At 44.1% G+C, this 144,179-nt stretch overlaps 3 protein-coding genes across 4 annotated transcripts in view; 2 read left to right on the top strand and 1 right to left on the bottom strand.

Annotated features, from left to right (window-relative positions):
* The window catches only part of LOC123024724 (calpain-2 catalytic subunit), a 55,042-nt gene extending 49,080 nt beyond the window's left edge, over positions 1–5,962 (bottom strand). The window contains exons 1-2 of the mRNA XM_044432845.1: positions 5,583–5,962; positions 503–572 (exon numbers count right to left, since the gene is read on the bottom strand). Coding sequence (XP_044288780.1) covers positions 503–572; positions 5,583–5,819 — 307 coding nt within the window. The 5' untranslated portion in view covers positions 5,820–5,962. The remainder of the gene's footprint in view (positions 1–502; positions 573–5,582) is intronic.
* A 19,168-nt stretch (positions 5,963–25,130) lies between these two features.
* On the top strand, positions 25,131–81,010 carry LOC123032371 (calpain-8-like). The gene is made up of 21 exons (XM_044448216.1): positions 25,131–25,367; positions 35,523–35,592; positions 37,747–37,865; positions 38,270–38,403; positions 38,727–38,895; positions 40,315–40,398; positions 40,933–41,018; positions 44,323–44,397; positions 46,358–46,518; positions 53,472–53,647; positions 56,125–56,136; positions 59,349–59,560; positions 61,054–61,090; positions 61,503–61,568; positions 63,037–63,094; positions 64,344–64,408; positions 66,416–66,484; positions 69,327–69,405; positions 74,901–75,017; positions 78,112–78,170; positions 80,987–81,010. Exons 1-21 carry the CDS (start codon positions 25,131–25,133, stop codon positions 81,008–81,010), a joined length of 2,109 nt encoding a protein of 702 aa, XP_044304151.1.
* Positions 81,011–130,275: 49,265 nt separating this feature from the next.
* Positions 130,276–144,179, top strand: part of SUSD4 (sushi domain containing 4) — a 97,843-nt gene continuing 83,939 nt past the window's right edge. For both annotated transcript variants that reach the window (XM_044448202.1, XM_044448193.1), the window contains exon 1: positions 130,276–130,432. In XM_044448202.1, coding sequence (XP_044304137.1) covers positions 130,276–130,432 — 157 coding nt within the window. The remainder of the gene's footprint in view (positions 130,433–144,179) is intronic.

The raw sequence follows: 144,179 nt of genomic DNA, 5'->3' as shown, positions 1-144,179 counted from the left end.
AATTAATTAATCTCTAATTAATCTCTAATTACTTACTTTAAGTTGGGGGGAATCATTGCTTGAAGGTGCTCCATGCAGATACTCCCCGGTTGCCTACCTCACCACAGGGAAACACTGAGCACATGCTCAGTTTGCAAATTGAAGCCACTGTCAGATTTTGGAAGGAAGAGGATGGCTAAGGACAGTGCAGCACAGTTGCAAGCAAAGCAAGAACACTGTTGAAGGTTTTTGGGGGGGGGGGGGGGATGAGTGGGTGGCCCTCCACAGGGGCAATTCACTATCACTGTGACAATAGCACAGAAAGGACGTCCATACGCATTATGGGCTAAAGCCACAATCAATAGCAATAACTCGTGACAAGGACAACTTCATTAACGGCCGCTGTCAATAAGGAGCACATCTGGCACAAGAAGGAACACATCAGCTTAGGGTATTTAAGCAATGCAGACATCGTGTTAAAGGTGCTTCCATCAAGGTGGTAAATATGCAGTCTCTGTCTTACCTAAAGCTCCTTGGCAAATATCTGTCCGAGTTGCGCCTCCAACAATAAACTGAGGATTGGAACACAATTCCTGGCAAAGGAAGAAAGAAAAAGGTTGTTTAACTTAAAGATATGGGCATTCCAGATTAATTCATGATGGTAACCCTGGAATCGATGCATGAATGGCTCATTGGATCACATCTCTCAGCATCAAATATAAAGCAGAGGCACAGCACTTGTGGCCTAGGGACCAAATCTGACCTGCTGGGGTCCCCAGAAGGCTGTCTCCCCTTCCCCCAGTCCCAAGCCTTTCTCCCAACCGTACCTTCTTTCTCAAGAACAACAATCCCTTGGTGTTTTTCCAGGCTTTTGTGCAGATTCTTCCCCATTCTAAAGGCTGCAACCCCTCCCCTAAGGCTTAAATACTGACAGTAACAGCTTTAAGCTAAAATGTGTGTGTCATTTTGGAAATGTTGGCCCTGCCCCTTTTGCCTTTGGGCCCACTGGGATACAGTTGCAGAGAGCTTGTCTGAAATGGAATTTGGCCCTTGAGCTGACATAAGCCACATCACCAGATGTCAGTAAGAGTTGTGAAATCTAGAGAGAAATTAGAACTTCTACAACCCTACAAAGACTTGTTCTGAACCACACATCTTGAAGGTCAGCGGACTGTGTAGGATGGGGTGGGGGGAACCATTGCTCATGGAACCTTGTGCTGCATCCTAATCCTATCCTTATTCTAGAATTCCGGATTATTTTTATAGAAGTGCCTTGAATGAGTTTGCGGATGAAGACAGCAGAGGAAATGTGTCTCTCCATTTGTTCCAGTGACAAACAATGGTGGAGCAAAGGGGAGGGAGAAATGCCAATGTTTCCACTGGGTCTTTACCTTCCCTTTCTCTCTGTGGATATTAAGCATATCACTAGGAGCAGAGACTGAGTTTTCCAGTGACCTGTCCAGTGGCTCCTCCAGGATGCTGCATTCAGCTCTCCCACCTACCTGCCTGCTTTTTTGTTCCGACTCTTTCCCATGGTCAGCATTCCTGCCTACTATTCAGTACACAAAGTCTTTACTGGGTTGTTTCTGTAGTGCGCCCCAGCTAGATTTTTTTCATTCATGATTTTTGTACTTCTGAAAAACACGGAAACAGGCAGACAGACAGACTACAAAAACTCTTGTTCTCCTCCCAAGAATGTGCGCACCTATTTCCCCCATGTACTCCTGAGAAACAAACCCACACTTCCCTTTTGTGTGGGGATGCTGTCATTTGGCCCATATTGGCAACTGGACTCACACCTGAACATCAGAAATAGAAGGACTGGCTGTGGACCTGCAAGGTCTTATTCCCTGTTTGCAGCTTTAAAATAACTGATACTGTTTTTCTGTCCATTCTGTAACTATTTGAAACTCATGCAGAATTTTCTTGACTGAGCAAACTGTAATGTCAGCACTGGGCTCTTATGCAAAACATGCAGTAAAGGAAACTTTTCATGGACTCTTTCAGTCCACTGCCTTGAATAAACAGAGGCCTCCACTTTTCTCAGCTGCCTCGAGCTTCAAAGGGCATCTTGACAGGACTCTGCAGTCTGGCTGGCTTCTGCTCTCAAGAATGTGTGTGTGTGTTTCTCCCATGTGCTCTTTGCACTGTTTAAAAGCTGCCCCAGATGCTGAGCCAAAAGATTCTCTTTGCTGAGAAGGAAGCTGCATCACAAGGGGCGTGGGCTTCCTGCTTTGTAAGTAAAGGAGACACACATGTAAATAGCTGCATCCATCCTACAAAGTAGGGTCACTAAATGGATGCCGAGGAAGCAATTTGCCAGCCAAAGAACAGTCCTACGGCCTCTAGACAGGGGCTCCACAAGATGCTCTGTACATCTTTCTCTGTGCCTGTGGACAGATCATGGAGGAGGGGATCCAAATGTGCAGCCTCTCTCTTCTGCCCTCCCTCCCAGCCACCTTGAAAAGCTTCCCTTACAAAAAGAACTCAGAGGAGTAAATAAGAGAGGGGAAGGGAGGGGAGGGGAGGACGTACATAAGAATCCCATGTCCAGGCAGACTATTTCAGAGACCCTTCTGTATTGTAAACAGAGGGATGGCAATGAAATTGCCTGCATTTCCTCTCATCCTGCCTGGCTTATGCAAAGAGCTCTGAACACAGAGCAAACACAGAGCCTCCCTCTATCTACGGTGTGATCCTCAGGACTGCACTCTAAGTGCAACGAAAGACGACAGCTGGATGCCAAAATAAGAAAAGCCGAGCAGGCCAGGAATAAATGGTGGAGTGCAGGGCTATGGCCTAACTGGAAGGGGTGGAAAACCATCTGCACTCTGGATTTCCACTGGTCATAATGGCTGGGACTGATGGGAACTGGAGTCCAACAACATCTAGAGGACCACACATTCTCCATCCCTGGACGAATGTAAGAAGAAAGCAGAAGAACTTGAAGCTATATGTGAGACGTGTGACCTACTGTTACTCCTGAAGACAGAAGAGGCTGTGGAATGCAGGTCTGATGCATAAATATGAGTGCCTACGCCACTGGTTGAATAGAAGCAAGCTATTTAAAGTCAGTGCTAGAAGCCCAGGATGTGACTCAACCCAGGACTAGATCTGTGGGCTGCACCATATGGATGCCAGCAAAAACAGTGTTTGCCCCATTTGGAATACTTTATCACAGTGATCACCATAAAGTGATGTCTCCTGACAGCAGCTGTGTAGATCATCCAATCAGAGCCTTGACTCTCAACACAAAAGATATCAATTCTCATGAACAACCCTTCTCAAAACAAGTTGTTTTCATTGGCAAGTATAACATGTAGTCTTGCTTTTTCCAATTTGGTGCTCTCGAGATGGGTTGGAAGACAACTCTCATCATCTCAACATGGTGCTGGACTTACCCTGGTAGAAAAGGCTGAACAATGATGCATGTAAAGTAGAAATTATTGCCATTATTATATTTTATCTCACTTTTTCCCTCTTTCAAGAAACTTGAAACAGTTCTCCTCCTCTCCAGTTTATCGTCACAACAACCATGTGAGGCAGGCCAAGCTTTTATCTCTACAACAACCATGTGAGGTAGGTTAGCCCTACCTCAGTAGTTGGCCCAAAGTCACCCCATAAGCCTCATAGACAAACAGGAACTAGAGCCCAGATCTTTTGAGTCTGAGTCCAGCACTCTACCACACTTAGGAATCAAATCGCTATTTCTTCATTTAATCTCAATTGTTATTTGTGTCTTGGTATTTTCAAACTCCCCATATTTCCTAAATTCCTACAAATTTCTTTGCCCAAGTTTCACACATGTGAGTTTGTATAAATCAGATCAATGGATCAGATTAAATCTCTTAGTACAGTCTTCCCCATCACAGCACCTTCCAGATGTTCTGGACTACAACTCACATTATGGTGGCTCGAGTTAATAAGGATTTTCATCCAAAACATCTGCAGGGCCTATCACACTGGGAAGTTGCCTTATACAGAGTCAGACCCTTGGTCCCCAGTGTTGATCCCAGAGGGCAGTTGCCCTCCAAAGTTATGGGCAGGAGTTTTTCCTCCTTATTTGGGATTCTGGAATCAAACATAGGACCTTCTGCATGCACAGCAGATGCTCTGCGCTGAATTAGTATTTTGATATGCCTTCCATGTGCAGATGCTCAGTCTTGGGCAGATGGGATGCTCAGCTCACTGCTGCTTCCAGTTGTAGGCTCATGAACTTTATTTCCCTGTAGGAAGGACAAAAGCATTTTGATGCTGCATCTCTTAATGTTGAAAATAGGTTCTCTGGAAAGTACTGTGGTTTCTCAGGTCTTGCAAGAGCCACATCACTCTTTTGCATGAGTCTGCTTGGAAGGATGTGACTATGCTTCCAGCCCCACCCTGCCCTACCTCTTAGATGGAGATAAGCCTTTTTGCAACTCTTCCAGAACTTGTGCTACAAAGATCAGTGCATCTTTGTTCTCTGCACCGATTGCTGTTAAGTTGTCTCTGACTTATGTCAGCCTGATGAATGAAAACCTTCCAAAATGTCCTATCCATGCCAGCCCTGCTTAGCTGTTCTAAAACAAGGCTGTAGCTTCCTTTATGGAGTCAATCCATCTCTTCTTTGTCCTTCCTTTTCTTCTTCTGCCTTTGACTTTTCCTATTTATGACAGTCTTCTCCAGGGTCACTTTGGTCACTTGGCCAAAGTATGACAGCCTCAGTTTTGCCATTTTTGCTTCCAGGAAAAGCTCTGGCTCAGTTTGCAATGATTACACCAATATAATGACCATTCCCATGCTCTGCACAATCAGCAACACAAATTAGAAGTCCCCCTTCCATCACAATAAAAACACATACAACCCTTCTAGCAGCCTATGGGATGATTGTAATTGTTTGCACAACCACTTACCTAAACATGACAGCCAGTGCTTCCTATACCTTCCTGCTTGTAGGGTTCTCACTATATCTGTTAATTTCTCTTTTATTGTTCTTTCAACCTGCCCTGGTTTACAAGAGCAGAGCAAGGGCTGTGAAGCTGCACATTTGCGAGGGCATTTATTCCCAGGGTCTTCATAAAGTCAGAGATGACTTGACCACTCATAACAAAGCTGCCCAAAGAACTTGGCTATTGGGTGACGTACAAACATTGCCAAAAGCACACAACTTCTAATCTGCACGGAGTGCTCTAGAGTGGTGGAACTTCAACTTTTTTCTTCCCGGCTTTCCCTTGGATGGCCACACGGCCAGTATAGCTCCTTTCTAAGGTACAGAAGCAGGGGAGATCAGACGCGAAGACCAAGCAAAGGCACGCAATGCTGCGGTGTCATCTTCGCCGAGATAATAGGGTGGGGTGGAGAGAGAAGTAATGTGTTTTTTTTTTTCCCAGGAATCCACTGCCTTAAATAAAGAGAAAGTTAATCCACATTTCCTAAGCGGGGGAGGGGGGGCTCTCTCCCCACGTCAGCAACCCGTTCTGTGTTAAACAGACGCAACTTCGTGCCTTCTCTCTCAGCCCAAACAAAAAGCGGCTCAGCTCCGAAACCGCGCTTGCCCCGCTCCTTGCGCGCCCCTTCCCACCACTGGCCGGGGCCCGCGCTAGGGGCCCGCCCGTTCTGCCTACCGTCGGTCTCTTCCAAACGATGCCTTTAGTTTTGTAGGAGTTTGGTCCCAGTTCCTTGTAGCCCAGCGAAGAGGCGGCCGCGGGGAAAGAGGGGTCCTGGAACAGCTTGCCCGCCTCCAGGCACTCCTCCCGCAGCGCCTGGAAGTCCTGGTTGAGGTACTTCACGGCTTTGGCGTTGGAGCCCAGCCCTTGGGCGACCTCCCGGTCTTTGGCTACTTTCGCGGCGATCCCAGACATGGTAGCCGCCGCCTTTGCCGACTGCCGCGGGCTGCAGGCTGGTCTCTGGGCGAACGCGCGTCAGCCAAGAGGCGCGCGAAAGCTCGGGCGAGCAGGGTTCATCCGGAGCCGAGCGGGCTGCGGGTGATTCATCGCCCGGAGAGGGGAAAGAGCCCCGTCAGGGTGTGGCCTGCTCGGCCCGGCCCGGCCCGGCCCGGCCCAGCCCGGAGTGCAAGACGCAGGCCGGCTAAGAGGCCCCGCCAGCGCGCCCGCCCGACCGCCCAGGGCGCCTGCCACGCGCTCTCTCCTCGGGCCAGCGGGGTCCCGGGCTGGACGAGGCGGATCGGGGCCCCAACTTGTCAACAGCTCCGAAGATTCGGGTCGCGGATGGGAGACGGACGGGGGGGGCATCTCCTCCACAAAGCGCTGTTTCCCCGCCCGAATGCCCCCCCCCCCCGCCCCGTTCATCCGGACATTATTGGTTTTCCCTTGCACTGGGTAAGCACATAAAGGCACAATCCCACGAATCTTTAGCAGAGGAAAAGCCTTTCAAATCTCGGCATCTCCCTAGCCAGTATGGGACCTGAAGGACTTCCCCCCCGTCCTGTCTAGATATATATATAGGATTGTGGCTTAAATTCACTCCCTTTGTCATCACATCTTTCAGAAGGCTTTCTTATTCCTAGATGTCATAAAGGGGGAAACTGGATGTAAGCAAGAGAAGTGGGGCAACTTATCCATGGCAGCTTTTTTCTGAGCTTTATAGGAACCATCCATAGTGCGCCATCTCTAAATTAGGTTTAGTGCCATGGAGAATCCCATGGATAGCTCCTGTAAAGCCATGGATAAGGAACTGGCTTAGGAATCACCCTGCCTCCATACAAACTGTTGGTGCCATTAGAATTCATTGAATCATAGAACAGTAGAGTTGGAAGGGGCCAAGAAAACCATTGGGTCCAATCCTGTACCCCATCCCACTCAGACGGCTGTCCAGTTTCTTTCTGAATGTCTCTAGTGTGGGAGAGCCCAGCACCTCTCTGGGCAACTGGTTCCACTGTTGAATTGCTCTGACAGCGAGGAAGTTTTTCCTGATACCTAGCCTGAATCTGGTTTCCTGCAAGTTGAGGTCATTATTTTGTGTCCTGCATTCTGGGATGAATAAGAAGAGAGCTCGTCCTTCTGCTTTGTGACAACCTTAGAGAAACTTGTAGAGGGCTATCATATCCCCCTCAGTCAAAATGGGCTTATTCCAAATAAGTCAGGGCAGTAGAAGCAAATTCCATTTTATTCCTGCAGATGTGGCAGTTCTTTAATTTGAGTTGAAACAGTTGTAAAATACAGCAGTGCAAGGAGGAGGAGAGGAATGTGAATTTAGGGTGTGCATGTCTGTAAGATCATTAAGTCCAAGGTCTAAAGGTATCTAGTTCACTACTGAGCTCATACAAACTCTCTCAGATGAGACTCAGAAATAAATCCCACTGTGCTCATTTGTGGTTTGCTCCCCACTCCTTAGTAAACATGTTCATCATTGCAGCCCAAATCATTGACTAGAAATTAGATTATAATCCTAAATATGCTTGCTTGGAATTTTAATTTAACTAAAATTACAACAATAACATTAATTGCTAGAGAGAAAAGATGGGAGATATGCTAGATACAAGCATACATTCTCTCAGAAATCTAATATGTGGAACAAAGCTTCCCCCCACCCCTGAAATTCACCTTGCCCATTCCCCCCTCCCTCTCATTTTTGTCTCATAGTGCTACAGGCTGCATGTGTTTGTTTTGCTTCCAGGATTTATATGCTCTGTCCCCAAGGCAGCCCACACAAGCAATTAAAAAGAAAGACATAACTAAAACATCCCCCAGAAATTATAAAACAGCAGACCAAAAATAGGATGCAATACAGCAATTCAGAGACAAGAGATCCAAAAAAGCAAGTAACAGCAACAGATGCACTTTGCCACTTTGTCCTTTTTAAAAAAAGTACCCAAAGGCTGCAATTCCATATACACTTAACTGGTCAGCAAGCCCCGTTGAACTCAGAGAGACTTAGGCTGGAGTAGACAGGCATAGGATGCCAGTGTAAGAATGAATGCCTGCAACTTGCTCCTATTCATCAGGAATGGAGGAAGTGTGGTTCTCGAGATGTTGGTAGACTTCAGGACCCATCATCCCTCACCAAAGGCTCTGAGGGAAGTTGAGTCCAACAAAATCTGGAGGGCCTCATGCTTCTGTCCCATGCAATAATTCTTACTCAGAAGTAAGGGTGCAAGAGAGTGCCACAATGGTATGTCTGGCTCATTTGTCTTTTATCACAGGATAGGTGAGCATTAACGCTGTCTAACAAAGCAAACTGAGGTATTCGGGATGGTTTACATATGGATGATTTCTGACCTGCTGGGGTGGGCCATGGAGGAAGGCATGGCACCTGGCATTTTTCTCCATATACTTTTAAAATTCCCTCCAGGGCTGTGTCAAAGGAATGCAATTCATACATGGTTTTGCTGCACTGTGCTAGTCCAGCACTGGACAGCAGGGCTAGCAGCTGATCTTTCCTGTGTATCCCAAAGGAGGCTTATGTGAAGAGGGGTTTCAGATATCATTAGACTGGTGTACAAAAGATGCAGAACTAGCGTGACAGCAACCACTCTACTATCTGATCATTTCTGTAAGGTCGACTGTCTCATGGATTTTCGTCATTCCAGGGGCTGCATCCATTGGCAGAACTCTCCACACTCAGGTTGCCGCTCGGTTAAATGTGCTTCTCTTCTTGTCCCACCCTCTGCTGCCGCTGCTGCTGATGTTGAAGTTGTTGCATGCACACTGCTGCGCAACTGTCAGAGACACCTACGGAACCGTGGCGGGGACATTGCTGATGATATTTCCCATTATGTACACAAATGTATATATAGAGACGGCGAGAGAGGCATACGCAAGCTGAGTTCCCTCAGGCTGTGCATGTTTGTATTTTTCCAGAATGACACCACCCACACATAAGAATTATAAGCAAGCTTAAGGGAGCCCTAAGTTTTGCAAAAATACTAAAGACAACCATTCATTCTCTGTAGCTATGGAATGCTTGCCCACTGTCTGAGGGTGGGAATGCTGGAACGGAGTATCCTGGAGGGGGCTGCTGAACAGGGACAATACGCTGTTAAATTCTGTCATAGGCCCTGCTTCGAAATACATATATTCTTAAACTGGCTGGGCTGTGGCTCCCCCAAAGGCAGGTATATAACTCTTTCACATTTTATGTGATTGTTGCGTCAGTAAAATAAATATTGTCCTGTGAAACTAACCCATCCACAACTGAAGACTTATTCTATGTTTACAGGTTTGGGGCAAATCTATAGCTTAAATCAATGATATTGCATGTTTCGGCATCAACAAGTGTTTTGATACAATTTAGTTATTTGAAGAATGCATGTTTGTTAACATCCTGCTCCTTAGAAAAAAGGCTCCTGGCGCAGCTTACACGAGACAGTCCTGTAGGCTGCCCCTGCCCATAGGCTTCTGGTCTAAAAGGGCATGATATTCAAGGAAATAGGGATGGGAAGGGAAGAGGAAAAAAGGGTAAGTCAGTCTTTCAGCAGGGCTGGTGGATTGCTCCACTTCCTCTCTCTTCTCTCTCTGACAGCATGCTGGAGCAAGGGCCAGGAGACCATTCTTCATCTGCACAAGTATGTCAGGATCCTAGTTCCAGCCAGGGCTGAGCACTCCTTCAAATTAAGGACTATACAGAGGCCTCTTTGAAAGAGACAAGGCCTTCTCACTATAGGCACAACCCTATCCAAGTTTAGACAGAAAAAGCCCAACAACTTCCACATGCCTTAGCCATTCATAGGGCATTTTTCCATCTAAACATACACAGTTGCACCCTAAGAAAAGCATCTTTGGGAAGAAGGGGAAAGAGTGACAAGGCAGGAAGACATGTTTCGCCACACTGACGGGGTGATGGGAGTTGTACCTGAACACATCGGAAGGGCTCCAGGTTCAGGAAGGCTGATGTAGCTTCATTCAGGGCTTCTCCACATGAGGCGTTTAACCCGTTGCTTCACTGAGGATTCTTCCACTCGCTTTGTGTGAGCAACGACATGTCCTTTACACATGGGGTTTTTTCCCTTGGGGTTTTCTTTCTCTGTGTATTTATATGTTCTGTTGCACAGCCACAAGGGGGAACTGTGGTATAGCACAATTGCCAAAATACACAGGCTTGTTTTAGAACACTAGCTAAAAGACAGCTGATTATTCCTGTAACCCTTGTGAAGCTCTTCTCCTGAGAGCATCTGTAGGAGATACACCACAGAAAGGAAACGGCCTGCCGTGGTCTGGGATTTACAAACTGTCATTTTCCCTAATTTTACACATTCCAGGCCAGCGCTGCAGTTCCAGCAAGAGGATCCCTTCTCAGTATTTGTGTGTGGAAGAAGGGGGACGTTTACTGAGATAAAGACTCATAACGCACTTTGTGTGGTTTGTCTGTTTTCTTGCTCTTGCGGAGACCCTGCACAGTCTTCCCTCTCCTATGAAACAGGATTTGTACTGTCATTAAGTACATGTTGCATTTTGCTTTGTTTTCTAGATTCTGATAAAAAACGTATTCAAATATTTGATCTTTGAGATTTTTTTAAACTTTGAAGCAGCTTACAGTTTTATAGCCATGCAGGGTAAAATATCTGAATGAACCAGTTGGCAGGGCTGCAGTCGCATTATAAGAGACAGCATGAAAATGGCTGCACAAGATGGGGTAGGGTGAAGGCGTGGGCAAGCCCCTGGCAAACTACTGTAAGTATAGAATCAGAAGTGCAGAATAAATAACTCTTGCGAAGAAGCTCTCAGCCACATGATAAAAATGACCACAATGTATTCTTGTTTGCTTCATGGGGAGCTTTCTCCTTTAATAATGCCATTTCTTCAGGCAGAAGTCAATTATTCTGTCATCACTTAAATGTAAAAGCTGTCTTGGTACATGTGCAGGGGAATCCAAAGTTTTATTCTGATCATCCAATATCCAGCATTGTTCTTAAACTTGCACTTTTTTCAGACAAGTGTGTTAATCCACTGGGAAGTCATTAGTCTGTGGGAAATCCAAATTTCTCTAGTAGCATATGGCTTGTGAAAGGCTCCCAATGCCATATCCTCCCACCTGGTCATTCCATTGTGGGGAAATTGATTTTTAAATGTCACCTTGCTGAAGTTTCTCCAAAATGTTTGCAATCTGGGATCTGGGTCTCTCCTGCAGATTCGGGGTAGGAGGATTGGAAGGATTTAAAATCCAGCTGCCATCAACCCCAGCTACGAAAACCACGTCTGTTGTCCGTGCCCCGAATGCTTGTTAGTAGTGCTACCTTGCAGCTTTGCTAACGGCACTGAACTCTGCAGCTGCAGAGGAGGAGATGACACTCTGGAAATAAGAGCTGCGTTCAGAGCAGTGGGCAGGAAGGGAGGAGTCTCTGAATTCCAAAGTTATGCTTTGGGTAGTTGAGAGGCTGTCCTAAGTAATTTTTTCCATATGATTGCAACATTCCTGACAATTTTGACTGCCAACTTTCCCCTGAATAGAGAAGGCCTAGCTGTTCTGAAGCAGTTACAGAGTGGTCATACAGGCAGTTTATATTTTAAAAATGTGGGAAGGAAGGAAATGCCATTTTATGTTTAAATAAATGCAAAAGGGCCAGGTTGTCATGGCTTCCCAAAGGACTACCATTAGCATCAAAGTCATCAGAACTCTGCGTTCCCTTTGGAATTGCTGGTTCATGCAACAAGGGTTTTTTAAATCCATGTTTTGCAATGCAAAGGGTGCTGTTTATTTCTTTAATTGTGATGGTTTAAAATGTGCTTTTAATGTGCTTGCTTTTATGTTACATCTTTTGTTTTCAATCTGTATCTTAGTGCTAGCATCCTCAAGCATTGTTATTATTTATGTATTTATGTATCCTTTGTGAGCCGCCCTGAGGCTTTGTTGCGATGGGGGTGGCATAGAAATGTTTTAAATAAATAAATACGCACCATTTTCTGGTGAAAAGATGAGCTGTAACTAAAATATTGCACAGAAGAGAACAACTGGGCCCAGTCATAGGATAGTGTTGGATAGGCCAAACGAGCACTGCCACTTGCCTGCACAAATGCATGACAAGCTGTGCCTGCAGTGCTTCTTTCTAATGCCCGAAAAGAGAAGTCCCACAGCGTCACTGCCCAGCGAAGTTGTACAAGCTGTAAATACAAAAGCAGTCTGTCTAACCTCCCTGTATAAGATTTTTGGGTTGACTTGGCAGGTTCTGTCAGTTGTGGAAGGGACTGGTGACAAGCTGAGGCGGGTGGGAAGAAGAGGGTGGACCTCTGGTGAAGGGCCGTAGCTTGAGGCAAAGCGCATGGCTGCCAGCACATGGCTGCGTGTTCAGTCCCTGCATCTTCAGGGAGGCTGACAATGGCTGGACCTGCTCTCAAGGACTGAGTACAGGCTGAGTGTGGGTTGTCCCTGGAGCATCAGTTGGTATTGCAACATGGCTTACCATGTTGTCTAAATCAAACTGTGATATCAGTCCATAATTTGCTAACCGTGAACAATTCATAGTTCACAGCCCAATGACAAGCCATGCATTCTCTTCAACAGTGTGGACTGTTACTTTGTTTGGGCTGCTCAGCCAATTATTTCTGCCTGAAAGTCTGGAGAGCTCATTGTAGACTGGGATGGGCAAAAAGCAGACCTCCGGATGTTTTAGATTGCAGCTCCTAGCATTCCTTACCATTGGTCATGCCAACAGGGGCTTCTGGGAAACGAAGGCCAGGAGAAAGAAGGGTCGAGCTTAGAAACAAGATGAAGTGTATAGTATTAAGCACAGTGAGGAGAACGTGTGTTGGGAGACCCTTTTTCTCACTCTCAGTATTAGAGACAGGGTCATTCCATGAAGTTGATTGCTGATGAGAATTGTAATCCAACTCATCTGGTGAGCACCAGCTTGGGGAAGGTCTCCCTCGCCTGTTCCACTGTACTCCAGTGCCAGCAACCCTCCTGCCGTGTGTGTACGTGTGTGAAAACAGACTGTGAACTCCACGGTGGCTTCGGTTCATTTCCATATATGTGCACTGGAGTCCTGATGTAGTCACGCACACACAGCCTTTCCCACCCTTCTATGAAGGACTGTGAGTCCCTTTCATTTCTCATGAGATACCAAAAAGGAATGCCATTTATAATTTTTTAACTCTACATGTGAGTTTTTTGCATCAGACTCCGGTTTCTGGATCACAGGGTTCCAGTAAACAACAACAAAGTATGTATATTAGGCAACCCTTAAGTCTGCCCACCCCTGCTGATCAGGAAAATTGTCCATCCAAAGCCTTCCAGGTGTGGCAGACTGCGATCCCCATAATCCCTAGTCAGCAGAGTTGCAGTCCCACCTATTTGTAAAGCACCGGGTTAGAGAATGCTGCCAAGCATGTCTATTCAGAAGCCAATCCCACTGAGCTTACTCCAGGTGTAGGATTAGTCTGGAGATATTCGCCTTCTAGAGGTCTGGGGAAATGGGCTGAAATACATGGTGTGACGGCAATTCATGTTTACAAATCTTTTAAAAAATGTTGGAGTATTCATTCATAGGGTTGCCATAAGACAAAGATGACTTGACAGCACATAACAGCAACTGAAAGTATCTCTGAAGCCAAAACCGGGATAGGATTTACCAGGAAAAGATGCCAGAAAACAGGGGAAAGCAGGAGTGCTCTGTGAGGAAGCACATGCAGAAGGTGCAGGGTCAATTGCTGCTATCTCCAGCTAGGGCAGGAAATTGCCTTGCAAACCTGGAGAGCCATGGCCAGTACAGGTAGTCAGTATCGAGCTAAATCTAGTAATGCTCCAGGATGAAAAGCCTGTTCAGAAATCGATTGATTCAAGAAATTGCACTTTGTATCCACCTTGATTAATAACTGGAGAAATACTGATTTCTGGGTTGACAGAAGAGATGCACAAACCCATAACTCTGGGTTGCTTGCAGACAACCAGGAGTTTTGACCCAACAAGAAACTATAGGTTCCTGGAGTGTTGATAAAACTAGATTGAAAGCAAAAGTAGATAGCAGGCAGGAGACCTTGTGCTCTCTTGTTCCTACACAGCCCCAACAACCCATGGTTTAAACAACCTATGGACTGTTGATACATGTGAACTGGAACCAATGAGAGTAAAAGGGAGAATAACTAGTGTGTATGGAAAACCTTTCATTGTTACTCAAAGAGGAATTCTGATACTTGTTAGTAGCTCTTGTCCTTTTCTGATAATTATTTGTTAACTTTCTATTTTACTTCAAAATAGCATAATTAAGGAAGATAATTAAATCTCAGGAGCATATGTTTAATATGGCACACCATCGTGGGCTGAATTCTTCATTTTTAAAAAACACATCCAATTCATGAATGATGACCCCTTTGCTGTCTCCAATGCTCTAGGACAGCAGAGGCATGACAGTAGCTTTTCATTCTTCTTTTATGAAAATTAATGAAAGATTGCCAATCCAGGTTGCCCCCTCACCAGCACAGATTGTGTATAAAAATGGAGGGTTATTCTGATAATAATTTGCAGAAGTGTTCTTTGGAGTAACTACAGCAATTGTTTCACTTCATTCTGATTCCTCATAAGAAGTCAGTGACAAAATGAGTGAAGAAAGCACATATATGAAAGTGGAACCAATGACAGGAAATAAAAAGGGGAATCTCTGCTTGGATGGAATACCTTTTATTGTTGCACAGGCAGGAATGTTGACCCTTTTTAGTACTTCTTACTGTTTTATGATAGAAATTGGTAACTATTGGTTTGTTTTGAAGCTGTATCAATAAGAAGTCCTAACAAGGGTCAGAACTGATTCCTTCTTGATCATAACAAGCACAAGATCTGATTCTAGAGGTCTGAGCATAATTAAAAATGGGTATATTAAAAGAAAATGAAGCATTCATCCAAAGATGATGTTTCATTTATCACAAATGCTCCTTAAATTTAATTATCCTTCTTATTGATACCGCATCAGAGGTAAATTGAGATACTATAACAAATAACTATCTCTAAACAAGAAGAAGTGCAAGGGTCGACACTCCTTCATGGCAACAATAAAAGGTTTTCTATAGACATCAAAGATTCCCTCTTTTATTCTCTCATTGGTTCTGCTTTCATATATGTGCCTTCCCCTCTTGTATTGCCATTAAGTACAAACTGGGTCAGTATAAGACAGTTTACTATGTTTTATATTCGAAATCAAAGGTGACTGTAGTAAAGGAAACAACACAGATAGATTAGTTTTGTGTGGCAATTTGTGTATATGAGGAAATCTAACAGGTAGGAAAAAGGAGTAGATAAAATTAAGTGGTAGATAGTTATGTAGTCTGTCAGGTTCCTCACAAGAGGAAAAAAGGCAATATATAAATGTGCTATAATAATGATGATGATAAAATATTTAAAATTCCTACCCTAAGCAACTGAATAATCATTCTAGAAAATGCTTTGTGTTGTTTAGCTTTTTCCCATTTTTAGCAAGTTTCATTGGACAACTGGACTTGCTTTTAAGTAGGCATGTCTAGGACTGTACTCTATCTAATTAGTATTTATTATTATTATTATTATTAGAATTTTGTCAGATTAAATATGGAATGCAGTAAGACAGACAGCACAGAGCAAATCAGTGAGCTGTGTTGGGCCAGTGGGTGGCAGCTTATAACCAGGGAAAAGAGAATGTTGCTCAGAAAGGTGAAGGAAAGGGAGGCAGAGAGGAAGAATATCTGAATCATCTGCAAGATGGTTGCTGAACTTTCCCCTCAGTCCTCTCTGGGAGCTCAAAACTTTTAAACATTAAGGACCATTCCAAGGATCAACCAGTGGAAGTGGTGGAGGCTTCCCACGCACTCTTTATGCAGTTTTTCATGTGGACATGCCTTTGTTTTATTCAGTTTTTAAGAACGTGTTGAGGACAGTGGTGTAATGGCGCATTTTGGAGCTCAAGAGTTCATCATGGCAGTTCTTGAGCCATTCCTTCAAGAAGAATCCAAATGCAGGCAGCTATGTTGCCCTCTCTCTTGATTTCATACACATACCCATCAAAGATGAGCAGTAGATAGCCTGATATCTAGGATTTTTGGTTCAGCCGACAATCATAGAAAAGTGAGTTGTAAAAGGCAATGTACTGGTTAGCACAAGTCTGGGAAACATTTAGCCCTACAGATGTTGCTGGACTGCAACTAACGTATCCAATGGTGAAGGATGGTAGGATTTGCAATCCAACATCTGGAAGGCCACTCATTCCCCATTCCTAGATTAGCATACTAAGCTTTGGTGGAAGAAACCCAAGATTGCACTAGAAAGAGGAAGAGAGGACAAAGCATGACCCTACCAACTCATGTTTCTTGAGGAGCTTTTCCCCTGTCCTCAGAGAGAAGCATTTTATCTCTAAGTCAACAAATCAGTTCTGGCAGGTTTTTATTTCCCATCAGGAGCAGGTCATTTGAAAGTCTATTGGGTTTTAATTGCCAGCTGAAGACCAAGCCTCCACCAGTGATGTGTTGTGTGTTGTTGCTGAAGGGGAATCTAACTTTCCCCAGTCTGTTAGGATTGCAGACAGAGAAGGAACAGGGAAGCCACTTACTCTCTTTCTTGGAGCCAAAAACAGGCATCACTTTAAATCCATATCTAGTGGACACTTCTTTTTTCTGATGTTATACTAGAGTAAGCAGAGGGCCCCCAATCCAGATTCTAACTCAGCTCCAACTTTCCAAACTAGGGTTCTAAACTTTGAGAAAAAATGACAAGGAGACGTAGATGCTAGATACACAGATACCTAGGCAAAGATGCGCAGACTCGCAATGCAACAAACGGTGCAGAGTGGCACATCTGTGATCATCATCAGTAACCCTGCCAAGCTAGATTTCAGGACCATTGGCTACAAAGCAGTCATGCCGCAAGGTGAAGAGACCTGCTTCATATGTGCCACATGGTCGCAGGACAGATGCAGGCAGCAGCTGATTGCTACTCTAAGGATTGTTAAAGCACCTTCTCTTACCAATGTGGTGCCTTCCAGATGCTTTGAGTTATGGCTCCTCTAACCCACAGTCAGCATGAATCTTGACAGATGGAGATGATGGGATTTGCACTCCACACCTGCGGAGAGCATCAGCTTGGGGACAACTGTTTCAAAGACTTTCTCTGTGTGTGTGTATGTGTGTGGTCATGTCCATTTGGGCTCTGCTTCTTGGCTTGGTGTTGTTTGGACCACATGTTTTGATTTATGACTGAAAACAGCCATGCTTATCAAGCAGCCAGTGCTGCTGCCAGGACTGAGGGGCTTTTCCTTCCATTTTGCCCCATGGCATGTTCATCACTGCTCTTCTGTGTCTTCATTACTCCTGTTTGCTCTCTCCCTACAAACTTTCTCCCTCCCCTGCCTCATTTACCAGGAAGTCTTTGCAACTTTTAAAACAGAAGGGGCATATCTATGTCCCTGTCTATTTTCCCAGCGTGCCCCTGGGTCCCCACAGCCATCTAGGGGCCATTTTGGAAATGAAGATACCAGGCATATGGCAACCAGATCTCTTTTGAAAATTGAAAGAGGACAGAGACGGTGATGGAGACAGTCTGACTGGAGGAAAAATAGTAGGGGGAATCATAGAGGCATAAAATAGTATAGTTGGAAGGGGCCAGAGGGCCATTGGGCCCAACTCCTTGTTCAGTGCAGGACTCCAAGTCAAACCATCCCTTTCAGATGGCTGTCCAGTCACATCTTGGATGCCTCTAGTGTGGGAGACCTCTCAACCTTCCTAGGTCATTGGTTCCATTTTCTTACTGCTTAACAGGAAGTTCCTCCTGATGTTCAGCTGGAATCTGGCTTCCCTGTAAATTGAGCCCATTATTCCATGTCCTGCATTCTGGGATGATCAAGAAGAGATCCTGGCCTTCTTCACTGTGGCAACCTATCAAGTACTTGAAGAGTGCTATTGTGTCAGTCTTCTCTTCTCTAGGCTAAACATGCCCAGTTCTCCTCATGGGGCTTTGCCTCCAGCCCCAAGATCATCCTTGTTGCCCTCCTCTGAACCCTTCCAACTTGTCTGCATGTTTCTTAAACTGTGGTGCCCAGTTGGAGCTGTGTGTGTCAGTGAATGGAGAATATACAGAGAGCAGAACAGTGGCAGAGAAATAGGAAGAGGAAGTAACTGAGCTTAGGGTGGGGGAAGATACTTAATTTGGGAGACCTGCAAAATGTGGGCCCCCTGAGCAGTGTACACAGCAAACATGTTGGCTGTATCTGCAAAATGAGGTATAGACTTGTAAAGTCCTGTGCACTTGTAAGCAGGAACACTGACACCGTCAGGACTTATCTAGCCTCTTTACACAGATATTTTACACTGCAGGTACTTGTGTGCCCAATTTCCACTCTGCTGCAAGAGAATGTGTGTAAGATCACATTGGCAATGCAACTTATCTGGTTGCTCTGAACAGGAATCTGAGCCTGGAATTTCCCCTGGATTTCTAATGTGTGCATGCACACCAGTGCCTGAGACATTTGGAGACCCATACCATATCCCCTGTCTGTCCATCCCTCCATCTGTCCATCCCTCCATCATCCATTCTCATCTATCTATCTATCTATCTATCTATCTATCTATCTATCTATCTATCTACCTACCTACCTACCTACCTATCTATCTGCCATTCCCTCTTTGACTATCCATTCAAACCCAAAGGAAACAGGAAATGAGAATGCAGCTCTGATTTCAGCTGGTCCTGCTGCCTCTGCCATGCATTGTTTTGGTTTTGCAAAACACTATGATTTTGATCTTTCCTGAAGCATCATTTCTGCCCACTCTTGTCATGTCACACAGCCAGGCTTTTTTAATGCTGCAAGCAAAACACAGGAGATGCTTTTGAAGCCTGGATATGCTAATCTCCTCACTCCACTCTCCTTTGTTCAGCCTTAAACCGCAAGCTGCTCATTTGCTGCCATCTCGCTTTTCTCCCAAACAGGCTCCCTCAGTTCTGTGATGTTCAGCTGCCAGAAACTGCTGAAGCACGACTGCTGCCAGTGTAATATTATTTTGTACCAACGGGAAATTTAAACCAATTGTTTGCATAGTTTGTTGCTGAGTCAGGAAGTCCTTGGGGCCAACCTTGGTTTATTCTCCTGCAAAGAGTGCCTTTTAATATTCTCTGCTGCATACAAGAGCAATATTGAAGAGCCATCTGTCCATTATCTATAGGTGGGCCCAGATGGTTCAGTTTAACATCAGCAGATGAATCTCTGCCCATTTGTGCCATCCTGTGTTGGTTATGCATAAGTCTGCTCCCGTGGGGTGCACAGAAGCATTGCATGGGGATCCTAAATAGTCTTGATTCGCATTAACCAAAGGGAACTGGAACTGGAATCCTATGAAGAATGGTTGAAAGAACTAGGGTTGGATCCAACTTTAATTGATCCAGATTAGATCAACTGCTGTGGCAGAAGCGGACTTCCCTGCTCTGTCTCTTCCTTGGCAATATTCCCTGAAAAGAGAGTATAGAGAGTATACCAAATGGAGTGCTATAACGTGGCAGGGAAGGGAGGATCACATCTAATTATACCTTCTGAGAGAAGTACTCAGGGGACATGAACTGAGGCAGAAGAAAGGGCCAGGGGTGTGCATTAGGCCTGGCTCATGTGTACATAAGCATTTGCCAAAGGAGAGTCTGAGTTCTGGCTGGCAGTTTATGATGTGGAGTGTGATTTGTGACCAACCAAACTCACCTCAGCTTGCCTTCTGGCCATACTAGCTCCTATCATCCACCTTCCTTCTCTCTCTCTCTCCCCCCCTCCCCCCCTTCTCTTACACACACACGCTGTGTGCTTCCCTCTGCCTTCTGCATTGCTTTGAATGATATGGTGGAAGGAGACAGGGATGCACGAGCAAGTGACAGAGGAAGCCTGACCTACCTTGAAACCATGACTCAAAAGGTTAAACTTGGCAGTCATTAACTAAGTTCAATTCCCCTGACAACTTTTAATGAACATGGAAATTTCCATCCCTTGTCAGATAGGTCCAAGCAGAACATCCATCATTGCTTGGGAATTAATTATATTCTCTTTTCTAGCCCACCCAGTTGCCTCTAGGTGGTGCTTGTGCTTCAGGCTTTGCTTCTGATTTGGCATTATTAGTGACCTTATTCCTTGAGAACACATGGCGGTGGCAGCGGCAAAGTTAAGACCTCTCCACACAGGCACATTCTGCCTTGCACACACAAAGCAGTCTCTGTACAGGGAAAAGCACATGTACTGCTGCTTGTGAAGTGTACTTGGAGGGTCCAGCTTGCTCAGCATTTGGACTAGGAAGTCACTGCATAAACTGGGAAAGCATTGTGCATAAAAGGCCTTTCAGAAGAACAGGCTTATCTTTCAAATTAGCATTTTGCAATGACAACATTTAATTACATCCTCTTTCTGAGTGTGTACATCCTCTTTTCTGCCTCAGGACTGAGGTGAGGGATGGGGGGTTGTTGTTTCAGCAGAGTGCATAATTAAACTATTATTGAGATTCCTTGGCACAAAAAGTGTCGACGGCCAGTATTTTGGATGGCTTTAAAAGTGGATTGAACAAATTCATGGAGGAGAAGGCTGTCAGTGGCTACTAGTCTTGATGGCTATACACTGCCTCCAGTATCAGAGGCAGCATGTTTACGTACAGCAGTTGCTGGGGAACATGGGCAGGAGGGGTCCTGTTGGCAGCTGCTGTGCCGCTGTGTGACCAGAATACGGGACTAGATGGACCCCTGGTCTGATCCAGCGTGGCTTTTATTTTGTCCTTATGGAGCTCAGAAGTAAGTGCTCGGGGCCAGCCCTACATTAGGCAGAGTGAAGCAATAGCCCCAGATGGGAGATGTCTGGCCTTGTGGAAGGCCCTGGTCAATCCACACTGAAGAACAGCAGCGTATATTCCAAGCAGCCTGCCCTGCCCCTCTCCAGGCTAATTTTCTGCCCCTTCTATAAATAAAAAAGATTTATTTTTATTTATTTCATTTTTATACCTTAGATGCTGTCCTACCACAAGCATTCAAGGGTCAACTGCTACTCTAGTCAGCTTCTGCAGGTAGAATGGAGGGACAACATCTTGTCCTTCACTCCAGACAGCAAAATGTCTTCAGTCAACACTGGACATGTTGGCACTGCATACGTGTGTAGCTGTGTTTTGTATTTTTGTTCACATTATCCTGGCACTTTAGCTCTAGAATCCATTTTTGTACTAGAAAAAGCAACAGAACTGCAGGCTATCATGGTTGTAGGTTTTTTCTGCCTTCAGATATTTATTTCCATAGCATACTGGATGGGTGACTTAAATGTTGTGAACTGCCCAGACAGCTTTGGCTATGGGTGGTCTAGAAATGTAATGCCACCGCCACCACCACTACCATCATCCAAAGACTTCTGAAATAGCCTGTGGCAGTTAATCCACCAACCCAAGCCAGTAGCTTCTTCACAGCAACAGGTTCTCAACTGGATTCAAGAAAGTCATTCTTAAGTCATCCTTTCAGCATCATAGTTCCTAACAAAACTTGATGTTAAATCAACTTGATGTCAAATTATTATAAACAAGACTTCATAGAGTTACTGAATCAAACCTGGTAGGTACTAAAGAATTAAAGATGTCGATCCATAGCACCTCTTTCCAGTCCTGGTTTGGGGTAAACATGAACTTACTCAATTTTTGTCTTTTCCTTTGTTTTAGGATCCTTATTGCTACTATATGGGCTCATATTAGGAGAGAATTAGTATACTAATCAAACTATTGTTCACTTTTATGACGTGTGTGTGAAGAATAAAGTTTGTAAAAAATAGCATCAAATGCGACTATTTGAAAAATTTCACCCCACTTTATAAGTAATTACTCACCATTTTGTGGAAGCACAATGCCCCACTTCTAGTAAAGATTGCCTTGCTCCTGTATTTTTCCTAATACATGCGAATTCACATTTGTATATGAACAAGGATACTTGCAACAGTCTCAACCACTGTCTTTGGAAAACAGAAAACATAAAGTAAGGATAAATTAGTGCTTAGGACAAAGTTAATGCCATGGCAAATGTAGATACAGTGTAGTTATAAGAGTTCCAAACTAGGCATGAAGGAAGGTAGGTTCAAATTCCCAAGTAGCCATAAAGTTCACTTGATGATCTTCCCTTAGTCATCTTCTCTCAGTCTAATCAACATTACAAGATTGTTGTAAAGTTAAAATGGGGGACAGAACTTTGCATACTATTCTATCTTTCTTGGAGAAATGTTCATGAACATTTCAAGCGCTCAGGGAAAAATGCACACAATCCGGTTTCTGTGAGGGCAGGGAAAGTAATCCATTTAGTGGGCAGGAAACTGTCACTGGATAGGTGGAATAGCCGGGCAGGCAGAAGATTGGGAACCGATCCTCAGAGATAGGGAAACTTAGGGTCCAGGAATCCAGAGGCTAGGAGGTATCATAGCTCCTAGCATACAAGGATGAAGCAGACTCTAAAAACAAGAACCAAAGGAAGGAAGGTGCTGACTGAATTTTAATATTTATTTTAACTTAGCCAATTCTTGGCTATGGACTTTTAATAGGAAGAGCTTTGCTAAATAACAATAACTCTTAAATTACTTGGAGGTGAAAGCACACTTTGCATTGCCCCAATTCTTGTTTCCATAGAACTTTGTGGTTACTTTACTATGTATGCTTATCAATTATGTACCCTGCCTAACTTCATTGGAAAGACAAGTCTTCTGTTTTGATAGCAACTCTGTAATTAGCCAGGAATTTGATGGCTGCATTCATATGTTGAACTTGTGGGAAGGTGCGGGAGGTGTGGGAAGGTATGGGAGGTGTGGGAAGGAAAATGAACTATTAGGAGAAAACCTCCCATAAGATAAGAATGCATGAAATCTAGAAAATCTAATCTAAGAAAGCAAGCTGGCTGGACAAAGGATATGTACAGCAAGGAACATGCAAACAATTGGGAATGAGGGTCCACCTGGGCACACTGAAGGCAAATGGCATCTTTGTGTGCACAACCACAAAATGAACAAATGTGGATTAAGAACCACTTCAAATGATAACAGAAATACCCATGAGGAAAATGTTTTCCATTGAATATTCCCAGTCACTACCCAGGTAGTAGGAAGCTTCTAAGCTGCACTATTGATTGATTGTATGCGTTATATTTATATCCCCACATCTTTCCTTTCAAGGAACAAAAGGCAGCTTGCCTATTTTTCTTTCTCCCCTTCATCTCATGTTGTTTTAGGGGGAAAATCAGTAATCAAGGTGTCCCCCCTTCTCTTTTGGATTGAACCATAATAGCCTGCTAGGTGGCAGGTTTTACTGGTGACTTTTTCCACATCAGATGTGTTGACTCCGTACATATTTAATGAATGTTGAACCAGTATTTATTGATTAGGCCCATTTGCAATTAAACTGATACACAAAAGACCTTAGTTCCAGAACCTTCCCTTATAAAATGGAAGCTTTGTCTTGGGTGTGGATCATTCTGTTGTGTTTCATGTTGTGTAATGGCAGGCCAAATAATTAAAAGGAAAATCTAACCAAGTGAGTCATTTCTCAGGAACATTATAGGATCGTTGTGTTAAGGTTCATTGGCTGATCATTCATCCATATTGTTGTACTTTGAACTTCAAAGCCTGTTTTTATCACAATGAAGGCATCACTTGAAGCTGGGCCCAAGTATCTGATCAAGGAACGTTCAAGCATTTCTATCAAAGACTTAAATTTTGCAGTTTATTCATTTTTCTCTAGGCTGCTGTCCTGGAACAAATTATTCCATGTCTCTGGGACCAGAAGGTTAGCTTCTGCCTCCCATGCAGGCTGAATGAAAACCTTAGACTCTCCTTTTTAGACAATACTGAATTTAGTACCAGCTGGCATAAGGCAGGGAAATTCAGTGGATCCCAGGTCCAGAACCTTTTTTCAGAGCATGGGAATAATATCTTTTGGTGAAGCACCACGGTAACTGATGGCTCTTCACTGGCATAAATGTATGAGGTGATAATGAGGTTTTCAGGTTATACTACTATGAATGACAGAAAATGAGGAAAGAAATTAAGCAGAGGCTGGATACTTCTTTTTTCTTTCTTGATGTAGGTTCCTACTTTACTCTGACAATTTAAATGGTTACAATTCTTTGCAAGATTGTCTGTGGGCTTTTCTACATGAGGCAGTTATATACTTGTGATCCCTCACTCATGGAAGTTTGTGGGGCCTTGGAGTGATGTTGTTGTCCTCCAGGGCCTCTCCCATGTTTTCCAGCATATTAATTTTTTGGAGCAAGGAAAACAAGCTATTAAAATTCAGATTGCAACAAACTGGGCCAAAAGCTTTGTGAAAAGTTGCACATCTGCTATAGTGCAGCTATTCCTTGAACTTGGTTGACAGAATATATAGGAAAGCAGAGAAATACGAAACTGGGGAGCGGGGGACAGGTAAAAGTTACATTTTTCTTTCTGCAATGAAAATGAAAGAAGAAGCTTCAGCAGCTTTATTTTATTTATTTTATTTCTACACTACCCAACAGCAGCTTAAATCCCTCATGTAGAGTAGCCTTGTGCTTCTAATGAAAAGCTGAACTTTTTATTTCAGTTGGCCAAATATCTTTTTTTAAGGCTTAAGATTGCTTGTTGAAGCTTGTGACTTACACGTTGAACCTATGCAGTCTGAAATTAGCACCACTGAACTGAATTCAAGGGAGCATTCCCAGGTACCTATGCATAATATTGTACCTGGGCCCCATAAACCCAATTGTGGGATCTTATTAATAGTTTGTAATAGAATGTTAAGCCAGCATGTTAGTTCCTTTGAATATGAATAATAGAAAGGCAGGTGTGTGTGTGGTTTTCCCTCACTCCAGGGGATGTGATTACAAAGAGCGCCTGTACTTCAGACTTGCCACTTCACCACTGGTCTGCCTTATGGGGAAAACCGTCTTGCCAGCCATACTCGTTTTCCTTGCTGGCCGCCTATTTCAAATGCCTCATTAACCCCATATGTTTCTTAAAATTCAACAGCTGCTTAGAAAAACTAGCATCCCCTTCTCAAGGAAATAACAGAGCACTAAATGAATGCTACAATCACCGGAAGGTTCTCTTTCGCTTAGATTTGCTTTCATCCTAACTCTTTCCTCTTGAACTGTGTACACACTGATTTTTCAATGTTTCCTCCTCCTTTATAGGTGTTGGGCTGTAGAAAGTGTTTGCTTGCTCCACCCTCCTATTGCCTCTCAGTTCCACACTCTCCACCTGACATTTAGGCTTTAAGACCTGTTGTGCCCTTGCACCTTGCAGGAAGCCCAGCACAATGGCAAGTGTGGCATTCAAACTGGTCAGGGAGAAGGAGGCTTTAGAAGGCCTGGGGTCAAATCGCAATGCAGTGAAATACTTAAAACAGGATTTTGAGGCTCTGAGGAAGCAGTGCTTGCAGTCTGGTACTCTCTTCAAAGATGAAGAATTCCCCGCTTGCCCTTCTGCTCTTGGTTATAATGTTTTGGGGCCTTATTCTCCACAGACTCAAGGCATTATTTGGAAACGACCAACGGTAAGCTTGCTACATTATTTTATTACTAAAGTATCTTCTTCAAACTGCTCAGTAGCAGTAATATCATACCACTTCTTTGTATCCTGGGAAAGGTTCAATTTAATATTTCTGTGACAGCCTCTACTGGACCGTGCAGACGTCATCAAGAATGAAAAGGCTTAGGTTTCTTTCTAGAGAGTTTTCCCTCTGGAGACTCATTCTAAAATAGAAGGATCTGAAACAGAAGTGTCTAAAATCAGGAACATTACTGGAATGGCAGTGTCTGAATTAAGGGGCAGACATTTATATCATGCAAGAATGTGAAGTGTGAAAGAGACATCCCTTTTGTTCTTTGGACTGTGACAGTCTAGAATAAGGGACATCTGGCAATGTTCACTTGGAGGAGGTCTGGAAATGTATTCTTTGAGGATTTCCTTCCACTCAGTGCCAATTTTTGAGGTTTCAATAGGTTCAGGCTTTGCAGTGCTGATTTTAGAGGTATAAATATTTTCAGAGGCATATTTGACAACACGTATTTTCAAAGCAGGATTGATGAACTTGCTTCATCTGGTTCTATGTTATTTTTGTAGCCTTTTTTGAACATAATTCCATTCTGTTTTCTTTTGGCATTAACTTGTGAGTTTAAAACAATCTGAAACAAACAAGCAAAAATCCCAAAACCCAACCGCAGTGTGCTATTCCATTTAAGTTTAGAGAGAAAAAAAGTACAATGCTCCGCATTCCCAGCCAGCTGAGGAATATAGCTAAATGTTTCTCTTAGCATATGTGTATAAAAAAGGATTTTCTTTCCAAGGAGCAATGCAGATTTCCTCTCAATAAACATATTTATTTGTTTTCATCCATTTAAATTGCCAAGAACTGCATGGTAATGTTCAGAGAAATGTGAAATCCAATAGATGAGTTCAGAAACATAGATTAGTCGAAGAGCTGCATTGTAAGTTGCTTTGTATTCATGCAGAAATGAAAAAAATATCAGCTTCTTCCTTATCCCTGTTCAAAGCAAATCATAAAAGAAGAAGACGTAGCTTCAAAAACCAATCTCTCTTTAATAATAGTAGTCATTACCATTTTTGGAAAATACAAATGCAATAAAAATTAACTTCTCCCCACTTTTTAATTCTCACCCTTTTTATTAAAAGTTTAATTTCATTGGTGTTCCCTTTCGTATCCCAGTTGCGGCTCATACAGTTTCTTTCCAGGTGTATAATACAAGCAGTATACAAGCATGGGGGCAGTGACTCCTCAACTCAGGGAATTTTTTGCAGCCCAGCTGCAAAAGGCAGCAAATGTTGGTGGGCTATTTAACAAATTTTAACTCTATAAATCTAAGCATACAACCTACTCAACACACATTTTTATTTTTTAAAACACTTCTCTGCCCACATCCTTGTCAAAAACCGTGCTGTGTTATGAGAAGCATATGTTCTCAACTAGGACTTTGTTAGAATGTTTGATAATCTGGCCCTAATAAAAAAAAGTATCGTAGTCTTTGGTGTTAGAAAAAGTGCAAGTACAAATATTAGAGAGGCACAAGATTGGCCTTTAAGTTGTCATGAGTCATTCATAAAAAAGTTTCTGCCATTAGAATGTAAGAAGAACTATGTTAGCTCAGACCTGGAGACCATCTGGCCCAGCATTCTGTTCACACACCAGCCAACCGGAAGCCCATGGGAAACCCATAAACGGGGGCATGAGTGCAACACCCATTACAAGCCACAAAATCCCGCTGCTTAGAATCACAGAATAGTAGATGTTGAGAGTATGAAAGATGGCTGCTTTGGGCACTTATTCTCAAAGGATGCTCGCTCAGCTGCAGAACAGAATCAGAATCTGAACCAGAAGGAAAAAGAGGGGGAGAAGGGGGGCTGGGAATCCCAAGACACTGAGATTAAAGAAGTGGAGACTCCCCAGGTGGCCAGGCAGTCTCTGGGAATAACCAAGATGTAGACCTGGCAGGAGGGGACTTCCTGGGGAGCAGGGGAGTTACTCAGACTCAGACACGGCAGGGCACTTAAAAAAATTAAATTTGTATAAAAGCTGCCCCATTAGTATTATGCTCTTTAGGTGGAAATTACAATTGACCCCATAATGCAACATGGGCAGAGGAGAGCAACCCAATTAGAGGACGGGCATGTAGCCAGGAGGCGTGCTTGTTTTCAGAAGGCCCCTCCCAGGCATGCTAATACTGGGGTCCAGGCATACTCATATGGATAGTTCCTAGTGGTGAACATTAGATTTGGGTTGAACAAACCACTCTGTACATGCTCAGAGATTCAGTCTGGGTGCTTTGTGTTTTTTGGTCAATAAAGATCATTTTGCAATAAAAAGGTCTGTCATTTTGAATGTGTGAAGGAGGAGTCTCAGCCCCCAACAGCAGAAAGGGTTGGGAGGTGCCAGAGGACCATTGGGCCCAACCCGCTGCCCAGTGTAGTGCAACATCCCTCTCAGATGCTGCCCAGTGGCATCTCGAATGGCTCTAGTGTGGGAGAGCCCACAACCACTCCAGGTAAGTGGTTCGATTGTTGTACTGCTCAGGAAGTTCTTCCTGATGTTCAGCTGGAAACTGACTTTCTGTAATTTATTCCATGGCCTGCGCTCTGGGATGATCAAGAAGAGATCCTGGCCTTCCTTGTTGTGGCAACCTATCAAAAACTTGAACAGTGCTATCATACTGGTCTTCTTTTCTTGAGGCTAAGCATGCCCAGTTCTTTCAATCTGTCCTCATGGCGTTTAGTTTCCAGTCTGGGGATCATCCTTGTTGCCCTCCTCTGAACCCTTTCCTGCTTGTCTGCATCTTTCTCAAACTGTGGTACCCAAAACTGGACCTTGTACTCCAGATGAGGTCTAACCAGTGTTGAGTAAAGGGAAACTAGTGCTTCACTTTATTAAAAATAGCACCCGCTAAACTAGTAACTTGAAACTTGGCACCCAGGAGTTCAGTGGTGAGGTCTCCCATTATATCCAAAATGTCTAACCTAAGACAAGTTTCCACAGTTATGGCAAGCTGACATCTTCATTCCAAGCTAAAGCTTGGGAGTTATCATACAGTTGAATCTTCACTTTCGTGCATTTACCTTTTGCAGGTTTGATCATTTGTGAGTTTTCCATCAATAATTAAATTGGATTTTTTTGGATTTTGTGGCCTGTTGTGGAAAATTGTCTTCACCATAGAGAAGGAGGAAGGGAAAGGAGAAAGAGCCACCAAAGCATCATCATAGAGAGACACGAAGTGAAAGGGGAGAGAGGGAGGCCTCCAAAGTTTGCCTTCTTGCCCCACCCATCTGGAGAGGAAATCCCTCTGGAATTTCCTTGGTGCAAAGAGGAGACACTGTTGAGTGAAAGGCAGAGCAGTGAATAAGAATATAAGAATGTAACAAATGAAGAAGAAGAGCCCTGCTGGAACAGACCAAGGCCTGAGACTGTGAGGGAGAAACAATCCAGTACACATGTGGTCAACAGTATTAAGAGTTAAGCTTTTGGGGAGGGGGTAGAGATAGTCATGGTTTTCCCACTTCTGTGAAGGTCCTGGACCCCTAACCCCTATGAATGTGGAGGGCTGACTGTATATTTCTTTCAAATTTGGATGAAAACCTCTTATGTGTACTATGCATCCTCATTGAGAGGATGTGCCAGAACTACAGTGGAGTCCTGTGCAGTGCTTCAAACATTATTAAGGTTCTTCTTCCACCTGAAAGTCTTCAGCTGCAAACAACTGCTGGCATGCCCAGCTCTAGTATAAAACTAGAATGTTTTTAATACTACAGTGCTTTCTAAGAAGAAGTTTCTACATGCCATGCCTATTCCCTTTGGTCGGACATGACTTTGCGACTAACAACATGGAATGTTATGTCACATGGTGATGCTATAATTGGATTATCCAATGGATTCCATCCCCAGTCAGATTCCTTGTATATCATTAGTCACATGTAATCTATGGGGGAAATGTGCAGTTCCAGTCAGTGTTTTAAATTATAGTATTTTTCTATTAGTTTTCTCCTGCTAAGCTTGCATAAAATTACAGAAGATAATAATAAAAATGGTCCTCAAGTCCATGGAATTTGTGCAAGTTGAGAAAAGCAAGTCTACTGAGGAATCTGTAGATTGGATCCATAGAAACCTGAACTCATTTGAGTCTGTTGCAGATTTCTTTGACATTCCTACACCCCATCTGCTCTGGTCCCAGTGGTTATGATTGCTCTTCTGCACCTCCTTCTGAGAAGACCAGGACAAAAGGCTTTGTAACTCTTTATTATGTTAAACCTGGCCAGCTAGGCAGCTTTGCAAAGCCATGGAAGAGTGATGCAGAAGTAAGTAACAGAAGAAGCAAATGAAATTAAGATACTGGCCATTGGGGAAATGCATCGTAATGATAAGAAATTGATTCCAAACTCTCCTTCCAAACTGAAAAGAGCAAACCACACCTGTAAGGCAGATGCTCTTGCTTAAGCGCCAATTGCTTGCAGCATCTGGTGTTTCTCAGCTGGTCTGCCCTCTCGCTCTTAATCTGATGTTGTATGCTCAGATTAATGATAGTAGGTCCACCCCCTCCAGATTAGCATGCCCGCTAAATTTTCCCACAGAAGTCGAAACAGTCTGCTTCTCAGTGATGGCCTGGCTTATTTCTGGGCCCGCTGGCTTTAGAATTTCTGCTGTAAATTCTGACTCTTCCTCCTTGTCTGAGCCAGAATCTGGTTCAACAGCCTCTGAAAACATTTGTATGGGAAGAATGGGCCCAATCCTCACACCAGTCTGTATTACTACCATGCTTTGAATTTACATTTCCAAAAGGGCATCCACTCCTAAAACAAATTGTAGGCATAGTGGGAAAGGGGTTAAAGACCTATGTACATCCTCAGGGTCCTGATTCATAAGAGGTCCTATAACTGTAATTATTATTAGAAGAAAAAAGCAGTAACATGTAAGTTCTTAAAGAAACATGCAGTTTTACCTTAAAAAATTGGAAGGGGTGGCGATTGAATACACAGGTGGGAGACCAGGAAGGCCAAAGTATCTACTGGAGTTGGCACAGGAGTCCTATCAGGGAACATTAGGCCCAGGGGACTAGGAACCATGCGCTTAGATTCAGAGATGCCCAAGCTGTAAGTCTGCTACTACTGCAATACCTCTTCTGACCCTGAATTTTCTGGGCACTATTGGTGGACATATCCTCAGTGCTTTTCAGGCTGTTAGAGTACCAGGCCAGCTTCTCCAAAGGAAGGTCTCCTCCCATGTACACCTCTGCAGGATGCTCCCCTCCCATATTTAAGATCCTTCCCTGAGAGCCTCTTTCAAAGAAGGTGAGGTGAGTGGATATTTGAAAACTGCCTTTTCTGCTGTGGCCCCTACTTGTGGAATTAGCTTTGCAGCAAAGCTTTCCTGGCTGTGCTGATTCCAGGGCCAGTGATTGGCCTTTCTATTTTCCCAGGCACTTTAGTCTTTCGATTTCCATTGTTTAAATTTGCTCAGGAGTACAGATATTTGCTGAGACACGCTAGTTGCGGTAGGTCTCTTCCCTGTGGAGACTTGCATGGGGCTGGGGTCTTAGGGAGCAGTCCTACGCTCCTAGGCCTCAGTGCACTGAAGCCACTGAGTGTGGAGGCCTGCAAGTGTGGGGGAAGGTGTGGCAGGGGCAGTCTCACTGCTGATAGGCCTGGTCCCATGTATTTTAATTCAAAGCATGTTTTCACACATCTGGAAAATGAAGGGAGCAGGAAGGAAGGAGCCCCTGCTGCCTCCCCTCTCAGCTGCTGGCATGCCCCTTTTTGCGGGGGGGGGGGGGGGGGAGGAGCTGGCATGATCCTTCCTGCACTTGCTGCAGCAGAAGCAGGGTGGGGCTCAGGCTTTGAGTCCCAGATCCTAGATCTCCAGTTCACAGATGAATAACCCTACTCCAGACTCCAATTAATTTGGGTCTCTGAATAATTCAGATGACGTTGGTAGGCCATAGAATTGCACTCTAACTATGTTAAATCTTTGCATTGTGGTGAGGTTCAATGTTGTTTTTACCTCTATTTCATACTGTGAACTTTTAAACTTGCACAGTGGATCTTATATTGTATTTTATGGCTTTAATTTTTGTGAGCTGCCCAGACAACATCAGTTTTTGGGTACTACCCTAGGCATGCGTACACAAATGCTGTCTTTGGAAACCCCTGATCTAAAGTAATGCTTTTGGTCTGACGGTTTTTGCCGCAGTGCCGAAGTCTTGGCCATCCTTTGTTGTTCAGCGCTTGTCGCCAAGGCCCCAGGCTCCTGTCTTGTAAGCTGGCGGATCATCTCTAGCTGACATGCCAGAGGCAAGCCAAGTAAGCAGCTGCTAACCTGAGTGCGGGCTCATCTTGGGATCTGACCGCCTGTCTCCCTGAGGGGCAGGAAATCTGATTTTTTCAGCAAAGGCTAGAGAGGGAATTTTGACCTCTCTCTGAAGTCGGTGCTGCTCTTCCTCTCATGGCCACAATAATCTCCTGAATGGTTCTGTTCCTCTTCATTTGGAACTATATGCTTGCAGCAAGAGCCCAGTTGTGTGTGTGTTTGTTTTTGATCCCTGAAGAATCTGTGTCACTTTGACAAGAATTTCAATAGGCTTTGAGTATGTGATTGGCTGTTTTAAAGCTTTTCTCTGCTACTCTTAAATGTGGAAACTGTAGGCTTTTATTGTGCTGTTAGTCATATTGGTAGATTTGTTGAATTGCAATTGAATTTTAATTTCAATGATTCCTTTGTGTTTCAAATATTTATTTCCGAAAAGAGAATGATGGTGGTGTCTGTGGTTGTTGTGTTCATAGCGATAGGAACAGGAGGGCTGCTCAGGCTTGTAGTGGAGAGAAATAATTGTTCAGTGACTTTCTCAGCATGGATACAGAAATCCAGGGCAGCCTTTCAACAGAATGACTAGGAGGCCTCTCAGATTCTGCAGGGCTGCTTTGCTGTGCTTTGAAGGAAGTGGAGCAATATACCTTCCAGTCTAGTGAGCCCTCCACCCCATAAGATCATTGGGTCCAGACTCATTTAACTGTGCTACTCTTTGCCACAAATCTCATATTTAGGTGTTGGTATAATTTTGGAAGGGCAGCTGTGAAAGAACTAGAAAATGTCGCCATTGTAGATCAAGGCCAAAATATATTGCTGATCACTGTATATGAACTTGAAAGCTGGACAGTGAAGAAAGCTGACCGGAAGAAAATTCAGTGTTTGACGCATGGTGATGGGGGAGAGCTTTGCAAATGCCCCGGACCAACAGAAAGACAAACAAGGGGGTCCTGGATCAAATCAAACTAGAACTTTCCCTGGAAGCAAAAATGATTAAATCAAAGCTGTCATACTTCAGGCACTTCAGCAAGACTGACTGGAGAAGACAATTGTGCCTGGGAAAGTTGAAGGCAGAGGAGGAGGAGAAGGATCAATTATATGATGAATGGATTGCAGAAAGGAAGCCTCAGCCTTGAGTTGACAACTGCTGAGCAGGGCTGTCAAGGGCAGGACATTTTGAAAGGTGTTCATTCATGGGGTCTGCATAAGACCAGAGATGACTTGATGGCACGCAACAGCAACAACTTTATTTGGGGAATATGACAAATGTCATATTGGGCTGCTCCAGGGCTTTGGCGCTTTTAAAGCTAATCCTAGAAATGAGTCGCAATGCTCACTTTCTGATCAAGACAGGTCAGCAGAGTCCCTTCTGAGCTCTTCTGACTTCCACCATTTTCTCATTTTAGATTTTTTCAGAAGCACCAACACCATGGTATAAAATTTCTAAATCCCCCAAGTGTATGGGCATAGTAAAGTATTAAGTATGTTTTTACTTTGAAAATCATTTCCAGGAAAACATGCACCTTTATACATTGATGCTAACCATCATGCAAAATTGATTAAGAAATATGCTGATAATTTATTTTGCATGGGGAAAAAAGGAAGACTGACTTTTTAAATCTTCTTGTTTTTACTGTAACATATTCTTTTGCATATGTTGGAACAATCAGTTATGACTGTGATTCACAATGTCCTGGGAAATCTTCCAAAAATCTATTGAACTAGAACTGAGAGGGCAGCACATGATGAAACATTCTTTAAGACTGGTAGTGCATATCAAAGATCACAGAAAATAGTTAGTGCAGTGTGGTATTCCCAGTGTTGCTGTTGTTGTTATTTGGATATATTTAAAAATTCGTATAAAAACATTTGTGTTTATAGAATTGGAAATGCCCTATGTATGCCATCTGGGAAGAAGGGTAAAATATAGAACTGGTCCAAACAAAAACTGTGTGGGTTGGTACTACTATGTAAATGAGTTGAGTTTGGTGGGAATGGGGAAAGAAGGAAGTGCATGTGATTTAGGGCTCAACCCTATGCATATTTAGGCAGAAAAATGTCCTACAATTGCCAGCATGCCCTGGCCAGTATGAGGGTAAGCTAGGAGATGTAGGACTTTTTTCTGTCTATAAGTGCATAGGACTGCACCTTTATGCTTTTTTTCACAAAGTAGAAAAACTAATGCCGTGTACCTTTTGTACCTCTTTTTATACATGTACAGCAAGTTCACATGCATGCACCAGGGCTAATCACAGCTACAAGAAGCACACATTAAATTTAAAGACTGATTGATCTTGTAAATGTTCAGAAACTGAGGGTTAACACTGATGAGCACTGACAGTCATCTTATACCTCAGACCTATGCATATTTACTTGGAGGTAAGTCCAGCTGAGTTCCACAGGACTTACTCCCAGATAAGATTGGCTAAAGGATTTGCAGTTTAAATTGATCTGTCAGAATTAACAGATATGCCTCTGAAAAATATGGACATGGTTTAGCACATTCATAAAATTCTCATGTGAATGGTGACCTTCACCATGTTTGGGATGCTCACTGCATTATATACAAAACATATTTGGTTATAAAAAAGCAGGGGTTTCCTTCACACAATAACTACATGAACTTGAGTATCAGGGAGTGGATACAGGACCCTTCTCTGGTCCTGCCTCCTGGACACCTACACATTTTTGTGGAGAGTGTCTAACATCAAAAGGCTGTTCTTTCTTTCGCACCCCATCACCTTGGGGCCCAAAGGGAAGTGCTGGAATGTGTAGGTGGTGGAGGAGAGGCCTTGTCTCATTGGCAGAGCACATGCTTTGCATGCAATAGAACGCTGGTACAAATCCCCGGGCTGGAAAATTCATACCACAGTCTTCAGAGAGCTATTGCCAGTCAATGTTGACAGTATTGGGCTAGATGGACCATTACAGGGCAGTTGGTGGAACATTGCCCTGACGACAGGGTAGTCTTGCTGAAGTCTACCTCCCTTTCTCTCTTGGAAACCTGCCCACTGGGCAGTTGATGACCCCATGGAAAAGAGGAAAGTCCACCTGCAGCAGACGCTGAAGTGGTCATCTTTTGCAATGTGTGGCTATCTGAGGGGCAGGGTCCCTACCCCTCAATAATCAGGTGTCATTTGCACCCTCTAAAGGCAAATCAGTGCACAAATAAAAACATGCACAGCAAGTACTGATTCTGGGTTCTGCAAACCGGTCCCCAGGTTTGAGGGTGGCCCTGAAATAGTTGCCTCATGTGGCAGATGCTGGGAGGCGGCAGGAAGGGTTCCTGGAGTTGTGGGTCACACAGCCTGCCCTGTACCCCTTAAGCAAGCCTGGTGGATGATGCTGTTCATCTGCCAGAGTGGAAAAAGATTCAGCCTCCAGTCCATTTATCTGTTGAGCATGGAATGGGAGCAGGTCCATTTTGTCCTTTGCCTCAGGCAGCAGCATGTCTTGCACTGGTCCTGCCATGAAGTAACATGGGAATTGGACCCAGTAGACCTTTGCACCAGTGAGCTCGATAAGCCTGAGAAGATACCTTTGTCATGTTACAGGTAACTGAGATAAATATTTACTGCAGCCATTGCCCACCTTCAAGCCTGCAGACCATAACTCCCATAATTCCTGGCCAGCCTTGCCCATGTGCAGTCAGTACAGCTGGAGGACACCATTTCTGAGTGCATCTCATGTTAGCAGCATTGACCCTACGGGAAGATCTTAAGTTTTGTAAAAATGCTGGCAATGAAGGTGAAGGCACTACAGTTTAGGAATCTTCTTTGGTGAAGGGTTAAAGCAATATGTGAGTCAGCAGCCTGATAGAGTAACTTCTTCAATCATGGTTTACAGGACCTGGTCGCCAACCCTCAGTTCATTGAGGGAGGAGCCACTCGGACAGATATTCGTCAAGGGGCCCTTGGTGAGTAGAGGAATGGAACACTCTTCCTTGGCTTTTTCCAGGGGAAGGGGGAGCCATGATGCACTATGAATGGCCAGGTGCCATGATCAGAGAATAGGTACATGCAAAGCCAGTTGCTCCAGAAGATTGAAGCACATAAATTTACAAGGTTCAATATGTATTCAGTATATTAAATATGATGCCTGAACCCAACCTTTATTTCTTGTTTTGAAAATATCCCATTGACTAGTTTTTAAAGCAAAGGCATTCTGTGCTGTTATCTTCATCTTTTGAAAAATGTTTCCCACCCCCAGAACTAGCTGACATCAATGTCTGATTTAAGGGAGCGGTTGTCTCTAAGGCCTTTCTTCATTAAACTTTATTTCTTTGTCAATAGCAAACGGTAGATGAAATCTCAACCCTGCAAGTCTTCAGGGAACCTGAAACACTCAGAATGTGTTACATATATTGTATGAAGGCCCTGCTTTTAAAAAGAACATATACCACGAAACAATAACTTGGAGTTGACTTAAACGCATAACCACATGCAGACTAATATGATTTAATGTGCATCTTTGGAGGCTTTTTGCTTTTCTACATATATATTAGGCCTACCATTTCCTTCTGCATTAAAGCTTGCAAATGGCAAATGACAAGGGCTTACTTTTTAATATTATTTTTACAGGTCTTGGCATTTAAACTAAGTTTGAAATATCTTTTCTGATATCCTTGCCATTTACACTTTGAATGTAGCAAAGCAGCAAACACATCTGTAGTACAGACCAAGTTGCTTAAGCATTCTATAATCCTGTGACTCTTAACTGGACAGCCTGACAGCTCCCCTAGACAGCGTGGCCAATGGCTGTCCCAGTGTCAGGAGGCACCAAGCTGGGGAAACCTATATTGCATACCTGTTGAAGGCACATTTTTGGTCCATTTCTCCTGGCATAAAGATGCCAACCTAGATATGACCCAGGAGATCCTTGGGGATGGCGATGGTGATGTAAAAGCAGTACTCTGGTGGCTCCTGCACTCTGCCCTGGGCTATTTTCCTGATAGAGGTCAGCCTCTCCCAGCTGATGTTCCTTCCCACGGCCCGAAGCCTAAGCAGATATAGCACTTTGGTGGCTAAACCAATTCTTTTTCTTCCCTGTCAGAATTCGGAATCTTCCTTCCTCTTTGACCTTCCCTCACTGGCCTCGACCATTTGTTATATAACCAGTGAGATTAGTAACAGTATATAGCCTGCATTTGTAACTTGGGTTTCAGTTGCCGGTCAGGCTGTACCATTAAAATTTCACCCCAGCCAACAGCTATGCTTTCATGAAACTCAAAATGAAATTGGCACTACTCTTCCGCGTTTGCGTCTGCATCTTTGTCTTCTGCTTCTTGTCATTGCCATCCCTGCTGTTGTTGCATGCTTACTGCCAAAAACGGGAAAGATGTTTGCAGGTTTTCTGCCTCAGGTGCCAAAATAGCACTTAACAGCATTTCATCTTGTACAAGAGATGCCCCCTCCTCCTGGCAGCCCCCTTGCTGCAGAGCCTGCTGTGGTTGGGGGACACTCCAGGAAGGATGTGGGGACACACGAGCAAAGGAGGGGGCACCGTGCAAGGGGGCTTCCTCTCATGCATGGTTCAGATCCAGCCTACAGAGTTTCATTGCATCGTGGCTGCGTAAGTATCATTCTGCACATTCATTGTGCCACCTGAGCTCTGCCAGATTTTTCTGCTGAGTAACTGGTTGTGCATTATGCTTGCACAACTGATTAGAGTAGATTGTATAAGTACAGGACACAACTAGTTGCTCCATAGGTTGCTCAAGCTTAACGCACAACTGTTGTGTAGCTGTGCTTTTGTGACATAATACGCAACTGCTTGTGCATCTCCATATATACAAACCTAACTTTAATTGGATTCTCTTCTTTTGCATAGCTCAGTTTCTGCTAGTGTAACAACATTTGCAATAGCATAGTGACACAGTTGGATATTTCGCTAAGATCTCTTTTTTAAACACTTGGTAGAAGCAGTGGGGGGTCAGATAAAATTGATTTGGGGACTGGAGCTAAGAGCTACCATTTTACCATTTTTGGAATAGGCAGTCCTGGGTTATGTGGAGCTAAATGTGTTTATATGGCATTATGTTCAGCTTTTTCTTGACATCTGATGTTTCCAGGAGACTGCTGGCTTTTGGCAGCCATTGCATCTCTCACGTTGGATCAAGAGATTTTAAATCGAATTGTTCCCAAGGATCAGAGCTTCCAAAAGGACTATGCTGGGATCTTTCATTTCCAGGTACCTCTTCTCTTCCATATTATATCTTTTCAGTATTAATAGAGTAAAAGCAAAGAAACAGTCTAAGAGAGAGCTAGTCAATCCAGGATCACATCACAGAAAGGGCCGAGAACTTTACCTATCAGGAATTATCTGCTAATTCAGTTCAGTAGTGTAGTCTATATTTCATCTGGCTAGAAACTGCCTACTTTCCTTTTCCTCTGTCTCAGATGTTGTGATTTCACAGTGCAAATGTTTCAGTTATTTGCACAGAAAGGTAAAGCACTGTTAAAGATAGATCATTATTTCCCATGTTTTTCCAACACTGAGCTCAGCTTGAAGTGTTTGTTCTTAGAAGTAGTTTTCTTCACTCTGATTGCCAGTATTTGGATCTCCTTCCCATCTGCTTTTTTTTTTTTGGTCAGTTTTGGCAGTATGGAGAGTGGGTGGATGTTGTTGTTGATGACCGGCTTCCCACCAGAAATGGACAGCTGCTCTTCCTGCACTCAGAAGAAAGAAATGAGTTCTGGAACGCCTTGTTGGAGAAAGCCTATGCCAAGTAAGACACAGCTGATGGTGTGATAGGTCCTGTTAAGGGCCAACAACAAAAATACAATAACAGTATCCAAATAATGCAACATTAAACATTAAAAATAGTCAACTAGTCAGCAGTAAAATGGATAATCAAGCAACAAATTAAGCATTAATTAGCGGGTTAAAGTGGAAGTCCTTCATTTGGCATCGAAAGGTATGTATTGAGGATTTTATGAAAGGGACCCAATTTTATATGCATTAACTTCCTCTATATGAATGGAGATGCGTGGGGAATGGCCTCATATGCATTTAACATTCTTCTCTTTTCTCGCTGTTTTTGTGCTGTAGGTTGAATGGCTCCTATGAGGCTCTTATAGGAGGATCCACTGTAGAAGGCTTTGAAGATTTTACTGGTGGCATCGCTGAAGCATATGACCTGAAGAAAGCCCCTCCTGATCTGTATAAAATCATCCAGAAGGCCCTGGGAGCCGGTTCACTGCTGGGCTGCTCCATTGATGTGAGAAGCCGCCATTCTAATTTCCCCCTCTACCCCACCACACTTTGGTCTCTGATGTAGTAGCACTTAAGGTCAACCCAGGTATTTGTACCAGTGGAATCAGTGGGAGACTTTGCATGTATTTGAGTGAATGTTGGATTGACAAAAGCGATACTCCTCTTTTGAAGAGAAAGCATGGAGCTCCACAGCTAGGGAAACGAGATTGCTGATAAAGGTCTGGGATGACCATCCTTCATTGACCCACTTTTTACAGGGAATCCAGAATTTATTGTCACCCAGCTGTATCAATGCACTGACCATGTTGGTTGGGGATAATGAGATTTGTAGTCCAACACACATGGAGGGCATCAGGGTGGGCAAGGCTGATCTGGGGACTGCAGTCAGTTACAAGCTGAACATGAGACAGCACTCTGATGGAGCTACAAATATAGGTAATGCAAATTCGTTATTATCATGTACTGTCAAGTTGTGTCCAACTTACGGCAACCCTATGAATGAAAGCCCTGCAAAATGCACTGTCCATATCATCCCTACTCAGCTGTTCTAAATTCAAGGCTGTGTCTTCCTTCATGGAGTCAATCCATCTCATATTTGTTTGTCTTGTTCTTCTGCCTTTGACTTTCCTTAGCATTATTAATGCAAATTCAGCTTGCATTAATAGAAACATTGTTTCCAAGTTCACCTTCTTCTGCACTGATCAGATAGCATTTTGAACAATGTCTGGTTCTGGACCTTCTGTGCAGTTCTGGGTCTTGTGCTTTAAGAAGGATGTACAGAAAATTGGGACAGGTTCAGAAGAGGGCAATGAAATTGGACAATGATATGGAAAACAAGTCCTCTGATATAAGGTTGAAGGCCTCAACCTGGAGAAGAGATGAGAAGTGGTGGGACAGGATAAGCACTCCTTAAAACCTTCAGGACCTTCACATAAAAGGAGTAAATACATTTTTTGAATGGACTGGACTGGACCAGATTTAATGAACTTCATTCCAGAATAGTAGCTTTGGGTTGAACATTAGGAGAATATAATAGAACAAAGGAACTGGTTATCTAAAGGGTTGATAGCAGCCACTTTAAGCTGCAATTTCAGTGGGGTGGTGTACCCACTCTAGCTTCCAGACTGATATTCAAAGGAACTATCCATAGTGTTGAACCTAATTTGGATAATACCTTAAGAGTTCAGGTTGAAAAAAACCAGAGTAGATACACAACCCAACAGACACAAGAGCCTCCAGCCTCCTTTGAAAGGGTGGAAAGTTATCTGTTGGGGAAGCTCAAGCTGTGCATTTCTTGGACTGAGCAGGGTGCTGGACTAGATGTCCCATGAGACCTCCTCCAACTGTGTGATTCTATGATTTTCGTCTGTCCAGCAGTATGCATTACACAACTAGCATCCTGATACCATATTTTTTGCCTTAGATTACTAGTTCAGCTGAAACAGAAGCAATCACAAGCAAGAAGCTGGTCAAAGGTCATGCTTACTCCATTACCGGCGCAGAAGAGGTAAAAACAGTATTTTGTTTGTTTTTTACTTTGATCTGCAATCAAGCTAATACTCTATGGTATTTTTAGTTTATAAAGCTACCTTCTTTTGAATATTTCATATTTTCCTTTCAAAATGCATACTCTGCTTTTAAACTGAATTTTTCAGAGTGGCTTCAAAAATGTAAAGATATCAGTATAAATCCAAAGAAGGGAAATGAAGATTGTTTTAGAATTGATGTCCTGGAATAAATTTCCATTTGTCCAGTGGATGAACAGATGACATATAGCTATGGTTGGGCAAGCTACCCAGAGGTTTACCAGAACGGCTGTGTCTGGAGAAAACTTGCTGTTCCAGGAAATGTACACTATGATCCTTTTCTGCTCCACTTCATGGTTCCATGAATTCTGTGGGGAAAACCCATGCGCAACAGACCACGACAAATTATACATGTTATTTTCATTCGTAATGAAGTACAGTTAGGGTGAAGTCACAGGGTTGTAACAGTGAGTGAAACAATAAAATCTTGCAATTCTGTTTGGTGCTTCCTCGAGGTTAACTACCGTGGTCGGCCAGAGAAGCTACTAAGGATAAGAAATCCGTGGGGTGAAGTGGAGTGGACTGGAGCCTGGAGTGATAAGTATGTTGTTACGGTCCATTTTTAAAACACCTGAATTGCTGTCATAATGTCACACTTGTTTCCCATGTTTTCATAGCAAGTTTTGGAAGGTTATTGATTCATTTACTTAGGGTGCAATCCTATGCATGTTTGGACAGAAAAGAGCACGGCTAGCTGGGGCATGCGAGGCATTGTAGGGCTTTTTTCTATCTAACATTTATTTATTAGACTCTACCCTTCCACCAAGGAGTTCAGGGAGGTATTACATGGAATTATCCTATGTTAGCCGTATAGTAACCCTGTGATGATTGTTAGTCCTGGAAGGGCTCCCTGATGCAAGATTACCCATCAGTCAATCAACAGTCATAGCAAAAATAGCCCCCACATGCTCAGGAACATAAACATTGACCGGATTTCAAATATTACACTTACATGGCTAAGCAAGGATTTGAACATATGTTTCCTTACTTCATATCCCATACTGAATCCATGTACTGGCTACAGGCAATGCCCCGCATGGCGGTTACCATGTTCTCCAAGCATATTTTGATTTGGCGTCTCATTGTGCGGAAGATGTCTATGTCATTATGTTGAATGTTATGCTGCAACTCCTTCCACCCCGAAGAAAGGATGCATTAATCTTTTTTGCATCTGCTCTGACTGTTCCTTATGAGTGTGATGCTTCTCTAAAATTACATTAGGAAAAGTTAATAAATTAAATGACACTGACGGATCTAGTGTTTAATCTGACCCAGCATGGCTTTTCTTATGTTCTTATGCTTTCAAATGTGGGTATGGATAACACAGTGAAGAATACTTGATTTCAGCTATGAAGAGCATTGCATAAGTACTTCATTCAGACAACATGATAACCTACACTCTGGCTTGAGTGTGGGTTATCACAGTACTATGGGCTGTTCTTGAAACATGGGTTATTGTGCTATCTGTAACTAACCAACATAGCAAACCATTGGGAACAACCCACAGTTCACAACCCAACAACAAACCATAGTTCTCTTCAATAATTCCTTGTGGTTAACAAGCCATGCAACTGGAGTCAGACAACAGGTAGCCCACATTTGAACAATAGCCCAAGTTTCAGTGACAGCTCACACTCAATCCACAGCCAGCTGTTGAGTGTGGGTACCTACATTGTCTGAACACAGTCTATTTTTCTTCAAAATACTGGCAAGACAAGGCCAGTTATTCTGCTTCTAGACTAGGGTATTGAACCTTCAGGCCTGTAGGCCAAATCTCAGGCACTTGAGGTCCTAAGCTAGTTCTCCAGATGGCCATACTGCCTTTTCCTGACCCTAACTCCTACCCCAAATGACTGCCAATTCCTGGGTGGTTTCCTGGTATTTGTGTGGGGTTTTCCTCATTCTAAATGTTTGAAATGCTACCTCAGAGATTTAGTTACTGGCAGGAAAAGCATTAAGCTGAAACATGTAGGTATTTGGCCAACTTCCCTTTGCCCATCGACCCTCTGCTTGAATGAGGACCATGGGAGCTTTTCTGAAACTGAATCCAACCCTTGGCTAAAAAAGGTGCAGCACCCATTCCCCAAGCTATCAGCCAAGTGCCATGATCTCTCTTTCTTATCGTGAGGCTTTTTGTCCAAGTTGCACAGAAACTTGGCTTGTTTACACAGCACCAATTAAAATTCAGAGCTAAAAAGGAAGGCATTTCTTCACCCTGACGGTTATTTTTATTACATTGCATTTATATCCTGCCTTTTCTCCTCTTGCGAGGAATCCACATCACCTTAGACAGATCTCCTCCTCTTCATTTTCTGTTGACAGCTGTGTGAGGTGGGTGAGGCCGAGAGTCTGTGACAGGCCCAAAGTCACCCAGTGAGCTTTCTAGCCAAGTGCAGACTAGAACCCAGATCTTCTGATCCCCAGTCCAACACTCGAACCACTACATCACACTGCCACTCAGTATATCGACTGTAAAATAGCACTCTCATTATTGCAGATGTGACACAAAAGAGATTCCTGGGGCAGTGGAGGCATTTCCACTGTGCTTCTATCTCATGTATCAAAGGGCTGATCACACATATCATCCGACCTTCCATGCGCACGGCTGACACACCGATACTTCCCAAGAAGAATGGAACTCTAAGGGCAACATTTGTACATTCCCTGGCAGCTGAGTAGCTTTGCTGCCTGCTTAGCTCTTGCATCACATAGCTTCCTCCCGCTCAACTCTTTGTTGATTTGCATTTCACAGAGGTGGTAGAATAGGACTGTTATGGTCCTGGGAACTGGCAGAGAAATGGTTTTCCCTACTGGTGGACCCATATTTTAGAAGGGCTCCCTGAAAAGAATTGCTGATGGGCTGTCTGCCTCCAATAATTTTGATCTTCCTGTTGACGCACATTAATCTGATCCAGAAGTTTCTTCACAGTATTGCCAAGGACCTCTCTCTGCAGCTCAGCTCAAAGAATGAATGAAAAGAAAGGTGCTTTGAATTTCCTTGCCTAAAGCCCAGAAACTGAGAACTAAACAAAAATCTGGTGAAAATCCTAGGTGATAACTTTGCAATTGTGTAGTCCTTCCTGTGAGAAAGGATTTAGTGAGATTTTCCATTTTAACATGATGCAGCCAAATATCCAAATACAAAGAAGAGCTTATTTGTGCAAGGGGCAACTCAGAAGGGACAAGAGAAGGCAGAATCACACACATGGAATTCTAAATAGGTAGAGACAATGCAACTTAATTCATTACATGTTATGTGCTTGAGTAGGATCCATAGCTTAGGCAGAGTTCCTTGCAGGAGGTATCATCCAGAAGAGAGCATTCTGGTCTCCTGCTTGGATGTTGTTTGACACAGAGCAGGAAATCTTTCACTTTTATGGGAATCTGACTTCAGTAAAACCGAACCCCTAACTGGTGTCTGACTGTTGTTTTGTGCAGTAGTGTGATACCATCCATCTCTGGTATCAGTGCTCTAGCCAAACAATCAGAAGCTTACTCAGTATTGGGTCCAACTTTCATAATATCCCACACATTAATTATAAAAGAACTGGCCAATTCTAACGCTGGGCAAGCCAATGTACAAAATAGCTAAAGTTTTGGATGTGAATTGGGGGTCAGAAAAGAATGTTCAGGCTTATTCTGGCATCCTAGAAGAGTGTCAGCTTATCAGAGGACACTGCTGAACTGCATCTGGTATAAGCATTTGCCACAAGACAGAAGAAAGATTCCTGCAAGAACTACTTACTGTTCTCCTGTGTGTTGTTAGCCTCTTCCAGTCCACCCAATCTAAATCACATTTTACTATGTAATGGTCAAGGGGAACTCCTTTTCTTGTATCCTTTCAGTGCTCCTGAATGGAATTATATTGACCCCCAGCAAAAAAAAGCTCTGGATAAGCAAGCAGATGATGGTGAATTTTGGTAAGAACTTTTAATTTTCAGTAGAATATAGGCAGATGTGCGTATGCACTGAAGTAAAGGCAAAATTAGATATGAGGCTAAGAAAGTCGCCTTCTGTTGTGTCTGTTATTTATTTATTTAGGGAACTTCTATGCCACCCCATTCGCCGAAGCCTCGGGGCGGCTCACAATCATAAATAAATAACATAATATAAAACAATATAATTTAACAGTATAAATTAAGTCACCCTGGTCAAAGAATAAAATAAATAAATAATATTAGCAATTAAAATAACGTTTGAATAAAAAGGTATTCGCCTGGCGCCGAAAAACAAATAACGACGGCGCCAGGCGGACCTCTCTGGGGAGCGCATTCCATAGATTGGGCGCCACCGCAGAGAAAGCCCTCCTCCGAGTACCTACCCTCCTAATTTCCTTCACGGAGGGTTCCCGGAGAAGGGCCTCTCCTGCTGATCTCAGGGGGCGGGCGGGCATATATGGACATAAGCGCTCCTTCAGGTAGCCAGGACCCAAGCCGTTTAGGGCTTTATAGGTCATCACCAACACCTTGAATGGGGCCCGGACTTCAATGGGAAGCCAGTGAAGCTGACGGAGGACTGGAGTCATGTGAACATAACGCCCAGTCCCCGTCAGCAGCCTGGCAGCTCTAAGGAAGACAGCAGTGGGTAGAGCAAGAGCCAAAAATGAATGGCCTGCTCCTTTTATCTATCTGCCACCCTCATTTTTCTCTCCCCGTCTTTCTTCCTACTCACCAGACTGCCAGGGAAAGGGCAGGCTGTTCTTGCTAGAGGTCTGAAAAGATTGCATTCTTTGGGGTTTTGGAGGGTCATACGAAAATGGGCTAAGCATCCCTGGAAGTCCCAGGGCTGCAGGCTGCCCACCTCTATATTAAAAAGGTGACACGTACTGGAGAAAAATTCTGCCTGGGAGCCAGAACCACTGCGATCGGGCTAGGTTGTTGGAAGTCTGGCCAGGCAGCTCTTTATGCCCAATATAGGCAGAATGTAGTGGCTTCAAAGTACTCTGCATGTGAACTTCCTCCTTCCTTGAAAGCAGTCATGTATTTTCCTTTGGAGTAGAGGGTGGCATATAAATGCAAAAATAAATAAATAAATAAATAAATTCAGTGGCAGTGCAGAGGCCTACCTGGCTCTGTTGTCTCAAGGACTATTGTGGCAATTTAGCTACTGTTTCCCAGCACCACTGCCAGGAAAGAAGGGCTTTTTGGTAGTACCTTCCTCTTAAATCTCCACTGATCTGGAGCGGGTCCTTGAAATGTAGTATAGGAAATGGATCTCCAGGGGGAAGGATCAGGTACTAGAAGCTAGGGATGGATAGATCTGTTAGTGCTGATCTCAATAAAATTGTGGGGAGGTCAAGCTAATCCATTTCAATTAAGCAAAGGGAAAGTCTTATGAAATTTTATACACATTTTCTTTATAATGCCTTAATGTATGCATTTCATGCACACCTCTGAACTTATATACCTACTAATTAAAGCAGTTCTGTGCACATTATGGAAATGTATGCATTTTTCTTTGTGCATTTTTCAATTGTGCACATGTTGTAGACAACTCTTATTTATTTTGTAGAATGTATCACAACCTCTGAAATGCACAAATTTCTAATAACAAAGTGCATTTGAGTTCAAATTCAGGCCGAGGAGGTACAAGTTGAATAATTCCATTAAAAAACAAACATACTTCTCACACATCCGTACTAAATTCTGAATGAGCATGATCCAAGGATCATGTGATGGTTGGATTCAAGAAGATTGCTCAGTGAGAATTGTAGGTCTTAAATATTGAAGAGGAGTCCTAGAAATTTCAAGGATTTGTAATACTAGGTAATTCTCCTGTGCTGTTGCTGTCTGCAGCATCAGTAGAAAATAAATCAATAGCAAATGAGCATGGCCTGTTTCCAGATTCACTAAACTCTCTTGCATGCTGCTATGGTGGCAGGATGTCTTTCTCTGACTTTCAGAGGCAGTTTACAAGACTTGAGATCTGCAACCTGACACCTGACACCTTGTCAAGTGACCACATTCACAAATGGGACATGACTTTGTTGAACGGAAAGTGGCAACGGGGCTCTACGGCTGGTGGCTGCCAAAATTACCCAGGTAATATCCTCAGGGAAAAGCCAACCACCAAGTACAGCTACGGCTGACAGAGCCAACTTCTGCACTGCGGAATTGCATGCAGACTCGCAGCTCCCTCTGTGAGCTACCCTGGAAGGAAGGATGCCTGCTGGGTCCCATTCCAACCAAGGAGGATAAGTTGTGGAACTACTCTTTTCTTGACCCTTTCTAGAGGGATGCAAAATGTTTTTATTTCAGAAGATCTGCTGCTATGTTACAGTTTGCCAGCATTATTAAAAATATAGGGAGCTGTGTTCATGAGGAAAAAGAGTCCTGAATGTGTAGCTGAGCAATACTTTTAGGACCAAGCAAAATGTGCCCAAAAGGTTATGCAAGGCTCAACTTGCCCAGAGCTCTTCACTGACCTATGTTAAAAAGAGGGGTGGAAGAAGAACTGAAAAGTAGTCCTAGTACTACTACTAATAAAAAGAGGCTAGGTGTAATTTAGACCAATCGCAAAATGGAGATGTTTCAGACTGACTGAATTTGTCATTGGTAGGGTTTGCAAGAATCAGATTGTGCTTAGCACTGTGGGATAAAGAAGCAATGGCTATCCCCAATTCCTGAAAATATAAATGTCTTACCTGAAAAGTGTTTCTTGCTCTGAGTGAACCACACAGATTGCTGGAGGGGGGCAGAGAGCAGAAGAAAAGAAAAAAAAATAGATGATTGTCTTTATGTTAGCAAAGCCAGAGACTAACTTTAGGTGATGCATTGGATCCAACTTGGATGCTGCCCATTGCAAGAAGATCCTCAGGCTCTAGTGTTTTGGTCTGCTTCTAATGTAGTATGTTTATGAAGCTAGCCAACATCTAGCTTAGACTCCAGGGTAGAACAGATGCCCACAATCTTGATCCAGGTGTGTCTGGTTCTGAGGGACTCAGGCAGCGCCTGAATCCTGCAGCTTGAATCCTCTGGTGCTTTACATAGCTGGGAACCTGCCTTGCTTTAGAGAAGCTAGATTTTCCAGACCTTATATCTCTCTGCAGTATACTCTGCAAACTCAGTCAATCGATCAGTTAATGTGCTGCTGTTTAGAAGCAAGCCAAACGATTTACATCTGAGCGTCTATGAAAACATCAATTGTTGCACAAGATCCAGTGGGACTCATTTCTAGTGAAAACCTAGTGCTTGCTAAAGACCTGAGCCTAAATACTCATTTCAAGGACAGAACAGGGCAGCGGAGCTGGCAGAAAAGGAAGCTCAGCTGGCGTGTTTTGTTCTGGAAATGAGTATTTTGGCTCATTTCTGGGGTTGCATTACCAAGCGCTGCCTCCCTTTTGCGCTAGTGGTGGCTCCTGCTGGCAAAGCACACTAAATGGAAGTACAGTGGCAGCCCTGGAAACTGCCCAAAGCATCGATTCAGCTTGGACTAAACAGAATTCAGAATCCACCTGGGCAATAAGTTCTGTTAGTTTCAGATCAGGAACATATTTTGTGTGATGTTATGGCAACTTCTGGATCTGAAAATAGAAGCATTCATTTTCTCAGTCCTTTCCTAAACTTGTTTGCTAAGTGGTAAGATTTTCAGCATTCCATGAGAATTCTTAGAAAGACTGCAGCCTAATTGGGTTTATGATGAAGTAGTGGAGATATCGCTCAGGGTTGTGTTCAAGGCCAGAGCAGAGCTTGGATGCACATATGTATGTTTCATCCTTACCTTCTCCTGATTACTGGCTTCCTATGTAATGTCTGAACATCCCAAACTTCAAATGTAAAACTCTGCTTTATAGTGTTCACGATGCTACTTTAATTGTTTTTCATATTTTTAAAACAGTTTATTTATACATCTTATTTAGTTTTCAGTATCGTATAACGATGCTAAAAAGTACCAATCCACACTGTTTACACATTGCATATATTAACAGTCTAGCAAAGCAGTTTTGTTTTTATTTATCTAATGCTAAATTAATTTCTAAATCCATTGCCATATGGGGCTCTAGCTCTAACATGTAATTAAAATGAATAGGAGCATGGTGTGTGTTAATTACGCATTTTAAAAAATGACTTCAAGTGGGAAAATAGCTTTTCTGTGGAATAATAAAAACATGATTTTACTTGTAAGAGCCATTTCATGGAAAGTCCCATGCTGTAAATATGTAACTCTAGAAGGCATATTATGGCATCTGATCTTGCTACAATAATGAAAGCTTGCGCTCTCCATTATTTGAGTATTTGCCACAGTTCATGAATCACTGTTTGCATGGAAACAATGTCACATTTCACACTGTGACATTGGTGCTGAGGGATGGTTCTGCGGCAGCATTGGGGGAGACATCCATGGTAATGGGCGCTTTTGTTTAATAAGTAAATTGATACCTTCAGACAGTCATTTAAGAAAAAAGGCTCTTTGGTTGCATTTAAATATAAAGATAAGCCAAAGGCGTTGTGAGGCTTGGCCCACAATGTTCTTCTCTGTGCCCCAAAGGCCAGCCAGCTGCCGTCTTTGAACCCTCAGGGCCTGGAGTGCTGCTTCCAGATTTTGGAGGGTGCTTGGGCAAGACAACCTCAACGGGCCCCCTGCCTGAGCACATCTACCTTCTCATCACCATTGTGACTACTGACATTCTCTTTCTGGTTTATGCTCTTGCTGGCTGGCTTGCCAACCAGGCAGAGAGCTAGTCGGGAGTAGCCCGTGGCTCTTCTGTCTCACCAGCACAGTGGACTGGAGTGAGGAGCAGGTGAACAAGTCAGCTTCAGTGGGGAAGAGGAGGAGCAACTCCTAAAGGTTCTGCTCAGTGGACCTCTGCTGCAGCATGAGTCCCTGGCAGAGGGGAGGTGCTAGGGACCCCAGAGAGCTGGGACTCAGGTCCACTGCACCAACCTCCCCTCTTCCCGGGCTCCCATTTGCACATGCTAATTGACCTGTGCTCCAAATTCTGTTTGTTTGTGCATCTTCATAGGGCACCTGCATTTAAATCAAGGGATGTATGGAAAGGGGAAAGGGTTTGATTCCAGGAAAAAGGACCTCAGGCAGAAAGTTTCAAGGGGGGCAGCATCGGGGAATCAAACCTGGGCAGAAAGTCAGCTAAATTTGGGGGATCATCCACAACAGACTGGCAGGGCTCCAGAGCCGGTATTAGAGCAAGCATCCATGGGCGGCAGCAGTCTCCATCTCCCTTATATAGGTGATTGGCTGGCAATCGGTTCTGCAGGAAAGGGAAAGCACTGTGCTTAGAGACATTGCTGCCCTCTGAGCAATGATGCCTCTTCCGCCTCTGACACCGGGTCGCCTCTGGTAGGGATCCTTTGGAGCAGCTGCAGATTGCTCAGTGATCACTGCAGCACCTGAGGGGCTTTGGAAATATACAAGCCCTCTTCGTGCATATGCATCACATGTTACAATGATGGGCATTTCTCCTGTGAATATATTAGATTTATAATATTCATCCTGAATGTAATGAATGGCCCAGGTGGAGACAGCCAGTATCCCACCCCATCATTCAGGCTGTCAACTTGTTCAGTTATGTACATTTGGAAATGATGCGGAACCATGGACAACCCATCATGCCTGAACACAGGTGTAGTTGAGTAGTTTGTAGTTAGTGAGTGGTTGCTGCCGTTGTTTTAAACAGGCTGATTTTCAAGCTGCATTTGAGAGTTGCGTCTTTCAGGAGATGCTTCAGGAACAATGTCCTGGGGATAAATGACTGGCTTGTGTTAATGACTATAGCCTTTCTCAGCTGGTTATTACTCCTCAAGGAAAAGTATCTTAGTAGCTTGACTTGATATTACTGCAATAAATATATAGTAACACTTGGGAGAGAAAGAAGAAGCATAGAATAACTAACAAGAAGCCAGGACTGAAAGTCAAAGTAGAGTTAATTCCTAAGAACTATGCCCTGCAGCTCTAGCATTCACTAAGTACTGTTTTGGTACTTTTCTTTTAATGTTTTTTGGGTTTTTAAATTGTTTTAATGTTTTATTTCTTTGAAATGGATGAACACTGCCTTGATGGCTTTTAAAGAGATAACTCGCTGTCTAAATGTTAACAATAAATTAGTTATAAATATAAAGCATTAACATAAAATACTAAAACAGTCACATAAAAAGGTGGCAGAGGTTTTTAAACTGAACCCTGGGGGAAAGCTGATAGGAACTAGAAAGCATCTGGCCCAGGTTGAATCACCCCTAGTGGATGAAGGGGGGAAAGTTTTGGATGGCTGAAATGTAGGACAGGAAGAGATAAGCCACAAGCTTAAGGTGAGGCACAATAACCAGTTGAAGAGGCCTAAGTGCCAAAATGTACATTTCACAGGTCCAGAGAGGGAGGCTGGTTCCAAAATGAATTTAATCACAGTGCTACTGTCCTCAAGACCAAAATGATCCTGAGGTGGAGAATGAAATCATGGAGGCTTCCATCAAAGGCAGTGCTGCAGTGATGGGTGATTTCAACCACCCAACACATTGACTGGAAAAATTTATGTTCCAGTTCTGAGAGGTTACATTTCTAGATGTCCTAGAACATGGAACCAAGCAGAGGGGAGGCAGTCTTGAATTTAATCCTAGGTGGGGTGCCCAGTACATTATGTGGGGTGTAAATGTTGTTCAACCAGTTGGAAACAGTGACCACAGCTCTATCAGATATAATCTACAGTTAGATGCAAGATTGTTAAAGAGAGCCAACACAGTCATGTTTGACTTCAAAAGAGGAAAGCTCTCTAAAATGAGGGAACTGGTAAAAAAAGTTGAAAAGGGGAGTCAGGAGAGTTAAATCTCTTTAAAATGCATGGAGAGAACTCAAACCACAATAATAAAGGGGGAGAAAGTATGCAAACCACAAGTTAGGAAAGGTAGCATGAAGTCCAAGAGGTCACCAACATGGTCAGGAAGCAAAGTTAAGGAACCTATTAGAGAGAGGAAGCCTTCCTTTAGGAAATGGAAACCTTCTTCAAATCAAGAAAACAAAAGGGAACACAAACTTGTCCAAAGGATACGCAAACTGACAGAGAAGCATAGATAAATGAATATCAAGGAGCATATCACTAACAACATCAAGGAAAACAGTGAATAATTATTTAATTATATCAGAAGAAAGAAACCAGCTAGAGAGACAGTTGGACCACAGAATGATAATGGAATTAAAGGAGTACTAAGGAAAGATAAGGAGATTGCAGAGAAGCTACATGCATTCTCTTCATCCATATTCACAGATGAGGATTCAGAAAAGATCCCAGTTGCTGAACTTATGCATACAGGAAGGATGTGTGCAGAAAAGATGAAATTCTCAGTTAATAACTGAAAGTTTAATAACTGAAAGTTAATAAATCACTGGATCCAGATCGTATCTATCCTCTTAAGGAGCTCAAATGTGAAATTGCTGACTTTCTTAACAGAAATGTACAATATACCCCTCAGATCAGCCTCTGTAGCAGAGGACTGGAGAATGGAGAATGCAATTTTTAAAAAGAGATCTGGGTGGGGTGGGGGGATCTGGGGACTTGCAGGCTGGTTAGTTTAACATCTGTTTTGGGAGAACTGGTTGAAAGCATGATTAAGCATGATTTCAGCTGAGGGAGAAGCTCTAGTGAAAAAGAATCAACATGGCTTCCCCAGAGGTAAGGCCTGTCTGACTAAGCTTTTAGAGTTCTTTGAGAGTAGCAATACACATGTGGATATGGGCAATTCAGGAGACATTATTTACTTGGACTTCCAAAGGCTTTTGACAAAATTCCTCACCAAGACTTCTAAGCAAAATCTGAGCAATGCTTTTCAACCTATTCAAAAAGGATCTGGAATTAGGAGTAAGTAGTGAAGTTGTGAACTTTGTGGATGATACCAAAACATTTAGCGCGGTTAAAACCAAAAGGGATTGTGAGGAGCACCAAAGGGATCTCACTAAGCTGGGGCAAAGGCCTTCAAAATTGTAAATGTAGTTCAATGTAGGTAAATGAAAAGTACTGCATGTTGGAGTATAGCATTCCAACTTCAAGGAGAGACTGATGGAATCCGAGGTAGCAGTGACTCATCAGGAACAGAATCTTGCCGTTGTGGTGGACAGCTTGATGAAAATCTCAACCCAGTGCACAGCTACTGTAAACAGATGAACTCCAAAAATAAAACCGCCAAGACTGTGCTCCCATTATGCAATCACATTTGGAATGTTGTGTACAGTTCTCCTTACTGCACCTGACATTATTGTGTTGGGGAAAGTGTAGAGAAGAAACTGGAATGATCAACAATCAAGTTGTAAATGGCCCAGGTAGTTTTTGCTGCTGGGTAGTATAAAAATGAATGAAAAAAGAATGAATAAAAACATGTTGAAGTAATTCATCTGTGATAAACCGTTTCAATCTTGGATTGTAAGATTAAAAAGGCAAGTCAGGGGAGTCATGATAGAGGTGTTTAAAATTATGCATGGTATGGAGAAAGTGGCAAGGAAGACATTGTTCTTTTTCTCCCGTAATACCCAGGATCACTCCATGAAGCTGATGGGGGAGATTTAGGACAGATAAAAGGAATTACTTCTCACACTATGCAACATTAAACCATGGCATTTACTGCCACAGGAAATAGCGATGGGGACCAACGCGGGTGACTTTAAAGGGAACTGGGCAAATTCACGGAGGAGAAGGCTGTCAGTGGCTCCTGGCCTTTTTGCCTATCTACTACCTCCATTATCAGAGGCAATATGCCAGCTGCGCTTGGTCAGGAGGAGGTCTTGCACCCATCCTGTTTGAGGGGTCTGGTTTGCCACCATGTGAATGGAGTGCTGGACTCGATGGAACATTGGCTGATCCATCCTAGCTGTTCTTACATTCCTATGTTTGAATTAATTAATGCATTGATTTAACAGAAATAAATACACGCATAGATCATTTATTATTTATTAATGCATCAATTAATCATAAACAAACAACTAGCAAATCACTTCTACATTCATTTCCTCCTCAGTCTTGTTCACTTGATGTACTTGTATGCTTTGGCCTTGGCAGCAACATACTGGACCAATCCCCAGTTTAAGATTTGCCTGAATGAACCGGACGATGACCACGAAGGAGCTGCGAGTGAACCGTGTTGCACGCTGCTGGTGGGCCTGATGCAGAAGAATCGCAGGAGGCAGAAGAAGATGGGAGAAGGGCTGCTCAGCATTGGCTACTCCCTTTATCAGGTGCATAAATCATTGTTCCTTATTCTTTTATCTTTTAGCAAGGGTTGGGCAATGCTTCTCTGACCCCACCGGGAAACATGTGATGGTTTTCATGGGTTGCTTGTATGTTCACCAACATACAAGTTGGGGCGGCTGAAGGTGGCAGGGGGTGTTGCCTGTGCTGGTACTGCGTGTGGTCAAGGACAGTGTCCCGTTTGCTCAGCCTCTTGCACATAACCTTTGCCTTTCACATAGGCACTTGCACACATGCATGAAGAGCACTTGTGCACAAGTCAGAAGGTACATAGGGACACTCACCCCTGAGTACCAAATCTTCGGGACAATTGTGCTCCCTCCAACTTGGCCACAGGCAGCAGTGAAAAATTCAGTGGTGGTGGACAGGGCACCTTTGTGGTTCCTGCCGAAGGCCTCTGAGAGCTGTGTATGGTCCAGAGGTTTCCTCAGTTCTCTTTTGAAGTAGCAGTATACTTCCTCTTTCATATTTCTTTTGTGGAGCCATAGTGTAGTGCAGCTTTCCCCATTATTGTTCCCTCCAGTTTGACTGCCACTCACAGCCTCTCCCAGCCAGCCATGGAAGGTACCAGGTTAGGGAAGGCTGGCTTAGTGATAGAACTCATCTTGTGCTTAAGCTAGGCCACAGGTTCAGTCTCCAGGATCAGACAGCAGATGTAGGAGAAGTGCTACCACTCAGAACAGACAATATTAATCTAGGTGGACCAGTGGCCTAACTGAGACAGTTTCATGTATTCATATGAAGGTAAATCAAAACAGAGCTGCCAGGCTGCTGACGGGGACTGGGCGTTGTGTTCACATGACTCCAGTTCTCCGTCTGCTTCACTGGCTTCCCATTGAAGTCCGGGCCCAATTCAAGGTGTTGGTGATGACCTATAAAGCCCTAAACGGCTTGGGTCCTGGTTACCTGAAGGAGCGCTTGCATCCATATATGCCCAGCCGCCCCTTGAGATCAGCGGGGGAGGCCCTTCTCCGGGAACCCTCCATGAAAGAAATTAGGAGGGTGGGTGCTCGGAGGAGGGCTTTCTCTGCGGTGGCGCCTAAGTTATGGAACGTGCTCCCCAGAGAGGTCCGCCTGGCGCCGTCATTATTTGTTTTTCAGCACCAGGCGAAGACCTTTTTATTCAAGCGGCATTTTAACTGTTAACATTATTGGTTTTATCTGGCCAGGGCGGCTTATTTTATACTGTATTGTTGTATTTTAATTTAATATTTATATTTTTTAATTTATATTATAATTATTTTAACTTAATGATGTGAGCCGCCCCAAGGCTTCGGCGAATGGGGCAGCATAAAAATGTTTTAATAAATAAATAAATAAATAAATAAATAAATAAATAAATAAATGCGTTCCAGTACCCTCAACTTCTCCAGCAACCATCCTCAAAGGCTGATTGTGAAAAATGTCTTAACCTGAGGAGTCTAAACCAAGAGTCAGATCAATGGGAGTAAATATCTTCCAGACTATTACTGAAGTCCACTTGGACTGTCATATCTGTCTATGCTGTAATAGCCTATATTGTTTCTCTTGCATGTCAATCCATTTGGAAATTAAAGAGATACAAAACTGTTTCATAACTGAATATAGTGGCTGGAGACAAATGTTTATGTCAACGATGAAGAAGCAGTTGTCTATGGGTACTGATGCTGAACTGTAATAAAATTAATTATCCTCTAAAACTGATTGCATATTTATGTAACTATGATTGATTATATTAGTGAGTGAGTGATCAACATTTTCTGTGCCAATGAATTTGCCTTTACAAGAAGCGTTAATTGCTATTTAACTTTGATTGTGAGTAATATATATCCATCTTCCCAAGTGAAAAGCAAGTAGGCTGCTTGACCTTCTACCTGAGAAATGTGGAAGCCACTCATACAGGTGTAATTGTGTGCAAAAGGGAGAGAAAAGGAAATGCAGCTGGAAGGGTTTAGAGCCCAAGTGGAGTACTGCTTCAAATCTCATTGCATTATTTCCTCAGCACAGCTATTGCTAGGTGCTGTATGATACTCAGAACTGATAACATGGGTTCTGTTCAGAGGGATCAAAAATTAAGAGAATAAGATCAGAGGCAAAAGGAGACTAGATTAGAGGACTGAGTAAAGAGTTGTCTGTATCCCCCTTTGGACTAGATTTGCAGTCCTCTTTCTTAGCAGTATTTTAAAGCAATATATTCATAATTACAAGGGCATCATTAGGGAAGGCTAGTGTAGGGCACAAGGGGATTGTGAAACAACAACAGGGAAGTCTTCAAGCTGCTTTTAACACTGGTTGGGCTTAGATTTCAGAATGGCTGGCAATCATTATTGGATTTTCCAATAATGCTTCTAGGAAATACCATACATGGCTAAGCAAATTATGGTTGTTAGGCATAAAAGAACAATTTGTTTGAATCCATTAAATGGCTTGTTTGTTGATTTTTCAAAAATACATCTTTCATTACGCCTCTTTGTGTATCTTACAGGTGCCAAAAGAGGTACGCACACTATGCTGGAAATATACATCCTCCAAAATGGTCATCCCTTTCCAGTGCTAAGTATAGAGATCATCTCCTGCTTCTTGAAGGTTGATGCTCCCAGTCTGACATATGTCAAGGGGACATGTGGAGACTTTGCTATTTTCCTGGAGAAACGTGAAATATCGTTTCTAGAGATGTGTACAGTTTATTCTTTTCTATTTTTGAGTAGCAAGAGAGTATAACTATGATGCCTTAATTCTAGTGTTTCCTGTGATACTTGTGCCTGTGGATAATATGGTGCCTGTGGATCTCTTTTTTGCCACCTCTTGTCTGACTGTCAATTTATCGCTGTGTTTTCAATTAAACATATTTTAAAAAGGGAGGCTTCCATGCTGCAAAGTGAAGTTCAGCTCTTCAACACCATCTTTATTTGGGTTCAAAAATGGCTGGCCACACCTGTTACAGGAGAGGACAACCATTAATTTCCTTCCTACAAATCCCTTTCCCCAGCCAAGGCAAAAACTGAAGGTGGGAGAAACTGCTTTCTTTAATGTATTTATTATTAATTTATACCCTGCCATTTTTCCTCTTGTGAGGAACTGAGGCAGCTTACATATTCCTCCTTCTCTCTCTTTTATCCTCTCAACAACCCTATGAGGTAGTTTAGACCAAGAATTAGTGGCTGACCCGAAGTTACCCAGTGAACTAGAATCTGGTTCTTCTGAGTCCCAGTCCAACACGCTGATCAATACACCACACAAAATCTACAGTTTTGAAACAGCTTTGCTACATGACTAGCTTTTAAATGTCACATCTGTTAACATATCACATCTCATTCATACATTGACTGACCACAGGGTTAACATGTAGTCAAAAAATTAATTGTGATGGGTTGATTTAGTTATTGCCTTTTAAAAACAAACTTGAAATTAGTTTGCTTGTTTGTTTTCCATTATGCTTTTCATGGATAGCACAGAAAGAGGGGCAAGATTTTTCTTTCTTAATACTGGAACTTTGGGGAACTGGAACAAAATCGATTTTGTCAGGTTAGACAAAAGAAGCACTTCCTCTCACGACACACTTAGGGCATTTACTGTGACAAGTCAATGCAAGTGGTTCATTTCAGTTTATCGTATTTTTCTTTCTTTTTTTCTTCTAATGGTTTTGTTGAAATCCACAGACATAACTTAAATTTAAAAAGAGGTCAATGGAGCTCCCTTGTACATACTCCCGAGCCTCATTCTGGAAATGAGTATTTTTTTTCTAATTTCCAGTTGCTTTATGAACTAAGAGCAGTGTTTTCTGCTGGTGGACGGGCAAGCTTGGATCCTACCCTATGAGTTAAATAGTGGAAAATATAACACACTAAGCTAGCATGTAAACTCACATCTGATTTCAGTTTTTAATGCCTATAGCGTGTTTGCTTTAAGACCATAGTAAGAAAGATATACTTTCAGTAGATAATGCAACACACCCGGTTCCAAGCAAGTTCCACCTGTCTTGTCTTACTGCCTTAATGTGTCACACTTTGAAAGGCAAGCTTATGCCTCAGAGGTGCTGTTCAAACACTGATTGTTTGGCTTTCCTACCTTTGTTCAATGTGTGGCAGCTCATTTGCTTTGTAACTCATGCTTGCATAGTGTTGGTACAGATTTATGTTATCAGTTAGACAGAAGATGCTTGAATATTGTAAGCATAGCTATTGGTTTAGCATTTATGTTCAATGGGAGGAGCATAAGAAATTCCACACTGAAAATTTGCTTTTTTGATATTGACACAGGCAAAAAGGTATTTCTCCGTTATTTGCAAAGCAGCTGACTTAATGCACCTGTTCCTAAGTTTGTTAGGTGAAAATGACTGGGATGATAGGAATGGGGGCTGGTGACACATTGATGGAATAAATATTGCAGGACATGCAGGGGACCACCCAATGGGGATGTCCATTAGCCTCCAAACGTGGCAGATTACAGGCTTCTTATTATCAAGCCGCAGTGCTTTGCACAGGGAAGAAAGATGGCTGGAGCACCACGGGGACCCACTGCATCCTGGCGGATCAGGTCTCCTGCCCAGCATGACCTTTTTACTCTTTTTCTGAGATCACTCTTATGACCTCAGAGATTTAGCTGGTGCAGCACTTTCTGTGCAGGCTGAGTGTGGTAAAGAGGGTGATCCAAGCACTGATCCTCAGCTCATAGCCAACAGGGCAAGCAATACATCAAGGGGGTCAAAACTCTTTCTGCCCTTGTGATGAATTCCATTGCAGAGTAGCTCTCAGTGGCCTTTTGGTGGGGCCCAAATACAAAAACCTCCACCATATTTTAGATTAGATTAACAGCCTTAGGAGAGGCAGTGCAACCTTTTAGAATGAGAGAAAAGCCTCCACAAAGCTGGAAACCAAACATTTGGAGAAAAGCTATAGAACCAGAGAAAGGGAATGTGGCCATCCAGGGAAACTTGGAGGGCCAGATGGGGACCCAAGGCTTGAAGCTCTGCAGTTCCCTGCAGCAAGTTAGTCCTGGCTGTATGGTTTCAGAAGGATGACACAGTCTTTGCTGTATCTGATCTCATCTTGTTCATAAGCACTTGATATTAAACCTATTAAAGAATGTAGAAAAACAGTTAATGAAGAAATGGGCTCCATGAAAAATTATAATTACGTATACCCTGCACAGTCAGTTGTGGTCACCAGTCTGCATGAAACACGTGCCATGAGAGTGCATTCACATGGCAGTTAGGAATGTGGCCACAGGTAAAGCATCTGAAAAATATCAGCTTGGACATGAATAAAACAACATGGAAGATATGGATAAATGTCCTTCACCCAACTTTATCCTTGCTGCTCTTTGCATTTGCGGTCATGTACATTTTGTTCAGGTATATAGAAAGAAAGAGGAAGAAGGATATGTTCAGGCACCCATTATTTTTTGCTTATTCCATTTGCAAATCAAAATGAGTTTCTGATAGGCTTCTGAACTTACCTAAGCATGCTTTGAACTCATCCTAAGAAATGTAGTAAGTACCTTTAGTAAATACCTCTTGGTGTCCAGTAGAAAAAATAAGCAAGATGAAGTTGAAGAGATGCTCAGAAGTCCAATAGATCTTGGCAGGAAGAGGTAGTCACTGAAGTCTAACATGAATGGCTTATGCATTCAATGGACCCAAAAGTTGGTTGTGCCCTATGTCTTGGTAGCAGTTTAAAATTAATGCTTCTACCTTGTTCTTCTCACTAGCTGGGAAATCAAACTGATGTTCATCTAAGCAGAGAGTTCTTCTTGACAAACAGACCTGTAGCTCGCTCTGACACATATGTCAACTTGCGTGAAGTCTCGAACCGCCTCCATCTGCCTCAGGGAGAATATCTTATTGTGCCGTCCACCTTTGAGCCTTTTAAAGATGGAGAGTTCTGCCTCAGAATCTTCTCTGAGAAACAGGCTAAAACTCAGTATGTATCTTCTACCAGAATGTGCAATGTTGGGACATATGTTCTAACATTCCTGTTATCATAGTGACTGGAGTGTTCTGTTAAGAGATGTGCCAGAAGGTAGTTGGGACAAGCCTGCGAGTTTGGCAAAGACAGACTTCAGTATGTATATACATGTAAATAGGACATGAGAGAAATTGTGGATGTGGTGAGAGAACAGCCTCCTAACCAATCTTTCTCCTCCACTCTCTTCTCCCTTCCTTCACCTGTTTAAACTGTTCCTCCTTTCAGACTGCAATCAAATATACCAGTACTTCGGGAAGGTCCTTGCTTAGTCCAAGAATCACGGGAACAAGAAAAAGCAAATTTACACAATTTGGCACAGGAATGAATATTTTGGTCAAGATATTTATTTTCTTTTTATGCACTTATGTTCCCGATAACATAGTTTTTTTTGAGTGACTCATAAAGATAAAATGAATCAGGTGCAATATTTAAAATATCATTAAACATTTACAACATAAACTTTTCCATCTGAGAGTGACACACAACCCAAGACAGTGTAATTAAAAATACCCGGTATAAAAGCAATGGGATAACAATTGAAATGCTAAGATTTCTGAAGGCCAAGAGAGTAAAATGAAGCATCCCCCTGAAGCCCAAAGGACCCTTGAGAAGGGCCAGGTGAGCTTCTCCAAGGAGGATATTCCATAGCCATAAGAGCACTGCTGAGAAGGCCTGCTTCCTAACAGCACCTCACTTCATTTCCCATGGAACAAGACCTGTGAGGAAAATGGCCTCAAAGTTCAAGGCAGGACTATACAAGAAAAGACTCTTTTTCAGGTAACCTAATCCCAAACCACCCTACACATGTCCACCCAGATGGGAGTCCCATACTGGGCCATGCTTTCAGGTGAATGTGTATACAACTGCATCATGCAGTAGCTTTTCCCAACCTAGTACATTCCTGGTGCCAGACTTCAACCTCATCTGTCCCAGCCAGTGGAGTCAATGATCAGACATAATGGAAGTTGTAGTCCAAAGCAAGTGAAGGGCAGCAGGTCGGGGAAGGGTGCACTAAGGGCTCTAAAGGACAAGATCTGGGTCGATCTGATCTGGATCTGGTTACCTTAAGGACTGTCTGCTCCCATGCAGACCTGCCACAGGCATCCTGCACTCTGACTTCATCTCCGAAGAGCAAGCACGGGAGCGTAACACAAGCTAAATGGAGATCCATCTTTACTGTTAGAGATTAAAATCATTTCTATTTCAACAGCCATTTAGTATATGATTCTGTTGCTGTTTAAAACTGGGTTTTGTGCTGATGGTTGGGTTAGGGTGCCATTGTTTTCAGTAGCACTTTTGTCAGGTTATGTGTGTATAGTTTGTTTTTGCTTAATTTCTTTGTAATTTTGAGTTTGTAAACCACTCAGAATACTATAAAAGCAGAAGTTTAGCTAGACAGATTATATTACAATAGCAATAATACTATGATTGTGTTTTTTTAATCACAGGGAAATGGGTGATGTTGTGGCTGCCAATCCATATGAGGTAAATAACTAAAATAAGGTCAAATTAACAATTTAATTTGGCCACCTTGAGCTAAGGTGAGCCAAAGACTTCTTATTCTGTGCTGGAGTAGCTCTGCCAGGGAAAACAAAGCTTTTGTTTGCATTGACAGAAAGCTGAAGCACTGTATTTTACTGCCCAAGAACCCAATGGGTGACAATGCAGTAGACTCAGCGAACTTTTCACAAAAAATACAACCTTTGTAACATCTGGTTCATGGCAGTACTGCTTCACAGTCATAAGATTAATACGATTTTATATACAGCAGCATTAAGTAGACATCTTCACCTTTCAGAGCTTCTTTTGGTAACAAGGGGGTCCTTCACAGGAAGCCTCAGACTCCAAGATGTTCTTGTAAAAATGTAGTATTATTCTAAATCTCTTCTCTTTTTAGCCTCATGTTGCAGGAAAGGACATAGACAATGAGTTCAAGGGCCTGTTTCAAAAGCTTTCTGGAGAGGTAAGAGGGTCACAGTGGGTATTTTTAAACTCATTTTTACTGTAAATTTCACTGAAACAAAATAAAAATAAATAAAACAAAAACAGGAAAACTCCCAAAATATAATCCCCTTGAAGTTAACAGTTACTGGTAACAGCATAAATCCAGGTGTATTGATTATAAATCCAGATGTATCAACATAAGCTTCATCAAAAGCAGACCAGATATCCATATATATGTGTCCACCTGAGACTGAATGACATTGGATCAAAATCTGTTAAGTCTTTGAGCCATTGCTACAGGATAAACTGAGATTCTAGCTAATGTTGCATTTGTAAATATTCCCACCCAGTTGCTGCAGGCAAATCAGAAGATAAGAGTTCTCACCTTCCCCTACTAAATGATCCAAAGTAAAAATCAGCTTGTCTATCTTGGTCTGCCACCAAAACATTTTTTAAACTGATTTTTAAGTTTGCATTTTGCTATAAGGTCCATTTAGGGTTGGGAGAAGAGGTTAACATGCCATTGAATTGACACCATATTGCCTGCCATACATCTTGAGCAACTTGCTCATTCTTGCTGAGCAGTGTTTCAATGTGCCAGGAGCCTAATGCTATCCACTTGAACAGGGGGCCGTGGCAGGAGGATTCCGAAACTGGCCATTGTGGAAAATGCAGTCTGAGTAGAAAAGACCCAAAAGTGTAGTGCAGGGCAGCAAATAGGTCCGGTGATACAACACGGAACCTGGAAAACCCACCACAACTTCCATCATAGAATGTTGTATCCTTTTCAAAGATATGTGTGATAGAGAGGAACCTCAGAAAAACATCTGAAAATATTTTCTGTGTATATTTAAGCGAATGGCACATAACATGTAAACCAGTCCTAGGTATGATATTTATCTTCATAAATATTTATCTTATTAACCTTACCCCACAAGCTTAACTTTAAAGATGTCCACCTATGTCCTGGGATATCTTATTAATCAGCTTATTCAAATTTACCTTAATTATTTATTAATTAAGCCACTCCTAGAAGACTGTTAGTATAATAGTCCTCTAGAAGTAACTATTGCGCAGCAAGTAAGAGAATTCATGCAGTGTCAGAATTGCCAGGCGGCTAATGCCCTGTGTGAGATTGTATCTCGAACTGGTATCAGTTCAGATGTTGACCAGTTGACTGAATAACCAGACAGTTTACCAAAAGCATTGATAACTGCAACACATACCCAACAACCGAGCATTATGTCCATTGAAAATGGAATTGCAATTACTTTGGAGCCTAGCTAAAAGGGCCTGGTTCTGGACTTACTAATTAATTAGGGAATATTTGGCTGGAGTGAAGAAATCTCCCTTGGGGTTTTGTGTTTTGTGTCAAACTGGTTTTAGGTAGAAGCCTGGCTTGCTCTGAGAGTAGGTTTGGTGGCTATGGCTGTGCCCTCTTTTACTGTAAGCAATAGCTAAGTCTCCAAATTGTCTCTTCTGTGCAGGACTGTGAGATGACTGCAAATGAACTTCAGACTATTTTGAACAGAGTTATAACCAAAAGTAAGTTGCAAGTGATGTTTCAACACTCGGAAGACGATCATGAGGACTGCAAATACCTGTTACCCAGAACCATGTGCAGACTGAGTCTGAATATGTGCTTATCCATAGCAGCCAGTATGCGAGTACTTACACTAGTTCTTGTTCCTACTGATTCCTATATAACTTTCAGTATGATAGATAAATTTTACGTAAGAGAAGCAAATATACTAACTGTTGACCCTTCCAAAATTGTTCACTTTCTGTGGCATATGGCACGGATCTTGCAGATTATTGTAAAAATAAATTGGGGTCAGTGTGAATGCTGGATATTGTATGGATCTTATGCATGTCCTTTATTTGTACCATGAGTGTCAGGGGAATGGCAAGAGTTAACATTTTAGTGGATCACAGAACACAAGAAATTTGCTTAGGAATAGCTCAGAGGAGCTTGCTGCACAACGATCACAGCTGGTTCCACCACAAGTGAACGGAATCCATGCAGAAGCCCGTGGGCTTCTCTGAAGGAGGCATCTAACCCACCACTTTACTGAGGCATTAGGATCAGCTCCTTGACAGGTGTCTCCTGCCCCCAGGGTAGTTTCTTTTTCTGCCTTTCCATAAGTTCCATTACAAAAGCACAAGATGGTGCTGCAGGAAAATACACAAGTAGACAAGCTTTCCATGGTGCAATTTCCAAATAATAGCAGACTTGCCTCATTCTAAAGCATGCCATGGAAATGCCTGGGAAATATGGGAGAGACTTTGGGGCAGGAGGCCGTGATGTGAAGCAGCTTCAAATGAGGAATCATTAGTGCCCCATAAATGCCTTGTGTAGAGACACTCCAAATAAGAGGTCATTAACATGCAATAAATATTTTAACCATATTTGATTAAAATCCACATTAACCAAATGCAATAGCCAATATTAGGAGCATTATTTTCTACAGCATTTTAAGGCTAGGTTTCCAAAGTCCTCTCGAGTCTGCTTGATTATTTGTTTTCCTCCTTGTGTGTTTATATGTTCTTTACAGAAGTTTTTAAACTAAAGATGCATGTGCTTTTTAAAAGCACTACAGCATCTGGATTGTCACTGAATATCTCAATATTTCTGTGAGATGCTGAACAGTCTTCAAAATCATCCTGCAGAAACAAGGACTATATTTTGCCGTAACTGCAGAGGCTAACCACACACAAAAATGAGTCCCTAGTGTTTCCTTGGGATGCGGATAAATATTTGTCTAACATTTTTTGCCTCTCCTTTATTGTATAGGAACAGACATTAAAAGTGATGGATTCAACATAAACACCTGCAGGGAGATGATCAGCCTCTTAGATGTATCCTTTAAAATGTCACTCTTTTCTACTGGATTTCCCTTGCGAACATTTTAACTAGATAAGGAAAGATTTACGTGTTTCATTTTCCTGGTGCATCCGTCTCCACTTGCCATAGGCATAAAATGTGGTGTGTAGATCTTATGGCAAAGGGAGTGACCCGTCACTGCTACTCGAGGGGTTGCTGGTTGGTTCTCTGGTCTTGTGTCTCACCCAGGAGCATCTCCGCAAGGCAGCCCTGCCTGGACTTAGCAGCAATTGTCTGGGCTGCTGCTGCTGCTGGTGGTATAACCTGGATGTAGTTCTAGTCCAGTTGGACCATATGTTGCTCTCTGCTTACACATGAAGAAGATGCCTAGAGAATTCAAGCAAGCTGCAGGGAGAGGATACATGGGGAAAGCAGTGCCAGTCCTGCCTGTCCATATGGCTCAGAAAGTGTGGCACAACTAAGAGATGGAGGACCTGCCAGTGGTCGCTGTGTATTCTTCTCCCACAGGAGAGTAATTAACGGTGTAAATGACTTAAGATGCAAGAATGGATTTGTTATAGATGTGCAGCCAGGTGGCTGGCGGAAAGCCACAGCGGAAAGCCTGGTAGAGAGGGCGAGCTATTATCCAGAGGAACACATCTTGCAGCTTTAGCAGATCTCAGAGTATTTGCATAGAAGAAAATATACTAGACTGGACCAAGGTGGGCTCAGCTGAGATCTGAATAAGCTAAGATCTCTTTCTCTCTCCCTTCCTCCCCCTCTTTCTCTTTCTGGTCAGTTTTTGACTATTCTGACTAGGGAGACTGGCACTACCAAGGAGTGTCCTAGTGGTCCCTTAGCCTTCTTACTCCCCTCTCTCCAAATGCATACTAAACCTCCAAAGCTGCTTTGAGGACCTCAGAGAAGCAGCCAGTGCATTATTTCCTGTGAAGGGCGGGCGTGGGAGGAGGGTGTGAAGTCCCAGCTCTGATGTTTAAGCAGGCTTCCCCCATAGGAGCTCAGACTCTGAAACATTTTGTGATCCTCTGGACACTGTTTATGGATCACAGGGTCACTGGGTAAACATATTTGGGTATGGCAAGGGCACGCTTGTCCTCTTCTATCCAGCCACCAGTGTGGTGCAATTAGACCAGGCAAGAGGAACAAGGGGTTGAGCCATGAAGCTCACCTGGTGTCTTTGGACCTGTCACGACTCCTCAGCCTCGTTTATTTCACAGGTTTAGTATACAAATAAAATGGAGAGGAGGCAGATCATCTGTGCTGCCTTGTGTTTCCTGTGGGAGGTGGGGGAAATGGTAGGATATACATAGAACAAATAAATAAATAAGGTCACTCACATTATCCACAAACTGTCCATATATGCTGAAATCAGTGGGAGGTGCATTGCACCTATCTAGCCTGATTCTGTGCATGCTTGCTTGGAAGTATGCCCAGGGTGTTGCATGGATAAGGATGCATATTGTCACAGCTCAATAGCATGTGCAATTCAGCAATAAGTGCCACAATAAGTATTTTGGGACCTGTTCTGTAATGTTGCAAAATTATTATTGTGGACCTCATACCTGCCTGCATAATAGACCAGTAGGAGGTGCTTGCCACCAACTTTCCAAAGACAGGAGTTGATAGCAATATAATAAGCAATTGTAGGATGTGTGTAACCTAAAAAGTGCATGTCCGGTTTTAAACCTGGTTCTTTTATAAAAAGACGTAAAACAGATGGCTGCTTTTTATAGTCCAGAGGGTGAGCATGATCTATGTAGCCCAACAAAAATGATAATAAATCCCTTTGCGAAAGAGAGTCCAGCGATCTTCACACATCCTTACCTAAGCAAATTGAAAACAGCAGGTGTGTCTCCCCTGGGTATGCTGAAAGTGCAGGTTCATGCATCACTTAGAGTGGCACAGTGTACTTTTTAATGAGTCATCCATTTCTATCCAATTCAAAAGCTCTTACTGGTTAAGGGCGGGGGGTGGGGAGGGGAGTTCCTTGCAGTCTTGAGCTAGACCTTAACACCTTCCAGAACCATGGAACCGGTACCTTGGGACTAGTAGAATTCAAGATACTTTGGATGAAGATTCAGAGATATTTGGTAAACCCCCACATCTCACAAGTGCAACTTAAATAAATCCATATGCAGATAAGAAACAGGCCTTTATAGGACAGGAGCAGGATGATCTGTAGCTGTGGGTTGCAAGGCCCGACATCAGTGTTTAGTTTGGAGGTTTTGAACCAAATTCCACTTTGGAGAAGCTCTTGGGGGCCACGGGGTCGTGTGGGGCAGGTCAAAGGCAAAAGGTCTGTGACTTCCTTGGGCTTGGCTTGACTCTGGTCCCCTGTGATGCAGCTCCTGGAGAGGGCAGGCGGTGTTTGCATGGGGCTCACCAGGCACTGGACCCTGTGAGACCAGCTGCACGAGCAGCCCCTCTCCTCTGCACCAAGGGCAGCGGCCTTTGTTTGGGCTGCTGCCCCTGACATGGAAGAAGGTTGTTTGTGCAGCACTTGCTGGGAATGGAGCCCTGTGGGAAAGCTGTGCAAGCAGCCTCCCTCTTCCATGCCTCTTGCAGCAGTCCTCCTTTGAGTTGTTGCACATGAGGAGAAGGAAGTCACCAGGGGCTCAGCCCTCATTCTGTGAGCATTCACAGGCATCTTCTTGGCTTGGCTCACTTTCCAAGACAAGGTTGACTATGAGAGAAAGTCCAGAAATACTGGAGGATGGATTCTGTGAGGCTTCAGCACATCCCTACCTGAGCCAGGCCAGATTTGGGCCCTGGGCCTGAGGTTCTGCACCTTGATTGAGCTCACGTGTGTGTTACTTTCCACAGGCAGTGCTCTATATTTTTCAAATGCTTCCTGCCTGCTTAAACTCTGTGCATCTCACTCAAGTGAGCTTATAATCTATAACAGACAAAATTTGGGTACCTGAATTGAACTAGGGATAGTCTAGAGTTTACAGACTGTCAAAAGCACAAAGCAAGAACTAGAAGATAACAGGGCAAGCCAAACAGGGCAACATCACACCACATTAACAGCATGTATGGCACATGTTAAGGGATTAAGCATTGAAAGGTCACCTGAAGAAAACCTTCACTGACTTTGCAAATGAAAAGTACTAAGGACAACTGTCTCTACTCTGATTGACAAACTGTGATTCCATGGCAGAAATATCAAAACCCATGGAAAGCAGGTAACTTAAAAAAGTGAACCAAGCCATACTATAAGCTGTAAAGCAAACTGAATCCCTGGCAACTAATTCAGAAGTTGTGTAGAGAAGGCAAGTCAAGAAAATGAGCAAACCTAGCCACAGACTGGGTGTAAACTCAAAATATACATATGCGGAAGAAATTAATTACCCACCAAATATCTTTGTACCCACCTCCTCTCCTTCCGGCCATGCAGAATCAATCACTGTTGTTCTCTCCACACAGATACCCAGCGGTAGTCTCTGGGTCAGAATCTATGGATTGGTTCAGCATCCCGGGGCTGAACTTCTTTGAAGTTCAGTTTTTGATGCAGACTCCACCAAGACCACTTTCGAGGGCCCTTGAGCAAGATGCCTTCCATGGACGCCCTTCCACACTGATCCCCCCATTTCACCATCGCTGGCACCAACTGCTTCTGCTCTCCATCCCTGCTTTCACCCCCTGCTTGCCAGAGAGAGAGCCAGAATGCAAGGGAACAGCAGCATCTCCTCATCCTCTGTCTCATCAACACTCTTGCTTGAACCAGAGTGGGAGGCAGGTGAAGAGGAGGGGCAAAGTCAGGGGCCCCTTGTCCCTCCCCTCCCCATGCCTGCCCTTGCAGCTAGCTCCAGCCTCCACCCAGGAAAACCTGGGATCCCTATTTGGGTGCTTTGGCTGGATTTTCCGGAGTATTTTGAAAGATCAAAAGCAGCAAGGATAACTGGATGCAGCCATGGAGCAAGATGAAGGCTTAACTTGTTTGTTTGGCACAATTCCCACATTTGAAGAAATCCTGCCATGTCTCCAAGATGCTCATGTCTTGCTGGGGGCTGGGGGAAGGCAGGTGTGGGGGTCTGGCTTTTTTTCTCCCTCAGAGGAGCTATTAGCTGCACTTCTCTTTGTGTGGGAGAGGGTTTTGATCAGGGAGAAAGATCATTCCCCTTCCTATTGCTCTGGTCTGTTGCCGGTTTGTCCCTGTGGTTGTTGCTAAGCTTTAAAGAAGACATGGGCTGCTCTGTGATGGATCCCTTTGCCTGAACTAGGTTGTGGCCCTCCGTTTACATTTTTCAGTGTTTGATTCACATTATGATATTTGAGGAGAGCAACCTCAGAGTGAGCATCTGGGGTACGCGGTGGGTACAGTGTGGTGGAAGGTGGGCGATGCTGAACTTCTTTCCACTGGCCTTTTGGGCATCTGCTTGGAAATAACATGAAAATTACAGTAATGTCATACAACTAAAATAAGCAGATTAGCACTCTGTTTCATCATGCATTCCTTATCAGGCCCCTCAGCACTCAAGATTTTAATTGCTTTCCCTCTACTGTAAAAAGTATGAAAGAAAAAGCATGGCAGAGCTTCCCACTGAGTTATAAGCCAGAATAGCTTCTAATTACACAGTTAGAGCTGGATAAGAAACCATTTGGCATGGGAAAGTATCTGTTGTTCTTTTAAAGTATTAATCTCAGTAGAGTTTGCTATTACTGCCTTTGCCAGGGGGAGGGGTGATTTCTGAAGGGTTTATTTGCCATGGGGGTGGGCGAACTGCCAGTCCTGTGTGAACAGTTTCCCAGGGCACACAGCTTGCCATTAGTTAATTAAACCCCCTCCCACACCAGTCATTAACACTTTCGGAGAGAACAGACTCCCTTGCCTAGCAGGAGCAGTAGTTGCACATCCTGGCTGACAGATATATCTTCTGGAATTAACTAAATATATAGTAAACAACAGGTTCTTCCTTTTCTTTGGCTTAGAAAATCTACAAGGAAGTGGATACTGACTTTTCCGGAACCATAGATGCGCATGAAATGAGAAATGCTCTCAAGGAAGCAGGTTGGTATGCTGTGGGGAAAGTCGCTTGTCTTCCCAGGAATCCTCTACTCTTGCCATTAATCCCTAGAATGCTGCACGGCATTCTGCATTGTGCGTTCAAGTATGGCTCCCATGAGGCCTGGCCTAATAGGCCTCACTGGTGCCCTGCTTGAATTAAAAATACGGCACAGGTCAGGGATTGACAATCTGGGTGGATCTGAGACTACTTTCTACCCCTTGAACGCCCCCCCCTCCCTTAGGGGCTGCATGCCTGCCACTGTGGCGGCACCTGTGGTGAAAGAATCGGGTGTGCCACTGAATTTCAGTGGCAATGCAGCAGAGGCTGAAAAGCACCACATTTTTGCTGCATATACTGCTGAATTTCCCCAGTATATCTCATTTACAGTTTTACAAAAAACCAATAATTCCCTGGACAGAAAAGCAATTAACATTTACAGTTAAGGGCACAAACCTACGCATGTTTAGAAAGGAGAAAGGAGAATCTTTCACATTCCCCAAGTAGCTGTGGTTAAACTTGCATAGGATTGTGCCCTAAGTGATTCTGTCTAAATATGCATAGGATGGCACCTTAAGCTATTTAGATAGTGGGCTCAATACCTCTTCTCAGCTGAATCAGAAATTCCCTTCCCTAAACTGGCATGGAAACTAAAAGTAGCATTGCCTGCCCCATGAATTGAATGAATGTACAAGGGGACATGTGAGCTAGTCCCAGCCCCTGCAGCCATGTCCCCCATCACTTCAGGACAGTGTGGGAAAGAACTCGCCATGGGAATAAATGCTCTTGCATAGAGTTCCTCAACATGAGGAGGTGGACTTTTCTCCAATAATTTCATTACATGCACTGCATTTCTATGTTCTCCATACTGAAAACTCTCTGGGCTATTCACAGGAACGGTACCCCCAAAATTCAAAATATTAAAATGTAATGTTTTAATTTAAAAAAATAACAATAATTTTAAACAGTTAAAATTATGTACCTGATAAAACTACTGACAGAACATAAATATCCCATCATATTCTGTCAACCGCCTGGGAGTCAAGGAAATCTTAAGCTGGTGCCAAAGAGATAAGAATGTCGGTGCCAGGCAGACCTCACTGGGGAGAGATTCCTCAATTGGTGGCTACCACCAAGAAGTCCGTCTCCTTTTTTGCCATCCTCTGACCCTTCCTTGGGGAAAGCACTTAGAAGAAGGCCTCAGATGTTGATCCTGTTGTAGGTAGGTTGATATCGATTCCCTGCTTGTATGGAGTAAGTCTACATCTGTAAATCAGTATTAGTAGAGAGTATTTTCCCACACCATCCAAATGCATGGGTGGCATTGCTACCATAGGCGGTGGCAGCATCGTGTGGTGTAGCCATGGAGAGAGAGCCCATGTAGCTCCATTTGCATGTTCTTTCATCACATGGTGGTGGTGGGTTTTGTGTGACTATCTCCAAGGATAATTTCATTATTAAGAAAGGTGTAAAGGGGATCTTGCATATATAATCTAAGACCTCTTTCAGGAAAGTTTAGCAGGCATTACTGATAGAAGGCTTTCAATGGCTATTATTTATGATGGCTATATATTACCTTTAGTTTCAAAGCTAGTAAATATGCCTTTTTGTATCAGTAGCTGGGGAACACAAACAGAAGGATGCAATTCGATTCATGAGCTGCTTGTGGGCTTTCCACAGGCATCTGGTTGGCCCCTAGGAGAGCAGGGTACTGGAATAGATAGTCTCTTGCTCTGATCCAGCACAACTCCAGGGGATTTTCCTTCTGGCGTGGCTGGTGCTCCTGTTGAAGTCCAGGTCATTCTGTGGAATACAGAGATGACTCTGGCAGTTGATATAATCATGCCAAAGCTCCCTCTGAGAAGAACCTGGCCAGCTTCATGGGATACACCCAAGCTGATGGCAACAAAATAAATGGGAAGAAGCCAGAAATGCAGGTTGGGGAAACTTATGCTGAGTCTTGAGTACAGGTTAGAGATCATTGCTGAGCCTACTGTGCGGTGGTGATGGGGGCAAACTGAGTTTCTGTCCCAGTGCCATTGCATTTTCTCAGTGTCATGCAAGGAAGGCTTTGCCAGTGGTTTATGGCCTGCTGCAGTCTGAAGCAAGGAGAGACATGCTGGATTTCTCAGCAGCATGTTGTGGCAAGTTTGCATGGCCCTTTAAGGATAAAGTTTTGAAATCCATCAAAATTGGACACCACAGTTATTAAGCCATTAGTAGAGGTGCCCACAGCACTGTCTCATCTAGTTTTATTGGTGGTTGAGGCCTGAAGGTGCAGGCAAGATGCTTCAATAAGTCTGGCTGACTCCTTGTGTGCCTGATCCTTCTCGTCGATGGCTTATCATATCTAATAAGGAGGGAAAATTTGTCTGAGCCCAAGTGTTTGTAAATTCCTCCTTGAGAGGGACTGGCATCTTTAAAGGTGGTGGCAACTAGGCCTTTCTTGAAAAAACCTAACCTGGACCCAGATCAGGTCAACAACTATAGGCCAACAGCCAACATCTCCTTCCTGATTGAATGGATGTTTGCTAGTCAACTCTAGGCACTCTTGAATGAAACAGATTTATTTGTTTCAGTTGGGATTCAGACCTGGTTTCAGAAAGCAAACGGCTTTGATCACCCTGTGGGATGGCCCTGAGAGAGGGGCTGGGGGAACTGCGGGTTTCGCAGAGGCAGAGGAACTTGAGATCAAATTCCCAACCTGTGCTGGATCATGGAGAAAGCCAGGGAGTTCCAGAAAAACTTCTACTTCTGCTTCATTGACTATGCCAAAGCCTTTGACTGTGGCAAGTTCTTAAAGAGATGGGAGTACCAGACCATCTTATTTGTCTCTTGAGAAACCTGTATGTGGGTCAAGAAGCAACAGTTAGAAGTAGATATGGAACAACTGATTGCTTCCAAATTGGGAAAGGAGTATGGCAAGGCTGAATATTGTTACCCTGCCTATTTAACTTATATGCAGAGTACATCATACGAAAGGCTGGGCTAGAAGAATCGCAAGTTGGAATTAAGATTGCTGGGAGAAATGTCAACAACCTCAGATATGCAGATGATACCACTCTAATGGCAGAAAGTGAGGAGGAACTGAAGAGTCTCTTGATTAGGGTGAAAGAGGAGAGTGCAAAAGTTGGCTTGAAACTCAACATTAAAAAAACTAAGATCATGGCATCCAGTCCTACCACTTCCTGGAAAATAGATGGGGAAGAAAAGGAGGTAGTGACAGATTTTATTTTCTTGGTCTCCAAGATCACTGCAGACAGTGACTGCAGCCAAGAAATTAAAAGATGCTTGCTCCTTTAGAAGAACGCAATGGCAAATCTAGACAGCATACTAAAAAGCAGAGACATCAGCCTGCCAACAAAAGTTTGTATAGTCAAAGCTATGGTTTTCCCAGTTGTAATGTATGGCTGTGAGAGTTGGACTATAAGGAAGGCTGAGTGCCGAAGAATTGATGCTTTTGAATTATGGTGTTGGAGAAGACTCCTGAGAGTCCCTTGGACTGCAAAGAGATCTAATCAGTCAATCCTAAAGGAAATCAACCCTGACTGCTCTTTAGAAGGTCAGGTACTAAAGCTGAAGCTCAAATACTTTGGCCACCTAATGAGGAAGGACTCATTGGAAAAGATCCTGATGCTGGGAACAATTGAAGGCAAAAGGAGAAGGGGACAACAGAGGTTGAGGTGGCTGGATGAGGTCACTGGAGTGGCGGGGTGGGCTTGGGTGTACTCTGGGAGATGGTGGAGGACAGGCAAACCTGGAGGAATGTTGTCCATGGGGTCGCGAAGAGTCGGGCATCACCTTGCAACTCAACAACAACAACAACAAAGATGTTTTCTCTCCACATTCCTGAGTAGCAGAGCGAAACATTTATCCTCTTCTTTTTCTAAGAAGAAAGAAACAGGCTTTTAAGAGCCTGATTATCCATTAGGCATCAGTATGTCTGCTAGCAATTATTTCCACAGCTCACTATACAAATATTTCCTTTCTTGTTATTATTCTTTTTAATCATGCTGAGGATTAGTTGCATAGAATGCTTTCTGCTTATTATATTATGTGAAGTGGGCAAACAATATGCATGGCTATGGAACTGTTGTTCAACACAGGATGTCAGAAAGAGTCTCTGGTGTGGAAATACAATTCATCAGTAAATTTGATACTGCTAATTTAGGTTTGAATTGGGACAATGGTTGCCTCTCCTACTACAACTTTTACATGAACACAGTAAAGCTAGGACAGTGGTAGCACTTGCATGCTGTGAACAACTAAGCCAATGGCCACACTATTTTTCTCCAAACTGAGAGGCCTTTTATGAAGTTAGGGTGTAACCCAGTGGGCTGCTGGTATTCTACAGAATTTGGAGGATTGCACCCCTCATATGCAGAACAGGTGAAGTACAAAGGTGAAAGTCAGCTTCATGTTCTTCCTGCCCTGCAGAGCAGCTGGATTGCAGAACTTTGGGTGGGGAGGGAAGGAGGCTGAGGCTCTTGTCGGTGCCAGTCACCCCCCTGCATCCCAAACTCCTCCCTCTTTTCCCCATAAGCACTCAGAAAAGCAGCTGGTATGGTTCTTTGCCAGAATTGGCAACTGAAACCTGGGTCTGAGGTCACAGTTCTTTTCTGGCCTTAGGTCTGGGAATCCAAAAAAGGCTAGATGCTCTCTTGGAGCCATAGGAACGCCCTGTTAGACCATTGGTTCACCACCATCAACATTGGCTTGCTTTTTAGGGTTCTAGGCAGGAGTTCTTCCCAGACATCTGCATGCCTGGAGATGTCCTGGGATCTCCCTCATACAGTATGTATGTGCTTCCATGGTGCTTCAGGCCTTCCCCACCTGTCTCTGACAAATGCAGATAAATTATCATGTGCTCAGTAAAGTGGATGCTGGCTACTCAATGAGAGTGTATGCCTGAACAAATCTTTTTCTTTCAATTGCCAGAAGCCTCTTTATTGTTCCTATAGGCAGAAAAAGTTGCTAGGTTTTCCAGAGAAATGAGGGATAATCTCTGCAAAGTGTGAGAAAATGCTGACTTATAGTGAATGGGTTTCTCCGCTGAGGCTGGCAAATTGGGGTTGCAGCCAGTGTCTAAATGAAGCTTTAAAAATTGATAAAAGTATGTTTTGTATGGAACAGTATCCCTGGAATGGATTCTGTTTGGCTGGAGCCCCAAGAGTGCATTAAAGCTGCTCTAATTAGGTGCTTATCTTCTGAATATAGGACAAGAAAACTCCAGTGAAATGGCATAGAACAGCTTGGTTTTGAAGGCATTATGATGGATTGTTAGGTCTGTGGCCATTTTGGAACAATAGGTCCTGGACTGGAGTATATAATGCAGAGATTGCAGGATCAATAGACCTGCATAGATGAATTGTCTATAATCCTTCACTGGTGGCTGCCTGTAGTTGCAAACCATACTAAAGAAATGGAATTAAATTGTGCAGTGGAAAAGGACACGCAGTATCACATCCCTTTACTAATTTTTGGATTTGCTTCCTCATAGGCTTCACTCTCAGCAACAAAGTCCAACACAGTATTGCTATCCGCTATGCCTGCAGCAATCTGACCATTGACTTTGATGGCTTCGTGGCCTGCATGATTCGCCTAGAGACTCTCTTCAGTAAGTGTTCTTGAAGCCAGACGGGGGGAAAATGGCTGGCATACGCCACACCTGCCCCAGGCTTTTGACTGACAAGTAAAAGATTTCTTCCTATTTTTAGCCCACATACGTGGAAGCGTGTGCCAGTAAAGAGGAACCATTGCAAAAAATCTCTAATTAGTTCTCTAATTTGCTAAATTTGATATGTAGTCAGCTCCCAAGCCAGGATAAGCTCCCAAACCTGTCAGCCTTTGAACCTGGTAATGTAGATCTAGGCACTCACAGAACGTAAATTGTCCACTCCCATCCTGCCCAACAAGACCAAAACCTTACCAACAGTAGCTGTCAAAGGGATCAATTTGCAAGCCATTCCTGACAACCCTGGGAATACTGTGACTCCACTGTGCTATATATAGAATTCTGTAGCAACCCGGATGGGATGTGACCAAAGGACTGACTTGCATGGGAAAGCACGATGGCCAAAGGTTCCAATCAACATCTCCCCACGGAGAGTATCTTCTGTACAGAAAGTGCATTTTTTCAGTACTTGTGCTGCAGTAATGAACTCCTGGGGAAGCCTATCTTTTGCACAAGTTAGTGCAGAGGGTGCTTTATGCATGTGTGCAATGTGAATTTACAGCTATCTGCCAGATACTGCTTGTGGCAGGAGCAGTCACAACAACTTACATTTATGTCTACATTATTTTGTAATTTTTATATATCTTGAACATTCTTTTCTACATTTCACTACAGCTGAAAACAATCATCTATTTAAAGTGGTGAACACCAATTGGGAGTTGCTTTATACTGTCCTAGATCAAATCAAGCCACAGCTTTCCCTTGAAGCAAAAATGACAAAACTGAGAATGTCATTCTTCAGACATCATGAGAAGGAAAGACTCCCTGGAGAAGACAATCATGTTAGGGAAAGTCAAAGGGGGAAGATGAAAGGGAATGCTAAATATTAGATGGGTGGAATCCATAAAAGCAGCCACAGTCTTGAACTTGGAAGAGCTGAACTGAGCTGTCATGGACAGGATATTCTGGATATTTTCATCACAGGGTCACCATAAGTCAGAGATGACTTGATGGCACATAACAACAGTAACAACAAAGCATTGCCTTCCCCAATCCATATGTTTTGGATTACAGCACCCATAATCCACAATCATTGGCCATGTTGGCTGGGGCTTTTGGGAGTTATGATCCAAAACATCTGAAAGGCACCAGGTCAGAAAAGGCTGCTCTAATTCATTTCTGTCCCTTTGGACTAGGAATGATTCTTCAGGCTTTCAGAGAGACATCTTTGCCAGATCTACCAGCAAATGCTGCGGTTCGACCTCGGTCTGTTTGCATGCAAAGCACTTGTTCTGCCATTGAATAGGGATAGGCAAATAAGATTTTCAAACTCACACACATTCTCTCCAGGAATAACTGCAAAGCACATCTCAGCTTGCTTCCATTTTGGTTTTCAGCCTGTTTTTTGGCTCATTGAAATAGGAAAAGTATGCCTTTCAGAAGAGAAGGATGCTTCTCTCTGCATATTTTTTTCAAAAGTGTAAAAGCACATTTTTTAAAAAATAGCATTTTGAGGCGAACATCAAAAACACACTTTGTTCTAACACAATAATCACACATTTAGAAATCTAGGAACATTTCTTCAAGAAAGATGCTTCTGCTTCTGTTCAGGATTGTGAATGGGGCATATTTCTGCTGACATTCTCATACATCCCTGCCACTGAGATACACAAGGCTGCATTGGCCCTTCCCTACCCACAGAGCAATGCCCCACCATTTCATGACTTCTTACGTCCTATTAGTATTTAGGATTGCAATTATCTGGGCTGGGTGACTTATTCCAGTAACAGCGAACTGTATAGTTGTTCCTGCTGTTTGAGAACCTGGGAATGCCACTTGTGTGTGCAAAAACATGTCAGGACAGGGCTTGGAACTGTGTGTGTTTTAACTGAATGCCCATATATTTGCGATTAAAGATGAACCTAGCAATCAATTAATGGGATACTGCTTTGGAGAAGTGTAGAGAATGTTGGAGAACCATAGTCTGATGTGTAATGTGTCATTATTAATATGTGTGTGGAGGAGAACTCCCTGTATGCAAAGTGAGTGGCTTCCAATTTGAAAGCTTTCCACGTAGATGAGTCAGTAAGTCAGTTTTATTCAGGCTTGCGACCTGCCTAATCACTGAATTTGAGGTTAGGAGAACATTTCCCTCCCTGTTAGTTTGTCTAGAGACATAAGGTGAAATCAGAAGCTATGCATTTTATAGGCTGGCCCATCTGTTGGTTTGCGCTTCTGAATTTATTTCCTTTGGGGACATATCTCTGCTCTAAACCTGCTTGCTGGTTGTGGCATGCTAGATTGTTAGAAATGATCTTAGGTGTGTGTGTACCCATGATTCTGGCTTTGTGCTGGTGAGATAGATTAGCTGACCTGTAGCCATGCTATTATCTTTTCTAAGAGAGGGAAATGCTTTGTTTGTGCATTGGGAAGTGTCTGTACACATGCAGCATTGCTTATTCTCATAGGCAAAAATCAGATTGTAGCTATTGTGGAAGCACCATTATAAAATTATGCTTGGAAAGAATTAGGCTACCTTCAGATTTGAAGAATTGTTCTAGAAATTATTCTCCTACACCATTCCATCTCCAGATTTTATACTTCTCATGTATCAGTAGGGGTGTTAAATTGATTTTGTTAAATCTTCACCATCTGCATTTAATGAATAGTGAGGTACCTTTCATTTTTGTACCCATCAATGGAACTCTGAAAGATGCAGATCCCCCCCCCACCCAGCCATTGCATTTTTATGGTTTTGTCTATGATGGATGTTTTCAGCAAGGGGTTGGTTTTTTTTTTTTTTTTACTTTTTAATAAGTCTAGAACTACTTTTGTGTAAAACTATGGAAAGTAAAACCAGTCAGAACACTGTCTGCAGAACCTGTGTAGCTAAGGAAACGTCAGTCTGCTGTAGCATCTGTAGGTCAGATTATAGAAGTCTGAAGCCAACTGCATCCACTGCGGATTTTTGCAATATTTTAATATATCAAATACTGCTATTTCTATATATAACACCTGCTCTTCTTTTGCCATCCAGAAATGTTCCAGATGCTAGACAAGGATAAGCATGGAACTGTCCAGCTCTCTCTGGCTGAGGTAATGACAATTAAACCTAAGTACTGTACATTTAATTGAGAACAACTGGGCAGCCAGGTGTCAACAGAAAATTAATGAAGAGAGGCAAGGCAGGAAACCACTGAAGCTTTCGGCCACGGGTGGAAAGACGTTTACCGGGTTCATACAACAGGAGCACCAGACAATGCTTGTTTTGGTTGGTTGTTCCTGGTCTCAGTCATGGTGACCAAATCATGGTTGTGAACTATCATCAAACATAACAATCTGTTCAAGGGTTTGATTGCTCCGTGCTTGCTCAACGTGTCAGCTGAAAGCAGACGGCTAACCTATCATGGCCCAAGCTCCAGAAAAAGTGAGCCATTTGGCAAGAGGGGTTGTTGTTGCTGTTTCCAAGTGTCTGGCCAGAGAGTGTGGCTAACAGCAGCCCCCACTTCGGTACAGCTGTCAGAGGCATCCTACCCCCATGTCTCCTGCCCTGGGTCTACTTTTGTGCAGGAGGTTGCAGCTGGCAACTGGCTCAGCAGTGCTGTCCCATTCTCAGGGCCGGGTCTCCAAGCAGATCAAGGACTGCTCCCCCTTCTGCCTGAGCTTGCCAATCTTAGGCAGGAGACAGGAGCTGATGACTAGCTTGGTGTGACTGCACTGCCAATCAGACCAGTCCCCATCCCACCTGCTGCCTGAGCTTAGGGCTGTGACTGGCTCAGCACTGCTGCCCTGAGAACAGTGCACCCAATCAGCTCATCAGCCTCCCTGTTAGGTTTCAGGGTGTGTCCTGTTTGCACAGTCAGTGGAGACTCCTTGTCATCTGCAGTGAGCTGCAATTGGTTAACAATTGTGGCTGTCACTTATTCCTCCCTATGGTGTTTCTTGGGAGTTGGCCGGCGGGGGGGGGGGGGGGTGAGAAGAATGGGGTGGGGGAGGCAGCAAAGCACCCACAAGGAGTGCCATCAGCTTTCAGGCTCATCATGGGTGCATGATACTTAATGGCAACCCATCATGGTGATTCGCTACGCTGAATTGCCTTTACTTGCAAATCTACCCATTGTCTAGACTAGGCCTACCCACTGAGACCCAAGGAGATGTAGATTTAGTATATATGTTTCTCACAAGCTGGGTTATCTACTTCTTTTATGCATGAGACATTTACAGCAGGGTTTGATAGCATGGTGCATATGGGTGCAATGTGCTCCTGGACACTTTTCCTGGCATCCACCAAGGTGTCCTACTTCTGCTTCCCCTCTCGTTTTTGTTCTTAGTTAATACATTAGCTCACCAGCAGCTGCAATTGCTGTGAAACGCCATTATAGAATCATAGGGTAGTAGAGTTGGAAGAGCTCAGAGGGCCATCAGGTCCATCCCCCTGCTCAGTGCAGGACACCAAGTTCAACCATCCCTCCCAGATGGCTGTTCAGCTGCATCTTGAATGCCTCTAGTGTGGGTGAGCCCACAAGCTCCCTAGGGAATTCGTGCCATTGTTGCACTGCTCTAACAGTCAGGAAGGTCTTCCTGATGTCTTGTAACCTGAACCCATTTTTCTGAGATCTGCCCTCTGGAATGGTTGAGAAGAGATCCCGGCCACATGAGGCACGAGGCCCTGCCCTCCAGCACCTCACTGCTGTTTTATGCTCCCTGCAGCATCTGCTGCTCAAGGCACCCACCTCACTCCGCCTAAAGCTGGGGATTCTGCTGCCTAGAAGAGGAGGAAAGTACAGCAACAAGCATGTTTCAGGCTCAGTGTGTTGTGTTATGGTTTGTAATACATTATTATAGATGGTCTGAACAATGTGTGAGTTGCCTTGAGAGCGGTAACCCTGAAAGGCCACCTATAAAAACACTAGGAGTAGACAACCACATACAAAGGTCAGGCTGGCAATTAAAATCAGACAACCACAGGGAGTGCATTGGAAGCCAGAAGACTTTCAGCTTGCCAGTATTGTTTTGAGTTGGGTTTTTTGTTTTGTTTTTTTTTAGGGAACTGCTTTTAAGTTACATTTTAATTAAAATTTCATTTTTAACCTGAATTTTGGGATTATTAGCAGCCCAGAACATCCTTTTTAATAGAAAAGCACAAATTAAACAAATAAATGCACGTAGGTTGGAGTCTCACTCTCACCCATTTTGGGAGAACATGCTGCTTACCAGGGTGTGGGTTATAGAGGGCTGGTCGGCAGGAAAGGTGCACCTTGGCTGAGCCAGGGCAGTGCCTTGGGTGTTGCAGGGCATCATGGGCTTGGCATCATGCCTCCTCACCAGCTGAACTCAGGCCACTGCCATCACTGTCCAATGGTGTGGCATGATCCTTTGGTGAATTGTGAGGAGAATCCAGGCTGCACTGAAAGGAGCTGGATCACAGTAGCCTCCAGGGATCCAGTGTCAGCAGGCAGCGTATCTGCTCCAGCTTCCAGCCCAAGCTTTTGTGGAGCTATCCATGGTGCTGAACCTCACCCAGGGATTGGTTTCAGTGTGATGCACAACCCCTTGAAAATTCAAAGCAGATCAGGTACCCAGTCCCACTGGCACTGAAGCCACCAGCCTCCACTGAAAATCTTGAGGTTCCAATGATGGGGCACAGAAAGAGCCTAAGGCCACTTAAGCCTAAGGCCCAAATCCAAGCTGCGTTCCTGCCAGCTTGGATTTGGGCATTCAGATGTTCATGGGTTCAGCTGGGTCCAAAGGCTTCCCCAAATATCCAAACAACTGGTCCAGTTTTGGAGACCCCTGCTGTCCCTTTGCCACAGGAGTGCTTCCGGTGACAACAGAACAATGCCAGAAGTGGTAGAGTTTTCTGAAATTTTAAATAGATGCCCTAATTAAGTAATCCTCTCTTTCTTCCACAGTGGCTGTGTTGTGCATTGGTCTGAGGCTCCATTTTGGGATCCATGGAGAGCTCCACAATGTACTTTTCCACCAAGATATTTCTGGGAAAGTTCCTAGACACCTTAAAAATACGATGAAGGAAATCAACCTTCTTTGTCCAATATTACATTTGTAATGTAAAGTATGATTCAGAGTATAATCAAGTATAGGGGGAGACAACTAAAGGCCAGTCTAGGAAGTAGATCCTTAAATGCAACTTTTATGATGATTTTCATATGTTATGAAGCTCGAATGTCAATGCAGTGATTAGCTTTCAGATGGGTAGGATGGAAATCAGCAAACCTCATGTCTACCAAGCTGCTTTTCTTCGTTTTACTACCATTTAACTGTTAAATGAAACTATTAAACTGTTAAACAACGCACCGTGTGGTGTGGAGAGCACAGCAATTACATGGCTTGCAGTAGAAGCAAATCTCATCCACAACCCCCACTTTGCAAATACTTGGTAGTCAAGCAAGGGCTGACTTTGCACGCCTTCATTAACAGCAGAACCTTCAGAAATGAGGAAGAGGCTTCTATCATCCAAGGCTTCTGGTACCATCTCTGCAGTTTATGCATTCCACATGTTTGTTTGTAGGTTCCAAAATTACAAAAGGCCTTTTTGGGAGACACTCCCCTATATACATTTTTAAAAGGCAATGTGAGAAAAGAAATGCCTCAAGCAGTGCAGAGACACATAGTGAAGCCTGTCATAATAATGCAGCAGATGAGGATTGGCTTGGAGTGCATATAAGCCACCACTAAGGCATCTTAAGAAAGGCTTTGAAGAGCAAATGCATTTTCAGGGGAACATGGACGAGGTGGCTCAGGTGTTGGTAGGCTCAGGTATAACCTATCCAGGGACCAAATCTTGCAGCTTTAAGCAGCTGGCAACCACTGGACCAATGGCTGCATATAGCAGAAATGAAATATATATTCCCTTCTCCCTGCCAGAATGCACTCTATCCTACTAGTTCAATAGAAGAAGTGGGATTGACAAGGTGATAATTGGAGTCTTCCAGAATCCCATCTAGGACCAAAGAATGAATCCATCAAAAACACTACAGCTCTGTTCACAGTGTATAATTTAAAGGAAGATGGAAGTGCTGCTCTCTAGCCAGGATTGGCTCTCAGCTACGCTTCTTTTCTTCTGTTGATTCAAATACCACCACAGTTTAACACATATTATTATTCTTAATGATATAGGACATTTACCCACTATACGTCATCATAAAGATTCCGGGGTGGTGTACACATTTCATTAAAAAACATAATACGGTAAAATACAATCAGTACAAAAACATCATTCGTAAAGGAGTAATTAAAGTGAGCTAGGACTTGAAATATATTTTCTTGTATTCTTCTGTTTACATTTAATTGGATTTTTGTTTGATACAACTCTGACAGATTAAGCAGTCTGGCTTGCTCTGTTTTATTTAAATATTTAGATTCTTACCCGATCAATCATCACTTTGCCACCATGTCATCAACCACCTTAAAACAGAAATAAAATACAGGATGAAGTAGGTTTTCCTCAAAAAAGCCATATAATCAACTTCTTTCATGTGTTGCTTTCCGTGTTTAGAGAGTACTGATGTAATGGGATATACCGCAGAATGAAGGAGATATTCCATAAGCAAATACTGGCTGTACATGAACCAAAATATCTGTGTAACATGAATGGAGAAGCTGAGAAATGGATGCAAGAAAAGCACAGGCAGTTTTAGATGGAGATGAAACATCTAAAATTCTGGGAGACAGGAGTTCAAAAGACCCAAAATGTCTTCTCAGCCTTCTTTCTAACCTAATATGCAGGCAAAACTGTTTCCCTCTTTTACCTTCATAGAGATGCAACAAGGGCTGGCCCTTGAGCCAAAGAGTTTGGTGCTCTGCAGTCCAGGTGTCAGGGCAGAATGAACCAGGGAGGGTCAGGTGATGGGCCGGCCATCAGAAAACAGCCCCCACCCCCATTAAGTACCTGAGCTGGGATGGGGAGGCTGCCCCCCCTTTGCTGGTGCTCTTCAGTGCATTCTCCTTTCATAGGTTTTATAATCAAGGGCAGCTGACAAGCATGTACATAGTTACAGATGCTTGTTTCATGACTGCTAATTTTAGACTACATTATTCTATTCTACAACCAGCTGGTGCTTATTCTCAAGTCAACGGTCATGTTCACACATCATGCTCAGCGGCCCTGTGAATAACCAACAGCAGCTGGGTTCATTCCAAATGTTAAACCCCTTAGGAATTTTATCCATGTCCTGCAGTTCAGATTCCTCTGTGCTTGACAGATGACCAGACCAAGCAGGGCTCCTGCTTGCCTCCTCTTCCTCCTTCCTTTTCCCCTCCCCTCAGTATTCTTGTGTGTGTGTCCAGTAGATAAATGGAGCACTGGAGTGGGTTGTTGTTCCCTCACTCTACACAGCATTGTCTGCTGGGGCAGTGGGTGGGCATGGGTGGGATCAAAGGATCTACCAGACTCTGCACAGTCTGTTCCCCAGGTTTTTCTCCCCAACTGCGTTGCACTGAATGATCAGCAGGCAACCCTGCATTAGTTTTCTGCTCACACATGCTATTAATAAAAGCTTGTCCCCCACTCATAAAAACATGCCTTGGCAAGGTATGAGAAGAGCCCAACGCGCAGAAAATAGATGCTCTTGCTGCTTTTGTCCCTGTGGGGCAAGAGATACCTCACGGCAGTCTTCCTCCTGCTCACCTGTGTGGGCTGTGCAGAGTTCTGCTCCTGTCCTTCTTTATCTTTGGAAGACAGGCCCTCTTGGAAGAAGAAGGCTCCCTTTGTTTATGCTTCAGGCACAGCACTTCAGTAGCTGGTGTCAGACAACTGCTGAAAAACAAGGACTTTCCTCTGTGCCAGCTTCCCTCGATTCTCAGGGCCGTGCCTGCAAGGAGCTGATTGAGGTTGCCTTCTGTCTCTTCATCACGCAACAAACGGAATGTGGCGGTGCTCATCAGTCTTCCTTCTGTCTCGGCATTCATGAGCACTCTCCTGAAAGCCTGCTTGCAAGCTGCTACACAGGGAACGGCAGAATGGAGCAAGCGGGGAGCAGAAATCAAGGACTTTCTAGGCCAGCCTTTCCCAACTGGTTGCTTTTGAGATGTTTGTTTGACTACAACTTCCAGCAGTTCTAACCATTGGCCAAGCTGGCTGGTGCTGATAGGAGCTGGAGTTCTATAATATCTGGAGGCCCACAGGCTCCCCACTCCTGGTATAATGCAGGAGATTTCTCTGCACATCCTACTGATCCACTTTAATTTTGTTTCGAACTTATTGATGGATTGGATTGGATTGGATTGGATTGGATTGGATTGGATTGGATTGGATTGGTTTGTCTACCACCTTTCTACTACAACAACTGGAGCCCAGGGTGGCTAAAAACTGTAGGAACAAAATCACTACAATAAACATTTGGTTTAAATGACAATGAAGCAAATACATTACTGAATAAAGCAGCACACAACCAAATAGTCCGGCTTACACACGCAAGCCTTCTGAAGAAAAGCATGCTTGCTTTCCAATGGAGGGGCAGTCGAGAGGGAGACAACCTCATCTCGCTTGGAAGGGCATTCCATAGCTTGGGAGCAGCCTCCAAGAAGGCTCCCTCTTTGTCATCACCACACGTGTATCTGAAGGGGGCGACTCTGAGAAGGGACCTTCCCCCAACGGTAGAACCCAGACAGGGTTGTGTGGGCAAAGATGGCCTTTCAGGTCACAAGCCACATCACAGCTCCGACACATCAGCTCTTGGGCAGCTCAACCAGAGCTGTCCCTCTTCATTCCGCTGACTTTAGTCGCTCAGTTCTCAAGGATGAATTCCTTATCAGTGACATTTGGGGAGGATAGAACAGTTCATCAGCGACTGAGCTATTCATCAGGGATTAACGATACCGCGACAAACTGTGCACTATGCAGCTTCCAGCACAGTCCCTTTGGGTTATTATTTAATTATACATAATACTTGCATTCTACTTTTGTACAGCTCTTAATTTTCAGGGGAGCCAGAAAGAGTGATTAGCATTGCAGCATGGGGATTATTCAGGCAAAAGCGTTCTGCTGTGCTTTAAAAAAATCTACATAATTGTACACTGTGCTTGATCCCATTCACTGCATTCCCAAACAGGCTTTCACTAGAGGGCAGTGGTAAGAGTTCGGTTGCCCCAAACAGACCAGATGGACTGCTATTGCTGTGTGTCTTGTAGGGTGAATACATCCAAGAAACTTCATGCAAGAATACATGCAAGAACTTGTTCATTAGGTGACCCATTTTTGCTGCTCAGATGGGAAGAGATAGATGGGAAAATATCACTTTTTGGAGGGACAGGACTGAAGTCAATTAAGCCAAGAAAGGAGATTAAATGAAGAGAACTTGTGGAGATGAAGTTCCAGCCTTCACTTTAATTTGCAAACACTGTCAGTCAGAGAATCTTCAGGTAGGTATCCCAAACAAGTGCATGGGCACATCATTAAAATTAATAGCAGGCAAGAAACAAGGGTTTTGTTAAACCTGTTCCATCTGTGTTTCACAGATTGTCAGCTGCTTTTTTCCCATTGGCTGCTCATTGATGGAATTGAGTATTTTTGGAATGTTCAAACATTTCTATCCACTTGCACTAATATGCATAGAGTTTTAAAGCCACAGTCTTATAGCCACTTACCTGTTCCAGGCGGACCCTCAAAGGATTGCACTGAATGTCAGATACCCTGTTGATGAAAAGCATTGGATTTCCTGGAGAAGCAGCAACTTGGTTGTGCACATTTTCAGGTATCCATATATGTGGTCCAAACTCAAATATGCTTTCACTGATTCGTTTCCAACCTTATGCTGCCAGGAAAAGTTGGAAAGTCATTCTCAGTTCACACAACATGCATTCATTGTATTCTTGGATCTCTTCTGTATCCAGGTACAAAGGTGAAGAATGCATTGATGGGAAAAGGTTACACAAGTTAAATCATATCTATTTAGAAACCTGCAGTACAAGGAAAAGATGAAGAAGATGACATGCATGATTGCATTGTCACATGGCTTCAGCATCCACTCCCCAAAATGTCCTATTAATTGATTTCCCTAATTATACCACAATGCCCTCGCTAATTAACCAGAAAATCACTTCAGTCTATTAAAAGGCCTTTATCTAAAATATGTACTGCCACAGAGCTCTTAGAAGCAGACACAGTCTGCGCTGTTCAAATACCAACCTCAGAGTGGTTGTTTTCAATATTCTGCCTGTACAGATAAGGAGACAGAAATCTTGATTCTAGCAGTGTTGCTACGAACAGTAACAATAGTACAGGAATTTTTCTTTGTGCCTAAAACTAGCCCCAGCCTTCCTGTGGTGATGGCAGGCCAAGATTCATTTCAGCTCATGCATGTTCAGGGCAGGGACCCTTTTGGGTCTGGAGACTGGAATGCCCTGAGACCACCTCTGGGTGGCTGGTGTTTGGGAGTTGGACCCTGCACCAGGCTGTCAAGGGTGGACCCAGGGTACCTGAGTTTACTGGTTCCTGATGGAGCACCACCCAGAGGTCTTCCCGCTGCTGCCCCTGTCAGGAAACCTGCTTTGCTACCTGAAGGCTCTTCGCAGCCAGGTAAGTTCCACTCAGAGCAAAGCCTCCTCCATATCTCAGCTGGAGAGCCATTTTTGCTCTGCTCAGGCTTCCCACAGTGGCAAAGCCCACTGAAGTTTCAGCCTTAGCGCCCTTGACTTCCACACATGCTCCTCCTCCTTGAGGGGGCGGGACCTTGGGCAGGGTATCCCCCGAGACACCACGTGCTTGAAAGGCCAGTCCAGGGGGTCAAATTCTACCCACAGGGTGGCAGTTCTGCCTCTCTGCCCATCCTTCTTTCACAGCCCTGTGGGTTTTGTTGCCTCTTTGGGGGTGGAGCTTATTACATCACATTACATTTATACTCACCTTTCTTCCTCTCGCAAGGAATCGAAAGCAACTCACAAGTTTTTCTCCTCTTCACTTTATCCCCTCAACAACAGCCTTGTGAAGTAGGTTAGGCTGAGCGTCTGTGAGTGACCCAGAGTAGCCCAGTGAGTTTCATGGCGGAGCAGGGACTAGAACCCGCATCCCTGGAGCCGCAGTCCAGCGTTCTTCTGTACCACACTGACTTAGAGTGCAGTCCTCCCAGCACACTTTCTTATTCATGCAAGTAACATTTGAATAGGCTTTTATCTGCATCGCATGATAATTAGCAGTTTGTAATTGCACATTCTTAAATTAATGAACATAGATAAGCAAGGCAAGTCCAGCAGGGGGTATGTGTCATTCATGCCTTCTTTTTCTGACTTTCAAGTCACTTAAAATTCTTCTTGCCTTGGTGATAACAAAGGTAAAAATTAGCATACTTCACATGCTACTTAATATGAGAAACAATTAAATTTCTTAAATCTGTATATTTAGGATTAACTAAATTGCATCCAGGCTGCACTGCCTAGATTATGTTCTGAGATTCTGGGATGCTGGCTGATCAGAGAGTATGGTTTGCTTATACAGACTTCACACTAAACCACACTTAATGCTCCTTAACCATGGCTTTGTATTAAGACCATTGAAGTGGTTTGAATATTATGATAAACCATGGTTCATTGTGACAGGGAGAAACTTCAGCAAGTCTTGGGTTCACAGTCATGCATGCTCCAGCTTCCCCTCCCCTCCTCCCCTCTCCTCTCCAGAGGAGATTGGAAGCTTCACTTTTGGTTTTTAAATTAACCACAGTTTAAGGTTATGTCTCAGCTGTAAACTGTTCTTAATCTAACCTATGGTTTATTTAGACAAACCAGGTTCAGCAACTGTCATTTGATGTTGACTTGTTTCAAACAAAATGTTGTTAAAGCTAACTATAATTTGATGGTGCAACAAACTTCTGTGCCATCTATCCCTCTTTGTTTGTGGGCTTCCTCTTGTGCTCAGTCCTGCCTTAGAAAGGGAGCTGGGCTGAAAGCAAGTCTGCAAAAGCTTGCAGAGATTTGGTTGTGCAACGGGCAACCTTCTTCATATCACTGGCAGCGCAAACACAGGCTGCAAACCATATGTGCAGAAGAATAATGCCACTCATGCTGCAGTTGCACAAGACTTGATTCTGGCAAGTGCCACATGGAGTCTTGGCGTGCTTGCCACAAAGTCAGTCTTGTGGCCCCAAGAGAGCAGGCTGGAGCCTGGGGGGCTGAGCCCAGGAGATCTAAGGGAATCTCAAACCCAAAAGGGATTCTTTACACATCCCTGCTATAGTTAGGCAGTGAGGAAGAAAGGGCTGTTTGTGATCTTAATGCTCAAGGAAATGCAAATCTGTTATAAGCCATGATTTATCATCTCTAGGATGGCTACAAGGAAGGGTTTGGAAGCATAATTATTATTGCATTTGTAGTCCACCTTTTTCCCTCTTGCAAGAAACCCAGAACAGCTTACAAAGTTCTCCTCTCTAGTTAATCCTCACAACAAAGAGAACCCTGTGAGGCGGGTCAGGCTGAGAGTCTGTGACTGGCCCAAAGTCAAGTCACCCAGGAGGTTTCCTGATTGAACAGGGACTAGAAGTAGAGTGCGCCACATCCCCAGTCAACACTCTTAAAACTGGGTTGCTGTTTAAAATTGAACCCGAGTCTGCCTGGGCCTTTTCAGGTTCCCGAACCACAACGCCACACTGGCCTTAATGTTAGATAATCCATGGCTTTGTTAATATAACAATGATCTTCTCTCCATTGACACTTCCTGACCTAAAGGGAATATTGCAACCCCTCATTTTAAAAAAATCAATATAAGGGTTAAGGGCAGAAAAGGAAGCGAGCCATGCGATAACATGTCCTGCATCTTTCCTGCTTCTTCAAATGGTGAAGAGTCTTTGTTTAAGGCTTTTCTTCAGATATGCCTTTAGAGAGTTCAGCTTGGCAAGGATCCCTTAATGTAAGTGCAAAGCCTTCTGATGAGGGTGCTCAAAGCCTCCAGCTTGTTCAAACAATGCCAGTGTAATTTGTCTTTTCCTAGAGAGAAATTCCTAAAAACCTCTGAAGGGTTTTTTTTTAATAGCTGTGTGCCTGTTCTAAAAAGGAAAAAAAAGCTATAAGTCAATGTGTAGTTACCGTTAAAAAGACCTCTGAAATTTGATCGAAGAATCGCTTTGCAGCAGCCTTCCCCAGTCGCATGTCCTTGACTCTAAATGTGTCAGAATACACATGGGGTATTCTGGTTGGGGATGCTGGGAATCAAGGTCACCTGGCTGGGGAAAGCTGTGCTACAGACTCAGTGCAGAACAAGGAAGGATGGGTTTGTATAAGCACTGGATCTCGAGTTATGTCAGGAGTGGAAGCTTGGCACACATGGCAGCTGGTGAGTCTTGTTTCCTACAACAGCGATGACCCTTAGAGCAGGGGGAAACAACTTGGTGCCCTCCAGATGCTTTAGACTACACCTCCTAGCAGCCCCAACCCACATGTAAGGGATCACAGAAGCTACTGTACCAAACCTCTGCAAAACACAAAGTTACCTACTGCTGCCTTAGCCCTATGTTGCCAATTAGGAGACTAAAGCTGTTACCTTCATTTCGGTATTCTGCTTGCAGTCTATGGGGTCATTTTCAGCAGAAACTGTCCCTTCAGAATCCACAGACTTTCTCATGCTCAGTCCAAGCAAAGCAAGCTTAGCCAAGAGGAAGTCTGTGAATGCTCACGGACCCCTCGTTGCACAACTGGCAACCTTCCCCAGCCACCATTCCTGCTGGCTAAATTTCTTTCCTGCTGCCCCGCTCCCCTTCCAAATCTGAACTAGATGGTTGGAGAGACTGAAACCTTGGAAGGGTTTCTCTATGCAAATAATTTCACAGAAGTGAACAGTCCCTCTGACTTGTCCCATCTTCGACTATCAGGTTGGAAGCATGTTGAAAATTCCTTTTCCAACAAGGAAAATTCCTTAAGCGCAAGTGGAAGTTTTCTAGTGTCACATGATCATATTACCCCAGCAGACACAGAAAGGCAGCTTTGACCCCAGTGTAGGAGCCATCCCATATTTGTGCCATGGCAAAAGACAGGCTCTTGTGGCCTACATTAGCAACTGAGTCTGGAACTACCCCATTTTTGTTTACCCAGCTTTGACAGAAAATTGAGAACGTCACAGCCACACTGAATCAGAGCAAAGACCTAGTTCATCTGGCATTTTGTGTACCAACTAAACAACTAGCTACCTGTACAAAGAGCCCCTTCCCACTCTTGTTCCTGTGCAAGAAACAGACTGGTCATGGAGGTAACATGCAGCCTTCGCGGCTAGTGGCCACTGGTAGCTTGATCTTCTATGAATTTCCCCTCCAAACAGTCCAAGGTGATGGCCATCATTACATCGTGGGGGGACAGATTTTGTAATGCAACTGCCCTGTGTGAAGAAGCACTGACTTTTATGCATCCCAAATGTCCCACCATTCAGCTTCATGGGGTGACCATGGTTTCTAGGCCTGGGTTCTTCACATCTGAGAATTTGATCCAGGTGTTTTGTAATTGCTCCAAAGGAAGATCCACATCTGGCAGATTCCTGACAGTTTCTAGGCACTATGCATAATTTCATTCTATTCTAGTTTTGAGTACACTCAAAGCATTTTGGACAGATATAATCCTTTTGATGCCTTCTTTTAGCTTTCCTTTTACCAATTTCCACTTTTTGGGAAGAATTCTCTTCTGAAGTCAAATGTGACTGTGTCAGATTCCTTGGCAATTTTTTTACTTAAATATAAATTACATTTGATAACTCTACTGTTAGTGCTTCCATTTGGTTGAATAACACATCTTGCAATAGGCAAGATGACACCATTTAGGATTAAATCCAGACTGATTTCTCTCTGATTGTTTCCAACGTTCTTCAGCATGTTCATAAGTTTAATCTCATTGTTATGACTGGAATAGGCATATATCTAGTCAATGTGAAGGTAATTGAGGTCACCTGTTCATACAACACTCCATTGTTGGGATGTCTCCCTGGCAGGTGACTTTGTTGCCACTGCTGCATTATCCTGTCCTCTCATCATTTTTCAGATGTGATTTGTAGAAATCCTTACAATGTAAAACACAATTACAGTATTGGCTTGAACAATGTCGCCTGATGAACACCACGGAGAGTTCTAGGGTTACTGTGCCTATAATTAATTGGTTCCTGTTCAGCACAGCTGATGAATTTCTCTTTAATAGCGCTTAATTGAGCGATCCTGTTCTCAGGGAGGGAGGCTTTATTTATGAACCCCTCCCCATTATTATTTTCATTTTAACACCTGAAATAGAGCTGTTTCACAGAAAAAATTGGGGTGGCGGGAGAACCAAAGTGAGTAATTAAAGCTTCTACACACCTCTTTCCTCATGGAGGAATAACTCTAATTGCTTTCTTAATGAGGTAAGAAGGCACCTCTGATGAATGGGATCAAATTCTGAGTAATCTTTATAGAAGGATCTTAGCCATGGGGATACACACTGCTGGGAAATGCCACAAGCACTGGATGTAGAAATGGATTTTAAAAAATCAGTTCCATTAATTCAGAATGCTTCAGTGGCTCTGAAGGGCCCTAGCAGGGCCCTTGGTGGGTGTGGAGTGACGCCCCTAGTAAAATTCCCTGGGAAGCCAATCTCCAGAAATCCCAGAACCTTGTAGATTTCTGTACCTAATTCCATGGAAGACATATCTCCATGTCCACATTCTGTCTCATATGAAGCCACTTCTTCCAACCTCTGCAGGCAAGGGAACACCATGTGTGCATTGGAACACTTTCCCCCATCAAGCCCATGAGAATTACTGAATTTGTCACTTGGTGGACAGGTTGTTCCCAAACAGGGCTTCCCCAGTGACAATACCATTAAGAGGAAGTTTCTACAAGGAAGGGTGGCCATGGGGCCTCTTGCAGACAGTTTATCTGGTGGGCTACAAAAGGACCACCTTCTATTTGAAGGACTGTCCAATGTAAGTCTGGTAGAAAGATCAGAACTGTTGCCCATCAACAGCACTGACTTCCACACTATCGTGACATGTGCTGTATTTCTGTTTAATTATATTTTTTGTAAATTGGTACCTATACTACGCATTAGCATTGGCAAATTGTATGCAAATTAGTGGCCTCCTTTGTCTTTTTTGGTGAAGCATTTCCTCTTTTTGGGAAATTAATAAGCACCTGACCTAAGGCCTTCCTCTTTCCCCCACTTTACAATATCAGCTAGGTTTTTCCAGTTGTTGAATTTAACATCCTCAAATATATATCCTTTTCCTAAACTCCGTATGTTCTGCTCCTACCTTGGTTATGTTGAAGTGCCGTGTTTGCTTTTGATACGGGTGACAAAGAACTCTCTGTTCCCAAGTCTCATGAAATTTAGCATTAGGAGGCTGGAGAGGGGGATGGGGCAGCCCCTGTTTATGCCTCCTTTTAAGCAGTGGCTGCTGAAATTAAATCCTGCTTAATACTGTCCACAGCTGGGTATGAGTGACTGTGCCATGACCTTTGATCACCAGGAGGGCTCCTTTTTTTGGTATGTGCTTGAAATCAAGTAAGCTGAAAAGCTGGGTGTGCAGTGTGTAGAGACCGTTAATGTGTTACATGTGACATACACAGGCCTGCAATTTAACTACAGCCCTTTTCTGTATCACACCCTCAGGCAGTGTAAAATTAATGGACCTGTCATCTAGTGAGATAACACACAACAGTGATCATTTGCAATTCCACTAAATAAGCCATTTTGAAATTAATTATACAGCCTCCTAGTAAGATTAGCTCTGGTTGACTCTGATTATCATATCAGGGCAGGACAAATTTCATCAGGAGATATTTTATATTGGGATTCATCTAGTCTTCACTCTCTGTCCTTTTCTGGACATGCTAGGTGGCATGCGTTAAATCCACAATTATTTCTAGGAAAAAGTACAAGTGCTCACACCAATGGCTAAAAACCTCCAACTAACAATCAAACGAAGTTTTATAATCCAGGTTCACATTTTTGTTTATGTATAAATGTGTGTGCCCGTGAAGTCAGAGTTACTGTACCATTTTATCTAATATCACACCAGTCCTCTTTCAGCTGCACTGGCTGCCAGCTGAAGCCCAGGTTCAATTCAACGTACTGCTGTTAACATTTAAAGTCCTAAACATTTTGGAGCCAGGTTATCTAACAGAACAGTGTGGTGTAGTGGTTAAGAGCATGGGACTGGGACTCAGACGATCTGGGTTCTAGTCCCTGCTCAGCCATGGAGCCGACTGGGTGACTTTGGGCCAGTCACAGACTCTCAGCCCAACCTACCTCGCCGGGTTGTTGTTGTGGGGATAAGATGGAGGAGGAGAATGATGTAAGCTGCCTTGAGCCCTTTGTAGGAAAAAGGCAGGATATAAATCGGAAAATAAATAAACACCTTGCTCCATATGTTCCTATCTAGACCCTAAGATCCGAGGAGGACCTTCTCAGTGAACCACCCCCAGAAGAAGTAAGGGGGTGGTAGGTAGGAGAAGGGCCTTTTCAGCAGTTCCATCCCATCTTTGGAACACGCCCCTCAAGGTGTGCTGGGCACCATTCTTGTTTTTATTCTGGTACCAGGTGAAACCTTTTTAGCTGCCATATATTCCAATAGATAAAATCTGTTTGAATTTTGTTTTTATAGCCACTGTTACATCATGCATTAATTTCACCTAAATTGCTGTAGGCTGTTGACTTTTGTTGCTATATTGGTTTTATTGTTTCTTTATTTGCCTTTGATTATTTTATTATTGTTGTATGTTTTAAATTGTGAACCATCCATAGAAGACAATGGGCTATGGGGTGGTATAAAAATGTAACAAACAAACAAGAAATGAACTTCTATGCATCAAAGGCTCTGATAAGTATGTTGATTATTACTATTAATATTAATAACCTGCCTGTTCCTGAGAGATTGGGACTCAGTGAGACTGTACAAAGCCTATCCATTTAAGCTCTCACATGCACAATCCATTCTCTTCACTTAGCCAGTGTACTTAATCAAGAGTGTGAGAACCCACATGGGGTCCTGGAGTACGTGCATGAGTGTGCTCCTTCCCCCCAGAACGTGTACTCGTTTGTTCAGGGGTGATTATATGGATTAGTTTGTATGTCTTCAGAATGGCTGGGCCAGTCCCAGCATGAGCTTACTTTCCACCAGCTATGCTCCTTGAGGTATTTCCAGGAAGACCTGCTCAGGAGAACCCATGAGGTCACTTATGCTCTTGGCCCTTCAAAGATCACTTAGTGAAACTTAAAACAGTGGAATAGATCCACATGCCCTTCTTACTTGGAGGTAATGTGTGGAGGGAAGCTCTGCAGGCTGCTGATTCAGAAGGGCTGAGGCATTATGGGAAAGCTCTGGCATTAAATTAAATGTGTCCAGGGAGCACAGATGGGGGAGTCCAGACAGCTCTCTCAGCCGACCTGCAAGCACTGTGTTGCAGCCGAAGATGCTTGAGCTAGAATAAGGCAGACTTTCAGATAGCTGAGTCTGAACTGTTAAATCTTGACAGGTCAAGTCCTGCATCTTCAGGCTAGTCTGGAAAGCAGTGGAAAGGAGACACTCTGTGCCTCCTTCTTTGGCTAGCTGGACAGTTTATGCAAGGTTATTTGCACGTGCTAGTAGGACAAAAGAGCCTCTTATTCAGTTCAGTTAAGCTGCCATCTTCCTAAGGGGCCTGGCCATTTTTAATCCCACTTTCCTGCTCTGCTTGCAGGTTTTCTTCTCAAAAGCATGGCAAGATGCAGCACCAAAATAATGCATTGCACCTGTTTCCTGCAAGACTTTTTAGCAATGGAAGGGCTTTCTCTCTCATCACAGCTTTAGAGGGTTGCACTGAATGATCATGGGAAGGAATGCTGCAGAACAAACTTTCCCTTCCAGATGATTTGGACTCCCCAAGAAGTATGATCAAGGGTCAGGAATGCTGGGAATTGTAGTCCAACACATCTGAAGGGCTCCTGGTTGGAAAAAGATGCTTTAGGGCAGGGACAGGCAACTTGTGATACTCCAGATGTTTTAGCCTACTACTTCCGTGATCCCTCGTGTTTGACTATGCTAGCCAGGGCTGATGGAGCTTCATAAAGTCCCCACCTGCTTCAGAATCTGTTTATAAAGTGAGGTCTTTTTCTTTCTGCAGCTACACAGTCAGTAAAAATAGATGTTAGGCTCCTCCACTGAAATACCTGCTTGAATCTATAATCTGCAGGAGATCTTGTAGCATGTTCGAGTAGCTGAGGTAAACACTTTAAGAGCTTCCACTGGCATTCTCTTCTCTTCTCTTCTCTTCTCTTCTCTTCTCTTCTCTTCTCTTCTCTTCTCTTCTCTTCTCTTCTCTTCTCTCTCTGTCAAGAGTGGTTTTTGGCACCCCAAACACACCACAGTCAGTGGCCACTGTCCTCCTCAGAAGCAGCGGAGCCCACAAATGACTTAGGAGGCAGTGGGTGCAACCCACCATTAGAGGTGATGGTGAGAATCATGGGCAAGCCAGGCACAGCCTCTTGTCATGAAATCTGCAGACAAAGGCAGGCAGGCAAGTCCAGTCCAGAGTCTTGGAGAAACAAGAGGATCAGTTACGAATTATGCAGGACCATGGACAGATCACCTGATGGGCTCCTGAAAAGTCCAGTCTCCACATGGAGCCTTATATTTTTCCAGAACTTGCCTGTGTCTCCATGGCTGAAGGCCAGAGATCCTCAGGCCTGGAGCTAAGCACTTTGCTGCCTTCCCCTTAATCCCCTCCATGCAGCTGGCATGATGGGATTTGGCTTTTAATCCAGAGATGAGCCTTCACAAGGTTGGGGCAGACAGGGGGAGAAATTGACATCTGAAGAGTTTGCATATCTCTTTTATACAAGTTTCTGGGGCATGTTCAAATGTTATGTTCCAGATTTTATATTCCATATTTTGACTGACAGTAGGATGGTAAGATGAAAGTTTAAAATGTTCCTGACAATGCTGCACAAATGCTTACAATGTCTTCTACACAATATTATAAGAATAGAGCTCACCTCTGGTCTATTGTAAAATAGGCTGCCCTGCTGTCTTCATAAAGTGAATGGTAAAAAAAGAAGATATCAAAGAGGGCTTTGAGATGCACTTGGATGCAGTGAGATGCACTGAAGCAAAAGTTATAACATCCAGTGAGGTCTGCGAGGAAACACTGAAGATTTCTCTTCTATTGTAAACAAGTTGATACAATGAACAGTGATGTCACTTAACAAAAACCAAAGTGGTAAAATTATCAATATTGGGAAAAATATGAAGATGAGTTGGGAAACTATCAGTGTCTGATCACAAGGATGAAGATAATTAAATCTTGAATTCTTTAAACTGATATCTGCTTTTTGCCTTGAAGAAAAATAGGGTATATGTTCCTATTTAAGACTTGCAGGATGGGTGTTTAGCAAATCCTTCTGTCCCAATCTACTCATCTAGAGGTGAGAAATGATGGTGCAGATACAACTTCTCCAATTTTCATGGAAGATTATGATGCCTGCAAGCATTTCTTTCCCTGCTGCCTGGCATAATTGGAATTTATGCACTCTTAATATCTAATCTGCTCTAGATGCAATAAATAATGTAGGCTATAAAAGATAGCTCATATATCTTACCATGCAGGGCTGTAGTGTTAAAGTTTGATGTGCAGGCATTCATCATGACAATTTCCATAGCCACACTGTCGAGGAGTCTCCAAAACTACAGGCAGTCCGGTTGTCGTTATACTTACATAGCATTTTGTAAAGCCAATAGATCTCATTTGCCCATTTACGACCAAGACACCCCTAAATACTTTGCACTGCCACCAAGATAGCTCACACCAATATATTATTGCTAGGAAAATCTACTTCTGCCTAGCTACTGTGAGGACTGCAGCTCAACTCAGAGGAAAACCTGAGTGGATAATGGCACATAACCTCATCATCTTTGCCAATAAAAAATCTTAGCCTCTTGACCCTCTGAGCCTGAACTTCATTACACCACTGCTGTCTTCGGTGTAAATACCTTTAAAAAGCACTGTGATGGAAAGGGCTGTAGCTCAGGGCTGAGTATAGGAGCTGCATGCAGAAAGTCCCAGTCCGGTCCTTAGCATCTCTGATACGACTGGGGAACTGCCCTGTCTGAAACCCTGGAGCGATGCTGCCAGTATTGACAGTCCTGACCTGCAAAGACATATTCTGGTGTTCCTGTACCTTTTCAGCCTTCAAAAACCCTCAGGATTATAATGTTTTGGGGACCCTGTGACTAGTTTCTCACACAGAACTATGGAAATGAGGAGAAGATAATCACTCTCAGTTCAGTTCACATCTACAGAGTAGCGGACTCTTCCTATGTGATATCTTTTATGAGTAAGATTGTGGGTTATTGTGGGGAAAGACCCTTCTCAATTCGCAGGTGAATGTCAGCTATCTCACCCTATCTGACAATGCAGGAGTCAGCACCTGGCAGCTCTTTGACCCAGTAGAATCCTCACAGGATTCATTGCTGGTGCTTTCCCTGCCTTTTCCTGTTTGACGCAGCACCAGATGGGTGAGTCTCAATGCTTCTTTGATTTCCCATGATGCCACCTATGTAGCATAGTTCCAAGGCATTGTGGGAAATTAGAGCAGCAGTTCCCACAGGCCATGGGCAAGCCATCAGGCAGCAGGCTAAGCCAGATATTATTTAAACCCATTATTTAGCATTTCTTTTCAAGTTGTTTTCAAGTAGGGTCTTAACAACATCCCTAACTCCACGCTAGGGTCCTGGAACAGCCCCGCTGCATTATTCCAAGGAGAGGTGAGTTTCTCACAGGAAGGGGTCATCACTGGCAGGGGTTGTAGCATAGCTTTCTTTTTGCACCAGACAATCGATTGCATCCGCTGTCCCATTTTGCGTCCACCATAATCTGGGTGTGAAGGGGCAGGACAGCCTCTAGCACCAGGGAAGGAGTGGAGCTAGGATGGCACCTGGGAAATCCTCTTCCACCTTCTCCAAAGTTCTTTTTCCTCATGAAAGAAGCTTCCACTTCCTCTGTTTCCCTGGTCAGCTGCTTTATCATTTCTTTTGGTGGTGTTATCTAATAATGGTGACATGACCGAGGATGCTGTGTGCATTTTAATTCCTATTGCTTTGCAGCTTGTATTTGCTGACTTCAAAGAGGAACAACCTCATGAGGTCTTCCTCTGGCTTGAACTGAATTGTGGGTCACCAAGTAGGACCCCGGAAATGCTTGCACAACAAAGGAAAGGCCCCAATACACAGGCCTCTGCCACCTCCCACGTGGGTAAGCCCCAAACCCCCAAGCCCAGTTGTGGCGAATGCCCCTGCAACTTTCCCCACCACTCGGTTCCTTTTCAAATGCCATTCATTTTCTGTCAGACGGAATGAGAATGGTTAAATAAAAAGTGAGATACATTTTTGGCACAACTCTATTCTCTCTCTCTGTTAATCTCTCATAAGCGCACATGGCATAAAAGTGGTCTCCTAAATCCATGTTTAGCAGGGAACCAGACTCTGGACTTAATGATTCCGCAGCCGCCACCCCCACACCACTTTCAGCAGCAAGGAGTGCTGCTCCACCTCAGAGTGGGAAGCCAGCCTTGCCGGGTTTGGCAATGGCGCCTGTCCCCTGCTCATGTTGCTGGGAGGAGCCCTGGGCACCTGCCCCAAAGTCCTGCCAGAAAGCACCCCGGCTCTGCTTCTAGCCTTCTCTCTTGAGTAACAGCCAAATAAATGTCTCTGGAAGACTAGTAAGCTGGGCACGAGGACCAGCACCTCCCACTTACCTGTCCACAGCATCACCTAAATAGGTGGTAGAACTGCAGGGGTTTCTTTGATGGGGTCATCTCTGTGATCTGTTGCACGACGTTACACTATTGAAATTATGACCACGGGATCAGTCCCTGGCCCTGAGGACAAGGAACCGCAAAACTGGATAAGGCAGGATTTTGCCACTGCTGCCAGGCAGCAAGTCCTGGTTTTTGTCACCTGCGGACATGTGCTTAAAATAAAGGGCTCAAATCACAGAATGAAGACAGTTGTGCCTGGAAGGAAGGAACATGCTCAGAGTCGGAGTGTTATGTAATTATATAATTAGGGCATGTCAAAATTGTTCAAAACTGTTCACATTCAGCCTCTCTTCCAGGGCCACAAGGAATATCTGCCCATATACTTCCTCTGAGGCAAATGTGCTCTGAACCAGCTTCAGCAGAGCAAGAGCCCCGGACCATGTAGGCCAGCCCTGAAGCCCTTGTCTCTGGTGCCTGTTCTTCAGGTCGACGGGTGCAGTCATCAACGGACAAATGAAACAATGCTTTCCACATGTACATGCCAGTGCCATTGAACTCAGTGGGACTCAAGGGTTGTGCTGCACATGTCCAGCAATGGGCCTTCCTTGGCAGGAGAAGAGGATGTTTTGGCTTCCCACCCTTTCTGAACCCATGGGCAGATTTAGCAGTCTGGGGAACTGCTACAGATCGGGAGGTGTGGTTAGCCACAGATCGGCTGCCGTTGGAGGAATGGATGGTAAGCAGCGACAGAAGAGAGCAACAGTGAGGCTAGTGGGAGTGGAAAATAACAAAGCAAAGATGCAGAGAAAGAACAAAGCTAGAGAAATGGTGAGCCCAAGAGAAGTAGAAGCTAGGAAGGGGGAGAGAGGAGTCTGCCCTAGCATTTTTTTGAAAAGCAAATTTCAGCCAGGGAGGGAGTGAGAGCTTCAGGGCCACTGCTGGACCTCTGAATTATGTCAGCATTAGTTATTTTTTCTCACAAATAAGAATGCAAGGAGAGCCACGTGGGATGGGGCCAAAGGTCTCTCTAGTCCAACATTTTATTGACACAGTCAGTAACTTGGAGCTGAAATCTGTTCCAGGCTCTAGCTCAACCCAGTCCTTTCAAAGCTCTCCTCTAAAAACTTCCTTTGCATGCAAAGTCTGAGCATGAGCCAGCTAACGTTAAGCACTGTTAACAAACTGAAGAGCTGATTGATGGGATCTGATAGCACTTGCAATTATCCTTCTGAAACTGGGGAGACTTGTAATTGCTTAACTCTGGCTAAATTGTATTCTGCTTCTTCTTTACACTCACACATTCTCACACATACACACAGATTAGAGTACTCTGTGCGGCTACATTTGCCTTGACCTAAGGCCTGCCTCTTGTTCCCCTTTAATTCTACTCTGAATGGTGGTACTTGTATGAGTGTGGATTTCTTTATGGATATGCCAGACACTTAACGCCACTGAAGCACAGGGTGTTTTTTTTTAAGAACACCAACAACAACCTTGAATCTTTTGAGCAGGTTGAACAATCCTAAGTACTTGTGTTTATATAAAAGAGAGGAAGTCTCAATGCCATGCTTAGAGCAGATCCTCCTCCCATTGTGCCTGGATTCTTGCGAGCAAAACTGTAAGGCACCCAGACAGTATCCAACCTGCTGCCCATTAGACACCCACAAGCGGGATTTGAGGGCAAAAGCACCTTTCTGCCTAGTGTACATAAGCATAATGCCACTGATCTGGGAGGCAGTATATGGCCCTAAGAGCTAGCAGCTATTATAGCCTTCTCCTCTATAAATTTGTTCAATCCCCTTTTAAAGCTACCCACACTGGTGGCCATCACTGCTCAGAGTTAAATTCCAGAGTTTAACTATCTGCAGTGTGAAGTTCCTTTTATCTGTCCTGAATCTCCCAGGAATCAACTTCATGGGATAACCCCACGTTCTCCATCCACGCATAATTCTGCACACTTCTATCATGTATCATGTAACTCACCTTTTTCTAAGCTAAACAATCTCAGCAGTTGTAACCATTCCTTATAGAAGAATTGTTACAATCCCTTGATCATTTTAGTTGCCCTTTTCTGCACATTTTTTAACTCTGCAATGTCATCTTTTAGGTGCAGCAATCAGAAATGCACACTGTATTCTATGAATGGTCATGCCACAGATTTGTATAAGAGCAGTCCGACCTTGTCAGTTTTATTTGCTGTTCCTTTGCTAATCAAGGCTAAGACAGAGTTGGCCTTCTCCGCAGCAGCTACATGCTGGGCCGGCACTTTCACTGAGCCGCCTGCCACAACCCGGAGAATTCCTTTTGGTCATCAGCTGCTATTGCTGCTTCTCTTTCTTGTCATTGCTGCCGCTTGCTTGCTTGACAGGCAGACAATCAAACAGGCAGTGGCATCGGCGGTTTCTTTTTCTCACCACCATGTATTTCAGGGCCAGAATCAGAGACAGGTGAACAAGCAGTCTGCAATGATGAAGAGGAGGAGAAAGCAGGGGAGTCCTGCCAGGAGCTCCTCTTGGGACCTGGTTGTCCAACCACATCTGCCTTTGCTATTGGCTCTGCATCCTTTAACTGAATTCTCAGCTGATTCTCTCTTTAAGACATTAAGCCATCCATGGCGTTTTTCTGGCCTGCTTGCCAGCAAGGGTTTGCTCTTTCCATTCTTTGCCTTTACTAGGAGGGCTTGCTGGGTGGAAAGTGGTGGTCTGAGGTAGTCTGTGGAAGAATCAGGAATATCTGTACTTTGCCCTAAGCTTTATTTATTTTTCTAAGGCTGCTAAAAAACCAACAACCAAGGACAGATTATTTATTTATGTATTTATAGCATATCTTTTCTGGAACCAACTACAGCAACCCACAGCAATTCAAAAGCAAGAATAATAAACTAGTATGAATGCAATGAAAACACTGAAAGCAAAATGAAAGCCATAACACTTAAAAAGCCAAGTTAAAAGGATGTGTCTTGACCCACTTCCTGAACACAGATAAAGTGGAGAACAGTCACAGAGCCACAGGGATTAGGTTCCAGAGTTTGGGAGCAATGCAAGGGGATATCCTACTTTGAGACCCGACAAGTGGACCTTTGCAGGCGAGAATATCTTTTGTCCATCCTGGGAAGATTCATGCTGGGAAAGGCCTCTGACAGTCAGTCCCTAAGTAATGTACATCCTATGGCATCCCAACTGTCTTAAACACCGCAGGATTTTTCAGAGTCCAGCCACTGAAGTCCTCCATTCTCGGTGCTCAGTTCTGAAGGCCAGTTCTGTCTGGCTTCCTCACAGCCCGCCTGGAAAGAACCAGGCTGGCTGCCCTCCGAGGCTGCAACTGGGCCTTGGAGGCAAAGGGGTTTGCTGAGCGCAGGGTGGGGAGGAGGCTGAGGCCATGGAGTTATGAATTGTGTCATAACAATAGACACAATTCACAACAATATACAGTTTGCAACAATATACAAATGGTTTATATATTGAAGGCACAATTTTATGTTCCTCTTCTCACTTCATGTTATTTCATCTCATTTTATCTTAATATATCACTTATCAATTGTATGGTTGGTTTTTATATTGTATTGTGAGTTGTTAAATGTAGTACTAGTTGTATTGTTTTAATTGTGTAACTTGCTGTGAGCCACCCAGAGAACCATATGGCTAATGGGGCAGCATACAAGTCAAATAAATAAATAAATAAAATTTTGGACCAGCTGAAGCCTCCAGATGTTCTTCAAGGATGGTTCACACAGAGCACTTTGCAATAGTCCATCCCTGACATAATGTTGACATGGATAATTGTTGTCACTTCTGAACCATCAGCCAACAAGGCACTAGCTAAGCCCCTGATTTCCATCATACGACATTGGTTTGGCAATGAAGTTCTTGAATAAGAAAACGGAATTAAAACATGAGCTGCAAATGCTCTCTGAAATGGAACAAAAAAACAGAAAAAGTTTATGAAATGGTCTTCCAGCCCCCACCTCTCTTCAATATTCAAGCGGACCTCCAAAACTGAAAATGTTTTAAAACTGCTGCTCTAGAATCAACTGGCTATCTTTAGGCTGAGTAATCAGACCCCTGCTAGTTTTACTCTGAGCTAATTAACTATCATCTCCTGGAAGAATTCCCAGCCCAGCTGATCACCTCCAGAGTGTATTTAAACTCTGTGCTTGTTGCTGTTGAGATGGTGCATGAAATCTCCATCTTGAGGCTTCTTGCTAAACAAAGCCAGCTCAAACAGCGTGCCTCTGAGACACCGGACAAAGGGATACAGGATTTTATCACGCCCCACTCCCCATCCCTGCATTTAAATTCTGACTCCTTGTGTTCAGATGAATGTGCTAAACCACCCAAAGGAATAAATCCCACAGAAAATAATTATTGTGCAGCGAAATTGGGAGGGTTGGGCTGCAGGAATTCCACTTCATAGGATGCCAGAAAATAAATGGAATTCTATAGGGTATTGCATGGGAAGGAGCATGCATTCTGCAAGCACGGCTCGTTGCTGGTGTTTGCATTGATATTTGTAGTCTGCTCTTTTGCCATGGCTCGGAAAAGCAGGTTATAGACAAAAACATGCAATGCAATTAAATGATCAACATATGATCAAGCAGGTAGTTAAAAATCCAGAATAAAATGACCAGTATAAAACAATGTAGAGCAATTGAGGATGAAAATGGAAGGGCAATGGAACAAAGTTTTCTCCTGGCACCCAAAGAAATTAAAGTTGGCACTATGTGAACCTCGCTGGCTTCCAATAGGGCAGCTCTAAAGGCTCGGTCCCAGGAGCAGCCCTTCCACCAGGCAGCAGGAGGCAGTCACTTCAGGTGGCAGGAGATGGGAGGCAGCTGCAAGGCCCTGCTGCAGAGGGGAGAGCTTCTGCTTCTGCAGAACTAGCCCACTGTCTTCAGGTGTGGCAAGGGATGCTTTTCCACTACCAGTCCGCTCTGCTTTTCTCTGAGTGGGATTGGCATCATATCTATCTATCCATCCATCCATCCATCCATCCATCCATCCTCCCTTTCTGCCAAAAGCTGGCACTTGAGGCACCTAACAACGAAATCCAGTTTAAAAGCAAGATCTTAACTGAGATACAGTATCAAAGCAAATCAATTAAATGTACCATTTAAAATACCATGGAAGCAACAAACAGCACCAATCCAATAAAATCCCCATCAAGAACAGACTCACTTATATTGCCAAAGCCTGTGGAATAAAAAATACCTTTGCTTGCTGGGGAAAGTATAAGAGAAAGGGCCAGGCTAGCCGTTCTTGGCAGTGAGTTCCAGAGCCTCAGCATGGCCATTGAGAACACCCTTTCTCACATCCCCACCTGAGGTGTGACTGCTGGCAGTGGTCCCAAGAGAAGGGGGGCTTAACACCTGGACTGGCTCATATGAGCAAAGGTAGCCTGGTACCAAGATGTATCCTGCCTTTGGCCTCGGGTGTCTTGGCCTGCCCTTCTGTAAGTGGGGCTACACTGAGAAGGTTTTCTCTGTGATCAGTAAGTATGTGCCTTGTTTTAGGTGGTGGTCATGGGACACACACAGAGAAGATCTTTTAAGGGTGATCTCAGTTGCCAGATAGGTTTCTCCTCTCCCCACTTTGGGGAGGAAGGGAGGCAAATGTGGACTCTCTGGCCCAAATGGGACCTGAACTCAGAGAAAACATGATCTCAGAGTGAAGGCAACTGAGCTGTAAAGAAACATGTGTTGTCTCCAAATCTAATGCCTCCTCCCAGTCTGACCACTTTAGAGACAAATAGGGTGGTGGTGCCTCTATTTACCTCAAAAACCACAGTTGAGAAAGGACTTGTGTGGTTCCTTTGCTCACCACCCCTCAGCTAAAACAAATCCTACCTCTCCCTATACAAGTATGGACCCCCAGGTTCTTTCCTGCACACTATTCTTCTAGTAGAGTTTTCCCCATCAGGAGCCATCACAGGAATCATCCCTCCATCACTCACAGGTGGAGCAACTGCTTTACTTGTAGAAGGTCTCAGGATCAGTCCCTGGCCTCTTCGGGGAGGGCTGGTCAAGAAACCTGACTTGTCTGAAACCCTGGACAGCCTCAGTCATTCAGCATGGAGGATCTGCAGCCAGACAGATTCATGGTCTGACTTACTTCTAAGGCAGTTTCTTGTGTTCTACCTGGTGTTGGTTTGGAGGTTTGGGCAGAAGCCCAGGATTCAATACCTAGGCAGTGTCTACTGCCCTTCTCCATACAGATCCCCTGGGATGTCATTACAGTGAGAGTTCAAGACAAGTAGCCATGCTCTAGTAGCCACCCTTAGAAGCAAATGATGGAAGGAGGCACCAGTGTATGTACACCCCAATGCACTGCCTGTGGAGAAACTGATGACAATGAACATGTCCAAGTCTTATGAACAATGTCAACACAAGGTCCTCCTTAGCCAATTTTCACTTTTGGAAAGTAATTACTGGACTTCTTATTGGAGCCAGACAGGAATTGGAGAAGTAACCATACACATCTGCTCTTAGAAGGATCTGTGTAGCAGGGTGGGGAACCTGTGGCTCACCAGATGTTACTGGACTCCTGACCATTGTCCATAGAAATTGGAGTCCAGCAACATCTGGAGGGCCACAGGTTCCCTCTAGTGAAGATCTGGGCAACTCCAGGGCTCCATCTGCTGGCCCAGCACTAGAATAACAACCTGCTAAAATAACAACTTGCAGGATTGGTCCCAGCCTTGGCTGCAGCTGCAAAGGCCTTAATGAGCTATTTAAGAGCTGGCTCTTCCCCCAAAGAAGTTTCCTGTGTGTTGTAGCTTGTTCTGTGTGTCCTGTCTTACTGGCCCTGCTGAGTTATCCTATCCCAAGGTACTTATTTCTTGTTCTAGGCCTTGCTGGTTCTCAACCTTTCACTTGTTGTGTTTACACCTTGCATTTTCTGGATCCTGACCTTGGCCTGCTCTGTGATTACAACTCAGGTGTGTTTTTGGACTTGTTATTGGACTCTGGACTTTGTGCTACTGTGACTCTTTTTGCCTGGGTGATTCAAAAAGGTTGGAAAGGTGCACCCCACAGGAGAGAGAAATTGCACACTGCTTGGGGTATGAAAACTATTTTTGGGCTATGAGTGTGGGCTTTGCAATCTTGTTTCTGTAAGTGGGTCTATGTAAGCACAGGGATAATCTGGATGATGGCAGCTAATTTTTAACATCTGCTGCAGGAGGATAAGAACTCAAAAGATTTTTCTATATAAGGCTATTAATCCACTGGATCTACTTGCAGTTTTGTTTCACCATTGAGATCTGAGCCCTACACAATGTTTGCTTTTCTCTACATAACCTCTAGGTGGGGTAGTGGCATGGTGCAAGTAACACAAAGAGGAAATCCCACTCTTTTGCTGTTACAATTAAATGTTGCATTCCCCCTACTCTAAACAAGATTACTAAGAGTGTCGAACACAGAAGCAGAAACTGGAAGTTCACAATGTTGTCTTAAGAGCCTGTAAACAACTTTGAGTTGAAGAAATGCCTTGTGTAGAAAATCCTAAAGGATCCAGGCAATGAAAAAACAAACATTGGTACATGTTGAAATTAGCCATCCTGTTACTTACATATTTCTTCTATGACCTTGATTTGAGCTGCTCTTCCCATGCAATGTCCACCAAATTAGTCTTGCCTCAATTTACTGTGTAATTACTGAAATGTCCAGTCCAGCCATTATCTTCTCCCCAGATCTCCACAATGTACTCAAGTGACTTGAATGCAAAGGAATTCTCCATTCATTTTGTCATGCTTGTCAGCCTTTACCCAGGGAGGTCTGATCTATGCCAAAGGCCTGGATAATGAGAGTTCTGCCTGTTGAAGTTGAGAACTGTTATGATTCACCATCACTGGTTCAGAGAAGCTTTATGAAGACTGAAAGCTACTTTGTTACACAAGCAGGGAGTAAAAATCTGGAACGGACTGATGTGGCTTCTTCTTGACATGGAAACAAATGAGAGCTTCATTTCTCTGTCCTCCATATTATGCTCAGCTGTTTCCTGAGAAGATCATTCTTTTGTGATAATGCACCACAGTAAGGGTGTATCCATACTGTGCTCTTATGTGTACAGGATCTTACCGAGGCACTGCACTGGCTCATGGAGACATTTGGATTTCCCCTCAGATTTACTAATGCCTCTCTGAGAGCTTTTCTATATGCAGCTTTTAATCACCATATGTAATTTTGCTTTTGTCTCAGAACTGAGATCTGAGCTTTACACAGAGTTTTCCCTTTTTGTTTTTCGCTGAATAACCTCTAGGTGGCACTGTGCTACAGCAGATTAGTGCAACTACACAAAGAGTAGGTTTTCTCGCTTTCAGAAATGATACCCCATTTTCCTTGCTCTAACAGGCACTGTCCTTATGTCATCTATAAACAACTACAGAATTATTGAGATAAGAATTCATGAGCACACAATAAATGTCTCATGTGTCAAAATTCTAGGAAGGCCAGCCCCACAGTTTTGAGGGCTCCTGCACAATGTCACAAACCTACCCTTAACCGAGGAATCGAAAATCAGGGAGACTGAGGTGTTGTGAAAATTTGGCTGATTGTTAGTAATGTATTATTACATTTTACTGCCTGGGAGGGGAGAGACTTGTGGCTGACTTTCTGCCAGCCTGAGGCACTGTGCACCTTCACCGTTTGCTATTCTGTCTCAGGCAACAAAATTTCTTTGTCCAGCGCTGGATGGCACAAGAAGGATGCCTCTGAGGAGAGAGCCCGAATGCTTGAGCAGCAGGCTGTTGTCTCTTCTGCTGCCCACTAAGTGTGCCTATGGGTAGGAATATACTCCGCTGAGTGTGTGCGCATGTGGGAAATACAGTGCCAGACTTGCACTGGAGAGACTTGAGTTCAACGCAGCACAAAGCCCACTCATTGTCGGACAACCTGAACTCTTGCTGAAGGTCACAAGGAATGGGAGCCGGACATAACCTTCTATGGGTGAAACCTGAGCCTTTTCAGGGTTGCCACACACTCCCTCTGAGCTTCCAGATATCTCTGCTCTGTTTGTGATCCATTATGTCTTGTGCTTGTGCTACAAACACTACAGGTCAACCTTTACCAGTCTTTCCACCTGATGCTGGGAGGTGAAAGAAGTCAGGTAAAGCAGGGGACATACCGGCACTTTTTAGATGGTGCTGGTACTGTGTGGGAGCTATGCTGGGGAACAGGAAGCATGCAGGGTGAGCTATACTGGTTGCGCTTACATAACAAGAGTGAAGCTTGCTACCTTGACTGTCCTCTGGTGAATTATCCATTTTCAGCTTCGACTGTAACACTTCTCTTGCTATTGCTTATGCGTGCTCTATAAAAAGTCTTTCAAAATTCTTCTTGTAATTATTGTCTCAAGTCCTGGTTTATGATTTGGGCAAATTTTTAAAAACTTTCTGCTGGAAGGTAGCACTCAGTTCTGAATTCTCTGTACAATAAGACTGCTCCTGGACCTTCCTGGCTTCCTTTTTGGAGGTAGCAGTTCTGTGCAGCTTCTCCTGCTTGCTCAACAGAGAGCCTGTGGCTGATTGAATAGCAAAGTCTTAATAAATAATCTTGCCTTTTGAAATAGGCTATTCTATGAGAAGGAAATGAGAAATTTAATTCTTTCAGTCTTCTGCAAAGCAGGCAAGAGGGTCTATCCTAACAGAAAACACTATGTGGTTTGGATTTGCTCCTGCATTAAACTTTGAACCTTGGATTAGCCTCGCTTTATTCTCAGCTCCAGGTTATGAGCCAGGCACTGCTATCCACTGCTTGCATAGCTTATCCTTGGGATTGATGTGACCTCTGACCCCACATGGCTATTTGCTTTTCTTTGGCTATTTTGAAGCCATGCAGTTTTGTTCCCAATCCTTACTCCAATACAAAACAGGATCTGATTCTATAGCAACATGGAGGTTTCCCAAGCATTGATAAATCATCTGGATCTCTATGGCAAGCTAACTCCCACTAGAATATATGTGTGGATGGAAGCATGTTGAAGCAGCACAATCTAAAGAAGAATGAAATGGAAAACAGAATATAATTTTCCAAATGTGGTGTGCCTTTTTCACATACTAACACTAGCTGTAAGGAGGAGACTTGGAAGTATTGTTAACTAATTAGATCCAGCATTCTGGATGCAGCATGCAAATAAATCGTCCTGTGTGAAATGCCCACAGTCAACACACCACTGTGCTAGCATGAAATCACCTGCATAAGAACCCTGTGGGATCAGACCAGGGCTCCACCTAGACCAGCTTTCTGTTTGATCAGTGCCTAATCAGATGCCTGTAGGAAACCCACAAGCAGGACTTGAAGGCACTCTCCCTGCTGCCTCCACGGATACCTCCTAGCAACTTTCCTTCAGCGGCATGCCACATCTGGAAATGAAGCTAATAATCTGCAATTTTTGCAATAATTTGCAGACTTTACAATTTACAAACATTTGCAATAACTTGCACACTATCTGCATTGGCAGCCATCACTGTATCTCGTGGGAGCAAATGCTGCAGGTTGGAAGCACTTCCTCTTCTTGGCCCTGAGTCTACCTGGAGATGAGAGGGATGGATCTCAGGCCCCTCCTGAAGAAAACCATCAGCTCTCCTTTCGTACTTCCTTTAAAAATCCACTTTAATGCTATCAGTCTATTTTATTTATTTATTTATTTATTTTGGAGACTTCTATGCTGCCCCATTCGCCGAAGCCTTGGGGCGGCTCACAACCATAAATAAACTTCAAGATAGAATAATATAAATTAACAATATAAATTAACAATATAAATTAAGTCGCCCTGGCCAAAGAATAAAATGAATAAATAATATTAACAATTAAAATAACATTTGAATAAAAAGGTCTTCACCCAGGTCTTCACGATGGTCTTCACCCAGGCGGACCTCTCTGGGGAGTGCATTCCATAGATTGGGCGCCACCGCTGAGAAAGCCCTCCTCCGAGTACTCACCCTCCTAATTTCCTTCACGGAGGGTTCCCGGAGAAGGGCCTCTCCTGCAGATCTCAAGGGGCGGGCATATATGGACGTAAGCCTTCAGGTAACCAGGACCCAAGCCGTTAAGGGCTTTATAGGTCATCACCAACACCTTGAATTGGGCCCGGACTTCAATGGGAAGCCAGTGAAGCTGACGGAGGACTGGAGTCATGTGAACATAATGCCCAGTCCCCGTCAGCAGCCTGGCAGCTCTATTTTGAACCAATTGAAGTATCCGGACCGTCTTCAAGGGTAGCCCCACGTAGAGCGCGTTACAGAAGTCAAGTCGGGAAGTCACCAACGCGTGTGTCACTGTCACCAGGCAGTCGTACTCCAGGTTGGGGCGCAGCTGATGGATCAGCCAAAGCTGAAAGAAAGCGCTCCTTGCCACCTCTATCGAGAAAGCCTCCTCTGTCATTCTCATCCATGTGCTACTAATGATCCAGGCCCCTTTTGTCAAAGAAGGACTTGTCACCATGAGAGAGCATTTTCCCAGCACTCAGGGCAGCATTTTGTCATCGGGAAGATACAATTCTCCTCCAAATAGCATCCCAAGCTATTCAATAGCTGCCATTGTGACTGCTGCACAGAGTGCACTTTCACGAATATCACAGGCAGCAATAGAGAGAGCGAGACCTGCAGAATGATTCACTTTCACAGAAGGAGCTCAAATTTAGTAAGCAGCTGAGTAGTCTGGGTGATGCCCTCCTTCTGATTTACAAAATGTGACAGCTGGAGATGGAAAAGCTGAGCAGCCGATCATAGAGGATGATAAATGAAATCTATAGGCTTCATATATATGTATATATGGAGAGAGGGGGGTGAGTTTGCATGTCACAACAACCTATCATTGCAAATCACCACGAGTTGCTGTGAAGTGGCCAGCAGCCGCTTGACAGAGGATCGGGCGTTCCTCCCTCTCTCTGTTGCCTTCCTTCTCATTCTTCCAGGCAGTTCTGGTATACCTGGGGACATGGCAGGGAAGAATAAAGTTCTTCCCTTCAACAGCCATGATTATGAGCTGAATTTGGCTTGTCTCAGCTATCAAGCTCCACTGTATAAACAGGGCTCTCACCCTGAAATGCAGCAGAGAGAAGGGGGTGTCTCCCACTCCAGAGAACACCTCTAGAGCAGAAGAATCATAGAATAGTAGAGGTGGAAGGGGCATGAAGGCCATCAAGTCCAACCCCCTGCTATTGCTACTCAGATGGCTGGCCAGTTTCTTTTCCAATGTCTCTAGTGTGGGAGAGCCCACCACCTCTCTAGGCACCTGGTTTCACTGTCGCATTGCTCTGACAGTGAGGAGACTTTTCCTGATGTCCAGCCTGAATCTGGGTTGCTGCAACTTGAGTTGTTCCATGTCCTACATTCTGGCATCTGCAAGAAGAGACCTTGACCTCCTTCTTTGTGGCAGCCTTTGCAGAACTTATAGAGGGATATCATGTCCCCCCTCAGTCTTCTCTTCTCAAGGCTGAACATGCCCAGTGCTCTCAGTCTCTCCTCATAGGGCAGCGTTTCCAAACCCTGGAGGGGCCGTTCTGCACTGCTGAGGAGATTGCTGCCCCCAGGATGCTGCTTGAGATTAAGATGCTCAGGCAGGAGCTGGGCAGCTGGCTTGGCAAAGATGCTCTGAGAATGGGCACTGCTACTGAGCCTGGGGTACCACTCTTAGCCTCTGCCTCACTGTAAGCTGCTCCGGTGTCTGTGAGGATGGGGGAGCGTATGGGCCCAGCTTGGCTATCCAGTGGTCAGGCAGGGAGCCCAACACATGCCAGAACATCTTTCTGCTTCTTCCCAAGGCAACACCTCTCAGCTGATTCTCCCTTCTCCTGGAAATTAAAAATGCAGGAATTAAAAGAAATAGGATAAAACTTAACCACAGTGCTAAAGGCTCTGCCCATGTGATCTGCATGTGGCCAGGCAGGCATGCAGACTGAAGGGACAAATTCTGTCCTCCTGGAGCCCGAACCTGCCGTTCTGGGTTTCCCAGATGGCTGGGCCCTCTTCATCTAGTCCCACTGCCTTTCCCCCAGGTGCCAATAATTTGGTGGTTTCCTAACTTTGGTGCAATTTCCCCCAAATCTCAGGCATTGCAATGCCTCTCTAAAGACTTAGTTACTGGTAGCAAGATCTTTAAGCTAAAATATGCTGGAATTTTTTGATTCTGCCCCACCCAGCATGGGAATTCAGCACTCCAGAAATAAAAAGTCCTCCCTCCCCCCGCTTCAATGCTAACAACTACGTCCCTGTTTGCTTTCCCTATACTTCTTTGAATTTCAAGTACATTGGAGCTAGGTGGGCTTTCAAGCAATGTCAGTAGCATGCCAAAAAGGAGGGCGGCCTATGAAAGAACACCTGGCCACATTAGGCACGGGACAATTAGCAAGTCTGCCTGAGCAGATTTGAATTTATATTTCTTCAGTTTCAGATGCAACTTTGAAATAGATTAAAAGGAGTGGAGGATTATTATAGAATCTGGATCTTTAAAAATGGATAAAACAGTGCCTCTGAAAACAGCTGAAAGAATTGATTCACAGCTTGATTGCAGATGAAACTGAGAACTACCATTAATCAAAATTGCCGATCTGGCCTCTCATGGCCAGTACCAGGAAACCTTGGGCTCTTTTGTGATGTGAAGAGCTCTGTAGATTCTTCTCTGCTGACAGGTAAGTCTGCCAGATATATAAGTGCACAGGTTGAATCCAATTGGTTCTTTGGGACAGGGGCAGATGCCTGAGGAGGGAAAGGAGGAAGAAAAGAAAAGCGATTGAACCAGACTGATTTTCTTCCATGGCAGGCCAGAAGAGAGCAGAGCCCAGGGGTGATGCTAGGTCCGTGGCAGTAAACCTCTCAAAAGCTTTCTGCCGGAGGTATATATGATGTGGTGGCATCCGGGAGCCTACAGATCAGACAAGGAGTACACTTGCTGGGTCAGAAGAACCCGTAGAAGTAACCTGTTGTTGGGCTTCAAGTACTGTCATGTGGAGTGTGTTCAAGGCGTAGGAATCAAAGCCTAACACAATCAGCAGACGCCTTTCTGGAGATTCTCAGCCCTAACCATTTCTCATTTTTTAAGGAGAAGATGGGTCTGATTTTCACCCATTGCTCTACTCCTTTTGGAGTCCATTGCAGAAAATCCTCTTAATGTGGTTTTAGGGCTACAACATGGGAAAACAACCTTCCCTTAAGTGACAACAACATGTGATACTTGAGATCCAACACTGGGTTATTTTACTTTTGCTCTAAAGTAGCACTGATTACATGTATGTGAGCTTTGATCAGAGCAGTGTTGGGATGGATTTTTCCTCCCTTAGCAGTCTGGGGACAAATTTAGATGGGAAAATGGGTCAGGAAGAAAGGGTTAGCCCCAAACCCTGGTGCTATAGCTCCAATCAAATCCCAATCATCACTGCTGCAGCTCCTTAATAGGAAAAATAGGTATGTTGGGGGGTTTGAACAACAGGTTCTTGGACAGCAGATGTAACTTGGACCTTGAGCCCAATATTGTATTGTAAGCCATCTAGGAAGCCCTTGACAGTTTTAGGCAGCCTATAAATATGTATAAGTAAAGAAAAATAAACGATATGGGCTCTGTTGCTGGAGTCAACTAGCCCTTTCTCTGCAATTGACATCTTTTTTCCGCTCAAGTTGAGAAATGCATGAGCCACACTGAGATTCTATGAGGCTATTTGCTTCCCAATGAACACTGCAGCACAACCTAAATGAACCTCTTCTTATCAACAATCGTATAACAAAACAGCATGAACAATTGTGTTATATAGTAATTATAACAAAATACTGTAACCCATACACTGAACCCCCTGGCAACCGTATCAATACCAATGGTACCAATACAAATAAAACTGTAGAGCTGCAATGTTCAAATGTCCTCTTGAATACAACACAAACAGAGGGATCCAAAATGCCTCTTCAGCTGGTCTGAACGTGGAAGAGTCAGTTGCGTGTGCAGAATCCTCAAACCCTAAACCACGCCGGCAAAGGCCTTTCGGGCAACGGCAGCTCCTGCCCCTTCAGCTTTCCCACTCTTTTGGATTTGATTTTCTTACAGTCCCAGTTCTGGGAACTACTTTCCTAGTTCCACCCCTTTGGGCTGAATCAGTATTTCACAGTGGACGCAAACTGCAATGTCTGCAACCCAGTGTTTTCTGCATTGTCCTCCTGCACTCTTCTCAGGACTGATTTGTAATTATTTTTCTCTTACTTACAGTAAAATACGAATGTAACACAACCTGTCCAAGGACTGGTAAAGTACTGAAGCTTTTTACAGTGCTTTTCATTAAAGCTTTCTCTTTGCAAGTTCTGCCCTTTTTCGTTTTTGCATTCATTGCAGATGGGGAATTGGTGGCCAGTTATCCCATAATCAGTCCCTTCTGTTCCCCATGGGGCAATTAAGGAGCAATTAATTATTAAGCATTCAGCTGTGTCGAACAGGAAGCAACAAAAGCATCAGACTCCACTAGGAGGAAACAGCCAATATATATTGCCGGATGGAAACTACTTGTGAGTGAATATTATAGAAGAATTTTGACCATATATTAATTGACAAAGATTGACCTTTTCAATTTTGCTATCCACTGATAGCTCAGAGGCAGTATATAGATCAGTACTGCTCAGGTTGAATCCTGCCACTGAAATGGTTTCATTTCAAGCATGAACCCTTTGCTGCCCTGAGAGCTGTGATAGTTGCCTGGCTCAGCCTTCTCAGCTGGGCTACAGCTCCTGCCCTGCTATCCCCTTCGTTTAGAGCTGCTGTAATCCAAGTCTATCTGCAGGTAAGACCAGGCTTAATTGGCATTAACGATTTTATTGTTTCCATCCCATTTTATTGTTTCCGTACCCAGAACACCTTACAATAGATAGAACTCATCACAAATGTCCAAAGCAAAAACTTACACAACAATAACAAAATGCAGTATTACTTTAAAATGTAGTGCATAACCATCAAACATGGTTTAATATTTAACATTAAAGAAAGTGGCTGTTAAAAATGCACATATGTTGCATGTCCTCTTTTGGTGAAAAGGCAGGCTATAAATTAAATAATAATGTTGCGGCAGGTTTTTAATGCACCTTCCAGTTCTGGCAGAGGCCACTCAAAGGGAGCATCACCATTCCCAGTTGGTAAGGTGTACTATAAGCCACAGCACTGCCTCCATCCTGTCTCTTCTGCACATCCATCAGAGAGCCGAAGACATCTGGCACCCTCAGTAGGCACTCTGAAACATTCTGAATGGCTGTGCAGGCCTTCATGGGAGTGAATGGCCTGTGAGGTAGCTGATCCTTATAGCTCTGAACACCAGAACCAACAGAATGAATGGCTTCTGGAAGCAAATGAAGCTGACATAACATCAGATGTGCATGTTCTGAACTACAGATGCCAGACAAAGTGCTCCCAACAGGTGTCCTGGTCCGGTTTGGTAGCTGTTGGGGCAGTACACATTACAGTGTTGTAGTTCTGTGTATATTCTTTGTCCAATGGGTGATCAAAAGCATGCTGCCCTGGCCCAGCTCCATCCTGTCTGAGGCATGCCTTCTTTAAATCTAAGATTACACATGTGTGTATATGTTCCTTGGGGTCTAGCAGATGCTAGCCACATGTAAAACTTCATTTGGGGGACACCATGGGGTGAGAGTTTATGTCATCTACACTGTGGGACAAACCAGGCTGGCATGGTCCCTCCTAGAACAGTGAGTATGAACATCTCTATTGGGCTTGAAGCAGCATCAGGAACAGTTCAGATTATTTTTTCAAAACACAAGGCAAAATTCTAGCTCCTGGTCACTACTGCAGTGTGTCTAAGAACAGCCTATCAGTAGGAATAAAACTGGGCTCTGTGCCTGATTGCCATCTGCAAAATAGAGCATAGTACTGACTTGGCTAATGGCTGAGTGATGTTTGTAAGACGCTTAGGAGCAGGAGCTGCTATGTAAATGCTAATAGCTCGCTGCAGCAGAAATGGAAGTCAGACATGAAGGAGGGAAGGACATGCAGCACAAGTCTTTTATGACCTTCACCCGTTCTGCCCATCACAGAGCGGAGATTTGTCAAAGGGGAGTAAAGCCTCAACTGGTCCCCAGGGAGTCCTGCACTTTCCCCCTAAATACACACAATGACGCTTCTGCTAATCTCAGATGTGAAAATGAAGCCATATGTCTCTTTAATAACACTGCCCTGTGGGAAGAGAAGAGTTGGAGGACAGCTGCTGTTTTCTGTAATTCATAGCTATGCGTGTCTTTTAAAAAATTCTGTTCTCTTCCATCCTGCATTTGTCTGTATCACTGTGGAAGCACTTAGATCCTGTAGCTGCTCAGCAGAGCTAGCCACTCGATTCCTGAAGAAGGCCGTCTGGCTCGCACTCGCCAGCAGTGGCGTAGTAGCAGAGAGCTCATTATGAGAGCCCACACAGGCACATCTCCAAGTGGAACCCAAATTGGAGACTCTCTCTCTCTCTCTCTCTCTCTCTCTCTCTCTCTCTCTCTCTCTCTCTCTCTCTCTCTGTGTGTGTGTGTGTGTGTGTGTGTGTGTGTGTGTGTGTGTTGCAGGCACATGCTTCTCCTTCCCTGCATAGGATGCCTGTAAGTGCCCCAGTTCCAAGGGTTATGGGCATCCCTATGGGATTTTGCCTTTAAATATTTTAATTGGTTTAATTTGCCGTGCACAATATTACTGCTGTCAAAACTGCTGGGTTTTTAATGTTACTTCACTGTTAATTTTATTTGTATGGTGATGGGGTACATGCAAATGGTAAACATAGATTTTGTGCTGGAAGTCACATCTACAGCCTGAAAATATCCAAATTAGGTAATTGTCTTTGCTTTTGGTGCAATTGTTTTTATTTGACTTTCTATGGGCACATTTTGACAGGTTGTGTACAAATCGATTAAATAATGTGTAGCCCTTCTGCTATAGAATCATAGGGCTGAACGGGGCTATTTAGGGCACAGAGTCAACCTGAGGAAGGCATTCCTGATGGATGGCTGTCCAGTGACAGATCACCTGACGTTGTCTGACTGATGGAACGTTTTGCCTGATCACCCAAAACTTATTATTTCTTGTCCTACAATCTTGCGGGATGAGATGAAAATAAGGAAGAGGAGCTAGATTGTGAAAATGTACGCATGTATACCTTGTCTGTACAATGAACTTGTATAAGCAGAGATGCCTTTTGTGTGGTAGGCAGGTAAGTGCGAGGCGTAGCACATGAAAATGGCTTCCAAAGGGTTGAAGAGCCCTGCTCTAAAGTTAGAAAGAACTGAGCTACGTACACAATCGTGAGCACTGCTGAGCATGCAGTTCTGGCCCTCAATTTGTGAGTTCCTATGGAGTCAATCATTGTAGGAAACTGATGTTGTGGAGGCTGCTTGGTTAAGGGTGCTTCCGGCAAGAAGGCTCCCAGCATTACCAGACAGAAAGCTTTGTGTAGCTGTTTCAACTTTTCCCTTTGCTCACACTCGGTTTTCCGTGACAAGAAGCAAGATGGAGGAAGCTGTGGGAAATCCAGGAGGGCCGCAAGAGGAGGCCGTCTTCAGTAGGGTCCACCCTAACATTGGATAAATGAGGAAGAGTGATTGCATGCTGAGCACCCTAATCAACAAACCAAAGGAATCAAGAATCAGACTGTGGCATTTTAGTGGAAGCTGTTTCTAGCGGTTTTAAATTGTGCACATCTTGGTGTAAGCAGCCTTGAGGGCTTTTTTTTTTTTTTTTTTTTAAGAGAAAGCTGATTACAAGCACCCTATATCATCCTCATCCTTTTAAGAAGGCTTGTGGCTGAACCTAAATGTAAACCCTGTAGCAGAGAACTCTGGAGACCCTTTCCAATTTGCCCACAATCAGAAGCTTTCAGGAGCACTTTTAGGTATAAGTTTCTACATCAGATTCTGTTGTGTAAATAAGAAGGTATAATGTGTGTCAGATGTAAATAGGAATGGATTACAAACTGTACGTGTGGATATTTATTTTTATTGCACAGAAAACCTCTAAGAATTGCACTGTCTAAAAAAACCCTTCAGCTGTTTTCATAGTAATTTCTTGGGGGTGAATTATAATATATGAGAATTCATTTACATTACTTTTTATTGTGTACTGTTTTTCAAGAAGTCTTTTCAAATGCTAATTTGTGACTCTCTGAGCCACATTTTTGATTAAAGGCATTGGTGGTTCTTACTGTTTCCAAACTGATATGGAAAAGATTTAATTACTAAGGTTCCACAACTGTATAAACAAAAAGTGGGAGGGGTGGGAGGAGAAAGAAAATAATAATAATTTATTGTCATTATTTAGGGACCAGTTATGCTATCCAAGGGTGTAGGGGATTTTGTGGAACATTATTTATGGCAGATACTATGATGGAACAGTTAAAACGGGGCAGGACATTTTATGGGCAACAGATGGCACATTTCATGCCCCTTTGCTCCACTCTCAGCCACGCTCATGCACTTCATTTCTGGCAGAAAAAGCTCCCCTTCGAAATGAAACAGGTGGGAGAGGGAAAGCTAGACCAACAAAAAGCCTTACTTGCCCCACGCATGTTACCATAGAAGACGGCAGGGCAGCACAGGATGTGGAGTGTCCCACGCACGTGAGTGGGGGAGGCGGCCGCTCTTCTCTTTGCACAGGTGGGTTCCCTGCGCTGAGGAGGGGTAGCCTCTCAAGGGGCACAGGCGTGATGGATGCTGCCCCCAAGGCACTTCAGGAATGTGCTTGGGACCGTGGGGACGGAGCAGGAGGGAAGAGGTGGCAGGGCGGGCCACGGGGGCACATGTGTGAGAGTTGAGCAGGATGAGCGGGTGGGGTGGCTGGCCTGCAGAGGTGCCTGGATGCCTGTGCTCCAGATAGCTGTTGCATCCTAGAATTGCACCCAGGAGGCCCTGCATGACTGGACCATGCAGAATGACTCTCCCTTCCATTTTGCAACTCCTTTGCTGGCAGGACTGCACTGATTGCTAGGCCAGGCCTCAAGCTTTGGTAGTATTGTACAAAGCCTTAAACAACTTGGGACCGGGATACCCCAGAGAACACCTTTTCCACTCGCCTGGTCACCACGGTCCTCAAGTAGCACGTTCCTGGTGGTTCCACATGGACCTGTGACCCACCCACTGCAGAGCCTTCTCCGTGAGCTCCATTTCTGTGAAATGCCATCCTTCTGAAGATCAGGCGGGCACCACATTGTCTTGCGTCTTGTGCCTTCTGCAAAAGTCTTTATTTTAAAGAAGGTTTTCTTGATTGATCACCTATGTTGTATTAATATTCTGTTTTAATACACTGTTTTATTCTTTTTCTGTTTTTATTGTTTTGTTGGATTTAAATAGTTGCAAACCACTGTAGTGTCTAGGTCCACAGCGTTCCAAGGCGTTTGCCTCAGAATCAGAACTGGGAGAAGTGGATTCTTAGTGGAAATACCAAGACCAGTCAGCTCTAGCCAGTGAGAACCGGAACGCATTCTAGGGGAAACAGTTGAACAGGCAAAGTTGGATGGGGACAGACTTAACATTATGAATCCGATCCTATGGCAATTGAGCAGCATCAGACTTTCCTGCCAGTTGGCTTGCAAACAGCAGGAACCTTCCTGAAGGTGGAGCCAACTCCTTTTTGTTGTGGAGGAAAGAGAGGTATTCAGTTTACAATCAATTTATCATTAAACCACATTTCCCTTATGGCTAGTATTGTAACTTTGTTGGTGATTTCTATTAATGACCGTTGCAATGCTCTACTTTTGCATAAGAAAGTCAGCATAACTGGCCAGTGTTAATAAAATAAAGACTTTAGTTAGAAGTCTTTGTTCTGCTTGGAAGGGCAAGAGCTGGTGACAGCAGCCTTCATAGTTTTCTAGCAGATAAGGTGGCATATAGATCTTAAATAAGGCAAACCTCCATTGTGTGGCTGATTCCTGTTAGCTGCTTTGCCTGAATGGTTAGGGCAGTCTCTCACAACCTGGTGTCCTGCAGGTGTTCTAGACAGGAACTCCCATCAGCCCCACCCAGTATGGCCAATGGTCAGGAATGCTGGGACTTGTAGTCTGAACCATTTTGCACAGTGCCGGGCTGAGGAAGGCTTGGTTAAAAATTGCTTTGTGGAACCTACAGGATGGGTTTAAATTCTGGAAGCTTCATCCTCATGCCTCTAGGGAGGTCCTCCCATAGGTAGGAGTTGAACTTCCACCTCTTGCTTCCTAGCACTCTGCCCTATGCAGAGATCGCTGCTGTCAACCCTTCCGCTTGGTTGTCAGGTCAAGGAGTCAGAGAGCATCCTATGCAGGCCTTGGCTGGGGGAGAGGGGGGACCATGTGCCATGTGCCACGACTCAGTGCATGTGCTCATTGGCTTCCTCTGGGTATGGGTGGTGTACGAGCATTGTTGGGAGTGCAGTCTGCATGTGGTGTTATCAGCGGTGCCAGGAGTGTCTGCTGGCTTTATACTATGCTTATTCTTCTCTACTTGTGCATTTCCCCTCTCTCCTTCCAGGCTGAGTATGGTGGCCATTCTGTGAGAACACCCATGGCCCATTTTCCCTCCTCTTTGCCTAATTAGGATACAGCACTGCTCTGTTAGTGATGCTATACCTCTGATTTGCATTCATGGGTACCCAGCGTGTAGACAGTATGAGATACAGTACATTAATATTAAGTGTGGTACAATCATGAATTGCCAGTGTTATAATTTTGCCGGAGGTGTTTACATTAAAGCGGTTCAGGTTTCAAATGAATGCAGACTGCCAGAGGACACCTTCACCCTTTTCTTGGGAAAATTTATATGGCTCTTGAAGTCTTGCCCAGCTTAGTATCCTCCAGATATTTTGGCCTACCAGTCTGATCAGCCCTAACCAGTGTAGCCATTGATGAAACAGCTGTATGCTAAAGCATCTGGACATACCAGCCACATGTTTTTCTACACCAGCCACCATTCAAATACCTGAACCAAAATCTTGTTTGAAATTTGGGACCGCATTTTGGATAACTGGTTCTCTAGAAATATAGCATTTGGGTATTAAATTATTGGGTAATAGCAAACAAGTGACGGGTGGGGGAGCTTTAAAAATACAAATTCTTAGCATGAAAGGCATGCTTAATTTGTGCTTAGCATGAAACACATGCTTAATTTGTGGAAGGAAGAGTCAAGATCTACTTCACTGGCAAAAAATACATCCCAAATTTGTTACTGCAAATTCCATGGTTTGCCAAATTGTTATAGTGTGAACCATTAGTCCCAGCCCTAGCCTTAAGGTTTGTCTCTTTTTTGAAATAAAAAGCACATTTTTCTTTCTGTTTCAAACAAGCATACACATGCACACACAGCCCTGTGTGAAGACACATAAAAAGAAAAAGAAAAATTGACTTAATTTTGCTTCCTTCTTCTGTGACTGAATTTTTTCATTTAAAAGGCAGTTTCCATTTTCAGTGTAATATAAATATTTCAGTCCTGACCACTAATTGCAAAGGAGAAGAAAAGACCTTTAATAAAAAGGAATAATTAACATTATAGCGAGAGATTTCTCTTCTTGCCTCTAAGATGGTGCATTTTAGTGAGCACTGGAGGAGTTGGCTTTAATAACAGAAAGCCTGGGAAACTTACAGATTTCTGTTGTTTAAAAAAGTGAAATTTTACCTTTAAAAATATTTGAGAAACACTAGAAAGGACAAATCGAATACCTATGTGAACTGGTTTACCTTTGCTCATACCATCATGACTTCCTTTTGCACAGGTCAGAGCACCAAACCAGCTTTGGAAATAAATCTAGGGGTTCAGTGCTCTTCCTCCCCAAGCTGCCTTTTGAGGCACCCTGGGCCTTTTGGGCGGGACAGGACACAGCAGGATTTGGATGGCTTCCAGGTTCTGGGACCAATGCCGTACGTTGCTACCAGGTTTCCTTAACAGCCACTGCATGGAAACAAACATGGTGGGCATTGTTGTGCTTGCATAATCCAGCCTCAGATTTGGTAGTAGCAGAATCTGCTGAAAAATACAGAGGAAAATGGGAAATCTGGTAGAAGCTGGGCTCCTGTCTGCCAAATTTTGCACTGTGTCTCTGAATAATGTATTTATTTATTTACTTATTTTATACTGATAATTTTAATTTTATATTATTATGTTTGTAACTCAATGTATTTTTTGTATTTTTGTATTTAATGGTAATTTATTATGTTCTGTTGTATTTCAATGTATTTTATTGTGTTGTAAGCCGCCCCGAGGCTTCGGCAAGGGGTGGCATAGAAATGTTATAATAATAATAATAATACATGCAACCTTGTAATTGAAGGCCAAAGTAAACAAGGAGCCCTTGAGCCCAATCCTACTGATGAGCATTTTCTCACTTATAAGACATGAACCTAGCCACTGAATTTTAGCCAACATTTTTGCCAAATCAATCTCTCACTATGTTTCATGTTTTTCTGCTTGCCCAAAATAATGCCTCTGTAGCATTGATGCAATATTCTGGTATTACCCTTCTGCTGTTTTGACATCGCCATGCACAATAAATTAACTATGATTGGTTGTGACTGTGTACAAGCTGAAAGCACGTGAGGTTTGCTGCTAAGAACAGAAAGCTAAATCATTTGGTGTGTGTAGGTTCCTGAGCATGCCATTGATAGTTGATTTGCATCCTGCCATGAGGTTTAACTACTTATTTAATTATACACTGCCCAATAGTCAAACCTCTCTGGCTGGTTAACCAAAGTTAAGAAAAATTTGGAGCACACACACAAGATAAACAAAAACACAAAACACACATACAAGTTCTTGGCTCCACCACAGCACCCGGGCCCTTCTTGCTGGTAGCCCCCCACCTATGGAACACCTTCTGCACAGATATTCCCCTGTTCATATTGTTCATGATTGGCTTTGATATAGTTAGTGACAATTTATTTTTGCATTTCTTCTTGGCTGCTTGAATGTCTGTTGTAGAGCTTTATGCTCCTTTTTTGTTCTCTTCATTTGGGCATGATTTTCATTTACTGAAGGAAGAACTTCTCTCTAATTGCCCATTTCACTGCTTCTCTGATGAGCAGAAATGGGGAATTTGTGATAATAGCCCATTAACTGGCCTCTCAGATTTTCCAGTGACCATTCTTTTCCCACTGGAATGCTGTTTTAATTACCTATTTCCTCTTACATCTTCCTTTTTTTCTTTATAGCAACATTATTCACTATTTGAAAAGGATAAAAATGTGAGGAAACCAGAAATTAAACACTTCCCACCCTACACATGAAGGAATTGAAATGTACACTGTACCACTTAATAGGCTATTCATTGTTAATCCAGGATTAAAATGGACTGAATTTGCAAATAGGGAACATTTAAAGGCACAGGGCCCCTTAGAAACCTCAGGAGTGCTAAGCCCACTAATACTAGGCAGGTTGGCAGAATACTCTGTAAAAAGTTAAACGAGTTGACAGTGCTGAGCTAGATGAACAGGTGGGTTTGGGATAAGTTAGGCTTACAGAGTGATTTTTTAAAATCTGGTTTTACTAAAGTTGATTTGATCAAAAATATTTGAAATTGGCTTTTCAAGTATAGCTAAAGAGAGGAACATTGGCTAAAAGAAGAGACAGGTTCAGAGTTCTGCCTATGCTTGAAACTTAAAAAAAAAAAAGCCTAATTAGCAGCAATTACTAAAAAATAATAACTATGTTTCTACAGTTGTGGTTAGTATATCTCAGCTATTGCTGTACTTCACTGGTATGTGAAGATTCAGTGATTGGAATAAAATCACTGTTCCATATGTCTTTGCTTTCATTTAGCAAAAAGGAAGATGCAGAAATACATACATACCCATCATCTAAACAATATTATCTTCAGTTGGAGAGATGCTGCTGCTAAAAGCACCCTCCACAGAATTTGATTTTTAAAAATCATTTTTTAAAAACTGTGCATTTACATTAAGTGCAAGGCAGCTTACAAGGGCAATAAAACCCATAAAAATAGGTTTTACCATTTACAATATGATAAAACCAAAGCTAACAAATTTGAATTGAAATTCCTAGACAACTGCAGAGGCAAGGGCCTGTGGTGGTGATAATGGACTGAATAAGGGCCAATAAATTGTGGTTCAAACAAGGCAGTACAGAGATCCTATTTGCCTGGGTCCATCTGCCCAGGTTTATGCATGAAATTGACCCTATGTGGCACAGCCAGCCCTAACATGAGGCACTCCGAGGTAGTGGTGGATCTTGAAAGTTGCAGGGCTGTTCCAGGGGAATGGTAAAACACGGTCCCAGAAGCAGAGGGAGCAGAAATCCACAAGCAGGGGTTCAGGCACACAGCAAAGTTAGCCGAACAAGCGTAAAAATTGCTGTTGTGGGCAGTGAGGCCCGCATTGCTTTTCAGTCGTCTCAAGTTCTGTCTGAGAGCTTATCTAGCCAGAGAAGCCAACACACACCTGCAGATCCTACACTGTGCTGGCTGTAGGAATTAAAATAGCTTTCCTTAATCTCCTATAATAAGGACTGCACCAATAAAAGTGGTATTTGCGGATTATTGCAACAGTTTTCTCTAATACAGGCAAGCCATTTGCCATTTGAAAATTCATCTTAAATGTATTGTATAGTTAAAACTCAGTTTACTTTGATAAAAGCTGCTAGTTTTGCTAAAATAAATGATCATGATCATTATTTTTGTGGATCATTAATAAACATAGGCTGGGTTCATTTCCCCTGGAGTAGATGTTTGCCCCACCCTGTTTTTACAGGGTGAGGACTAAAGCTAACAGTTGTTAGTGCTATGACCTATAGATCTAGGATCCTGAAGGAATGTCTTTTTCCCTATATGCCCTCCTGCCCCTTAAGATCTGCAGCAGAGGCCCTGCTCCGGGAACCCTCCTTGAAGGAGATTAGGAGACAGAATACCTGGAGGAGAGCTTTCTCTGCAGTGGCATCCTGGCTATGGCATGCACTCCCCAGAGAGGTCCACCTGGCACCGACATTATATGCTTTCCGGTGCCAGGTCAAGACCTTTTTATTTACCCAGTATTTTAAAGTTTAAAATTTTATTTATGCTTTTATTCCAGTTTTGGGTTATTAGTGTTATTAGTTTTATTCTTGTTTGGGTTAGTAGTATGACATTTTTATACCATTGCATTTATTGAATTATTGTTGTAAGCCGTCCAGAGACGTGTAGTGATTGGACGGGTTAGAAATACCCCAAATAAATAAATAAACATTGTCAGATTATGCATTTTAACAAGTGGTAATGCAGTGATGGAGACAGAAGCTGGAGATGACTTCAGGTGAAGATCAGGAGGCGGTTAGAGATACCTCATTTTCAAGCATTTCGCTAGAACAGTTATGGAAGTAATGAATATAATTTTCTATGACTTATTCCAATCCAGAACTTTTGAACATCCATTTAAGCTTTTAGGTGAGTTGATTTCTAGACACACGAAAAAAGTTTCCCAGGAGGATCCTGTAGTAGCTACAGGAGAACAAGCCTATGGGTTTCAGCCATATATCCTTTATTAGCTCCTTCTGACAAGGGGTAGCCAACTCATAGGGCAAACATCTGGAGGATCACAGTTGCCATCATATTTCACCACAGGCTATATTGGTTAGTGCCAATGGGCAGTCTTGGCTATAAGATGCTTTAGACCTAAGAGCAGCAGTATAGGAATCATTCTAAAGGACCAATACCATGAAGCTGGGCCAGTTGCATGGGATATCATCATGTGGTTGTCATCTAGCCAGGATGAGCTTATCAAGAGGCAATCAAGAAAATGGTTTCCATGCTACTACTAAAAGTAGTAGCATCTTGTGTTACTTTGTGTTCACATGATCTCATAGCCTCAAACTGCATGTGACCAACCAGTTTATTCTTGGGCAACTTTACACTAATCCATTTTCACAATGTCCAAAGAGCTGATATCAGGGCACAATTGAAAATCAGTAGATGTTCAGGAACTGTTAACATCGTCGAGTTGAAAGATACAGCTGGTGCTGCTGGTAATTTCATTATCCTTTTGTGACTTGGCAGACTTCTGTGCCTTGGCAGTGACTAATCTATTATGGGAGGATATTGATCTAAGCTGGACAGTTTAGTTGGAAGCTGCACAAATGAAATGCCCATTCCATGGAATGAGTCTTTGGCATTTGTGGTTAATGTTTTACACTACATTTGTGAAAACATGTAGGGCAAAGTACATATATCTGGAAACAAATGGGATAAATTGAAGTTTGTTGTTGATCTTGTTTACAAGGAGCATTAGAAAGATCTGTTGATGTTCTGAGCAACAGTCATAAACATACAGAGACCCAGGCAATTTAGTTTTATACCTAGCATGCATTTCTCTCAAGTACTAGCTTCTCTCAAGTTTTGTTGTAATAAACCATCTCAGATATTGGCCTAGTTTGCAGGAGGGAGTGGGAGGAAGGAACCAACCAACCAACCAAGGCATTGATACAGCAAATCATGGTTTGCTCCTTTGCCTGCAAAACCCTGTGTGTTGACATTATGTGCAAACCGGGCCACTGTGCTTTGTCTTCTTCAGGCAGTTGAAAAAAATGTGGAATGGCGAATGCTGTCTGGCAAGTGACATTTTGTTTTGTGATGCTTGTATGTTGCAAAACCAGAAGTGTTTTCAGGGAATGTCACACAGAACTTGATTTACAGTTTGATGAAAATCAACAACAAAAAGGATTGTTGATCATGCCTCACTTTTCTAGTGGATTCAACAAGAACCTAAGCATTCTTGATTGCCTCTCCATTCTTATTTTCAAACATCATGGAATATCCCACCCCTGAGAATTGGTCCTGATGCTCAGAATAGCTGCAATCAGATTATTTTTTTTAGAAACCAATCTATGCCAGTTTAGATAGAAAATAATCCTATTATTCTAGTGTGCCCCAACTCTAAATAACTGGCTGGGTCAGGCAGTTGTTGGGCTGCTTCTCCATCTAATCATGCATAGGTTTGCACTCTAGACAATGTAAGGAGTGGGGGTTGATCCAGATTGAGTCAGACCAACCGAAATGAATGCAAATTAAGTTGGAAAGGACTAACCTGAGCCCCACTGATTTAAATGGCTGTACTGTAGGTATGACTAAATCAGGGATCTAACCCATACTGTTGTCAACCCCCAGTTATCTGGGGCAGGCGGAGAGAGCAGAAAGAGAGAAAGAGCGGGCAAATGGGAAAGAGGAGAAGGGTGTTACAGAGCAGGTTGCAAAAGAACAGCTTCTTTAACATGAAGATTCTGGAGATGGCTTTTTTAATGTTTAAAAAAGAATAAATAGAATAAATAAATAGAAACTATTAGAATAAATAGTTTGGAAAAAGAGTACTTTTCTGATGACAACACAAGAGAAAAGGCCTAACTGCTACTACTAAAAAGCATTGCAATCAGCTCCAGTTTCTTAAGAAAAGCATTAATTCTCGAGAGATCTGATGTGGGGTTACAGCTCAATGGGGAAAGCAGATTCTTTACATGCAGAAGGTCTAGGTTCAATGCCAGTATCTCGGAGCAGCGCCAAGAAACTCTCCCAAAATGGGTGCATTTCCAGAGACTCCAGTCAGAGTATTGCTGCTCGGCTCTGAAATGTTGGGGTGCATTTTGATGGTGGATCATGCATGCCATCCACATACCTGGGATGTCAACATCACTGCATGGTTAATCTGTCTTTGGTGGAGAAGCCATGTTGCTTTCAAAACATTGCCAACTCATTAAAACAACACATTTTAATTATAATCCTGAAATTGTAAAAGAAACCCAATTAATAAACACAGCATAAAAATTAAGCACTTAAGAATTAATGGCATATATGGTTAGGATTAATATTTAATACATATTATTACCAAACTGCTTAAAAAGAGAATTTTAAGATGTGCCTATCTAATATTCCCAAGGATTGGACTAGGACCCCAGGCCATAAATTTACTAATCACATTAGTAAATTTACTGATCACATTAGCTTCCATTCATTAAAGTAGGTGGCTTTAGTCCATCAATTACAGAGCACCCCCACCCCAGCCCTGTGTTTTGGGTCAGGTACTTTGCATTTTTTTAAATGCTAGGAGGAGGATGTTGGAGGATGAAGGACACAAGGGGTCAGGTCTTGGTTCACTAGCCCAGTCAAGCACAACCAGAATGAGAAGGAAAAGGTATGGATTTTATTCTCAAGAACAGTTCAATCACAAGCAAAAGAGTAATAGACCCAGAACAATGGTCCCATCCCCCTTTTTATACCTTCACTGATAAGGTAGCAATGACAGAGGTTCATTGGTTTGAAATTCCTGCCGCACATCCTGATTGGTGCATTTGAATTCGGGTGGTTCCTGCAGGAGTTTGGGAGGTAGTCTAGGAGCCTGGACAAGTGATTGCCCTGTCCTGCCTACCTGACTTAACTCAGGTTGCATAGGAGTAGCTAGTATGAGGTAATAATTCCTTCATTCTAGGGACCTGGGATACCTGAGCAAGTCCCTCCATGTCCTACAAGGGGGTAATGATTTGGTTGCAAATGGGGAGGAGTCAGTGGGTGCAATTTGTGGGTTACATTAACTCCCCACCTTTTCTCCTAGGATTAAAGCAGTATGGCTCTACTGCTGAGAAAGAAAGCAAGGTTCTCCCCGCATGCATTCATCCCCACCACTCAGGCATGGACAGAAGCTGGCCAAGCTAGCAATTGCCCTTGCCAATGCTGAAGCATGGGGGGGGGGGATTCTCCGTGCAGAGGGGGGTCCAGGACACACACCCCTCAGGCCTCCACAATCCCATCCTGCTTTCAGTCGCAGCATCTTCCACCTGAGGCAGCTGCCGCAGTTGGCTCAATGGTCGGGCGGCCCTTAGGTGGAGCACTGGGCAGGCAGCCTGGAGAGCTCTTTACACGATCCCCAGGAATCCATCTCTGCAAGGGAAGCTCCGCCAGATGCATGAAATCCTCCTGTGTTTTCAGTATGCCACTGTAATCTGGTTATGTAAAAATGTGTACACCCAACACTCGGAAAAGTACTGGGCTTCCGAAGGGCAAGGCTGGGTGCGCTGCAGAAAGCGAGAACCGCCCGCCAGGGGCCTCTTCCTGGCCTTCGAAACCACAGCTTAATACATCTGCACCAGGGCAAGCGAGCAAGTTGCCGAAGCCCAGATCATGCGATCTTTCCCTTCCACCGGCGTGGCGATGCTGGAAGCGCTCGCCCCCTCCTGCAGAGGCCCCCTCGAGGAGGCTCCAGAGCCTCGGCGAAGGACGCGCTCGCGCCGAGCCCACCGCGGCCCCTCCTCGGAGCGGCGCGGGAAGGCGGCGCGGGGGCGCCAAGACGCCTCCGCCCGGAGCCTGCTGCTCTTGCGGCGCTCGCGCGGGGCGTCAGGGCACCCCCCCCCCCCGGAGCTGCCCTGCTTCTGGGCAGAGGATGGCGCCTCTTGCCCTCGCCCGCCGCTCGCTCTTCCGCGGGGGACGCGGCGGCGGCGGCGGCGGCGGCGGCGGCTCGGTGCGCGCACGACCGGCGGAGAGCGGCGCCCTCGCGGGAGTTGCCTGCCAGGCGGCGGCTCGTGCACCAGGCAGGTGCACGCTCAGCCCTCTCATTGGCAGCCGCAGCCGGCGCCTCGCGGCTGCCCTGCTCGTCCCTGCGCCTCCTCGCCGCCTTCCTTCCCTCCCCTGCAGACAGGTAGCATGAGCGCGAGCAGCGGCGCGCGCCGCGTGTGGCTCTCCGTCCTCCTCCTCCTCCTCCTCCTCCCCCCCGCTCCCTGCTAGCACTCGCGGGGAGCGCGGCGGCGGCGGCGGCAGCCAAAGGTCGCGCGCGGCGTGTCCCGCTGAAGCTCGGCTCGGCGGGGAGAGGAGGCGGCTCCATGCAGGCGGGCAGCCCTCAGGTAAGGGCGCAGTGCGCAGCGGACCTGGGTGCGGGGGAGGGCGAGGCGAGCGAAGTGGAGCGCCCGCCGCCGAGGAAGCTCTGCGGCGGGGAAGGCGCGCCGCCCGGGAGCAGAACTTCGCCGGCTGCTCCGCGCGTCTGGCTCCCGCGCGTCTTTCCTCCTGGGCGAAGCGCGCAGCCCTCGCCCCGGCGCGGCTCCGAGTGACCCGGACGGTCCCCGGGCGAGGGGCGCGGGGGCGGCTGCTCGGGGAAAGCCTGCGTGAGTGAGACGGAGGGAGGGCGAGCGCGGAGTCTCGCCGGCAGGGAGCCGAGTGGCGTGCAGCCGCCCGCGAGAACGCCGGCAGGGGCTTGCGGGGAAGGGCAGAGTTCCCGCTAGCGCAGGGCTCCTCGGACCTGGGCAAGGCTCGCGTTTTCCGGGGGAGGGTCCGCAAGCGGGGTCGGAACGGCTCGGGAGCGGGCAGCACGGCGGTCCTTGAGCGAGGCGTCCTCCTCCTCCTCCCGCCACCAGGGCGCGCCCAAGGGCCGCGTGGGCAAGTGGAACGAGCCGCGGGCGTGGGGCACGTTTTAGCTGCGTGCAAGTGGCCGGAAAGTGCTGCCCGCGCCCGCCTGGATGCAAGGGCCACCTCTTAAAGGGGTCTGTGCGGACAGGTGAGCAGGTTTGCAGTGCGAACTGTCATTGTTCTGAAGCCGATTGCTTGTCCCTGTTTGCAGACCATTGCAATCCGGATGCCCTTTGCGGATGAAAGATGTATCATGGAATGAACCCGAACAGCGGGGATCCATTCCTAGAGAAACAGAAGCAGCCGCCCCCGCCGCAGCTTCAGCGCTCCCAGTCCAGGCTCTCCCTGGTGGTCTTGTGGTTCCAGCTGGCGCTGTGCTTTGGCCCTGCACAGATCACGGGCGGTGAGTGAGTGGCAGACTCATGTGACAAGCAGTGGCTGAGCATCGAGCTGCGGGGGGGGGGGGAGGGGGGGGGGGGGGGGGGGGAAGGGGGGGGAGTCGGGCAGGCTGCTCCTGGCAGGCAGGTCCCTTTTCATGCAGGAGGAGACAGCCTCTGGCTATTGATCTCATATGCACAAAATGCTGAAAGGGGAAAACATCCTCCCACAGGCTGGCTTGCCAGGTTGCCTCTCACATTAGAGAAAAAATGCCGAAGGAAAAAAAATCCAGCCATCGCTTTCCTTTCCGAACAGCTAAGAGGAACAACCCCTTAAATGAGTCCAGACGCCTAAGTAAAAGAAGGAGCCCTTCTGAGACTGCAGAAGATTCTGCTTCTGCTCTCCTAGGAGCACTGATGCTCCATGTAGGTCAAGGCAAGATTCGCCTGTCCCTTGCACACAGAGCCCCGCTTCGGATTACATGGCAGTTTCCTCGGCCTTTGCTCATGCTGCACTCCACGCACCCAGGAGGAATGCTCGCCCCTTCTCTGCAAGAAAAAGTCAACCCACACGTGAGATATTAATAGGAGGAAGTCCCACCAGCCTTACTCTTCCAAAAGTGCATGTGAAAAAAAATGGTGCACAGATGCTGATGGGGGAAAAGCCTCCTTTCTCTCCGCACACCCACACTGATGAGTGCAGTGATATGAGACATCCACCCACATTGTCAGAAACTCCTCTAAAATACAGCAAGGCTAACATGGATCCGAACAATAGAGACTTTCCATAACATTCAGCCCCTAAAGATGGGGGCAGCATGCCCACTCCAGAGGAACCAGTGGATGTGCAGGCATCTGTTCTTCTGTCGTATTGCTAGTGGGGGCAAAAGGCTAACTTAGGGGTCAGACGGTAGAGGTAGCTGGCACTTCAGCAGTCAAGATTGTACTGAAAAAACAGGAGGAACAAGGAGCTGTTGTAGCAGGGACTTCCCTTGTGTGTAAGTTGCCCAAAAGGGGCAGTGGACTCACTTTGCCAGGGGGGGGGGAGACTGGCCCACCGCTGCTCCATCTGCTTGACATCTGGCCTGCCAATAAGCCTAGCCCCGGTCCAGGCCATTAGCTGAACCAAACGGCTGGTAGAGTGAATTACAGGGCTTCATTTTGGCAAATCATAGCTCCCCACCTGTTTCTAAATCTTTTACAAAGAAAGAATTCTTCTGCTCCGTTCTATATTTTCAGCTTTCAGAACCAGGGTCAGGATGAAACTCCTTGTTCAGCTTTTCAGTGAATTTTTAAGATGAGATAGGGAGCACTCAGATCTGTGTATTCCCTCTACTTTGAAAGCTGTTGGCTTTTTGTTTAAAATTTTGGTTATTGGTAGCATTTATTTATCACGTTTTACTGAAGACTTTAAGATGTTTTGAACTGCCACTATAGTCCTCTGAAGAGCAGTTGCTGGGGAGACGACAGGCAGCAGGGGAATCTGCTCCCCCCCCCCCCACTGCCCCAATGCTGCTTGTGGGCTTCTCAAGAGTATCTGGTTGTCTGCTTAGAAAACAGGAGGTTGGGCTGGAGAGGCCTTTGGCCTGATCCAGCAGGGCTCTTCTAACGTCCTAATGAGCCCTTTCAAAATGGAATCAAACCTGACTCCTTGGCTGGAAAGAGGCTGCAGGAAAAACCTTCAGGGGACAGATTTGCTTCAAAAAGATGCTTGGGGAAGGAACGGTTTCTCTTTCATGTAGGAAATGGCAGCACCTCAGTGCATGGCTTGGCATTTTCTAGCTGGCACATACAGCATGTCGAAAAGCATCACAGCCAACAGGTTGTCTGGATTTCTTACGTGGTGTTGATTAAAAGTAGGTGCCTATTAAAGTTAGACTCAAACAATCTGCACTGCCTCTTGTTTTAACTTCAGGCCAGAAGTTCTTTGTTGAAGATTCTTGGCAGTCACAAGGACAAATCATCTGTTCTGGAGCCTATCAGTAGGGACTCACTGAAGGTTTTTAGGTGTTCTCAGTTCCCACTCCTTACACGTTTACCAAGGTTGGAGTTGTTTGATAGACGAGGAGATCCCAAAAGCAGAGTTAAGTGAGCTGGTGTAGAAAGTTGTAAGGGTAGCTCATTCAAACGCACAAGAAAAGGTGAGGAGTGGGCAATTTGTGACCTTCAAGGTGTTTTGACTTGGACTACCGTGAACCCTCACCATGGACTCTGCTGGGCAAGATTGATGAGAGTTTTAGGCTAAAACATCTGGAGGGTCACATGTTGCCCACCTAGGTACACAGCAGTGGATTCCTATATTGTAGACTCATTGATAGTGTAGCCATAGGAATGCAAAGCGATGGAGTGTGCGTGGGCGGAACAGCTTCTCCAGCGTGTGCTAGGCTTGCGTGGCGCTCTGACTTGCAAGCAAGGCCTGGACTGCAGGTCACCCTGCGGGTCACCCTGCGTGACTGCAACTGTTTCTTCCCATCCCTGTGGTTTTAGTGCCCTTACTTGGAGACTGCGTTGTAGTGCCACATGTCTGCTTCACCTAGTGGGTCAAGAGTTGTAACAACTTTGTAACCATAGCTGTCTAAATATTTACATTCTGCTGAGGGCATTTCTTAATTGCAATGAAAGTACAGCTGCTGGGTTGCTTTCCTTCTCCCTTTGTTGTTGCTTTTGTTGGATTAGCAATCTGAAATTATTGCAATCTTATGAAGTCACTTGACTTCTGTTGAAATTTAGTGGAACTTGAATCCAAGCAGCCAACAATTTTCCAAATTAGAAGATGGCTGCTTCAACAAAAGATACATCAGTGCCTTTTTGAAGGCAATACTTTAAAAAACTGTGGACATTGTAAACTAGATTGTGTAATATTGTGGGGCCTGATTGATATTTTCCTCTGTTATGGTAGCACAAACTGTGGAACAGCGTTAGATATTAGAATGGCCGCTAAAGTTTTGTTTCAAATTAATGTATAGATCATTTTTGTCCTTCAGGGTGAATTAAAAGGTACCATCATACAATTATTGATTTTGTAAGACTACAGGCAGATTGTCTTCTGAGCCATTCTGTTTGCTTAATTCATTAGGAGAGCAGTCCTATGCCCCCCTAGACAGCATCTACCTGCTGATCCCCCTACAGATGCTTCTCCAAGGGTAAAACATGGGTGGGTGAGGGGAGACAAGGTATCCTTCCCTCTCCCTCAGAAATACCTGAATTACAGAGCAGATCTGTTGCTCCTCCCATGCCAGATTGGATGCTTGTGAATTTAGCTACATCATGGGTGCATCTGCCCTAAATGAACTTTTGTCTAAGTAAAAGGAATTAATAGGAAACATTGACTTCCAAAATACCAAAATAGCTATTTCCTTTGTACTTTGATAATAAATATTAATTGCAGGAATTGTAGCTATAAATACAGGTGTAGGTGTGCATGCGTTTATGTATGTGCATATGCTACTTGTTTGTTGTTTATGTTCATTCTTCAGATTTCTGTAGCCATGCATTAGAAGTTAGACTAAAGAATGTGCCACGGACTAAGTTAACGGAGCTAGTTTAATCAATGCACTGCTCTCCCAGAAGTGATTCTGGCATAACGTTTGCCATTTGAGATAATATGTTACCCAAGTAGCAAGTTGCTCATTGGTCTCTGGTCCCTGGTTAGCTGCTTTCAATATTTATACGCAGGCAAGTAAAGATGGGTGCTTAATATCAAGGAGTCTGAAACTGCCCACACCCACTTTTCTCACTGTGCCTATGCATGTGCGTTTTTGTTCTAATGGTATGTATTATATTATCAGTATTTGATGATGTTACTGTCTATCTGGATTTTCATGTAATTGTCTGCCTTTGAGGGAATTGATTTCTACAGTGTGCCTCAGTTCAGAAGTTCGTTCTCATTTTTAGATGGAATTAAAAATGCCACAGAATCTCGTTGGTCTTCTAGCATTCATTGGCCCCTATAAGGAACAATGATCTATTCTTTAACAAAAGGTTGCAGAATATTTTGGCATTATTTAACATGGTGGAACTGGGTCCACCTGTTTGCCAGTTAAGCAGCTAAGGCTGCAGGCAACATAGCCATGAGAACAAAGCCTAAAATCATGCTGAAAGCTATTTGGTAGGGAATTGGATTGGAGGACCAATATCTCTAAGCCCCTTCCCCTTCCCCCATGACCCTATATCTGGAAGAGCTGATAATTGCAGTTACAGCTTCCTTTAATAGGACTAACTCATCTTGTTGGACTAGTTTGGGGAATCCTGTACAGAGCATCCTTTGCCATGTAAAAATGTTACTGGCTGGATTAGGGAATTGGGCTGTACAGTGGTTGGTCAGGTACAGCCAAAGATTTGTATGAAACCATTGGTGTTTGTGACTCTTCCTGCATCAAACAAGAACTGTAATCTATTGGAAGCCTGATTCCCCTCAGTTCCACTTTGATTTTCAAATGCTCTAAGCTGTGCATGAGATTCCCCCCCCCATATAAATGACCCCAGATGCCATGCCTGTCGATCTACAACTACGCATCTGAAGGCAAACATTTTAATCTGATTTGTTAAAACAGTATAAAACAATGTTTTCAGTCTTAAAAAGCTGTAGCACAAGGAATGAAAAAGTTTTTAATGTAGGGTGGGCAACAAATAGCCTGTGGGACACAAGATGCTCCCAACGCCCCTGCTGCCTCCTGCATTCTGGTGAATTTTTGTGGGGAGGGGGAAATGTGCTTACGGTGGCCCAAAGGCTCAAAATTAGTTGTCTGCAAGTCTTTTGGCCCCCTTAACTTTTGGTCCATAACCTCTACAGAGTGCGAAAAGGCTCAGCCTATGAACAAGCCAAGTTATTGTGGTGCTCAGTAGATGCTTTGATCTATGAATGGCACTTTTTAACATTTAAATTTTTGGGGTGCCTACGGATTATAGTTTGGGAAGCAGAATGTCTACATACTGCCCACAGTTGCTTATCCCTGTTTTAAGTGTTCAGACTGACAATGTGATGTTGATCAACCTTCTCCATTTCATGCTGTCCAGATGTTTTGGGGTACAACACTCAGCATGCCTGACCATTGACTGCTGGCTGGGGCTGCTGGCCATGTAGTTTAAAACATTTGGAGGGTGCCAGGTTGGGGAAGGCTGGTGTAGATCCATGATCAGATTTCATGTCATGTTGTGTTTTTAGCACATGCCTGTGCCTGGGATGGGCATCTGGATCCACATCAGAACCCTAACTTTCTCCTTGCATTGTTTTTCTAATTAAAATTGACCCTCCGTTCAGCACTTCTAGGGAAAAGTTTGCCTAAACTCGGTGCTGCAGCACTTTTATGGATCATGTGACAATTTGCCCATCTCTTACATTTTGGTAATCTGGTTTGCAGATCACTTTCATCCCATCTGGTTAGGCTCCAAGATCCTAGAGTGCTTTCAGTGGGATAGTTAAGCACCTATCATGCTTACCTCTGTCTTCCTGATAGCAATAGGAACTAAAAGTACTTACCTTTGTCCGGATCAGAATGGCCAAATATAAAAATAGGATGGCTTTAATGCCAAGGTGATTTCTATATGCAATGATATTAAAGTGTAAGTAATACCACTGAATGTGAAGACCTGATAATTCATAGAAGTAAGTTTGATTCATTTTTATTGCTCTTAGCCAGAGGCATAGCAAATGGCAAAATTAAGGAGAGAAATTATAATTAAGTCACTACAAAGCAAATTTTACAAATATTTATAGCTGTCATTTGACAGTAAGACACTTGGATAAAATTGGCTTCTACCCAAGAGAGGAAAACAACAGCCCCACATTAAAACAAAAAATAACCTGCACAGAGTATTAGACCGTCAGAAAATGGAAATAGGCCCAACGTTTTGAAGATAATCAAAGTGTTGTGTTGAAAGATGACCTCCCTCTCTGCTCTGAAATGTTAAAAAGGAAGTAAAATAAGGTGAACTATTCCATGTAGTAGTGAAGTGCTTTGCTGTTTAATTTTTGGTTCTGTACTGGATTTTATGAATAACTGCCTGAGGATAGAATTTTACTTTTTACTCCTTTTACTCATTTTCTGCCTATTCTGAAGGCAGTATTGGCAGTGAGGTTCTGCTACTTCATCTTAGGTCAATATAACACACAAAACCCATCTTTCTTTTTCTTGTCACTAACTCTGTAATGAATAATTTCTACTGATATGCTTTAGTTTCTAACTCCCAAAAGACAGTTTTCCCAAGAGAAGCAAAAGAAAATCCTCTTCAGAAGTGAATTTAAATGAACAGGGACCTATGAAACCGTAATCTATTATTTCTATAGATAGATATAAATATCTAATCTTAATACAGAAAAGGGCCTTATACAGAAGGGAGTACGCTCAAGGAAAATGTTATTTGGATTAATGAATAATTTAGTCCCTCACAGAGCCTCTCGCTTCTGTGTCTTGCTTCCCTTTCTACTTGTCACTCCATTTTGTCTCCCACCCTCACTATCCTGCATTTCGGTTTGTGCCTCTCTTTTCTCCCCTTCTTTGCCTTTGCTCTTCCTGCTCTCAGTGCCGCTCTTGCGTCTTCCCCTTCTCATTCCCTTTTCCACCTTGCACCTGCTTCTTTCATTCCCGGTTGCATTATCCCTCCTGCTTCTTTCCCCAAACCGCTTCTGCTCTGGCTCTTACCCTCTCTCTTCCTTGTCTGTCCATTTATCTCTTTCCCTCCTCTTCATCTCTCCTTCTGTCATTTCTCCTGTCTTGTCATGCCATACTTACTTCTGACATGTCATTGAAGCAGGAGGCTTAGTTAAGTGCCTTGCTGGGTTTTACATGCACTCCATGTATGCTGTTCCAATGCTTTCCCCTGCCCAATCAAGGATTCAGTGCAGATGTGGTTGAATGAAGTCCTGGTGGATGCAGATTTTCTCTGGGAAGTACCCAGCAAATATATTACAGTGGGCCTCAGATGGGTCGAAGATGTCCTGATAGCCAGTGTGGAATAGGCCCTGGATGATCCTAAAGAGTTCAGAAGACTGAATAGAGGCAGTGAGGTGTTGTCCCTAGGATGCTGTCACTTCTCCTGGATGCATCCAACTAGAGGCACATACGAGGGCTCAACTACTTTCACTAGGAGTTTTTCTCCTGTTGCCCTCAGCTGGACCAGGGATTCTGCAGTACTTTCAGCCACCTTAGTTCTGGGATCCATTGGCCTGTGAGGGTGGACAATTTTAATAGCTCCCTGATCCTTTTAGATTTAAATCCATTAGTCCTTGAGATTCAGATCCATGAGTCTATAAATTTCAGAAGGCAATAATCTGACTATGAAAAAGGGACTGAATCAGAACTCCCCAGGTTCAGATCACTGTCCCCGTTCCCTGCTGAGAAGAGAAAAAAAAAAAAAAGATTGTGTGTTGAGCTAATGATGCATTGAGACAAATCTGTGGTTGTCAGTCTTGAGCTGCTTCATTAGGGTATCCTTAGCACGGATGTTAACATTCCCTGAGACCAGTAGCCTGGGGGGCTTCAGCACTGAAACTGCGACACCCTCTGTTGAGACAGGTAAGGGAGACTGTGGGCTCGTGGGGTGGGCGGTCCACCGGCAGAACCCCCGGTCTGTTCTGCTGGCCCAATGCAAGACACAAACAATCTACACAAACAGGAGCCCAAAGAGAAATAGAATGACTATAGGTCAAAGCACCCCTCCCCTCCAGGCCCGCCGGTCTACCCGATGCTGTACCAAGTATTGCAGTGGGAAGCAGTGGGAAATGTTACCTTGTTCCTGTTTGCCTGCCCAGGTCTCTATACATGCTAGATCAGCCACTTCAGCCACTCTTGAGTTGTGGACGAGGGAAGTTTAATTCTGCCCCAATGTGGCACTGCATTTGGAGGCCTGGAGGCAAGCTAACAGGGAAACCATCCATCCTGTGGTTATGTGGAGTGCTGGGAAATGGCATAGGCATTCATTGTCTGAGCCCCATTCCCCTTAACTGGGTAGCCCTTCCTCCAGTGCCATCTCTGTGGTAATGGGCTCCCCCTGCTTGGCCCCATAAGCTTCTGCCTCGGCCAGTACGCAGACCTATGAAGGGGGAGCAAGACAACAAAACTGATCAGGGAACTGGAAATAAAGACCTGTGAGGAGAGGTAGAAAGAAATTGGCATGTTTACGCTGGAGAAGAGAAGACTGAGGGGAAAGATGATCATACTCTTCAGATACTTGAAAGGTTGTCACACAGAGGAGGGCCAGGATCGCAATCCATCCATCCATCCATCTTATACTTCCCAATAGCTGAAGCTCTTTCATCCCAGGGAATAGCAGGCTCAAGTTACAGGAATCCACATTCTGGCTGGACAGCAAGAAAAAGTTCCTTACTGTTAGAGAAGTATGACAATGGTTCCAATTATGTAGGGTGATCGTGGGCTCTTCCACCCTAGAGAAGTTCAAGAGGCCACACTGAGCAGGGGGTTTGATCTGTTAGCCGTATAGACCCCTTCCAACTCCACTGTTCTATGATTCTGTGCCTCTAAGCTGCACTGGACTCTGAACGCAAAAACCAGGCAGCCTTATTAACAGAGATTTCAGGGATGTGCCCTTGCTCTTGTATTGCCCACCAAAGGGGTGACCCACCTTGGGGTGTTGCAGCTGGGGCTTTGCTGCCCTGCTTCAGGCCTGCTGAGAGTGTGCTTCGAGTGGCAGGCGCTTACCATTAGGCAGAGCTTGGGAGGGTTCCCTCCTCTTCACACGCTGGAACATCTCAAGAAAGCCCCAGTCAAGCCAACAGCATCGGCCGGAACAAAAGGCTGACAAGACGATCAGGAGGCTGGCAGGTGGGAACGAGGCTGGCAAGGTGGTAAACTCAGAGTTCTCGTCTTCAGCTGAGCGTGTCCAGGTTTGCACTTTTGCAGGTGCAGGCTTTAGCTCTTTGCTGAGTCCTGCTTTGCGCTGGCAGATATTTGGGCTGCTGGGAATGCAAAGTACAGAACAGCGATCCATCGAACATTTGCACCATTTTATTGGGATAATGCCGAAGCTTTACTTAGCTGTGTGTGGTGACAAACAGCACTCTCACAAATGTCCTAGGTGTTTGCTTGAATGTTCAAATGTTTCTTGAGATCCCTTATGCACATGAGAAAAAGATACTATTTTGCATCAGGATTGCAATATGTTGACTTTCCATGATAAGCTAATGCACTTTCTTTCCAAGGTGTGTTTGTGTATAGATGCACATGTGCATCATGCTCAGATCAGTTCTGGAATGATTTCAGCAGCTACAAACTTTTGAAAACGTGCTCACAGATCATTTGTGTCGTCATTTGTACAGTCTTCTGCTTTGGCCATGTGAAGCAGAGCTCTCCTGCATGCAAGTTGAGGCATGTGAAAGGAATGCCTGCAGGCTTTGTGTAGACCTCTTTCTGCCACTACTCAGTTGTGCGTGCTAGCAGTGCGCTGGGCACACCATAACTTGCACACTCATTTGGGGCCAGCTCTTCTCCAGGCCTTCTTGTGCACAGCACACTCAGGCTGTTTGCGAGAGTAGCCTGCAAGTTAGAGGTCCCAGAGGGGCGTGCTAATACACAGCTCTGGTGGGAGAAGAGCAGCAGCAGGTCTGTGGGAATTCTCTTTGTGCATGTAGAGTTGCAAGCTCAGGGGCTCCTTGCATGCCTGGGGAGAAGGATTGTGCCCAGCAGAAACATCTCACAACACCAGTTTTCTGGAGAAAATAATGTTATATCCAGAAAGACTTATTTGCCCTCTATCTTACAAGTGGAATAATGCAGGCAGAGGGAAAGCCGTGTAATTTGCTACCTGTTTTGGATAGGGGAAGAATTATGGAATGGTAATATGAGAGTACAGTGAGTGATCTATTTCTCCCTTCTGTCTACATACATTTCCACAGCACAACTGTTAACATATTTTTCTTTTGTCAGAGTGCCATTGCTGTGATGGAACTCCCCAGCCCATATGAGAAAGCTTAATTTGGAAGAAGCTATAAGGGCTTATTTTTCTGTTAGCTCTCCCAAGGCAACCTTATTCGGCATGTCACATTTCAGTGGGCAGGTGTGCACATCGTGTTTCACCACCTGGCGTGTGGGCCACAAAGGGTGGATGGGTGGGTCGAATGTCGGATGAGCCACAGTGGGGTTGATAGAGGATCATCTTCTCCAAGGCTTGCTGTGGCTTTTGCCCCTCCAACTCGCTGCTCACACTGTTTCTCAGTATCCCAGGGGTCTTTATGGGAATATTGCCATCCCTTTGTGATGTCAGCAGCCTTCTTTTGCCATGGATCCACTGAGTGTGTCTTGCTTCTGCTGTCTCTCAGCAGAAAGTTTTCCAAAGCTTCCCTTGACTCTTGGAAGAATGATACCTATCCTTGATGTCTTCAAGCTTTCTCCAATTTATGGTGGCCCTATGAATGGATGCCCCCACAATGTCCTGCCCTTGTGATGTCTGCCTATACTTGTTTTTCAAATTGAAAACTCGAAACTCTGAACATTTCCTTTGGTTGTCTGACATGATGCTTTTTTACCTGCCCAACAAGTGGGTCTTGCTTATTGTCCATCCCTTGCACCCCCCCACCCCCCGCAGCCATAGAAGCAGCTGGCTCCTGTTCAGCTCCTCCACTCATGCTTTGAACACTGTTTTGGATGTGCTTCCAATTGTGTCCCACCAGCTGATCTCTGAGAACATGGTGTTTTAGCTTGAGCCTGCCTTCCTCGTTTAGCTATGTGTACCACCCTCCATTTCCACTATGGAGCAGTTCCCTAGTTTTCTAAATCTGTTGCTTCTTAGAAGGAGACCTAGCTGAGCAACTCAAAAACATGTTGTGAAACCTTGATGCTGTAGACCAGAGGTCCTCAAACTTTTTAAACGGGGCCAGTTGAAAGGTGCTGGCAATGGGGGCAGGCCACCAAGATGGTGCGGGCGAGGGGGGCACAGGCCCCGGTGGGGTGGGGGGCGTGCGCGTGCGCACGGTGAGGTGCTGGCTTGCTCGCAAGGAGCAAGCCGATCTTGAAGGAGCAAACGATCTCCTTGCGAGCAAGCCGGCGCTGGGTGCATGCACTGCAAGGTGGAGACTTGCTCGCAAGGAGATCATTTTTTCTAAGTGAATCCAAAATGATCTCCGAATGAACAAGCCCCCTCCTCGCTATGCGTGCGTTCGTGCGCGCGGCGAGTCCAAAACCTCTATGGCGGGCCAAATTAATGGGCATGGTGGGCCAGATCCAGCCCACGGGCCCTAGTTTGAGGACCCATGCTGTAGACAGTTCTTGACACCAAGAGAACAATCCTGGCCATTTATTTAAATTAGCTTGGTAAAGCACTGTGAAGAGTCTAAACTTTACTGACTATCAGCTTTGCTCATATGGGAAGCACCACCTAAAGAGATACTTGATGTCATGTGTGTGTATAACTGAGTTATCATACAAAATACAAGAATGGGTCTGATTACAGGTGGTCATTATTGGATTAAACAGGTGGGTGGGGACTTACATGATCAATGCTGTCAAGTATATGAGTAGGAGAAGGAAAAAGCTGACGTGGGTCAGGCTTGCTGGAGGTACACTTAACGGAGCAAGGATGCTTACCTGGAATAAGCTTCCCATGGCATCGTTGGGGGTTCTGGCTTTAGGGAAGCTTGTCTACTGCACAACAGAGATAACAGCTGCAAGTAGAAAAGGTCATTCTGCTTCTGTAAGCCCTTATAAGTGCTTTGCAGGCCCTGTGCATGGTACACACATGGCTCACAGCCCCAGATCCACTCAGTAATATTGTGCACTTCACGCTGGGGTGCTGTTTCCAAGGATGGGCCAGTGAACATGGAAGGATGAACTGATTGGGCAATGGTTGATGGTAATATCATTGTTCTCAGCCCCTGGAAGCAATTGCAAGTGTTTTATAGGATGCAGCAAGCAACAACGACAACTTCAGGTTGTTCCTCCACAGGAAGTGCCACCATATCTTCAGGTGGTGAAAAGAGTATTCAGCAGGCAGCCTAGTATAGCTGTCCATAGTTAGACCTTTCCTCTTAGGGAGTTGTTGGAGCCTAGGATGGTACCATGAGCCATGGTTGAAGCACAGAAGCCTCACTGCTGGGATGAGTGGGTTTATGGGGAGTTTGTTGACCATGGGGTAGGGTGGCTGATGAAGAATGACCCCATGACTATCTTATCTACCAGCAAATTCCAGAATACAGTAGTGTCATGGCTTCTTCCTGAAACACCAGTCTCAACAATATCCATAAATCTGTCCTTAGAGTCGACAAATGCCTGGAGCATCGTGCCATAAACATTGTCTATGGCTGTAGAAGCCATTACTCCTGCATACACATAGACCTAACATGAAGATGTGCAAATCTGCTGTAAGATTTCCTCATTACTGTGTCTAAACAGCAAATTGCAGGACCCATTTCTGCTGCTGTACTTTCAAAAGTAGCCTGGAGCGTACAGAAAGTTCCATGAAATCTGGCACCATCCCAGGTTTCTCCATGCAATATCAGTGTACAATCACCTTCCGTACATGGCGGTGCCCACCAGCAGACAGGACATCAATCTGCTGTAAGCTGCTCTGCTACAGCTGCTGCGATGCCACAGCCAGAAAATCACACTCTCTAGCCTGCATAGTCTACCGGCAGTAGCAAGCCTGTCTTGGTTCATATATCAAGTTGTTTATTCGCTTTGCATCAAATACCTGGAGAGCAGTAGGTAATGCTGCTCAAATAGAGGCATGTCAATAACTTGGTTAGAGGAATGGGGAAACTGGAGAAAATTGAGAAATAAAGACAGAAAGAGAAAGAAATGTGCAATGATCAATAATCATACCCCAGAAACATTAAACAGGATTTCCAGTGCTAACACCCGTGGTGAGAATGTACCTTTGTGGATAAGCTGATGGATTCTCTTGTGTTTCAAACAAGTGATCCTGTGCTTTTAAGGAGCAACTCCAGATCTCCTAGCATTATTGGTGTCCATGGTTCTGAAATGAAACCATCATCCCTTTCTCTCTAGTGAAACGCCTCATCTAAGCACATAACATCACTGCAGACTGTGAGCTGGAAGTGTCCTTGAAAGCACCCCAGGACAACCTCCTCATTGCTGATTTTTACTTTGCTAGAAGAAGGAAGGGATAGTATAGAACCCCAAAGTATAAAGCAAGAGGGAGGAGTAGATATGCAGATTAACATGGAGGAACAAAAGAAACAGCTCAGCACCTGCAGCCAGTGCCTTTCCTCTTCCATGGCTCCCTCTGAGGAAGATTGTGGTTGCTGCCACCGCTCTGGCAGAAGTGTTTGAATACTCAAGCAGTGGTGCAGGCTCTTGTTCAGCTGTCTCCAGGCCATGGTGTGGTGCCACCCATGGAAGACTGGTGGATGAGGCACTCACTGAGGTGAAGGTGGGGGGCAGGGGACTGAGGTAGTCCAGGTGCTCCAGGGTGGTGTGGTTGCAGAAGAAGCCACACAGGGTGGGGAGAGATACTGTTGTGTGCATGCTAGAGATACTATGGGCTATGCCAGTGCTCTAGCATGGCGCATGGACCCAAATATAGACAAGGCTATTTCCCAAGGTTTGAATGGCATTTGTATTCCTGTAAGTGATGGCAGTTTTTTCCCCCATTGCCCACTCAGAGACAAGCTCCATGGATGCCATGCCTTCACACACATTCACCTGGAAAATGGACGCTGCTAGCTGTGGTCCGAGTGGACAAGATAGAAACTAGATGCTCATTGGCCCTTCTGTTTTTAAGTTGATTCATTTCTTTGAAAAGCTCATATATACATGCCCCTGATGCTTTAATGGCAGTGACCAGGTCCCTTCTAGCCAGTTT

This window comes from Varanus komodoensis, unplaced genomic scaffold (genome assembly GCF_004798865.1).
Source record: "Varanus komodoensis strain SLA01 unplaced genomic scaffold, ASM479886v1 scaffold1, whole genome shotgun sequence".
In the NCBI taxonomy this organism is placed as follows: Eukaryota; Metazoa; Chordata; class Lepidosauria; order Squamata; family Varanidae; genus Varanus; species Varanus komodoensis.
This window is presented reverse-complemented; position numbering and strand designations above follow the sequence as displayed.

Bases quoted from the DNA above. Each gene is read 5' to 3' on its own strand.
- LOC123032371 (XM_044448216.1), top strand. From the start codon at position 25,131: ATGGCAAGTGTGGCATTCAAACTGGTCAGGGAGAAGGAGGCTTTAGAA. The intron at 38,896-40,314 runs GTGAGAAGCCGC...TTTTTGCCTTAG, and splicing joins TGCTGGGCTGCTCCATTGAT to ATTACTAGTTCAGCTGAAAC. The intron at 66,485-69,326 runs GTAAACCCCCAC...TCTTTGGCTTAG, and splicing joins TGAAGATTCAGAGATATTTG to AAAATCTACAAGGAAGTGGA.